The following is a 144,179-nucleotide window of genomic DNA, read 5'->3' on the forward strand; positions in this document are numbered from 1 at the left end:
ATTTCTCGCTGCAATTTTGTAGTCCAAGCCAAAGGATGCAGAAGTTACGAGAGGGTAAGTTAAAATGTTCGGTTGTTGGATGTAGTAACCCATACGCTTCATTACACCGTCCAGGGCCGGATTAACAATTTCCTGTGCCCTGGGCAACAAGACTCAAGGCCCCCCGTAGTTAGGGGGGTTCGGGGGCATGCTCCCCCGAGAAAATTTGGATTTCTCTGACCTACATATGTGCAATTTAGGACTTTTGAAGGCCAAAAAATCATAAGAAATAGGCTTTAAAACCTTGTCATTAGATTATTTGTCTGCTCTCTCCTCATCTTCATATTTCTTATTCTCTCAGTATTCTTATAGGCTACTGGCCTATTTCTACCTCTCCTAAAGCTGAACTTTGACTGATAAGTCTTTTCATTTTTGTCTGTGTCAGTGACGAAAATAAACATAGGCTCAACTGATATTTATACGTTTTATGAATCATTTTCTTAGACGTTAATTTACTCAAGGCTACAAGCTGTATAGCTGTAAAGTCAGTATTGACATTAGGAACCTTCTGCAAGCTTTGGGATTTGAAAACATCTGTTTTTAAATGTTAAAAGTAATTTTAAATAATACAAATTATAGACTACGTTTAACGCAGTTGGTGGAATTGGCAGACGTTCCCTTAAGCATCGTGCGCTGTGTAAACGCGTCAAAGCATTCTCAGGTATAATTATGCAGCATTAATGCACGAATGGTTTTGAACGAATATTTCATCATGTCGATATACAATGGTCACATAATGTTAAAACTAATCTTGCTATTGATATCTTTGTTAGACTACCGACCCTATAGAACAAATGTCCGGCTAATATCGAAACTGAAACGAACTTTACCGCGCTCAACCAGCGGGAGTGCATTTCACGAATTAGTAATCGCTGGCGTTCAAAAAAAAGGAAGGAAAGTCGCGTGAACCCGCATAGATGCACTTTATGCAGTGAAGAAGATCGTAAAGAGTTTGATAACTTTATTAAATCTCTGTGTATTTCCTACCTGTCAGGGCCCCCTAGATGTCATGGGCCCCTGGGCAAGTGCCCAGTTGCCCTAATGGTTAATCCGGCCCTGCACCGTCTAATGTAGATGAACTGCCACGCTTGTGGCGCATGTTTGACTGAAAGAACGAGCAGAGAGAGAGACCCGGTCTCGCGCGCGCTCGCACTCTCTCTCGGAGCCCGGCGAAAGTGTAAACAAGACATCACCGTCTCCAAACTAGACGCTGTCTTGCTCTCTCTCCCTCGCACATATTAATCAAAATAAATCGACATGGTGTTAAAAGGTCGGAAGACCAAAGTTTCATGTATAAATACAGTAACACACCATTGCAATACATCCATATGAAAACATTGTTCTGCAGGTTCGTCGTCTTCATTTTCATCTCGCTCCAGTTCCAACTCTGGCTCGAACATCTAAGGCTGGCTGGACAAGTCTTCCGTTGTTGACATTTTGTTAATAACGTGTGAATAAAAAGTTTCTGTGCCGCTAGATAATCCTATCTCTGCTATCAGACTACAAAAATGGCCGAACGGGGTGGAGTTGAACCTCTGCAAACTGGAGAGGGGGCGGGGTATGAAGTGTCTCAATTGTATTTAAAGAGACCGCACCAAAACGAGTTGCTCTCAGAAGCACATCAGAAAAGGGGTAGAAAAGGGGCCTGTGGAGCTATAATAATGAGGAATTCAGACCCAAGCATTGCAGTTCCGCTTTATATAGACTACAAATGTATGATTTATATGTAAAAAGGAACAATTTAAAAGCATGATATGTCTCCTTTAAAATTACTTAAAATACAAATATATAATAACAAGCAATAATAATTGGTTCAAATAAAGAATCAAAGTAAGTTATCATATGGGTTTTATTGAACAACACTGTTAAAATACACCATGTAAAATAAATGATATAAACTAATATTAACATAACTTATGCATTACTATAACAAATGCCTGCAGAGGGCGCCAACGGCCTGGTGTTAGTTGTTGTTGCACTACGGCACGATTAAATCCTTGTTTAATATGGGCCAAACAACATTTAATTCAAATTTCCACTTAACCTTTAATATTTGGTCACTTCTGTACAATAGAAATGCAACAGCCGCTGTAATTTCTTGAAGAAGAACACATCAAAACATGCACACTCAGAGCAAGAGTTTAAACTTTTATTGTGAAATTGCGAACAACAATTTGCATATTTAGACACATATTTATGTATTCTCCTGTGCTGGCATAGATTTACAAATGAGTTACGTTACAAATTTTGTGAAATAGCGCACACGTGTTCCCTGATGAACGTTATAAGCAACCCAAACTCAAAGCATGCAGAGATGGAATTGGAGAAACCCGAGACGCTCCACGATAACGTCTCTGGTTACTTACGTAACCTATGTTCTCTGAATAGGGAACGAGACGCTGCGGATAGCGCAGTGGGATATCCTCTGGATGTGCCGATTGCCTGAAGCCCTATAGAATCACGCCAATTCATTGGCTGATGGCGCTCGCGCAAGCTGGCTTCGCCCCACCGCTCTTACGTCGTAGCATGATAAACAGATTTCTCTGCCGAAAAGAAAAACTGTCGGCAGCGCGAGGAGCTTGGCAGCGAACGCAGTGTCTCGTTCCCTATTCAGAGAACATAGGTTACGTAAGTAACCAGAGACGTTCTCTTTCATAGGTTCACTCAACGCTGCGGATAGCGCAGTGGGAACGAAATACCAAACTCGCCAAGCTAAAGCGCTGCCATAACTGGTACAAGACCAAATAACAACCATGATCGGTTCAAGCAGATAGAACCTGGAAACCTGTAGTCATGTCAAGATCTAAATTATAGAATCTCACAAAAGAGTGGGGAGAGGACCAACCTGCCGCCACACAAATGTTTTCCTAGAGGACCCCTCTAAAAAGAGCTTGAGAGGAAGCCACACTTCTGGTGGAATATGCTCTGATGCTAAGAGGTGAAGGCAAACACACTTACCTCGTAAGCCAGCGAAATGGCGTCCGAATCCCAGTGGGAAATCCTCTGTCTTGATGTGGCAAGTCCGCGGCGGCCAGCACCAAAACATACCAAGAGCTGGTTTGATTTCCTCCAACCGCCTGAGCGATCTACATACAACTTCAAAGAACGGACTGGGCAGAGCAAGTTAAGTTTCCTTTCTTCCTCAGAGGCAAAAGGAGGGTGGGTGGAAAGTGTTAAGGTTAACAACCTGAGAGCGGAACGCTGTGGAAAGAACCTTAGGTACATACCCTAACCTCGGCCTCAAGGTAACCTTAACCAGGCCAGGAGCGAAGTCCAAGCATGACTCGCTAATAAAGAGAGCCTGTAAATCCCCTATCCGCTTTAGTGAAGATAAAGCCAACAAAAGAGCAACCTTAAGAGTCAGAATCCGCTCAGGGGCTGACTCCAAGGGCTCGAAGGGAGCCTCTGTCAAACCCTCCAGGACGACTGAAAGGTCCCATGAGGGAACTCTAGGGGAGCGAGCCGGTTTCAGGCGCCTAACCCCACGCATGAAGGCCGAAACTATCCTCAGTTTACCCAGGGGAATCTCGTCCGATTCTCTATGAGCGGCAATAGCTGTGACGTATACTCTGAGGGTGGTAGCAGCCGCTCCGTAAGCAAACTTTTCCTGCAGGAATTCCAGCACTGAGCCTACTGGGCAGCTAACTGGGTTCCTATCATGTGCTAAGCACCATGCCTCGAACACCCTCCACTTGGAGGAATACAGCTTCCTTGTAGAAGGGGCTCTAGCACTCACGATGGTCTCCTGAACGTCGGTTGGGAGATCAAAGCTTAAAGCTAACGGCCTCTGATAGGCCAAACGTACAGCTTCCAAATGTCGGGGCGAGGATGCCATATCCTGCCCTGAAGCTGGGAAAGCAGGTCCTCCCTGACCGGGATCTCCTAGGGGAAGGGTTCCAACAGAAGGATCAGCTCCGAAAACCATGGCTGGGACGGCCAGAATGGGGCTATCAGAAGGAGGCAGACTCCGCTCTCCCTCACTCTGGACAGAACCCCCTGGATCAGCTTGATGGGCGGGAAGGCATAGAGTTTCTGCATCGGCCATGGGTGGGCGAATGCAGCTATCCCCAACGGTGCTTGAGGGCTCAGGGAGAACCAAAGCGGGCATTGGGACAACTCCTGAGATGCAAAGAGGTCCACTTCTGCTTTCCTGAACATCTCTCAGATCAGGGCCACCGTCTGGCGGTTCAACATATCCATTCCCCCGACCTGAGCTTCTGCCTCGACAGGAAATCTGCTGCGAGGTTCAGAATCCCTGGGACATGAACTGCTCTCAGAGAGAGGAACTTGGCTCTTAGGGCCAGATTTGTGGCTTTGCGAAGCTCTTTGACAGCTTCGGGCGTCAGTCCATCTCCTTCATCCATGTCCTTCAAGACGTCTGCTTGGTATGCTTGAAGGATGGCCATGGTAAGCAGGGCCATGCCTGCCTGACCATGTAAGACTTTATAAATAAGGGAGGAAGTAGTCCTACAAGCCTTGGAAGGAAGGAGGGGGGACTTCCAGGACGGTGCAGACGACGGGGCGAAAGGGCGAGGCCCCTCTGCTCGTACTCAATATCCTCGAGCTCAACATCCGAGCCCCAGGTCACGGATCCACGAGAGGCCTCAACAGTCGATAATCCATGACACTTCACTGTAAGGAGAACAGAGTTCCACTTATACCAGTCGCTGAAGTGTCGAGACGAAAGCTGTAGTTGAATTAGAAAATTTTGGCTAAAAAAAAAACGAACGAAGGGCAAGAAGTGACCGCTTCGTGAAGGCAGAGAAATCTGAGGAGAAGATGGCACGCGTGCGTTTATCATGCTACGATGTAAGAGCGTTGGGGCGGAGCCAGCTTGCGCGAGCGCCATCAGCCAATGAATTGGCGTGATTCTATAGGGCTTCAGGCAATCGGCACATCCAGAGGATATCCCACTGCGCTATCTGCAGCGTTGAGTGAACCTGAAAGAGAACAGTCAGTGCAACTGTGGAAAACAAACCGTGTCCGACTTTTTGCGTTCCCAAATTGGGAACTATTGGCAATTATTGCACGTTATTGGAAATAAACAAACAGCACATGCAGAGACTGAGTTTGCGTGAAGCACCATTTACTGTGAACGGAGTTGAGGTCATTTTAACGTAATCTGCACGCATGTAATTAAAGCCTCGTGCTTCTCTGTAAAAAAAACAAAACAAAAATGGCGCATATATTTATTTAACTGAATCACAGCCTTTGTGATTTCACAATAGCATTATTATTAACAATAATAGCCTTAGAGAAAACGGTGTAATAATGCGGTTCATGATTCTCATCTGTGTTTACGCCACTTCCGGTATTTTGCCGGTTACTAGACAAAGGTACAATCAGAGAATGTCTAATATGGCGAGAAGTTTCACTCTCACTATACTTCCGGCTTCTGAACTGGTTGCAGTTCCACTCTGATTCCATATGAGGGCGCTCACAGGACGAGTGCAGAATGAATGGAGGTCAATGGCGGTATACCCCTCAAAATCCACTTTTCTCAGGATATAATTTTTTGTCTAGTAATTTGAATGTTGTATTCGAAAGGAGATGCAAAGAAATAACACATTGCTGGGTGTTAGATTTTTTAGAGTCACTTATTTGCTTTAAAAAGTCTTTCAAAATGTCAATGACGTCAGAATGCTGACATCATTAGCAGAATGCTAGCGTGTAATTGGCAACAACAACTCAACCTGTAAGAAATCAAAACGACATAAGTACTCGTTCATTCAACTTTAGACCTAAAACCCATGTTGAACTTGCAAAATCTACAATCAGATCTGAGATTTCTCAACGGCAATCGGGTGAAAGAGACAAATTTAGCCGTCTAGCCCCATTGACTCCCATTCATTTTGCACTCATGGCGATCGCCCCCAGTGGAACTCTGGTGGTACTACAACCAAAATTCGGTACAATAGGGCTTAATAGGGAGTGGGCAGGCTCTCCGTAGACGGGCTCTGGTACAATCGATTAGGCTAAATCGAGGAATCGTTTCAGCCCTACTGGATTGTTGGCTTGTGTTTATTTCATATTATCTTTTATAATGGCTATTGTTGTTAATTGAAATATTTTTGTTCGATAAATATTATTTTATATAAATGATATGCCTTATTTGGCATTGAGAAAGGATCGTGAAATGGACTTAAGTGAAAGTTACATTACGCCTGTAGATGGCGGCAAAGACTGTTTTTATGAATGAGTCAGAAGTTGCTTTGACGCTGTCATGGGAAGGGCAAAGACGAACATATCGCTTTCCTCAGCGGGCATTAAAAAATATTTTTTGGATATAATATTATGGACATCGACCTGAAGAATGAATGCTCAGATGCAGGTAATACACTCGCTTAGTCGATCTCTCTCTCATAATACCACAATAGGCTACTGTACTCTAATACAACAAGCTTCAATGAAGCGACATATTTCTAAAGTGAAGTTTTAGAAACGGAGGCTGGCTCAACGGTCAAAGTGTCAACATGAAATTTGAATTCATGACGGAAGGAAGTAGTTCTGCACAAAAGAGGGCATATTTAGACACATATTTATGTTGTTGTTTCTAATTTATTTACTCATGTGTGCCGTCGAACTGTTGTAAACGCTCGCAGCCGTGCGATTTGGCTGTATATCAGTACGCTGTGATTACCTATGGCACGAGTGTGCTGCCGTGCTGATATACAGCCTGCTACTCGTGTGATATTGCTAATATAAAGTAATTGTGTTACAGAGTTTTAGCATTAGAGTGAAATAAAAAATATATAGGCTATATATATTTCTCCTCATTGCAATTGGGCCCCCCACGTCTATCCAAAAGGCCAATGCAGACTATGATATGGTAGGATATTTCTTCTGTAATTATGAGAAAGCTGCTTGTTTTCAAACTTTTTAAATTAAAATAAACTGTATATTAACCATGATTAATGATTGCTGTTTACAACTGTTTTTATAGAATTTTGATTACAGTTTGATTATTTTAATATATAAATAATGATGCATTCATTTTAATATACTTTCAAATCATTCTGGTAGTTTGCTAAACCATTCTTAGTAGACCCCTGGTTGAGAGGCACTGGATTAGGATGGAAAATAATTTAAAATGACACACTTTTGAAATGAATAATATATATATATATATATACACAGTGTATATATACAGTGAGGAAAATAAGTATTTGAACACCCTGCTATTTTGCAAGTTCTCCCACTTGGAAAGTTCTCCCACTTGGAAATCATGGAGGGCCCTGAAATTGTCATCGTAGGTGCATGTCCACTGTGAGAGACATAATCAAAAAAAAAAAAATCAGAATCACAATATATGATTTTTTAACTATTTATATGTATGATACAGCTGCAAATAAGTATTTGAACACCTGTCTATCGGCTAGAATTCTGACCCTCAAAGACCTGTTAGTCTGCCTTTAAAATGTCCACCTCCACTCCAATTATTATCCTGAATTAGATGCACCTGTTTGAGGTCGTTAGCTGCATAAAGACGCCTGTCCACCCCATACAATCAATAAGAATCCAACTACTAACATGGCCAAGACCAAAGAGCTGTCCAAAGACACTAGAGACAAAATTGTACACCTCCACAAGGCTGGAAAGGGCTACGGGGAAATTGCCAAGCAGCTTGGTGAAAAAAGGTCCACTGTTGGAGCAATCATTAGAAAATGGAAGAAGCTAAACATGACTGTCAATCTCCCTCGGACTGGGGCTCCATGCAAGATCTCACCTTGTGGGGTCTCAATGATCCTAAGAAAGGTGAGAAATCAACCCAGAACTACACAGGAGGAGCTGATCAATGACCTGAAAAGAGCTGGGACCACCGTTTCCAAGTTTACTGTTGGTAATACACTAAGACGTCATGGTTTGAAATCATGCATGGCACGGAAGTTTCCCCTGCTTAAACCAGCACATGTCAAGGCCCATCTTAAGTTTGCCAATGACCATTTGGATGATCCAGAGGAGTCATGGGAGAAAGTCATGTGGTCAGATGAGACCAAAATAGAACTTTTCGGTCATAATTCCACTAAACGTGTTTGGAGGAAGAAGAATGATGAGTACCATCCCAAGAACACCATCCCTACTGTGAAGCATAGGGGTGGTAGCATCATGCTTTGGGGGTGTTTTTCTGCACATGGGACAGGGCGACTGCACTGTATTAAGGAGAGGATGACCGGGGCCATGTATTGCGAGATTTTGGGGAACAACCTCCTTCCCTCAGTTAGAGCATTGAAGATGGGTCGAGGCTGGGTCTTCCAACATGACAATGACCCGAAGCACACAGCCAGGATAACCAAGGAGTGGCTCTGTAAGAAGCATGTCAAGGTTCTGGCGTGGCCTAGCCAGTCTCTAGACCTAAACCCAATAGAGAATCTTTGGAGGGAGCTCAAACTCCGTGTTTCTCAGCGACAGCCCAGAAACCTGACTGATATAGAGAAGATCTGTGTGGAGGAGTGGGCCAAAATCCCTCCTGCAGTGTGTGCAAACCTGGTGAAAAACTACAGGAAACATTTGACCGCTGTAATTGCAAACAAAGGCTACTGAACCAAATATTAACATTGATTTTCTCAGGTGTTCAAATACTTATTTGCAGCTGTATCATACAAATAAATAGTTAAAAAAAATCAAAAAAGTGGGAGAACTTGCAAAATAGCAGGGTGTTCAAATACTTATTTTCCTCACTGTATATACAGTATATATATATATATATATATATATATATATATATACAGTAGTTAGGCGGATACATATTTTAGATGCTCAGCTTGATATATGCCTTCTGAACTTCTAGTGATTGTAAGCAGCTTGCTCAGGCTGTAGCTGAGCCTTATGGGAATTGCAGTTTTTCTGACTTTATGAGCTGTGGACAGCTTCAAATGTGCAGGAGATTGTACAGAGAGAGCATTAGATTTGGCAACATCAACATCAGAGTAAGGTGTTTTTTGCTCCCTCTGTCTGCCTCTCTCACACACTCTTCTAAACATGTGGTTTGAGTTTAGTGGCGTCTCAAGCTCTCAAATACACACACAGGCCACCCTGATACCAATAATGTGCCAAAAGTGTGTGTGTGCATTTAAAAATGTGTGACACTTATGCTGCATTTTGGTTTTATCTGATGAACTCTCTATAGTGTGTGTGTCTCTCTCTCTCTCTCTCTCTCTCTCTCTCTCTCTCTCTCTCTCTCTCTCTCTCTCTGTGTGTGTGTGTGTGTGTTCGTGTTCTTGGAATCAAATTTATATTTTTTTATTATCTGATTCATAGAAGGGATTATATTTCATTATTGTATTTTATTATCTGTATAATATGACACACACTCACTCTCCCTATATTCACACTATATTTCTTTCTCTTTTCACACACACACACACACACACACACACACACACACACACACACACACACACACACACACACACACACACACACACACACACACACACACACACACACACACACACACACACACACACACACACACACAAGCTTCTGGGAGATGGATTGATGGAGTGTATTACTTCTATTATGCCATTCCTAAAAAATGTGGAAATTATTTAGTACTCATATCGCCCAAGTTATGTCAGTGGAATCATGAAGTCATACCTCATTCCAAGTGGAAATAAGTCCTAGAAATAGAAAGATGGACAGAGAGAGAGAGAGAGAGAGAGAGAGAGAGAGAGAGAGAGAGAGAGAGAGAATTGGGGAAAGTGAAACAAGGAGAGAGAGGGGAAACAAAATAAATCACTTTCTGTAAAAGCTTCTCAAATGTTTTATGGCTTATCTAAATTATTTAAATGATTTTATAGTTTATAAGAGAGATATTAACGTATATAAGTTTGTAGACATGTGTTTTTTTTATCCCCTGAAGTCCTCCAGTTCTTCAGAAGTTATCACATCAGTAATACCAACTGAGACTGTGGTGAAATATGTATGTGTGTGTGTGTGTGTGTGTGTGTGTGTGGTTCAGGTACCCTACATTAATTTCCCCACAAAGATGGCAATATCCGAAATCCTTGTCCTTGTGTTGAAGGTTTGGTCCCCATTTGAAAAAAACAGCTTATAAATAATACTGTGCTTATAAACAATACAGAAAGTGTGTGTGTGTGTGTGTGTGTGTGTGTGTGTGTGTGTGTGTGTGTGTGTGTGTGTGTGTGTGTGTGTCTCTGTGCTTGCTGCTAGAAGACTAGGCTTGATGCCACGATTTTGGATTCAGTATGTTACAGTCCCTGGTACCTCAATGATGATACTAAATGAATATCTCTATATAAAAAGATATATTATTATTATTATTTCATACTTTACAATATCATTATATTTATTATTGTTGTTTTTAAAATATTATTATTTATTAGGCTATTATTCAACACATAAAATTATCACGTTTTTAAAATCATGCATTCATTTTCTGCTAAACTCTGCTTTTACATTTCATGTCACACTGTCCAAACTACCAAATTTTGCCTGAATAGCACAATAACATTTAGAATTTTTGTCTCAGATACTTTTTTGTAACACAAATTGCACAGCCTTAGCTGCTATTACTCGGTAGTCTTCGGCAAATCAGAAGGTCTAATAGTCTCATAAGGTTTATTTCTTCCAACTTTCTACACCATCATACTCTCATCTGCTCTTAATCTGACAAGGAGGGAGTGGGATGGAGACTCATCCAGCTCTCATTTGCAAAAGAGCACTGACACACATGCACCACTCCCATAAACAAGCATGAAAGAATCCAATAAAACAAGCATCTGTCACCCAGACATGCACAAACAGCTTCAACTTATACTCAGGAGTAGTTTTAAAAGTACTGAATACTCGATTCTTGAATTCTTCTTGATCAATTGCTGCATTCTGCAGTGAAATGTTTGTGAATAATGACCATTAAAATGTTTGTTAAAATAATTGACCGGTGTCCATAAATGTTCTAGTTTAAGGGATATCTTATCATTCCAGGTTCTCTTTCTTTTCACAGAATTTCAACTCAAAGCAATATTATATGTTCTTTACATGTAGCTGTGAGTGGGATACAGAAAAACTAAACCCTTTCATAGTAATTAAGTAATAAAGTTGTTATTTGGTTCGGTTATTTGGATGTTATTTATTATTTGGTGGTTCTAAATCTGGGCAAGCACTGTATATAGGCTACTATGTGATTTTAAAATTCACACAGATTTATGTACAGACATACAAATTACTGAATGGACCAGGGGTGCGTTTCCCGAAAGCATCGTTGGCCAACTATGGTCGCAAGTTCCGTCGTTACCAATAGAGTTCTATGGACATTGCGATGAACTTGCGACCATAGTTGGCCAACGATGCTTTCAGGAAACGCACCCCAGATCAGTCCTCATTAGGAGACTGATGGGAAATGTCAATGATTGTTGTTGAAAACCAATAAAGGTTGTAGCTCTATTTACTGCTGTTAACGTTGTTAGTTTATTTATTTTTTATGTAAAATGAAAATACACTGAAGAGATGATGGTTTTAAGATTCTTTTTTACTCTGTTGAAGGTCACATGTCTTATAGGGCAGTTCTAGTTTGTGACAGGACTAGGGCTGTGTATTGGCAAGAATCTGGCGATATGATTTTTTTAAAGTAGGACTATAATTTTAGAAAAAGTAATATTTAAAATAAGACATGATGTGCATAAAAGTCAAAGAAGTTTACTTTAGGTGAACAATTCAGTACACAGAAAATCAAACTGCCAGTTTGGGATTGTGGTTCACAGGTTCTTAGTGAGCAAATTTATATATGCTCAAGTAGGCCATAATAAAAGAAAATACATAGCCCCTGTCACAATAACAAACACATACACATTATGTGCAATCTGAAAAAAGAAAAGACATCTGTCTATGTCAATAAAAAAAATGCTTGCACTATTCCTAGTACACAGGGTACATGCAACACGTTTTGTGTTGCAAAAACACGAACACGATTCCTAAAGGAAACATTGAGTATAGTGTAACGAGGCTCCATTGTTTGCACCATATAACGGAAACCTTCGTTTTCAACCACACTGAGCGGGCGCATGTCTTTACAAATGAAATAAACTACAGACTGGGTTAATTTGGTTGCACGAGTTGAAGTCGTTGGTAATTTGTGCGTTTGAACTTGAGCAAGGGTGAGTTGTGAGGGGTCGACTCGTTTAGCTTGTTGTTCGCTTAACTGAGTGTCTGAATGGTGTCTTGCTAAATGTGCCCTCAAATTCATGGTATTACCAGAGTACTTGATTTTTCCCAGACACAGTTTACAAACTGCATGGTTCCTGTCGATATCGGTAGTGCCCTCTTTAATCTGGAAACCAAAATGATTCCACACTTCATGCAGTGGGAGCCAGGGCCGGTTTCACAAAGCTATTTTAGACCGGTCTATGGTGTTAGACAAGTCTAAAATTTGCTCATAGACTAGTCTAATGCAAGTTAGACTGTTTCACTAAAATAAAGACTGACTTAATTAAGACCAAAAAAATTAGACACCTTACCCCCAGGCTAACTTAGGTCTAAGACTCTATGTTGCCTTGGCAACCAGCAGTAACAATCAGTTCCAAAGGAAAAGAGAAAATGGCTCATAATTTGTGGTTTGCTGACAACGTTATGGCAAGAGCTATGAGAAGGGAATATTTCCTCTTAAATATTTCTTTTTTGGCATATTGTACCATGTTTTTGTATCTTTTCTGTATGTCTTTAACGCTCCGCTCAACGGTCGGATTAACGCTGTTAACTGTCGTAGCAATCTTTTTCCAAATTAAACATTTCTTCTTGTTACTACATTCTCCGCAAAATTTCTCAAGTAAAATGTCCTTGTAACTGTTATAGTCCTCCAACAAACACATATTTTCCGCTGGGGTAAACTGCACTGAGCGGTTGAATGCGCTTGCTCGATCCGCCATGTTTTTTTGTTTTGAAAAGTGTCTTATTTTACCCAGAATGCATTGCAGTGTAGTCCTACTTAAGATAGTCAGAGTCTTAAAGTCCGCGTGAACCGGAAGTTGCAAACGACTTTTCTCCAGTGTTGTGACGCATTTCCCAGTGAAACGGAATATTGAACAGAGGGCAGGGTTTTACTCTAGCGCTCCTCCTCTCCATCTCTGCTCATAACAGACTAACGGTTTGAGGGGAGTGGTTAAGCGTTTCCCAAACCAATTCCTCAAACCTACGTCATCAGGGAAGGTCCTCCAAAGCAGAGGGGAGGGGCATTTTCAGATTTTGATTAAAGATTACGAAGCCAAAATTTTTTTTTGTGTGGATTGACTTGCATGGATGAATTGTTCACCACAAAACGATCAATTTAGGCAAACAAAGTAAATATGGTCAATTTTGATTTCATGTGGACTTTAAGTGCTTTGTGCAACGGTCTGATTTAGTTGTCTGAAGTGTGACTATCTACTATATCTAAGCCATAGTCAAAGTCTATCTTTGTGAAACCGGACCCTGGTCTTCTAGCAAAAAGTTAGACACTGTTAGGCGAGGACACTAGTGGTGCGTCTCAGCATAGCCATCTAGTGGTAGGGATTTAAACACAACATAAACATGAACCACTGTCTTACCATGAATATTTTTGCACGTAAACTTAAAAAAACAAAACGATATTGCGTTTTTGAAATTCGATACAGTGTTGCAAAATAAAATATTGCGATACTCAAGTGTATCGATTTTTTTCTTACACCCCTAGACAGGACCCTGATTTGACACTGGACATCAAGAGGAAATGTAACACAATACTAAAATTGTTTACTGTAGCATATTTAATGTAGTCTGGGACATTTTCTTTAGCCATGCATAGTTAAGGAGAAGAACCTAATTTGACTAGCTTCTACAAAATTACAAATACATTTGTAACAAAATAGTGTAGTTTGATTGGATTTTTTTTTTTTCATAATAATAAATTGTATGAGAAGAGTTTTTCCTTATTTTAAAAGATTCCTATTTGCAATATGCCTATTTATTTTGCTTTCCTCCCAATATGGGATGGCAGTTATATTTAAATGCATTCAGCATTGTGTTTTCCGTGCTATCATGACCCTTTTAGAAAAGACCTGTGACTTATTTTTGGTTTGTGACTCACCAGTTGAGAACCACTCCAATGGGCTACTAGGCTATTCCTTTACGCCGTCAGGGTACAGTGTGTATGAGTAATCCCTGCTTATTAATAGGTCACTGAAGTCTGTAATATTTACAACATACTTTAGCATACTCAGCAAAATCTAGTTCCAGTGTGTCGCCTTGCCTACTTCCAGCTTGTCTGCAAACTGGGCCTGGAATATCATTGTCCAATACTATGTAGAGAGTGTCAGTGATTCACTCCAGACCTATTTTAGGACATGCTGTTGTTGTGACTTTATTTGCGTGTTTGCTGAAACATTTCAGCCAGAAGTTCCATGCTGGTAGGCAACCGAAGCTTTCTATGCTTGGAAAGAAAATCTTTTCTTGTGTTCTCAGTTTGCCCTCGCTTAAATTTGTTATAGTTCCACCTTGGATATCCATTGCCTTATAGTGTGTTTAGGTTTTTGATAAGATGGGAACTGTAGCTTGCTTCCTGCTTGGATCCTCCTTTCAAACATTTGAGCAAACCTGCAGCATCTACCACTTTACACTACATTGATCCATGCAAATGGAGACTTATGTGGGTCTACGAAATAATGTATATCACATAAATTGTAATTTTCTTTTCTGCCTTAAGAATGTGGTCACATTAGCAAAAATTGGGCATTATCAATAGTGTAGCATAGTGATGTATAAATCACTGCAGCTCACACAGAAGTTACTTTCAAACCGCTGCTTGTCTATTGTTCAATGTGGCGATTTTGCTTGACCAGTTTGAACCCAATGTGAATCTGCATGGGGAAACATTAAAAAGGCACTAAAAGGCATTCATTTCACATTAAAAAGGCACTAAAATGTCAGAGCCATACCCTTGTGGTCAGCGGTCAGACATATAGCTACCGGTAAAAAAAAAGCACTAAAACTACCAAAACACATCATACACATCACAAATCAAATTCCTTTACTCTAGGTAGCCTATAGAGTTTTAGCGTGATATTGTGGTTGTGTCTATGTGAGAGTAGAATTCATGTAATTTGAAAAAATTTTTTTGCATTTTGTGCCAAAGTAATGATTAAATGATCCACAGTTTACCCCCATGTTATGTTATGTTTCATTGTGTTTTTGTTCATGTTCTTGTGTCTCCTTGCAGTTTAGTTTCTGTTTCTATAGTTACTAAATTCTCCTTGTTTGTTACCTTGGTTACTTATTAATCCCACCTAGTTTAGTTCTCTGTGTATAAGCACTCCCTGTTTTGTGTTTATTCCTTTGCCGGCTCTTGTTGCGTTAGTGTTGTCAAAAATATCGATATTTCGATACTGAAATATCTAAAACGGTTCCAATGCTCCTCCATATACCGATACAAGCTGCGCGTTCTCGCTCTCTCTTCTTTCCGACGGTGAATTGACACAAACCCGCCTCCTCTCACTCATAGTGCTTGTATTGCGCATAATTTTAGTCATTCCCACAGATTTCCCTCTCACACTAAAAGTTGATCTATATGGGGCTGTTTACACCTGGCCACTTCATGCGTTTTCTATAATCGGATAGCTATCCGATCGTGAAAAGACCAGGTGTAAATGCCCTCCGAAATGCATTCGAGGCGGATTTAAATCCGATCGCTCAAACCACTTCAGGAGGTGGTCTGGGCCACATTCCAGACGAAACTGGACAAGTGTAAATTAGGGCTGGGACAATAAATTGATGCATTGTGAATCGAGAAATGATTCTGGATCGATTCCAATTTTTTCCGAATGCATTGCGATTCTCTCTTGAATTGATTCTGAGCTTATTTTTTAACAGCAGATGGCACTGCGTGCTTTGGAAACAGCCGTAATCTGCTGGCTTCCAGTTCCTTACACACACCACTTGAACCTTTATCATTCATAAAGTTCAAAAAGGTTGAAGCGAATTACAAGGGTGTTTGCAGTAGGCTGTTTCTATTAATCTGCTGTAGGCAACACGTTGGTTTTCATTTATACTTCTGCGTCGTTGTCCGCGTTGACGCGCATGCAGAGGGAGTGTGTGAAACCTGAGGGAGCAGTCCTAGCAGACCAATCACAGCGCTTACGTCCGTAGAGTTGACACGTTGTTACATTTTTGGATAGGTGCACGTCAGGGTACACCGAAGGGTACGCGCGCTACACACAGCCTACGACGTAGCTACGGCGTGAGTTCGACGCAGAAGTATAAATAGGCCTTAACAGTTGGACCCGTGCATAAACTCTTAAAGGGACAGCAGCCTAATAAACCTGCTGCTGTCTGTCATGTTAATCAAAGAACAAAAGACAGAGAGAAAATCACTCGCTGCTCTTGACTGAATAACTTAGACTATCCAGTGTTATTTTACCTTTGATTAGCCTTCTTTCATTTCTGTAATATTTCTTACCTGAGTACTACTGTTAGGCCCACCTGAAAAAATGTAAAGACATGTTTATTTCATTTGTCTGTTTATTCTATTGTATTTATTTGTGCTATCATGTGCAATATTTTTTTTCCTTTTTTACTGTTTACTTGTATTTTTTTTTTTTTTTTTTTTAGTTCAATGATTCAAATAAAGCCTACATGTGCTGTGTGTAAGCTGTTGCAACAAAATTACTCAGATTATCAAAACAATTATGAGATAATAACAAATGATCTGTATGGTGTTATATATGGCGGTTTTCCCTGTAGTTTCGAAAATGGTATTGAATATCAATATTTTTCAAGGTATCATATCGAAGTTAGAAATTCGGTACACTACGTTGTGTAGTTAATGTGGTATATGTTACTTTCCTTGCAAGCATTCTTGGTTATTATAATTAAAAATATCTCTTTGGACTTCCTGCGTCATGCATATTATTAATACCATGATCAATGTGACATCCGACATAGACTTTGTTCACATTGTGAAGAGTTTTGAAATGTGACCTAAGTATTGAGGTGGTTCCTAGCATATTATGGTAAGGATGTTGCCACAACTTTTTTTTATATTGTAATAAATTAACACAACCAGGCAAATCTCATCAGGATTCTTATTATTGAACTGGCCTTAACACGTTCCCTCCATTTCCTTAGTTTCCTGTATTTTATTGTACCATCTGCAATGATATATTGCAGTACTTATCAGAGAATGTGAATACCATGCACTTATTTCCTATCTGAACTGTATGGAAAGGAAAATTAATTAGATTACACACCAATTTCTCAGTAAATTACACACATTAATTTGATGCAAGATTTAAGTGTGTTTATGAAAGAGAGAGAAATAAAAAGTGTTGCAGTCCAACCATGCCAAGCCACGCTTTGTTGCTGCAGGGCTAGATACAGGCCTTGTGTTGGGTGTGTTGATAGACTCAGTGTGTGTGTGTGTGTGTGTATTTATATATATATGCATGTGCTTGCGTGTACCACTGTGTGTTGTGCTTGGCATTCTTTCTCTAAATGAAAAGATATATTTGCAATAACTGTTATCTGGCTCTGTTTTCTATGCAGCTAATTCAGTTCTAGCCTGTGTGTTTGTTAGCCTTTGCAATATAATTGGAACATACTGTATATGAGCCAAAGTGAACACTCCCCAAGTGCAAAATGCGAGAAAAAATTGGCTTTAAGGGAGTAAGTAAAATAGATATCAATGGTGTCCCTAAAAATGTAATTATGTGGAACACAAAGAAATTTTTATGTGAAAAAAAATTATGTGGACATTTTGAAGAATGTTACAGATGTTTTCGTCAAGTCAATGGGACTCAAATCTTTCAAACTCCAAAAAGGACAAGTCACCTTTATTAGAGCTTTATACAATAAAATTCTTACAAAGTAGCTTCACAGTAATAAACTGTAAAATAACAGACTCAATGATGCAAACTTCAAATATGAGACAAATTAAAATTCTGCAGTAAAGCAGCTCTAAAATTCAAGTGTCGTTATTCAGCTCAAGTAAGTTAAGTGTTGTTGATTTCAGTTCAATTGATATTATTCAAAATAAACAAATGAAGATCATTCACTACCAGACTTTCAAATCCTTCCAAACACAACAAACTCACAAAGAAACATATGCCATGTTGCAAGGAGACGCATGACAAGTGAAAACAATATGTATTCTAAAATCGGCTAAAAATATCAAACATGTTTGATGTCTTCCAACTAGATGAAGTCATAGTCTGAAGCTAAAAAGCAAAGTCTGCCGCTATCATACACATACAATCATTACATAATTTTCTGTGGAATCTGAAGTCTGTAAACGGCTAAACGACTTTCATTAACTATCATCAACTCCTCCAGACTGCAAATCAGGGCAAAAGTAATGAAGTGTATTTCAGCCATAAGACCAAAACTGTCTACTCAATAAAATAGTTTCATGGCACATTTTTTCAATTCCCCCACCATTGGCAGATGAGGCAAAGAGTTGATTTTGGACCCTGGGTGCAAATATACTGACTACACATAATGCGGTATTGATTTTAGCACTGAATTTGACCACAGTGGTGATTTCTTAAGAGCTGTTGAAAGTTCTGCACTATGCTATCTTTTTAAAGGAGAGCACCCTGAGTGGTTGATATTTTGGTTGATATAATGGTTTGAATGTGTTTTTTAATGGTTTAGCTGGTTTGGCTGTTCATTTTTGGTTGTTCTTTGGTTTGTGAATGGTTAGTGTTTGGTTGTGTAATTGTTTGAGCATTTCCAGATCAGTTATCTCTCATGAGAGGCTCATTCAGTGAAACCATCTGTTGCCTGACAACCCACTGCTGCCAGCAGTCACTCTCTCTCTCTCTCTCTCTCTCTGTGTGTGTGTGTGTGTGTGTGTGTGTGTGTGTGTGTGTGTGTGTGTGTGTGTGTGTGTGTGTGTGTTTGGCACAGCCTGAGCTCAGTGAGTGGTTCAGTGGGCCAGCACAGTGTGAGTCTGGCATGAGGCCTCAGTGAGAGTGTGTGGAAGTGATAGAGAAATGCCACACTGGCAGATAACGCTCTCACCGGCCATACGCCAGCCTTAATTTCTCTCTTTCTCCACAGGTTGACCATGTGTGTTTATGTGTATATTAATAGTAGGTGTATTCTGTGTGTGTAGGCTATGCTTTGATTTGTTATACCACATGGTTTGAGTTCACACTAATATTTAGCATCCTCCTGCTGTTTTGACCAGAGACTGTATAACAGGGAAGAGAGGGACCACTCATAAAAAAAATAAAAAAAATGAAGGGGAGAAACAGAGGAATGAAAGTTCTGACTTTCAGTTCAAACAGTCAATCGGGTTTTTAATAGAGGATGTTTACTCTAAAAAGTAAAATGCACATTAAAGGGTTTAGAGTGATTTTAGTTACTTCCTGTATGATATTAATGAAAATATGATACTATTTTGTCAAATTTTGCCTTAAAACAATAGTTCATTTGTAAATGAAAAATCTATCATAATATACTTCACATTACACCAATGTCATTCCAAACCTGTTTTACTTTACTTCTTCAGCGGAACAAAGAAAATCAAGTGAAACTGAGGCATAGATATTTTATCATAGACTGTTTTTGTCCATAATGTAACTGGACAATGAATGTCAGTGGGGTTAGGCTTGTTCACACTCCATTCACTTTCACTATATGAATAAAAAACATTTTTATAAACATAATCTTTTATGATATGTTCTTTTATGTTATTTAGATGAACTTGTTTTTTTAAAAGTATTTTTTTTACACTTATTTTTGTATTGAGATTCAAATTTTTACCTGATGCTGCTTGTGATTGTAACTGTAAGTTATTTTAAATGAGTTTAGGTCATCCTGACTAAAATACATTGTAATATATCAGAGAGGTCACTGCCATTATCATCATTGTTATGGCTATGAATTGTAAGTCTGTTCACTAGCTCGACAAGTATCTGGCATCATTGTTGCTCTCACTTTTTCCCTCCTTCTCCCTTCCGCATAGGAAATGAATCTTTTGGCTTCACAGCGGTCTTATTTTCAGAGCAAACACCAGGAGTGTTTGAAGTAGAAAATCAGCAGTGTGTGTGCGCGCTTGTGTGTGTTAGTGTGTGTGGTAAAAGTCAGCTTTGAAGTGTCTACTTCCTCCTGCTGAAAAACGTCAGGTTTAATCAATATTTACGTGCTTGCATACACACACATACACACCGGAGTATGTAGTCTAGTTATAATGCTCTCAGGGATCAAAACTGAGGTTTTATGATAGATCAAAAAAATCATTTTCTCAACCTTTGAGACGTCTGTTTTAGACATTTTAACATTTAATGCGCTGGAAAAATGGAAAAGGTATAACAACTGTAACAATCATGTTTAACTTGTTAGACATATCTCATTTTAATGGCCGCATATTGCGACATTTATACTATACGTCCTGTTATGAATATGGACATGTGGTATTATTATTATTGAGTGAATAAACTCTCATGACACAATGAATCTCTGGGTACTGTATATCTGCATGAAGATGTCTGGAAAATGTGTGTATGTGAATGAGAGGAAGGAGCAAGTGTCTGAGCTCACTAATGAAGATGAATTGAGTCATTCACTGAATCGCTGCTCTCATTAACTCTGTCTGGTTCCTTCTACAGAGAGGACAGGTGCTCTCCGCCAGATACACCCACACACTGTTTTATGGGCCCTTCCTGTCGTACTAATAATTATGAGCCTAATCGATTGGCATGTCATGTAGATTACATATTAAGGCTTGTGTTGCTAATTCTGGATTGGACGCTTGGTTGTATTGAAAAATGTGTTGATCAGAAATGCATACAAGACATCATAATCTAATGCTACTGATTCAGGGCCAGATGTACTAACGCTTTTGCGCCCACTTCAGGCGTATTTGTTTTGCAAAGCGCGCATAAAACTATGGCGAGGTATGTACGAAAGGGACGCACCGAGATGAAAGCGCAGACTGCCTGTCGCGGGAACTGAAAATGGCTAAATACGCTTTTCGTGTCATGCATATGCATTCATGGGATGGTCAAGGGGAAAGTGTCACATAAAGAGATGGGAGCGGAAGCGTAAACTGCGCCTAATTATGTATTCCGCGTTATGTACAGAAAAAGCCGGTGAAAGCGTGCCTCTATTTTGCGCTGAAAATTCTCCATCTCGTAAAAGCAGGTGTAACTTAGGAAGCGGGTTTCCTGGCCTATGCCGTTAAATGCAACTTTTTCTTTGGTACGGCGTTTGAGGTCCTGCCACCTCTTTTTTGCATCTTCCACCTGTCTGCAAGTCGAGGATATTGCATTGATTTTTTTTTGTGATTTCAGTCCAGATGGCATTCTTTTGTGTGGGTGTGGAATTCCGGCCTTGTATGATGTTTAAATTTGCTGTTACCTCATGAACAAGCAGATCAACCTCGTTATCGCTAAATTTTTGTTTTCGCTGTTTTTCCTGACTTGGTGGCTGATCCATGATGGAAAGAGAGGAGGAGGCCCATTCAATTGCGCGTTTAAATACGCGCAATTTACGGTATAGTGGGTGGGGACAGGCGCTGATTACCTGATGAACTGCAGGTTTGGTACATAACACGCACACTGCGGTTTCACATCAAGCGCTTTCTGCGTCTTGACCATGGCGCTATTAACTCTGCGTTTGCAAATGTACGTACATCTGGCCCTCAGAGTCTTTCGTTTATAATAATGCTGCAAGAAGTTTGTAAGATTAAGCAGAAGTTTTTAAACATTTAGGCTAGTTCTGTGTTAAACCGGAGGTTTCAAATTACAGGGCCAGGTCATGTTTTCTATCAGGGGCAGTTGAACATTTACAATAAACACAAGGGTTTTTACAACCATGAATTCGAACTATATGCAGTTATGTTGGCACAGTTATTGATTTGTATACTTATACCTAGCATATGGACTAATTATCCCTGACACTCACAGATGTTTCAGAGACATTTTCATTCAATACTTTATGTACTGCTTAATACAGCATCTGTTTGTACAAGAATAAAGTTCAACATAAGCCCATAGAGTACAGCACAAAGTCCTATAAAGAGTGTTTATTTGCAGGTAAGTGCAGGAAACAAACAATGCAAGCAGGTGAGTGACTTCATTAAATAGCAGCAAACACTTAGTTGTGAATAACAGTACTTATAGTTGTCTGTGCAGATTGGTGCAAACTGGAGGGCTGGAGACTGAAGATTACTGATAGCTGAAAATAATCAAAGACAGGATAGTAACTGGTAAGTGTCACAGGAAGGTAGTTGGGTAAGTAGCTAGGTATGGATCAACAGGTAAGTAAACATATGCTCGTGTCCAACAAGACCAGACAATGAGAGTATGCAAGTTGAGCGCTTATGTGTGTGTCTTGATGAGGAGATAATCAGTGGCAGGTATGGTGATGACTGACTGAGTGCAGGTGGGAGCCAGGAGGGATGCTGGGAAATGTAGTTCTGTGGTGACTGGGCTGGTGACTGAGGATTGTGACAATACTATTTAAATACCAATGTAGTGGGGTCTACGTTTATTTCGATAATCATGACACAATACAACATCGCTACTACATGAATAGAGCTTTTACTGTTATAAAAATACAGATTTGTGAGCATTAGTGGAATGTGATTGATGCCAGTCGTATAACAGCTGTGTCGTCATCAGAGCTTGTGCAGCCACTCTTGAGAAGCTGTGCTGGCTGAGTCAGCCGTCTGTTCTCGAATTGCTCTCGCGGTACTTTGATGCCGTACATCACAGCAGTGTTCATTTTGACAGTAAATTTGTATTTAGTTTTAGTCATAGTCTTTTGACTAAAATGCCATTTTAGTTTGTCATTTTAGTCATCTGAATTGTTTTTGTTTAAGTCTATTTTCAGCCGACGAAATACAATAAGAATTTAGTCAACTAAATCCACAGTATTTTAGACATACAAACATTTAGACATAATGTCGTGTGTATTTGTCTATTCAGATGCAAATAAGAGCTCAATTCAGTCCTCACGCGCTGTATAGGTTTCTGTGTGCATGGCTGCACTCTTCGGGTGTGTGCGCACAGAAACCCGTACCGAATAGAGCACTCTTCTGAGTCGTCACTCTTATTCAGATCTATCCATATGTCTGCTCTTCTCGTTCTCCTAGACATTTTATGAGACATGCATCATGCGCATGCCAACTCATGACCCGCCGGGTAGATCAGCACGTTACAATTCAAATGTACCACAAACGCAGGACATCAGTTCTGACTGGATCTCTTCCCAAATCGTCCCTACCTAACATTTTCGTCTAGTTTTTAATTTGTTGACGAAAATGTCAATAGATTTTCGTCATAGTTTTTGTCATTCAAAACAATTTTATTTAGTTATCATCTCGTTTTCATCTGTGAAAAAATTTTGTTGACGAAAATAATGACACAAATTATTCTGCAACGAAATTAACACTGCATCACGGTGACGTGGTGTTGGGACAAAATTTCGAACCGGCATGCACAGCTTCAAGTCAGCCGCTGATCAGTTTGCGCAGCGCTGCATTAAGTCGAACAAGCCTAATGTAAAGGAAGGAATTTTGGTTACCATTGACTTCCATTGCATGGACAAAAAATAAATTAAAGTTTTGAGGTGAGTAAATAATTACTGGATTTTTGTTTTTGGGTGAACTAACCATTTAACTTTTATTGACAATTTAAACCTTATTGTAAAGTGTTGCTGAATAATCCATTAACACTTCAGTAACTTGTTAACAATTTAAACCTTATTGTAAAGTATTGCTGAATAATCAATTAACACTTCAGTGGCCGAATATGACCTGTGGGCCCAAATATGAGACCTTTGCTATCAACATTGCTGTTTTTTTTTTTACATAATATGCCACATCCACAATTTTTGTGAATAGCCATTATAAACAATCTGTTAAAGTTCAGACATGTTTGCTCACATTTACACAATACTTTCAGTATTTAAACATTCAGTATGCATTGAAGCAGGTGTATCTTTCATTGGAGTCATACAGTATAAAATTCACTGGACAATGTCCAGCAAGCTGTTGAGTACATCAAGTGTAACACGCATACCACAACTAACCATCTGTTACACATGCAGAAAACACACGCAGGGAGAAACAAACACACTCACATTCATGCCCCCATCTGCCATGCGGCTACACAGACATGCTTCACGCAGTCTTGTACAAGCATGTGCACACACACACACACACACACACACACACACACACACACACACACACACACACACACACACACACACACACACACACACACACACACACACACACACACACACACACACACACACAGAGGCATTCGGCTTGCCTCAGTTTCACTTGACAAATAGCGCAGATAAACCTAAGCCACTTCAGAGCGCCTTTCTTCCTCCCTTTTCTTCTTCTCTGGATGTTATTCTGTTGTTTCTTTTATGTACAGTAAAGGCGTGTGAATGTGAAGGGCGGAGGGAAAAAGCTGTCCATTCAAATGCAGGATTATTATTGGCTATTGCTCTGGGCCTCCCTGAACAATCAGCAATACCATTCATTCTTACTGCTCACAGACGGATCCACACATACACACACACACACACACACACACACACACACACACACACACACACACACACACACACACACACACACACACACACACACACACACACACACACACACACACACACACACACACACACACACACACATACACACACACATTCTCACACTCATACACACATGTAAGCAAAGACAAGTGGCCTTTACTTAAAACTTTCTTTCTTTCTTTCTTTCTTTCTTTCTTTTTTCCTTTTTTCTTTTCCATTTTCGGTCTTTCTCCGTGATCCCTGCTTGGTTGTGTAATACTCCAGGCAACTTTCAATGGGCTGAATATAACAGTCTGGGGTGCCCACTTCACTTCTGCACTTTGTGTGTGTGTGTGTGTCTGTCTGTCTGGGATAGTCTGTGTGTGGATGTGCTCTGATGGTAGAGAGGTACCAAGTAGGTCTTTCTGTTTATACACCCCACAGAGAAAGAGAGAGAGAGAGAATATAAGAAGGAGAGAGGTGGTTGATTGTTTCTTTTGCAGACGGATTTGGAGTGGGAGTCTTATTGATTTTTCCCACACTCTTCTCTTTCTCCTTTTCCTTCTTTTTTCTCACTCCTCTATTCTTTCCACACACTCACACTATCCTCCAACTTTTTCCTCTTCTTTTCTTCCCTTCTCTCCTTTTACCTTAATTAATGAGAGCACCTGATCATCTGCCATTATGCCAATAAAACATTGTAATAAGTTATAATGTTAGAAGATATCAGTCTGTCTGCCACAATTTTGGCCAGTTAAGAGAATGTTTCATTAATTTTGTCAGGATCTAAACTCCGCCTCCCACTTTAAAATACTCATGTTGTCACGGAAACTCTAAATGAAACATTCCAAAAACAGGATTTAGTGTAATTTCACGTTCGTAAAGGAATATTCCAGCCTCACTTCAAATTAAGCTCAGTCAAAAGAATTTCCAGCATAATGTTGATTACCACAAAAGTTTGTTTGGGCCGGGGGGGGATGGGGGGAGGGGGACTTGAACTCAGGTTGCCCGAATCACAACGGCGCTATAGATGACCCAGATGTAGTCTTTTACAAAAACGTGATTTTTCTCAGCTTTTTGCTCAATGTTGCTTTTTTATGAAACTCACCCATATTCAAGTGTTGGTAAAAAAATAATGCATGAAGCTAGAATAGAACTGTTTTTATTGTTTAAAAGCAGAGGGCCTGTTCTTTCTTGTATGTTCAGATATTCATGCACCAAAAATATTTTGGGGGCCATGACATTTTTGTGAAAATTATCAAAAAACTTTTTTTTTTTTTTTTTAACGCTGTCGGGGAAAGAGTTAAATTCTTAGTATTTTTAAGTTTATGGATGGGCTCCATTCACTTCCATTTTAAATGCCTCACTGTAACCTAATAATAATTTAATAATATTGTTTTATTTAAAACTAAAGGTCGTTTTACAAAGATAGGTTAGAGGAACAGAACAAAAAACATCCATAACAAAGCACAATACACATACCAAGGGCTGAAGAGTAATATACAGAGGTCACTTACAAAGTTAGGTTATGGATACAAACAAATAGCTGGATTCAAACAGGACTTGAATGCAAAAAAATAGAGGAATACAAATAAATAACATATCCATAACAATGTACAATTTACAGACCGAGAGCTGAAGAGTAATATTCAGAGAAAAAAAAAAAATTTTAAGAGGTTTTTGAAAGCAAGAAGGGAGGGTACTTGACGGATGTTTTGAGGAAGAGCATTCCACAACCTGAGAGCCACAACACTTAAAGACCTTAGGAGTAACTTAGGATTGAATAACAATCCTAGAAGATCTTAAGGAACGAGCAGGGAGCATAAGGTTCAAGTAAGTCAGATAAATATGAAGGACCAAGGTTATGAAGAGCTTTGTAATTGAGAATTAGTACCTTGAAGTTTATACACAAGGAAACCAGTGAAGGTGATAGAGGATTGGAGTAATGTACTCATTCTTTTTTTTCTTTTTTTTTTAAGTGATCAAGTGGGCTGCAGAGTTTTGAACAGATTGTAATCGTTTGATGTTTTAGCTGAAAGGCCATAAAGAAGTGAGTTACAGTAGTCCAGGTGAGATGTGACAGAGTCATATTCCAGATTCAGCATCCAGATGACTAAGAGAGGAGCAAATACAAGAGATATTACATAGGTGGAAAAAAGCTGTCTTTACCACTTTGCCAGTGTGATCACTAAATGAAAGAGTGGAATTGAGAACAACACCTAGATTTTGAACAGTTGTAGAGGGCATTATAAAGTCACTATCCAAATCTACCAGTTGACCAGAGAGTTTAGACACAACAGATTTAGAGCCAGTCAGTATTACTGTTAAATTTGCTGTACTGTATTACTATTAAATTTAAGGTGGTTTGCCTTCAGCCAAGGTTTGAGTTCCTTGATGCATGTTGTTAATGTAGGCTGAGGTGGGAGGTGTGCTAAAATAAATCTGTATGTCATCAGCTTTTTTGTCCAATTGGTAACGTAAATTGTGAAAAGAAGGCCCAAGACAGAACCTTGAGGTACACCACAACTGATAGATTTAGTAGAAGATTTGTGCTACAACAACAAACTGTTGCCTCCCTATCAAATAAGAGGAGAACCAGTCAAAGGCTGTACTAGTAATTCCAACTGCTGAAATTACATGACTAATAGTATCAAAAGCTGAGCTGAAGTCCTAACAGAAAGAGAGTGCTAAGATCGGCAGAATCAGAAGCTAGGAGGAGATCATTAAGAACCTTAACCAGTGCTGTTTCTGTACAATGGGAAGGACGGAAGCTAGACTGGAAATGCTCATGGAAATGATGTGCTGTTAAATGGCCCTGTAACTAGGAGGCAACAACTTTTTCTAACATCTTAGAATAGAGAGGTTCGAAATATGCCTGTAGCTACTTAGAGGGGTACTTAGGGGTGACCACAGCAATCTTAAGCTTAGATGGAACAGTTCCAGAAGACATTGACATAATAATGAAATGGGTGATGGGTAGTGACAAAGCGGTCACTCAATTTTTCACTAAAGAGGTAGGTGCAGGACCAAGAAGACTAGTGGAGGAATTACTGTAGACTGCCTGATAATCTCATCAACCACTGAGGGGACAGTAGAGTCTAGTGAGGCTGTGAGTAAGGAATAAAGAGAGAGTTTCAGTAGTGGAAGTGGAGGGATGATGTTGACAAGTATAAAGTGTTTAACTCTGAAAAAGTTCAGGAAAGCATCACACATTTGACCAGAACCCTCTAGAGACTGTCCGGGTAAATAACCGCAGTAAATAATGTTCTTGGCCTGTTTTGGACTTTGGAAATGAATGTAGAAAAATAAGATGATCGAGCAGCATTAGGAGCTTCCCTATACTGCCGAATGTGTTCAGAATATGCCAACGAGTGAACAGTAAGGCCAGTTTTCTTACAAAGCCTTTCTAGATGCCGACCCTTGGTTTTTTATTACCCTAAGCTCAGTAGTGAACCAAGGAAAAGTGCGAGAGGATGGAACATATGTAGATTTTAAGGGAGCATATTCATTAAAAATTGTAGAAATACTTTCATAGTAGACATTAAGAATGCCTTCTGCACTGGAAAGACAGAAACGGGGAAACATTGATTGCCTCTGAGAATGACATAGGATCAACCAACTTCCAATCATGATAATAAATCAAGGATTTCACATCAGACTTTGGAATGTAAAAATTACAAGAACATTCAATTTGTTTATGGTCAGAGATGCCTATGTCAGAGCCTTTTAAAGAAGTAATGTCGATACCAGTAGAGACTCGTGCACCGATATTGTCAAGTGGTACAAGTACACCAATAGATCTGGGCCGAGGGCCCGCAGGGGTGTGAGGCAGATGAACGTCCAAGTCAAAATAAAAAAGTTAAAAACTGGTTATAAATCCAAACAGGAGATTGATAAGTGAGGATGGAAATGTTAAAAATGCTGGTGATGTTTTGCTGCTAATAATAATGACAAAAGTGACGTGATGGACAACAGTAACGTTAAATCCACACATAAAGCTAGAAAAAAGGGAGATCAGCTTGAGCGTGCATTCTATGAAGCTCCTGTAAAAATGTGTAATCAATAACTGGGGACTTCACAATGAAACAAACTACATAACGAAACAAACAACTTCACAATAAAGACTACAAAAACAAAATGGAAAAAGAAAAAGAGAAGTAGACGAAGAAAAGTGGCTGCCAATTTGCACACTGCGTACTCTCAACAGAAATGGAAGCTTAGAATTTTTTTCTTTTTTTAAGAAGAGGAGGGACAGACATTTCTGTCAGGACATCGTCATCATCAAATACAATTGACAATTAGCATACAGTTAGGATTGGTTCTGTTCTGGACAAGAACTCCCTGCGCATCCATGCTGCCTAGTATGGATAAGAGCAGGGAGAGCAGTAATAACCCCCCTTAGGGTAAACAGAACAGAACCAACATGAATGTATTGCAGATATCATTAATTCAAGATTTTAAAGTACAACATATTTCAAGAATTTATTCTGATTCAAAGGGCAATCAGAATGCCAAATACTGACTGCACGAGAGGGGGAGCTGGGGATGGAGGAGGGTAATTAGCTCCTGAGAACAATTTTTACATTTTTTTTCTGAAGAAAGACAGACATAAATAGTGATGAAAGGCAAAATATTAAATGCCATAGATAAACGTTTAGGGAGTAATCCACTATTATTAAGAATAAGGAAAGCATGGCTTATAGCTGGTGCAATACTTTTATTTAATTGTTTGTATTAAAGAAAAACGTACTTCTACAAATGGAAGGAAGTTAATGTGCCTCAACTTGGCCATTTCAGTGTAATTTTGGTACTGAGAATATTGTTCAAATTGGTATGTTCATTGCGTTTGTTTTGGTAGAAAGAAGATACATTTCTAGTTTTAACATTATTTGTTCCTCAGACATTCTTTAAATGCACACTTTAAATACAAAAAGTAACCGCTGTTTGAAAAATCACCCACATTTGTCTTTCGACAATTGAAAATGAGTAAAGTTCAACAATTTGCACATGGAGCCGCACTGAGATCCCCATATGGTGATTAACCATAGAGGGCCTTAAAAATAAACATAAAAAAAAGGTTTGTTAAGAACCAGATTGTAAAAGGATATTTAGATATCTTCAATACTTCTTGAGTTACAGGAACGCAAACTTTAGAAAAATAATATTTTTGGAACTTAGACAGGTATGTTCTATGCATTTGTTTTGATAGAATGAAACAAGATACATTTATAGTTTCAACATTATTTGTTCTTCAGACATTCCTCAAAGAAAAAAAGTATCAGGTGTATGTAAAATGGCCTACATTTGGTTTTTGACCACTGAAATGTGGACAATTTAACAATTTACTAATGGAGCCACATTGAGATCCCCATATCTCAAGGATTGAATTATATAGGGACTTTAAAATGAAGATACCAGAAGGAAGGTTTGTTAAGAACCAAAATCTAAAAGGATATTAAGATATCTTTAATACTTCTTGAGTTGGCAAACTTTGGGGGGGGAAAAACACAAAAAGTTCTTTTTTTCCATTTTTGAACTGTCACCATTGGCATATAATGCAACCATGATTGTGAAAGACAACTGAAAGTACTAATAGGCCTACTTTTCTATGTGTAAATTTAAAATGATGCTGCCATCTTTCTAAAGTCATAGGCCTACTTATCTATGTGTAAATATAAATGCCATATTTCTATAATCATTTTCATCCACCTGAAAGCTCCTCCAAACCTCAGGTGAAAATTGATTAGTTTGTCTTTCTTCAATCAGTCAATCAATTTATTTATTTAGCCAAGGAAGTTTCTGAAATGTGGTTGATTTGACAAGGAATGACCCTGTTGCCTGTTGAGCTGCTTATAGTTGGATTTAACTCGTTTCATTTAACATGAACCTTGCAATATTGACACAGTTATTGAACTGGTTTGTTATTGAAATACATTGAGATAATGACATCCTAAATAATTAACCTCTTTAGAGCTGTATTACATCTGAAATTGAATTTGTTTAGCATTAACGCTCTTATTGTCCTGTTTATCAACTTGAAGCCACTTTGAAACAATCTGTACTGTATACAGCATAATATAAATAAATCTGACTTGACTTGTACTGAACCTGTTTAGTGTTCATGCTGACACACAACAGTTTTTTTCTGCTAAATATCAAAAAGCAGTTGACACTATACTATTATAATATCAGCAAATAACTGTTGACACTTTAATTTTTTCAGCAAAGTTGTCATTTGGCAGTAATTGAAGCAAGTAATGAGATAATTAAAAAATAGAAATGAGAGATTACATTAGTGGTTAAGCATAGCTGCAGTGTGTTTGGACAGATTATTACATTCTGCATGTTTACTGGGGAGCTCATGATAGCATTATAATCCCGCTGAGCCAAGGGCATAGGTTAGATTTTAATATCGTTAGGGACATAAAAGCAGCTTCAAAATGTATGTAAAACTAGTCAATCTCAAATAAATCAGGGACATTAGTTAGTGAAGTGACTGTTGCTCACCTATTGTGGCCACTTCTAAGATCAGGTGGTGTTACTGCTGTTATTCTACCAGAATAAAGATTGTATCAACCTGATTGTATCACCTGTTTTTAGCATCTTAAACAGCTGAGATGTTTAGCTGTTTAGCATTGCCTGAACAAATGCACATACCTGACAGCTTTTGTCTGAAAAGGGATTTAAGTCTAATTCTTCTATTGTTGTTCATACTTTGGGGGAAATGAAATGTTTTGTTTAAGTGGAAAACATTTACATGCTATTCAAACAAACAGTCATATAACCAGAAAGCAAACATGCCTCTTCCTATTTTTTTTTACTACACAATACCCCACAAAACAATTAACAGGAAAACACCTGCATTTGGAATGTGGAATACTCTTTTCAGTCTGCCTTTATTTTCTTTGCTATCTTTCTTGGTGTACTCCTGACATTATTTATAGACAATTGTTAAAGGAGATTGAAAATATCAGACATTCAGTAGGATTGGTTTTCAGTATGCGGGTTTCATTTGTATTCATTTGTTTGGCGGCTGCATTTTTGACTGACTGTCAATTATTATTTTTATATATATATATGTCACTCAAATGGGGACTTGAATATTTTAAAACCCCACCTTGAAGGAAATTTTCCTTGTTTTGATTCACAATCTCTGTGTCAACTTATTCAGTTGTTTTTGGCTATTTATAGGGCATGAGCCTAACCCGGAATAAATATAAATGGATAATTTCTGATACATTTTACAATGACTCCTTCTATAAATTCAGAAAATTTCTAAAGATCAAATAAATTGCTAAAGGGTCAAGGACATGATGTTAATTTTGTCCAGATCTATTAATTTACATTACAAATGCAATGCATGCATACAGTGACTTAACCAAACACCCACCCACCACAGAGTCATGGTTTCATTCAGTTTTGTCTTGCACTGTTTCTCCCTGCCTTCTTTGTCATGATCACTCATTTGGTTTGTCATTCAGTTCAGGTGTGTGTGATTAATTATTCTTGTTTGCATGTTTTCTGTTCCATTGGTTCTGTTCATTGTTGTCGAGTCTCGTCAATGTTTGAATGTTTTGTGTGCTACTCTCAGACTGAGGATTTATTATTTATTAAGCCTATTTACCTTCATATTTGTGTTCGTGTGTGATCAAGCAACACAATCTGTGACCCACAGAACCATACTGTCAGGGAACACTACTAGACTTGCGGACAGATATATGGTTAAACACAAACAGGGTATTTTTTGACAGTGAATTTAACAGCAAGTTCCATTATGCGAGTAATGGAACGGTCAGAATAATGATGTGTAGATGAATAGCCACGTTTCCGCTGTCGGGTCAAAGCGGGCATGCCATTGCGTGCCAGGGCCAGTCGCATTTCCACTGCCACTTCCGGGGCTTGATCGAGCCTTGAGGAATGGTTTTTTAACAGAGGTGGAGTTTGCCTGAGTCTGGAGATGGCAGCGCTGGATGATTTCATATACCATCATCAGCAATAAAGACTTAATTTTAGCTCAAAACTCACCTTCAGACAGCAGCGAGTGTTTGAAATAACTTCTGATTGTGATGCGATGTGGATTCTGGTTACCGTATAAGGCAGAAATATTTATATGCGATGCAAAAGACTATGCGTGTTAACCATTACCATAGCTAACGTGGTAGATGCGACCGCTTGAAAAAATCAGACAAATCATATAGGCTATCACAATCGTGTATTTATTTTATTTGTCGGTACGTCTCATCTCTTTATACCGGACTGTCTAATATCCATATAGCTCCGCATATGTCATAAAATAAAGCAAGTCTGGATTTTCGTGAGCTTCCTGTGTTTCTCTGACTTAAAATATAACTGTATTGGGACTGTCACTGAGAGAGTGCTAAAGCTCCTCAGGTCGTATTATTGGTGGAACATTTTTTGAAATTATTGTTCTTTCTAAATGTGATGTAAACATACTGTCCTGTGACTACAAATAAACAGATGCGGTATGTGTGTCCTCTTTCTTTTGTGAAATAAAGGTAAATACCACTTTATTTCTGTATGACTAATGTGAAATGTGAAAACAAAAATGTCAACAAACTGCCACTTTTATCATGTTCGTTTTGCGATCTCGCTACTTTCCAGTGATTTCTTTCTGATTAGTTTTGTGATAAAACTTCCATTTGTTGGTGAAATAATGGGATTGTGTGACATTGTTCCAGAGAGGCATGTTACGGGCAGGTTTTAGTGAAGCGTTGCGGAGCTTCTGGCTCGACGGTGGAAACGCAGCGTGGTTTTGGGCTCAGTGCTACAGATTAGCCTAGGCCCGTTGACAGCCCTGGCTCGCACTGGCCCAACAGTGGAAATGTGGCTAATATGAACTAGATCTAGTCTCTTTTCCTTTACCAGAGTAATAGCTGAGCAATGATGACTGGAGTGGGAGTGTAGAGAAAGCACACACCTCTTCACATGAGTAAGTAGACAGGTACATGTAATATTCCAAAGAGTATCTTACAGGAGATTGCTGGATTATCACAGGGAAATTGTTGGAGATTTACAAGGAGATTGCTGGAGAATTACTAGGAGGAGATCCAAAAGGTAAGAGCGGGTAAGTAGTCTGTTGTCCAAAGTTGAGACCAGACCAAGGCTGTATCTGAAATCGGCCCCTAAATCATAGGCCACTATTTTAGGGGACAACTATTTATTACTTTTACTCACGACGTCCTATCCGGCAACAAAGGATTCCATTCATTATGCTAAGATAAGCTAGCAGCGGCACTGCCAGACTAAGACAATGCATGCACTGAGACAAAAATGCGTTTGCCCACCTATCTAAATGTAGGGGAGACAGTGAATAACCCCTATTTCAAAAAATGGTGGCGTGTTCCTTTAAAGTTCATCTTTACAACGATACGCAGTATAGCCCAAACCTTGTGCTCTGTTCCCGTCATTTTACTGACGACTGCTTCTTCAACCTAAATGCGTTCGATGGATTTGCAAGCCGGTTGTTATTGAAGGATGGGTCATTACATGTACTAAGTGTCAAAAGCACAAGTATTACAGAAACAATACACTGCCTGTCGTACTTCCTTGCAGCAAAGATTTTCAGCCTCGCTTGGCATTTTGATACAGTTCCTACACGTGCACCTAAATAAATTCGGCAATTAATTCGGCTATGACGCGTTACACTGAACTAACAAATGGCAACAGACAGCAGGTTTAATCAGATTACAGCACGTCACTTATCGAACATTCTTACTCCGATGTTCCATCGACTTGAAGTGCCATAAACTACATTGACACTTGCCATTGAGAAAGGTCCTGCTCCAGTTTGCCTTTCTTGTTCATCAGCAACTCTGATTTTCCTCGTCAGAATCTATTGACTTTCGTTCATCAGCAATTGATGCCATGTCTGTTCATACACTATAACATTTTCAACACTTAACAAGCCGTAATCCAGTAATGGTGATGGGTGTTCCGTTTCCGACAAGCTCTGCACGCAGTATAGGCTACCAATCACAACTGACTGGGTCATCTGACCAATCGCCACAGGTTAGCATCATGCAAAGGAGGGGTTTGAAAAAATTAATCTTTGAGCGAATCCTTTGGGATTCGTTGAGCAAAAAAGGTAAAAATAAATGTATATTATAAGACAGTGAAAATGAGACAGTTTTTTGTCCTTGCATGCATGTAAACCTGTTGTTGGGGACTCCCAAAACAAAAATAGGAACCTCTCAAATGCAGAGGATGCACTGAAAGCCTAATTCGTGCCAAAAGCTTACACAGTATCTGAACGCCACAACTTCCTTAAAGGGCACCTATTATGCAAAATTCACTTTTACATGGCGTTTGAACATACATGTGTGTTGGCAGTGTGTGTACACAACTACCCTATAATGATGAAAATCCACCCAGTGTTTTTTTTAAATCCCCATAAATCATAAGCACTGCCTCAGACCAAGCTATTTTCAGATTATGGGCAATGTGACATAATTTTGCACAGGCCCCTCCCACGACTGTTGACGGACACTGCAGTTTTAGCGTAGGCCCGCCCTGAGTGAGATAAATGCAGTCCGCCATTGTTTCGACACTGGAGCAGCTGTAGACAAGAATATCTTCTAAAGTGATTGAGGTTTTTTGTTGTTGGATGTAAGAATGAACATAGCAGTCTTCATTTACTCCTGTTGTTACTCGAGGATGGATCAGTACCAACAGTTCGAGACCCAATTTACATTCTCCGGAGTGATAGGCCTAACGTTACTGGTCATGGCAGAAATGAAAGGGAGAGCGCACACTTTATGACAGCTCATCGAGTCGTTTTACGGATATAAAGTTTGCCAGTTTATTAAGCACCCACTGAAAAGGTGTGTATATATTTGTTTACTGTTAGTTGTAACGGGTGTTTTGTGTAATTCGCTGTGTATGTTGATGATAATGAAAGGGAGGGAGAGAGAGAGAGAGTTTATGGATAAGACTTTAATGTGTATTTCTTATACTGTGTTTATTCAACTCTTACAGTGACTTTCTGGAGTAAAACTGACACTTTATCTTTTGTGTGATGTACAATAAACTTCATTAAGCTCATCAGTATATTTTTGGCCATCATTTGGACGGGGTCCGCTACAGCAGGCTTGTACTAATAATGGATAAAAGCAAGATGAAAAATAAGTTATTAAAATAAGTTTAGTAATTAAACTAGACTATACCTGTTCTATTTCTATACAGCATATATTCTCTGGCTCTGTGGGCACTATTGTCCTACTCCGGGTTGAAATGAAAACGGCTACTGAGAGTTTCTGTTTTGATATTATCAGAAGACATTGTCCTGGCTCTGAGCGCGAGCTTGTGAGGCTCCGCCCTCTGTGCCAGCAGCAGCAGCGCATGTGCATTTAAAGGGATACACACTAAAACGGTAAATTTTTTTGAGTCCCAAAAAGTGACAATTTAAACATGCTGTAAAAAATTACCTGTTGGGTATTTTGAGCTAAATCTTTACATACACATACTGGGGACATCAGAGACTTATTTTACATCTTGTGAAAAGTGGCATAATTGGTGCCCTTTGAAGGGGGTGCCTCACAAGGCAGTTTTACAGTATGTTGTTGCTTTGCGAGAGCATGTTGTTTCATGTAAGTTTGGTGCCAGTGACGAAATGATTCGCAATCAGTCAGTAGAGAATGTGCTTAGCCCACGAATATGTGAGAGACTTTTACTAGAAATGATCTCACACTGGACAGAGCTGTTATGATCAGCCGACCAATAGCCATATCACCCTGTAGCCCAAGACTGGTTGCCCACTGAAGCTAAGCAGGGTTGAGCCTGGTCAGTACCTGGATGGGAGACCTGGGAAAACTAGGTTGCTGCTGGGAGAGGTGTAAGTGAGGGCAATAGGGGGTGCTCACCCTGTGGTCTGTGTGGGTCCTAATGCCCCAGTAAAGTGATGGGGACACTATACTGTCAAAGAGCAGCGTCCTTCGGATGAGACATTAAACCGAGGTCCTGACTCTCTGTGGTCATAAAAAATCCCAGGATGTCCTTCGGAAAAAGAGTAGGGGTTTAACCCCGGCATCCTGGCCAAATTTGCCCATTGGCCTCTGTCCATCATGGCCTCCTAATCATCCCCATATATACTGATTGGCTTCATCACTGTCTCCTCTCCACCAATAAGCTGGTGTGTGGTGTGTGTTCTGGCGCAATATGGCAGCTGTAACATCATCCAGGTGGATGCTGCAAACTGGTGGTGGTTGAGGAGATTCCCCCCTTCCATATGTAAAGTGTTTTGAGTACCTAGAAAAGCACTATATAAATGTAACAAATTATTATTGTTATTATGATACTAAGCCAGATTGATTTGCTGCCAATCAGGCTAAATCATTTCAAATTCCCGCCAAGTTCTGCTCAGGTGGGAAAGAGGAAGTCATGCTTTCACTGTGGATTGGAGGCATACTTAGCTAACGTTGCGAACTGCCCAACTGCAACATGCAAGAAGTGTAAAAGGATTGGACATTACGCGAAACTGAGCAGATCAGCACAATCAAACATGTGCAAGGTCCGTGAATTTGAATTACCAGGATTTACTGTACTGTTCACGGAATATTCAGCTTGTACTCCCAGCATTACAAGCACAGTGACTATATCTACTTCTGACTCACAAATTTGTGTGGTGGATTTGGTGGTTGACAGTGGGTCTTTTGTAACAATCCTGCCCTACAGCACTTATGCATGCCATTTCAGTAGTTTTGTGCTGTCGCAACCCACAGCCAGGCTGGCGACATATTCAAAATCCCAAATTCCGGTGGGTGGATGTTTGTCAGCGAATGGTTCCTTACATGACTACTCAGTTCCTTCTACGTTCTTCATTTTGGACAAAGGGACACCACTCGTGGTTTTGGGACTAATGTCTTCCTGTGCCTGCTTCTCTTGTCCCAGTCTTTTAGTGGACTGTTGCTGAGTCAACTGAATTTGGATCTGCTAAAAAATTTATACACAGCGTAAAGTTGGATGAAACTATCACACATGTGCGCCAAAAACTCGTGTAGAGTTTTTGAGTAAAGCATGTAGAATCGGCGTCGGGCCATCAGTGAGAGAAAGAACTCTGATTGGCTGTTAGTGAATGAGTCAGTGCACGAGAATAATAGCAAAACAGCAAAGAAGTCAAAACAGTACAGATAGAAGGCTGTTCTAATTTACCTGAGTGTTGCTGGGTGAATATTTTAATATTAACATGAGCGGAGGGGAAAAAAGAAAGTGATCAGCAGGATTGATATTCAAAACGGTAAGCACGCGCTCCTTTGTTTGCGGTTTGTGTATCTGCAGGATGCAGCATCGGTTTCCCTTTTTGAATGATGAATATAGACGAATATATCTGCTGAAATAGACAATTGTCTCATTTACATGCAGGCGCAGAACGCTCATGCTAGTTGACAGTCGGCTGTCAGTTCTCTTGGTGTGTTCAAGTGCAGCTTTTTTGACCCGACGCAGGCGACGCGAGGCGACAACACAGTCGGCTTTCATCAGTGCTAGTTCTTTGGCGGCGGTTTGGTGTGTCCTTACCCTTAGGATGTGTGTTGACCTCAGAGAGCCAAATAAAAACAGTGATCGTGGACTCTTTTCCATTGCCACACATGGATGAACTATTCTCTGCTCTAAAAGGTTCTACTGTTTTCACTTTCATCGACTTGACTAAAGCTTACTACGAAGTGCCGCTGCATGAGGACAGTCATGACCTCACAGCCTTTATTACTCACGATGGACTGTTCCGTTTTTGTCGTGTTCCTTACCGATTGGCTTCAGCACCCGTTGCATTTCAGAAGATGATGTCAGGACCATGCTCCTGACTGGCTTGTCAGAGGTTGAAAATGACCTGGACGACATTATAATCCACAGACTTGTGATGTCTATGCATGATAAAGCACTTCAAGCGGTCTTGCAACGAATAGAAGCTGCTGGCTTGCAGCTCAATAAAGACAAGTGTTGCTTCTGGCAAACCAGCCTGCTGTTCTTTGGTCCTACTGTTTCAGCGGAGGGTTTTCTTCCTGATGAATAACGTGTACAGGCGATGCTCAATGCCCCTGCATCTTCTGAAGCATTTACTTTGCGCTCATTACTTGGATTTATGTCAAGGTACAGACGTTTATTCCTGATTTTGCCATAGTTGTAGCTCCAGTGCTCTTCTCCAGGCAGTGCTGCTGCCACATGGACCATGGTAGAAAGTGGCTGTAAATATAGTCTGGCCAATTCACACTGCTGAATCCTACTGCAGGTTTGCTATAACAGTAACTGACTATTACAGTTAATGGCCTGAGGTATCCTTTATTCATGCTGTCACTTCAGATTCTGTGGTTTTGTTTCTGTCATCAGTTTTCAGCCACCATGGCAATCCATTGAGTAACCTATAGTTACTGATAACAGTGTTCAGTTTATGTCTGCTGTTTTCTCTGTTTTTCTGGAAAGAAGGAATATTCATCACCATTGTTCCTCTCTGTATACCCAGCAGCGATTGGTGCTGTAGAGAGGTTCAACCGTGTGCACAAACACACTGTCCAAATGGCCATCCAGCAACATCAGCCATGGAAACCTGTGATTACTGACTTCTTGCAGGTGTACCGTGCCACTCCACATGCTGCAACTGGTACTTCACCCTTTCAGCTCCTCTATGCCAGGCAAATGCACACAAGGCTGTCTATCTAGCCATCTGCTCCTGTACACTCACCAACTGACATGACTGTTCGCCAAAGGGTTATGCGTGCTGCTCAAACTCTTTGTTTCCAGGAGGGGGATAAAGTGAGGGTACGGAACCCTTTGCATGTTCCTAAGGGACACATAAAGTATACTGATCCTCTCACAGTTGCCAAAAGACTTTGAGTGGGTACATACATTCTTATGGATGGAAAGACATGAAATGCTTTCCATCTCACTGCATTTCCATGCACACCAATAACTCTGGCTAAGAACAATGCTCACTACACACACACTCATGCCACTAGACCTAAACGTGATGTTTCGAAAGCTTAGTTGGTTGAATGATTATGTTACTAAAAAAGGAGAAAATGTTGTGTTCATAAGTAGAATTGTGTTGTGGACTACTTTTTTAAAAGAGGAAGTCAGAACGGGTTAGGTTATACCTAAAATGATGTAATGTGTGCGAGAGAACAGAAGTGAATGAGTAGGCTAAACATCTTGTGTGCTTCATTGCTTACTAACTTCTGACAGATGCCACAGGTATCTGAACTTTAAGCTGCAGGACAGCTGTATTATGCACACATATGACCACATACTTTTCACAAAGGAAGAATATTAAATAAATTAACAGTTATTTTAATGGGATTATAATAATGTAATGGGACTTTGTTTATCTTTATAATCACTTACAATTTAGTGATTTAAACTGTCGTGCTGCATTTAAACTGTAGACAAATGGCTGTTTTGTGGTTTTGATCATGTGAAAAACAATTTAAATATTTATATTTTAAATATTTTGCATCCAAGGTATAGAATACACTTTACATTTGTATTTATAGGTTTCAGTTTGACATACAGTGTGCTTTAATTATAATATATTATAATATCTTTAATTAAATATGTAATGCCGCCTTTGTGGTTATACTCTTGCATGCCACTAATGTCTGAGTGGTTTAGGGCAACCATTTTTGGTTGAAATCATTGTAGGTCCTATAGTCTTGGACTCTGCTAAATGTTGCTTTTAGCTTCTAAGTGATATTTTTTTATAAAGAATTTTATTTTATTTTTTACACTCAAGTTGAAGATTAAGGATTAGTGATGGGGACGAGACCGCCTATGCCGAGTCCGAGTCAAGACCGAGTCTTTGAAGGGTCGAGTCCGAGTCGAGACCGAGTCCGTTGGTTTTCAAATTCAGTCGAGTCCGAGTCAAGACCGAGTCTTTGAGGAAGCAAGTCCGAGTCGAGACCGAGTCTTTGAGGAAGCAAGTCCGAGTCGAGACCGAGTCTTTAGGAGTCGAGACCAAGACCATAAAAACATGTCAGTTTTCATATTCATGATTTAATATCACCCCAGTTAATAATCAACAGTTAGGCCTACAGACTAAGCTAGATTGGGAATTGTTTAGAGGAGCAGTCTTAACGTCTTAATATGGACTATGTTTTTACTATCATTAAAAAAATCCCTACCACATGCATCATCTTCTGCCTATTTTTCTAAACTGCTTCAACAGTGCTGCTCTGTCATCAACATGTTAAGCCCACCCTGACTTTTTTAATCATAGTAAGGACATGCAGAGCAAATTAAAATTTTCTAGTGGTATGTATTCTAGTGGACTAGTGATGGGGACGAGACCACCTATGCCGAGTCCGAGTCAAGACCGAGTCTTTGAAGGGTCGAGTCCGAGTCAAGACCGAGTCTTTGAAGGAACAAGTCCGAGTCGAGTCTGAGAAAGCAGAAATCGGTCTCGAGACCGGACTCGAGTACTACATCACTATTAAGGATACTGTATATCTAAGAAGTTTTATACATATGGCTTCAGATAATTTATGATTCAATTCAGACCAGTTTATGATAAAGTCAGTTCAGGTTGTAAAAAGTCAGCTCGTTTTAAAAAATATATATATTCTGGAATTAATAATGATATTTGTAAAATATACTTGCTAGCTTGAAAATATATTTTAAAACATTTTACAAAATAAAGATTAACATGAGTACACGTTCACATTCAAGGTGCAAGGAAATGTTTTATTTTTTACCTGGTAACACCACATGATATTATGAGTTATTCAATTAAAACTTTTGTTGTAAATGGCATAAAAGTTTTCAGAATGATATAACCAAAATTAATACAAATATTATATTTCTGAGAATGTGGCATGCATTTTCAACTAGATTTGAAACGATTTTTCCTTTTTTCTTTATGATATTTTTATTATTGTTTTATTTGTCATTGGCCATAAAACATCAACAATAGCACAGTAGCTGGAATACAATTTAAATCAGATTTGCCTCAGTTATTGTATGAATTCTTTTTATTTTGAATTAACAGATGCCCTTTAGGACACAATGAAAGTGTAAAAGAATATTTATATTGATCTGCCGAAAAACCATGACAAGTGCCATTTAAGACCAAATTAAATTTTATCTTATGCAATAGGCTTGGTCATACAGCTAAGACTCGGGGTACATGGCAGATGTTCGTAAGGAACGTTTAGTACTTTACCATGTGGTCTGGTTTATAGACTCACACTCACAGAGAGGGATGGTGTGCAGACTAACGTCCATCTGGAAATGTGTTTACTGCAGTCTAAACAACTGTAAATTACAACAAACACAGGCTGTAAACTCAATCACGGTTACTTGGTTGCTTACACTTTCTCTTCCATCCCTCTAGCACACACATAAGCGCTCACTACCACATTTCTAGTGTTCAGTGATAATTATAGCAGATTCACCTGTCATCATACCTGTCATTGTGTTTAACTGAGCTAAAATATCACACTACATCAAATTACTAAATACACTTCAGTAAGCTTGCTCTACCCATCTATTTACTTTGGTACCTCACATTACTTAATATCTCTCAGACTGCTTTTTGATACTTCACCTGACCTGCAGAAGATAGCACAGATTTGTGTCATGTTTTTACTCTTTCAGATACTTTCTGACTGATAACAAATTTAGTTGTTTCCACATTTGTTTCTGGTGTTGTCCTGTTGGTATTTTCCATCTTCTTCGAATAGTTCACATGCATGGGCAGATTAAACACACAAGGCTATACGATTGAGAGTGTATAATGGTTTCTTTTTGGCAAGAGGTTGCAGCAAGAATGAAGTAAAGGCTGGATTTAACCACAACAGTTTTTTAATAGATTTGAATGAACACGAAATCAAAATAACACTCTCAGAATGCAGCAAACAGAACAACCAATATATACGGACAGGGTTTGAAATTAACTTTTTCACTCACCAGCCAATTTGGCCACTACATATTTTAGTTACCGGCCATTCAGAACTTCTACTAGCAAAAAATAATAACATTATTAAATAAATCAGATTAAGTATGTCACAGCTTTATACACACACACACACACACACACACACACACATATATATATGCGTAGTGACGTATGTTCAAGTAAGTCAGATATGCGCAGATTCTGCGCAATATGCAGTATTTTATATATCATGATGACTTACAAGTTGAGTATTTGCGCTAAATCTGCGCAGATTTACATGCTTACATCAATTGGCTAGTGATTTGAAAGCATTAGCCTACCCGCCACAGTTGATTTTTGCCTGCATTTCGTGGGTTGGCGGGTGTTAATTTCAAACCCTGTACGGACAAGATTGGACGAAGGACACTTCAAAGTCAGGGCTATATGTACAAATGTAGACCAATGAAAGGAAATGAGAAACAGGTGCAGTGCATTAATCAACAAACAATGAACATGTTAACAAATACTAACGCAGAAAAAAGAACAGGGGCCTATCATGAAGCTGGTTTAGATGGCTAGCCAGGTATGTTTCAGTTTAGTTTTTGCCAACCCTTGGTTTTAAGCACCATGAAAGTGGTTTGGCTTTTAGCAGTGTTCATCGCCATGGTAACTTACACTCCCCGGGCTAACCTGGTCCGGGGCAGGTTATGTTCCAGGTAAGGGATCTTAAACCAAAATCGAACCAATCAGCTGTGAGCAAAATGTCACATGATTGATGCAATAAAGTCACACCCCCTGTTTTACTCTAAATTAAAGTCTGCGTGAACCGGAAGTTGCAAACGATTTTTCTCCAGTGTTGTGACGTATTTCCCAGTGAAACGGAATATTGAACAGAAGACAGGGTTTTACTCTAGCGCTCCTCCTCTCCATCTCTGCTCATAACAGACTAACAGTTTGAGGGGACTGGGGAGTGGTTTAGCGTTTCCCAACCCAAGCCGTCAAACCTACATCATCAGAGAAGGAACGCCATACCAGACCGGAAGTAACTTTTCAAACTTTGATTTAAAGATTACGACGGCAAACAATTTTTTTCTGTGTATTAACTTGCACGGATAAATTTTTCACCACAAGACTAGTAATATGCGCTAACAAAGTAAATAGGGTCAATTTTGATTTCAGTTGGACTTTAAAGGTCACTACATAGCAAATGATTTTTAAAGACAAAATAGTCTGGCTTTTAACAATGCTTATTTATAATAATAATTTTGTATCATTAGATATTATTTATGTAATTATTATACCCTCAATCCATTACAAATGTACAATTTTAGTTTATCAATAATTATTAAGCACTTAGTTTAAATGAATATAAATATATAAAGGTAATATCTAGCATCGCCTGTTTCACCTTGGGGGGTTGTCATGGCCGATGCCTGCTGATGCCTTCGATGTTGTGCAGTTCCATCTACACTCTGTCTGCGCCCAGGGCTCCTTCCTCATCGACAACGTCTTCATCATCCATCCCCATGGTGACTTTGGACTCGGAAACACATTAGGGTTGTTAGGACTTCATACAGCGCTGTGCAGACTGATCGGCGGCTGATTTGAAGCAGTGCATGCTGGTTAGAAATTTTGTCCGACTTGAAACAGCGTTGATGCCACGTGACTGTGACGTATGCCATCAAAGTACCGCGAGAGCGATTCGAGAGCAGCCGGAGGACTCAGCCAGCTCAGTTTCTCCAGAGCGGCTACACGAGCTCTGGTGACGACACAGCTGTTTCACGATTGGCCGGATTCACTGCATGACAACGATCACGTGCGTTTATTCACACCTTCAGTTCCACTAATGCTCACAAATCTGTTTTTTATAACACTAAAATCTCTTTTCATATAGTCGCAATGTTATATTGTGTCATGTGATATTGTCCTATATTGTGTCAAACTGATTAAAAAACGTAGACCCCACGCTTATGTTGAACTTTATTCTTGTACAAACAGACGCTGTATTAAAGGAACACTCCGACTTTTTGGGACTTTAGCTTATTCACAGTATCCCCCAGAGTTAGATAAGTCCATACATACCTTTTTCATTTCTGTGCGTTCTGTAAGTGTTATTTGACGCACCCACCGCTAGCCTAGCTTAGCACAAAGACTGGATGTAAATGGATAAGGTAGCATACTAATCCCAATAAGTGACAAAATAATGCAAACATTTTCCTATTTACATGTTGTGATCTGTATAGTCACAGCGTGTACAAATAACAAGGCTATATGAGACAGAGACCATTTTTAATCGTATAAATACTGGGAACTATATTCTCACTAGGCGTAGGAGCACAGCTACTTGGGCGGAGTGGCTACTTTGTTTACAGAACCATCAACAGGGCGTCTCGTGTGCTGCGCTAATCACTCCGCCCAAGTAGCCACTCCGCCCAAGTAGCTGTGTAAATAGGAAAATGTTTGTATTATTTTGTCACTTATTGGGATTAGTATGCTACCTTATCCATTTACATCCAGTCTTTGTGCTAAGCTAGGCTAGCGGTGGGTGCGTCAAATAACACTTACAGAACGCACAGAAATGAAAAAGGTATGTATGGACTTATCTAACTCTGGGGGATACTGTGAATAAGCTAAAGTCCCAAAAAGTCGGAGTGTTCCTTTAAGCATGAAGTATTGAATGAAAATGTCTCTGAAACATCTGTGTATTTGACAAATATTGCATTTATTTCACTTCAGTTGTGGTAAAGTATGCAAACACTACGTGAGCAGAAAATGTCCGACTTTACATCTCCATTTTTACATTTTGTCATGATTCTGCCCTCGTGTCCTTGATTTCCTCTAGTCTTGAGGCAGGATCATGACAGACCCATGTTTTGTGTGCAAGCACATGGCCTTTTGTTTGGGCTGTGTGCTTGTGTTGTCTCGTCACTTAACCCCGCCCCCTTGTTCTCCTCGTTAGTCATCGTTGTTTTATTAGTGTCACCTGTTGTCCTTACCATTTTCTCCCCTATTTAATCCCCTTGTGTTTGCTGTCTTGTGTGGGTTCATTTTGTAATCACCCCCTGTGAGTATCCTGTTAAGAGTTTTGTCAAAGAGCTGTTTAGTCTTAGCCTGGTTAAAACCAGACCATTCTCAGTAGTAATTGAGTTATGGTCCGGCAAAGCTTCATTAATAACTCATTTCCAAAGGGGCGTCACCAACGGACGTCGCTCAAATGCCTCTGGGCGCAATTGGACAGACCTAAAACCAATCTCTGCGCTTGTCATCGTGTAAAGCCATATGCTGCGTCCCAATTCGCCTAAGTTACACTACGCCATAAAAGTATTTACTCTTTTTGTAAAGAAAATGTATTTACTTTTGAATGTGTAGCAAAAAAGTAGGCAAGCTTTGGGACATACTACTTCGTTATCTTTATCGGACGGATCTGTTGCGTGCATCCTGTCACGTAAACTGCCCTGTCAATCATCTTGTCACAGTTAAAATCCTCTATTAAATCTAATTTAATTTCCTACTGTTTCAGAGACAAATGTAGTAGCACATTCATCTGCCAGTGGGTCTTTCATGGAGACTGTCCTCATGTGTTTGCAATTTGAATATAATAATGCATTTAAAAGTTGGTGCGCTTCAACAATGGACGTCACTCAAATGCCTCTGGGCGCAATTGGATAGACCTAAAACCAATCAGAGCGATCGTCATTGTGTAAAGCCCGCCCCAACGTTTCTGATTGGTGCCGCGATTTCGACGGATTAGAAATGGGCTTTGAATGAGCTCTTTGCCAGACTACTTGCAGAGCAAATCTAAATGATTAGAAATGGGCTTGAATGAGCTCTTTGCCAGACTACTTGCAGAGCAAATCTAAATTTGCCGGAAGTTGTCTGGGTTTTCCTAGGCTAGTTTAGTCTTGTATCTGTTGTGAGTTTATAGTCTAGTTAACTGTCCAGTCTTGGTCTATGGTTGTTAGTCTTTATTTTCCCTACCAGTGTTTGTTTTCCCTGTTTTTCCTGTCATTAATAAACCTTGTTAATTGCATACTGTCTGCGTTTGGGTTCATCATCGAGAGTCGTGACACATTTACATTTACATGTATGCATTTGGCAGACACTTTTATCCAAAGCGACTTACATTGCATTTCAAGGTACACATTTACATTATTATCAGTTCTTGCTTTCCCTGGGAATCAAACCCATGACCTTGGCATTGCAAGCGCCAAAGCTCTTGTTTGAGCTACAGGAAAGCGTTTTCAGCTTGTAACCGCCTGAACGCGACAACTCTTGCCGATCGGTTACATCCAGCCGCAGCCGATGTTGAACACACCTCATGGCTTCTACCTCTTACACCGCTGTGGGGCGCTAGCTGGGCGGGGTTCTGGGCATCAGCCTGCAGCCTCAGCACACTCAAGACATTACATTGGCTACTACCATTATCTGTTCCTCCCTGGTCTAGCCCATCATGCATTCATTCCTGGCCTCATTCTGCTCCACCCTGGTTTCATCTGTCTGCCAGTCAGCCTTCTTCCAGTCCATCGCCCGCTCCTCGTTTGCCTCCCAAGCCGCCTCCTTTCCCTCTCTCAGGGGGGCGTAGTGTCAGAGACATTAAGTTGAACTATCATGGACTTTTGGTTTGAAATTCTTAATTTCCTGTGTTTTGTTCATGTTTCCATCTCTCATTTGTTACTATGATAATTCATTTAATCATCGCACATGCTTGTTGTTTTAGTTCATTATCTGTGTGTATTTAATGGGCCGTTTACACGACACCGTTTTCAACTAAAAACTGAATATTTTGTATGCGTTTTGGCCGTTTCTCTTTAACCTTACCACAACTATGAATCTATCCTACCTCACATTACATAGTATGTCTCACTTAACCATACAGTAAACTTTACCCATCAGTCTACCACAATACCTAACATTACTTAATATAGCTCAGTAATCTTACTCAACCTCAGTATCTCACATTGCTACTTAACAGCATATCTTGACAGATAGGTATAGTGTAAAGGAAGAGTTGTAGGTTGATATTCAAATTAATAATAAATACTAAGGAATACATTATGGAACGTTTTTTAAAAACATTATGTGTAGAGAATGAATTAATAAATGGTCAAAACATATTTTTAGATAAGTGTGTGTGTGTGTGTGTGTGTGTGTGTGTGTGTGTGTGTGTGTGTGTGTGTGTGTGTGTGTGTGTGTGTGCGCGCGCGTTTAAGCTTCACAGGAGCTGCAGTTGACCCTTGACCTCTCCCTACCCTGCAGGTGCATACTGAGAAGGTGACTGAGGTCATTCCTCTGCGACCATCTTTTGCTTCTGTCTCCCAGGCAAAACTCTCCACCTCTCTCTGGTTTTGGTTCTGTTGTTGTTAACTGGAATCTGGATTCAGATCCGTAGATATTCATCTGTAATCTCCTTAAGCAGCTTTGATTGTTTCAGATGGTTTCAAAACTTTCCCTGCCATTACTAAACAGCTAACCATTCATTTACTTAATTCACAAGCAAAACAGTGTGTGTGCGCCGGAGAAACAGATGCTGCCTCACTTGTTAGCTCTCTGTGCGTCACTTGCGCATCGGCTACCGTCTTTAGACTGCTCGGGATACTGTAGCTGTTCATGTCCCTTGAGCGTCAGTGCCGTAGAAGGCAGACGGCTCGGGCTCATGCGACCAGCGGGGTGGATCGAGGGGTGGAGCCGCCCCCGGTGTATATAGAGCAATTCCATGTTAGTCTGAGAGAGAGAGAGAGAGAGAGAGAGAGAGAGAATCCCCTGTCCGAGAGCCGCACGTCACCTAAAACAACTTTAATCCGAGCGTGAGAACGAAGGAAATCAAAACACAGGAGTTCATTCACTGCACTGGTGCATCCATGGAAATGATTTAATTCACTATTATATTATTTGATGCCTATTTAGACTGCAACTTCATGATTTCAAAGTCGGGATTCTTTTAAAAACACTGTAACCTATTCCTACCTGTTAGATAATGTGTTAAATGATTCTTAAAGTCCTATTGACCAAGATGGCTCAGTGCAGTAAACTTGAAGGGCGGGTTTGACGGTCTCCTTGCTAGACTCGGTACCCATGTTGGATCGAGAAATTGCGTGCGACTCCGTTACCGAGTATTATCGGTGTGCGGGGCTTATTTCCACACTACAGGCGCCGCCTTTGCTCTGAACACACATACACGCACACGCGCTCGCGCCATCAGGTGCCAGAGAGACACAGACTTCCGATTGAGTATTCGAGTAAAGACAGATCAGCGAAGATCATCCAGGACTTTACCCGGCACCGAGTTGGATTTATAATGCAGATTTGTCCCTGTGTGACAAGATGATGGATGCATGAGGGCGCGCGAGATCAATACACCTAATTAATCAATACCATCTAAGCGCACGTGAAGACCAGCTCCGCTGGATGTGTATGACCGCATCTCTATCACCAGGTGGCTTTTCAAGTGCGTGTTTCCAAGCGCGTGTCTGGCGTTATTGTGCGCATAAGGTGTTTTTGGAGCCACAAAACAAACGCAGAGCGACAATGCGCGTGCGGGATTAGTTTAAACTTTGGTTTGCGGCCGAATCGTCAGGATCTAGACTCTAAACTCGCGTCCCTGTACAGAAGAGACTACGTAGACCCCAGATGGGAGCTGATTTGGATTGAATTGCTATTTATTTCCCTTTGTAAAGAAGAAGGGAAAAACATTCCAGTCGGAGGAGATTACAAGTGCTTTTTTCTCTCTCTCAAAGATCATTTGTTGTGACTCCTCTCCTTTTTGGATTTAAAACTCCTGCGCCTGCTTTGGTGCAACTGTTTTGCACCAGGAATTCGTGTGTTTTATCGGAACTTGGGGAAACAGCAGTGATGTTTGTCTTGGAAGCAGTGGTGCTCTGTGCATTGCTCGGCGGGGCTGGGGCTCAGCCGTGCCCGTCTCAGTGCTCCTGCAGCGGGACAGCGGTGGACTGCCACGGGCAGAGTCTGCGGAGCGTGCCGCGGAACATTCCCCGCAACGCAGAGCGACTGTGAGTGCGCCGAAACACGCTATACATGAACACAATTACAATGACCAGTACTTTACTATAGTAATAACAGTTTACATTTATTATAAATTTGGTCCACAAAATGATTAAAACGATTTAATTATATACGATTTATAATTATTATATCTTGTAAATTAATTCAACATGCATACAGCACTAATGAACGACCAAATATCATTAATATAGAGGCTTCTATTTGTTAATAATACGTGATATATTATTATTTATTAGTGTATGTCACACATTAAATTGTACTGTTGTTAATTCTTTATGTATTATAATAATAATAATCATATTAAAATTAGTCTATTACTTACATACTTTTTGAGTCATCAGAACAAAACCAGAGTGTCCTTTTCTATTCAACTCACGCATGTCTCTATCTGTCATTGACTGTCTTTCTGAAGTGGGATCCATTAATTAAACTGGCATGAAGTTTAAACACAACCTGCTCTGCTTTGAGACTGCAAGAGCAGTTGAACCACCAAAAGATTCAGTAAAAATCCTGACTTTTACTTAATAATTAGAATTCCAATCATTCCTGTCTTATGCATTTACATATGCATTTAGTTGGCTGGGTAACTACCTGTCATATAGAAAAGTAGATTTGAAAGGCTATGTGACACCAACGTTAATTGGTCAGGATTGCTGAACCCAAGACCAGAAGACTAAGAACTCATCCAAAGTCTAGCACATATTTCACCAATGATAAAACACATCAAATGATGGTGTATAATGATGATGCAGACAATTTAAACTATCCAGCATGCTGCTGAACATGTGAAATTCATTGTAGCCAAGGCCAGTGTAATGAAATGACCAGAAAAAAAAATTGTTCATAGCATCATTTACCACTTAATGGCCTAAATTAGACTTCCTAATTAGGCCTCCGTACTTAAGTCATTATTCACAGTTTTACACCCTCTCTTCTTTCCACAGTGACCTGAATGCAAACAATCTGACTAAAATCACTAAAGCAGATTTCGCGGGACTGAGGCACCTCAGAGTTCTGTAAGTATTGAAGAACTAGTTTTTAGTTTCCTTGGTTTTGTTTAAAAATCATGTTGAAAAAGTGTATTTTGCATGCATAATGTAGATTTTACCTCCCAAAAACAAAACAAAAACAACAACTGACAAATAAAGGTGTACGTAAAAATTTTCTCTTCATCCGGCTCATTTTAAATGCCACTGTCTTAATAATAATGTAAATTAAACTTAAAATTAAATGTATATTTTAGATTTACACCCATAAACACATTGGTCCACAATGGTCCCATTATTAGATTAATGCCATTGAACGCATCATTATGCCAAATGCCTTGACTTGTCACAAAACACATTGTTCTGGATTCCGTTGGTGGTTAAACACCTGTAGTATACGCACCCATAGAGAGAACAAGTTTGAACGGTGAAGCTTAACGAGGCAGTGAGCCCATGATTGTCAAAAACACAAAGACAGCATTTATCCTGAAAAATGATTGCGTTATTGGAATGCGAAGTGTCTGTCTATATCTTTCTTTCTATCTTCCTCTCTGTCTCTGTGTGAGGTTGTGACAGAGCGGGAGAATTTGTGAATGTAAATGTGAGTGAGATGGAATGTGTGGGTGTGAATGTATGTGTTAGAGAGAGACATATAGAGAGCTCATGTAAGAACAGGTTTGCCCTCCCACTTGGAGGGTAGTATTTCGGCTGAAGACTTTCTCTCTGTGTCTTTCTTTCCTGTCCCTCTTAGACACATTTTTTTCCTTTCTTTTTTTGAACTCTATCTCTTCCCCTCTCTCTAACTCTTAATTTTCATTGCTCTCTTGCTGGTACATAAGACTGAAATGATCAAACCTCATAAAACACTGTCAAAACATATTCTGATTTATTGATGTAGAGTGTTTTACTTCAGATTTATGACAGAAATACTTCAACTTAACATCAACTTATGTTAACCGACACTTCAAGACACGTAGACGTAAAACCCTTTTACTTTCACCATGTCTCACACGTTCAGTCAAACATAAAATTGTGACTTGAGCTGTGATTTTTCATGTAAGGTCAATGCAGCTATGTTGGATTTACATCACGGAAGGGTTAAATAATGCATCAGTAAACCTTTGAATGATGTTATAAATTCCCATACTGCAAAGGTGTACATATGAAAGTTCACCTGGGTATCTGTGTTGTTGTAATGTACTTTAAAAGGCAAATTGCAGTAACTGCGCCAAAGCTGGAACTGAGAAAAAAATTGCAGTGTTATTTGATTGAATAATTTGATATGAATCTTCACATTCTTTTTTTTCCCTCTCTAAATCTGAGCGTATTTTAGCCAAACCTGTCTGTCACTGGACAGATCATAGTCTAAGAGACCCGATTTCAGCCAATTTACTCATTTTTGACAGGCGTTTTGCTTTTGTAGGCCAGCATAGCTGAAGGAAATGGTGCCGTTATGTTGTTTTTCAAATCATAGTCTAAGTATAGATGTTGTATTTAGACTGGGGTTGAAAGCTCTTATTTACGGTGGTTTTGTAATGAGAGGTGGGTCTCAGATTGTGAGATATACTGTTAAATGGTGTTTGTGAAAACTATTTGTGGACATTGAAATGTAAAGTGCTCTCTATAAAAGTGCCAAGTATGCACAGACATAACCGTTTTAATCATTGAAATTCATGCAATGAGTGACTTAACTTTATTTCGGTCGCTCTCTTTCTTTTCCTTTCTTAGGCAGCTAATGGAGAACAAGATCAGTTCTATTGAGAGAGGGGCATTTCAGGAGCTGAAAGAGCTGGAAAGACTGTGAGTGACTAACATACACACACACACACACACACACACACACACACACACACACACACACACACACACACACACACACACACACACACACACACAGATATGCTGCACTGGCCGGCAGGGCTAAAAGTCAGCTGTGTATTTTTGAGTTAACATTAAAAGTATGACCTACTGAGTACAATTTACTTATAAAATGGCATTACACAATCAAGTGTGTGTTTTCGTACATTAATGGTGGATATTGTATGTTGTGGGCATGTGTGTGTGTTCGCGCATTGTGGTCAGGATTTGATGGAGCAACATTTTTGTCTGACAGCCAACCTAGCCTCAGGGGAACACACACATGCGCAACTAACTCTGGCACACACAGCCCTTTAAGAGAATGACACTGGAAGCTGGAATGGAAACGGGAATTACGCTCTTAAGGAACCCCCCCCCCCATCCCATCCCATCCCATCCCATCTTTTCTTTCAAGCTTTTACCCCCCAGCTATTCTCCATTTTCAGATTCATTCTGATGGCCTTTATCTCTTTGTCACAGACTCAGACAAAAATCTAAGTTTTGTCAGTTTCTCAAAGTGGTGCACTTGGTGTACTGCAGATCTCCCTTATTATTATATGATATGAACCAGTATGACAAATTAATAATGAAGAGATGCGGAATAGAATTAGCTTTTTGTGCCATGGGTTCCCCTCAGGAAATTCTAATGTTTTTTTTTTGTTTTGTTTTTTTAACCAAGCAGCTTTCTTTTGATAAGTACAATAAGGTCTGTGGTTAACAAGTTGCTACGGCTGTCCGATTTGTCCCTCAAATCATTGTAGTTGCTGAACTGTACGGAACTGACCTTAAGCATTTCATTCCCGAACTAAACCTTAAATTTTGTTTTGTTGGTATAGCTTAATGTATTTAGGTTGGTTCAGTGATGTTAAAATATTCTTTAACTGAATAAATTCAATGTATGAGTCAAATGTTTAGGTTAAAATTTCTTTCAGTGTAGCAACTTGTGCTTTTAAAACACACAGTGGTTTTGAAATTCATTTATTGAGGTATAACTGTGTATAAACTATGTTGTATAAAAAAAAATCTTGGACCCACTTTATATGAAGTTCCGTTAATTACTATGTACTAACATTTCAATTAATCAATTGATACAATGTTCTTGATACATGTGTGCATACATGTTTTACTTTGTACTTATATTTTAAGAAATACCTGCATGTAATTACATCTATAATTACATTGTTGACTCTACTCTTTAAATCATCCTTAAACCTAACCATACCACAAACCTGTCTCTAACCATAACCATATCCCACTATCCCACTATCCCACTATCCCAAGTAGCAGCAAAAATGTTTTGCAATACAACATGAACACAATAAGTACACAGTGCCTAACATTTTTTTATGCAAGTAGTAAGTACACTTAATATAAAGTGGGATCATATTCTCTTCAAATAATGTCCACTACTGATCTTTACTCAGCAACTGCACACTGCACTGCAATTATTTTACTCATAAATTCTAAAAACCCATTTGAAGTTCCCAACTGAACCCAGGGCGAATTAGCAATTAATAATGGATTGCAATTAATAAAGATTATTGTGCAGTAAAGTAATGCATAATACAATGAATGAAGGCTATGCGGATCTTAAATTCCCCACCAAATCACATTTCTCTCCTGAGAGGAGCTTAAAAACTAATCTATGCTATTGTATGATCATGATTGCTGTCTAGATTCTGATTTTAGAGATCAGTATTTAATTGAAGATGATTGACTGTCAATTACCTTCTCTTAATGGTGACTGGCAGATGTTCAGTTTACATGCACAATCACATTAGAGCTGGCATTTAGAGCTGTGCCGCGTGAGGCTCAGTCAATCACCAGCCCAATGCTATCCTAGTTTTCTGCTAGTCATTACCTTTTAATATGGTGGGGAAATGTTTAATGACTGCAACCAGCCCAGCTGAACCACAAAAGGGTTATGCCAACTAGGCTCTGTGAGAGACATATAATTCACTCACAAGAATGATAACTTCAGTTTTATAAAGGGTTTGTGTTAGCTGCGTGTGGTTGTGTGGTTCTGAATGCTAACTAGCGAAAGGGTTAATGGCATTAACAGAGAATGTGGCTTTGTGCAGTAACATATAGCTCATAAAGCGGAGTACAGCTAACTGGTAATAGCTTGTAATAATAGCAAACTTTCTTTCGGCATAAATTGTGCAGTGTTGGCATAACTGAAGGGTTAGGCGGGCGAATGGTGGCGATGAATAGCTCTTTATAGTGATAAGTGTAGGGATAGAGGAGCTAGCGGTAGTGTTGAATAGCACAGCTAAAGTCAGTGTGTAAGATCAGTCCCACTGTGCCGGTACAAAAGCAGGAGTCTAATGCTGGAGGGTGACTGCATAGCTGAGAGGATTAGAACGCACAGGCATTATAATGCCCTTACCAAAGGCCCTTCATAAATATGTGTGTGTGTGTGTGTGTGTGTGTGTGTGTGTGTGTATGCGTATTGGGGATGCATATAGGTATTGGGTGTGACGACCTCCTGTAGGGAGGAAAAGTGGAGACTCTGTTCCACGTATGACCCCCCCCCCCTCTTGACACACACACATACGCACAAACACCCTTCGTCACGGCTTGCTAGTCATGAGCAATGCAGTCAGGTAAAGTAAGCCTATGGAGAAGGACTTGAGCAAACGAGCAAGGTCCCTTTTTCCTGCTTGTTTCTGCAGTTCCTTTTCGTCCAGCCTTTATTTATTTATTTATTTATTTATTTATTTATTTACAGTCACACACAGTTTTGGGCTAGTTGTTGGTTTTCAGCTAATGGCAGGTAGAATTGCCTACTTAGACAGTTTTTACGTGGCATTTAGGAGTTATCGGAAAAACTGTAAAAAATATTGTAAAATTGTATATTGACTATTGTAAATCAAAAATCAGATATGAATGTATAGTTTTGCTTGTGGATATCAAGTTAACATGATTAAACTCTGAATATCTTTCGAAGATTTAATACAACTAATTTGGAAAACTTCGGGAAAGTAAACGATTATTTCATCATCAAAAGCGCTCATTATATCGGCCCGGTAACAGACAATGTTTCCTTCTGGACTGATAAAGACTGTGTACCTATAAGGAAGTTGCACAGATTCAGCCAATCAGATTAATGCTTGCCAAATGAAGACAGTGCTTTCCAGTTTTGTGTGCAATATGCATCAGGCTGTCAGCGTACAGACTGCAGGCGGCCTGTCTGAGCCTACTAATTTATAAACTAAGCCATAAAACCTATGCCATGTGCTATATACGTGATTGATTGCGGATCATGTCTGTTTTGCGCTACAGTAGCTGTGTGTCTCTTCACACTAACTTTCAATTCATTCTTTCCTCTGTTCAGTCTTGTTGCCTGTTTTTTGGCAAGTCATCTCACTTTATAGCTCTCCTTGGAAATGACTGTGAGTGCATGTCTGTGTGTGTCAGAGTCTGGCTATGTGCATTTCTATCTGTAAGTGTGTTTGTCTGTGCGTACTCATCTATTTTAAGGGTCGATCTTATTCGCTTTAAGCACCGTGTGTCTTTGTGTGTTTCTGCTGCGGGGTCCTCAGGGAAGGCTGTCCTCTGTGCCTGAGTGAAACACGTGGGCATTTCTGGAGTGTGCAGCACTGTGTGCCTCGTTATTATTTCATCATTCATTAAATATTCAAATGGAATGATGTAACCCCAGAAGCTCAACGATGATGTCATCGGCTGCGATGTTTGAGTGTGCAAGTGTTTGCGAGAGTGTGTCAGAGAAAGTGAGGGCATAAAACAGAGGGAGAGTGAGAGCTTGATGGTTTTGTACTTTGTGGAGGCAGAGTTCACTTTAGAACTTCGGCTTGTTTGATTGATGTGTGGTAAATCTTGCATGCTGACGTAAGAGTACAAAAATTGATTGGGTTTTTGTATTATTTTAACATTCTCCCATTATCAGTATAGGCTTCAGAATGTCATTTTAGTAGTTCTCAAAACTCTGATGCTTAATAGGCTGCTCTGAACGATCTGTGTTCTGGTTCTAAAAACATTATTGATTAATCTCAAGCCTCATTAATCTAATGCACAGACAGCATTGGCGCCACTCTTCATTAATATGCGCAGTGAGTATTATATGTGCTGATTGTCATGCATAATGTCTGTTTTACATGCACTAGTCGGCAATATTACTCAGTTTATTAATATGCCAGGAAATTGAGAGCAAAAGAGAGTGAGAAATTACTTTTTATCACTGAATTGTCGCTGAAAAAAGCAAATATGCATCATTTTATTTCATGACGTGTGTGCATATGTGTTTGTGTGTGTGTGTGTGTGTGTGTATTTGCACTGTAAGTTCTTTCGCTTCACTTTGTGTGAGACGTTCTGTTTGTTTTTCCCACATCTGTTTTTCCGGGCTGTTCTTTGTCTGCGTGTGTTTGCTAGATGCCCCCACACAATGACACTGTCTGCCAGACACACACACACACACACACACACACACACACACACACACACACACACACACACACACACACACACAGACACACACGCACACACACACAGACACACACACACACACACACGCACGCACGCACGCACACACACAGTCAAGGCTCAAGTTGACGGCTGGCAGGCCCGAATTGAAATATTTTATAACATTAAATGTATAAAGTATTTTTTTTTTGTGCAACACAATCAGTTCATATTTCTGTAAACATTAACTGATGTAGAATATATTGTGTTCATATTTTTCTGATGTTTCTGATGTTCTGATGTTTCCTGTAGAATGTCACTGGGGTGCATTATTCCAGTTGTTTCAGAACTTGATAAATCCAGTAGGTTTTGCGAACTGAAATCCACCCATGTTATAGCAGACTTTCTGCAAACAGTTTAAGGTCTGATGCACATCATATACTTTTTCTGGTGCCTCACAGCCATTGAAGTTTGCTCTTCTGAATGTACATAAGCTGCACCGCTGTGAGTTTTGTGTATTTCATGTTGCTGCGTGTGTCTGTGTTTGCAGGCGTCTCAACAGGAATAATCTTCAGGTTCTTCCGGAGTTGCTGTTTCTGGGCACGACTAAACTCTTCAGACTGTGAGTCCTTTATCGTTTAGCCCCTCTCTTTCCTCTCCCTGTTTTTTTTCTCACCCCCTTTCTTTCTCTTTGTCTCCTCTTCTCACAGTTTCTCTCTTCGTTCCTTTTTTGTAGCCTTTTTTTCAAAATGGAACTTTTGTCTCTTCAAAAGTTTATTAATTAATGTAACTTTTACAAATGTATTTACTTATTTTAGGTGCATTTTCATGAATTCGTTTTGCTGTGCTGTAGTTGGATTTGAGATCTTTCCTGCCAAGATGACTTTTTAATACATTTAAATGTTCCTATTTGGTTCTCTACTGTTCCACTTGATTTGAGATTCGAGATTTAATTCATTTTTTAATACCAAAAGATAGTGACATTAAATTCAGAGGTTAATAACAGCATAAACATAGCAAAATCTTAGGATCTGTGTTCTTAATCTTTCTCATTACCCCCAGACCGGAGTGTATGTGTGTGTACGTGTGTGTGCTTATAATTGAGTTATGCAGGACATCTAGGGATCAGCAGTAAGGGAGGTTCAGACCATGAACAGACTAAATTGAGTTTAAAGGAGATACACGCTTAAACATCTGCTGCTCAGAGAGAGTGAGAGGAAGGATAGCGAGCGCTAACTGCTTTACCAGGAAAAACAACATTCTAACGGACTTTGCAGGAGGTTGATGGAGGAAATGTCTGTGTGTGTGTGTGTGTGTGTGTGTGTGTGTGTGTGTGTGTGTGTGTGTGTGTGTGTGTGTGTGTTCGTGCGCGCGTGTGTGCTGCTGCACATATTGCTCATGTTTCTGCCAGCATACAGCCACTGTTCATGTTCTAGACATGGTATGGTTGTGTGTGTGGTCTCCTAAAAATACTCTGGGAGCTTCAGTCTCAACTATCATGTGTGTGTGTTTGTGAGACCTAAAGTAAAATGCTGGGCTTAAAATCAAGTCTTAAAGAAATAGATTAATACATGTACCAAGGAACCCTTTACTTGTTTTCTTTGTAAAAGCATCAGATTGCGGGTGTGTGTAGGGGTCAAGTTTTGCCTACATTATGGGGACCAAATGTCCCCTCAGGGATAATAAAAACTACATTGGGGGACCAGCCAATGGAAAACATCCTAAATAATGTTTCAATGAAAATGTAAAAATACAGAATGGTTTGTGTGAGGGTTAGGAATAGTAAATATCACTATCTCAATATAAAAAACAATAGAAGTCAATGAAAAGTATGTGCGCAGTCACATATAGGGTTTTATGATTCTTAGGGAGGATTTTTCTGTTCTGTCTGTCAATTCAATTTCAACAAGATGGTAGCAGGTGTGTGAGAGAGAAAAAAAGACTGAGGAAAAAAGGGAAGCACTGCTAGTGTATAATACTTTCTGATAATTTTATTTGATTTGATGTCACACACACACACACACACACACACACACACACACACACACACACACACACACACACACACACACACACACACACACACACACACACACACACACACACACAGTGTTCACTCCTCATTAGATTATCTCTGCTCGTCTACATCTGTGGCTAACATGTGCAGCTTTTATCTGCCTGCCTCTTTCATCACTCTGTCTATCTCGTTTTGCATTATTTTGCTCTTTTTCCTGTTCTCTCATCCTTTATTTCTTTTATGCTGCTTTCTTTCTTTCCTTCTTTCTTTCTTTCTTTCTTTCTTTCTTTCTTTCTTTCTTTCTTTCTTTCTTTCTTTCTTTCTTTCTTTCTTTCTTTCTTTCTTTCTTTCTTTCTTTGGGTTTCGTCTCTGTGCATCTCCCTCTGTCCCTCTGATCAGGTTTGACGTTAATGTGTTTGGATGGAGTGTGTGTGAATTTTTTTTTTTTTTTTTTTTTTTTGGAGGGGGATGGTCTGGTAGCGGGTGACAGAACCTTCTAGAGCTTGTTTTGTTCATCTTGCCGGGTGCCCTAGTGACCCCGGCTTCTGCTGTACGTGTGTGTGCGTGTATATATTTGTGTGTGTGTCTGTGTGAATATGAGTTATGGTTACACGCATACGGCCGCTGCCACAGTAGCGGCTGAAGTATTTCTGCCTTTTGTCTCCTCAGAGGCCGGGCCTGTTTGAAAACCTTTGAATAACATTGGTTATGTTGGAGAGAACGTTCAGATAACATTTCTCACGGACAGCAGGTCGGTCACAGCTGTGTCTGTTTGGATAGAAAGAAAGTGGGAAAGGAAGAAGAAAGGGACTTGAAGGGGTGAGAAAGAAAGTAAAATGAGAAGCATAAAGGCAGAGAGAGAGAGAGAGAGAGAGAGAGAGAGAGAGAGAGAGAGAGAGAGAGAGAGAGAGAGAGAGAGAGAGAGAGAGAGAGAGAGAGAGAGAGAGAGAGAGAGAGAGAGAGAGATTGGTCAGATTTTTGAGAGTCCATTAAGAACTCTGTAAAAACCCAACAGTAGTTTGAAAATGAGAGTGGTACACCAATAAAAACAGATGGCGTGAGAAAAAAAACATAGAAAGAGAGAGAGAGTTTAGATTAGATAATATCTCGGAATTAAAGGCAAGACACAGGTGAATAGCCTTTAAATATACGTAAAAATGTATTTAAGTCTACAGACACAACTAGATAAAGTGTAATAAAAATAAACACTTAAATGTGTATGTTTGAAGTTTTCTTTCCACTATTCTGAAATGTTATGCAAGCAATTTGCCCAAAATCTTCAAATTGACCAGTGCATGAAAAAATAATGGTTGTGCTTGTTGTGTCTTGTCTTAATTGTAATTTTGTGGATGCTGGGGTGGATGGGGGGTTCGGATCATTACTTGTTTTGTTTTTTTCTGTTATGAATCTTCTGCTATTAAACTCTGGCGCAAGCATATCTGTTGGTGCAAATGCCCGCTCATAGTTGCTACAGTTACTGTTGTCATGTCATGTAGCCATCATCCCTCATCCAGTAATCATTAGTGCTGTTTCACACTGTGCAAACTTTCAAAGTGAGTTTGTGGGTGTTTCTGACCACCGAAGGAATTTCTTCAGTTTGTGACGTCTCTGTGTGGCCTTTATTTAGCCTGTCACTGGTTATTAAGTCAAATCAAATGCCTTACAATGGTAATTGTCTGTGTTATTTTTATTTTTTAATTATAAGATGTTGACAGATATTGATCAATATTCTTAAATGTGTGGATGAAGAGATGACAAATTTGGCATCACTTTCCACAGCTGAAGTGTCTAATTTTTTTTTTTAAGTTAAAGGGATCGTTCACTCAAAAATGAAAGTTCATTTACTCATCCTCATGTAATTCCAAATGTGTATGACTTTATTCCTTCTGCAGAACACAAAAAAAGATATTCTGAGGTACTATCAAAACATCGTTTTCTTTGTTGTAGCATCTTGACCAGCCCGACCAAAGAACATTGACCCAACCAGTGGTGTGAGTTTGGAGCGGGACTATCTGTTTGACAGACCAATGACAGATGAGGGGAGTGTTTGGGAAGCCTGTTTGAAAATAAAAGTCATATTTGTAATTCTGTTATTTTCTGCATTTATATTTGTAATAGTAGCGCTGAAATCACAGCTTTAACCTCAGATCATGAATTAAAATGATCAGGCCTTCTTGAGTTACAGCGCTTGCAAGCCAAAGCAAAACATAATAAAGTCTCTGGGAACACTGACGTTATGTTATGAGAACAGCTTTGTGAGAAGATTAGAAACTTAAACACAAAGTGAGAGGTTGAATATGTGAATATGCCAGCAGACGTCTTCATATTCCTGTCATGTCTGTTAGCGGTGGCTTTGGGTTCACACACGCTTAGCTGATTTTAAATATGGCTTTGAATGTGTGGTTTTCTTGAGAAATGTGCCACGAGTTTTTGGGGTGAAAAATCATAGTGGTTTTCTTGCTTAATCCGCACACCAAACCCTAGACAAGCCAAACTGTTTGCCATCTCAGAGTGTGTGTCTGCGTGTGTGTGTTTACCGAGCTCGGCGTTTCCTAGGTCACAGTGCTGTAGAGAGTTTGGCTTTTGTCTGCGGAGTGGACGCTTAACCCCAGTCCTCTCAGCTCACAAGACACACACATAAAGACACACAACATACACACACACACACACACACACACACACACACACACACTTGCTAAGCCTTGTCTGTTCACACGAGTTGGTGGGAACAGTTTTGAAATTAAAGACGGATACAATGGAGTAAAGTGTTGCCTGCCTGCCTGTCTGTTAAAGTATAGCGTTATTAGGTGCGAGTGTATATGTTTGTGTTTGTGGAGGGAGGGGGGGGTTTAATTTCATTCATAATCAGATTTTAATGAAGACAGGAAAAGAGTTTATAGCCTGTTGTCATAGTGACAATGACTCATAATGGAAAAACCTCAAGCTTGTTAGACATGTGTGCACATGTATGTCAGAGTCTGTGTGGTTTCTTGTGTTGTGTGTTTATATGCATGCTGTGCATTTCAGGCATTTTCATGCCTTCTCTTATATAAGTCATCAGAAGATCAGAAATAAAATATTTCACAGAGGACTTCAGTCGTTAAAAACATGATTTCGGATCACAGCCTTTAGTGGAATAAGTACATGATCTGTTGAAGCTGCTTACTATGCTGTCTTAAAATATGCAAATGAGAATATTTAAGCAAGATACAACAGGTAATGACAGCCTAAATCTGTTGCAAACTTCTTGCAAGCAGCAGTATTTTGAGGAATTGTTTGTGAATTTTAGTGCAGCCAGCTGCAGATATTATAGATGTCTTGGTATTGCATTGAAGTTATTGTGTTGTTTCAGAATAAAATGTAAAATATTTTAAATAGGACTCAATTTTTAATTAATTTAATAATTAAAAAATAAATGTCTTTGAATTATCTTCAGTTGGCTTTATTTAAACAAATATTAATATATGTAGTGAGTTAATTGTCATGTAATTATAATTGATTGACAGCCTAAATAATATTAACATTATTTGCATTGCAAAGAAAGAAAACTAAGCTAACTGATACCAAAATCATGTTTTATTAACATTCTTCTGTTTTTAGTCATGCAAATATAACTCAAACATGTCAGGAAATTCAGTTAGATTATTATTTTTACCTGCAGGCTGTTTGAATAAGCTCGTTCACATTTTATGCACACACAATGGTTTGTATTTTTTGGGTCCAGAGGCATTTAGTAAGGTAGTAGTGTATGTTTTTGTTTATGGCATAATAACATTCAGAATATAATGGTATTTTGGTAATACAAAATTGTTTAAATACAGTGTTATGAATGGACAGATAAAGCTACATTAATAGCTATGAAACTAGAATAATAACAGTAGTACAGAGTTTGAATGTAGATTGTATGTTTGCTTACAGCTGTTTGTAGTTATTAATTGTGACTTTTTTTTTGTTGATTTTTGCTTTGTGTGATAGAGTTTATTTGGTATAGGTGAGAGAATGAAAGAGGGTTTTTGGCAAACACACACACACACACACAAGCGCGCGCACACACACACACACACACACACACACACACACACACACACACACCTGAGCGATACCCAGGAGAGAGTCTCAGACAAACAGTCTCCAGGCCAGGCACTGAGCCATCCACAATTATAAGAAAAAACACCTGTGCGCGCGCGTGCACGTGTGTGTGTGTGTGTGTGTGTGTGTGTGTGTGTGTGTGTGTGTGTGTGTGTGTGGGGGATTCACAAGACTGTCTTTTATCAGTTGACCACATAGTTATGGCCTTTGACCATTAAACTCTTAGTGTTCAGAACCACTTGATAAGTGATTTTGTCTGAACAGCTCAATATGTGTTTTTGATGAGTTTCAGTATTTGTGGATTCTTTAAAACAGTTTTCAGACTGAAATCTGAGATTTTGAACTCATGATGTTTTGAAAGCCTCATTAGCTGCGTTTCCATTACCCTTCAAATTGCTCAATTTGAAATTGCGAATTGAAAATACGCCAAATGGAAACATCAATTTCGCAAAAACTCCCATGTATTGCAAACAAGTTTTTACGCTTGCATGATGTGGTTTTCAGGCAATTCGAAAAAGGAATATTTCGAAACAGTTTTTGTCGATCGTCAAAGTCGATCGTTCTTTAAAGATGACGCGGTATGTTTGGACAGAAGACGAGACAGAGTTCTTTATTAAACTCATAAAAAACAAAAGAATTACAGGAATACTGGATTCTAAACAACAAAAAAGTACTCTAGATTTGGGAATCACACCACACAGCAGCATCATCAATCTCTATTGCTTATTTGACCTGTCAGACTGCACCACGCGGGGCTTATATTCCTGTCCAAACACACACGTGAGCACGCACACACACTGCTGGGTTTTAAAGATGTCCCTTTCAGATTGAGCATGCCACTTTTTAAAATTGTCTTAGGTAGCCGAGTGTGTGGTTGTGTGTTTGTGCCTGAGATTGTTTACGTGTGAGCGAGTGTCTTAGTGACGGGTAACAAGAAGTGGGCAATTTCTCGTTAGCATGTAACTGAAACTCCAGCTGTATCCTAGCAACCACACTGGCCACTCCATGGTCTTTAGTTTCACCTTCACAACAGCACGGCAACTAGAACACAATATCACCACGGCTACTGAGCACCACACCACTGGAAGCACTTGAATTAAATAATTAAGGCTCTTGATTAGTGTTATATCAGCTAATCTGTTACATTTAGGGTGTCAGGTATCGACTTACTTTACTAGCAAATCAGTGTAAAGAATCAGCGTTACATTTCCATTGAAATGTGGAAAGTGGTCCAAAGGAGAATTATCACTGAAAACTGAAAATATGTAAAGCTATTTCCGTACACTTTGTTATTAAGAGTATGAATGGTGTCTTTTGAGTACAACAACATCAACAAAACATTGTGATTGTACACAGTGTACAAATTTTACAATAACTTTTAGAGGGGTTGACTTTTTGGGAAGTGTTGATGTTTTTTTTGTTTTGTTTTCATTTGTCCATCCCATAATAATCATAACGGAAAGTACTTGAGCAACCTACTGTTGGCTCAATGTGAAAATATGTACTTTGACTAAAGTATACTTCAGTTTTGACGTGAGTGCTTGCTTAGCATATGCAAGCTGAACACATAACCTTTCAAAGTATACTCCATTTTATAGCATGCACGAACACAGACATCGACATATGCACACTACTAAGTTTCATCCGTGTCCTGTGTCTTCGCTATTTCTCTCCAGATATTATGACCGAAAAATTACTTGTTTAAACTAGAGATGCATGTTTCTCCTAATCCCCTCATTGTTAGATTTGGTGTTCTGTCCCCTCCGTTTCTTTTACGACTGAAACAATGGCCTGGGCCAGCCTTGTGGACATACCAATTATTGCAAAAAATATTAAGACGCATGTGCTAGTTGAGTGTTCAGAGTACGCATGGTACGCAGTGTACGCAGGGCGAAAGTATAAACAAGGCTTAAGTGGAAGAGAGGGGGTATGCTGAAGGATGTTAAATGCCTCAGAGGGTACGCCACACAAGTTTACAAGTTTGGGTATGTTTAAAACCCCAAGTATACATTGTTCTTAACTTGTAATCTAACTTTTGTGGTTACTGCAATGTATTGAAGATCCTGTTGAAACTAATACAGATTTAAGGCCCACCATCCTTTTGTTTTGACTTTCCTTCTCAACCGTTAATTAGAAGCTTCAAATCCTCTACAATTCAGACTCAGATATTGTTAATATGATTGCTGTGAGTTCATTTGGGGTTTATTATGCAGCTGCGTGGGGTGTGAACTCTGGAAGGTGGACTCCATCTTGGCTCCACTTGCTCAGTCGCACAGTCGTCTATTCTGAGTGAAAGCGTGGGAGTGTAATTGCTCTGAAGTGGACTCCATTTTGGCTCTGGTCACACAGTGGCACAGTAGGCCATTCTGAGGGAATAGAACTGAGTTCAGCAGCGCTGGAGTGGAATTGTCAGCATTCTTCAGCACTGCTGTCATCTTTAACCTCCTAACAGAGCCTCTTCACTTTGAGTTCTCACACTCACAGTCACACAAACAAGTGAATATACACAAAGAAGGATTGACACACACCAGACACAAGAGGTGTAAAAAGCAAACATTGCTTGAAAATTACACATGGAGACTGTATGAGATTGACAGGGTGAGGGTGACACAAAAGTAAAAGTGTATGTGTGTTCACGTGTATGCGTATATGTAATTCAGTAATAACAGGCTTCAGCCACAGCTCTGTCATTATTTAATTACCGCTTCCTTCCATCTCCGTGGCAACGTAATGTTTCCCTGATTGGTGTACGGTTGCCGAGTCACTTCCTCACTCCCTGACCTTAGAAGAGTGAGGTGAGGCAGTGGCTGTATCTACAAACCTAGCAGGCTGCCTACCTAGACAGCATTTTTGGACATCGTAGATACCTACAAATGTTGTCTAGGAAGGTTGCGCTAAGTATTGAGACACAAACGGAGAAAGAGGAGACATTGGGATGACTGAATCACAGACTTCCTATGGTCAACCAAGACTGGATGCAAACACACACTCACGCCCTCTGTGGTGTTTAGTTTGTCAGGTTTTCAAGTTTGTCAAACACAGCAGTGAGTAGTTTCGGTGGTGTGTGAGAATTTGTGTGTGGGTGTTTGTGGAAGTGTGTGTGTGTGCACTGTACAGTATGTGTTTTGCTGGTTTGGCCTTTTTCTTGACCAGAGTCTATTTTTCTTTGCTCAGAGAAAATGTTGTTTAAATAGACCAAACCTTTTTCTCAGTATGTTCTTGTAAATATGTCTCATTTAGCTTTTTAAACTGTGTCATATAAAGCCATATGAAAAACACACAAGCCTGATAATCATATGTAAGATAATAAATGATCAAATACAACATAAATTAACATTTAGATACTGTTTTGCTTTTCTTGTACTGTTACTTATGAGGATGTTACATTGTGTAGTACCGCCTCTATGTCCTCCTGGGAAATTCCTTGCAAGTAGTAATTACAATCTGGTGTGCATTCAAGTGACTTTGGTCAGAATAAAATCAACAATGGACAGTTTCATATTTCTTTCTATCTCTTTTTCTTTTACTTCCTGACAAGGATAGGACACTTTTACAGCCTGTAGAACCAAATGAAATGATCAAATGTGTAATTGATTTTGCCCTATCAAGTGGAGTCGAAAACGTTGAGTTCTGAGCATATAAAGTCATATTTACAAGTGAGAAACTCAAAATTCTAGATGCGCAAGTTGACTAGTTATGATATTGGAAGGGCCATGTCGATTCGAAACATGGTGGAAACACTGATCTAAAATAAAGATAATGTTTCTATATGAATGAGCAAAAAGTGGAGTTCTTTTGTTTTATTTAGGCTATCCATGTTATGTTTCCGACTTGAATGCGTGACGTGTAATAACGAAACAACCGACTCTGGTTTGCCACATACACTTTCTGTCAGAGAATGATGAGAAATGTAGTTTAAGCCTTTTCATACCCCGGCTAAATGAATAGTATTGTCTTGCAAGCTTTACATCTGACCTTGATCTACAGCAAAATGTATACAAATTAAATCTTATAACCAACTTTCACAATGACAACTGAATTTCAGTTGGCTTCTGCTGCATTTCTTTGATTGATTTAGAAATATCATATTATCCATGTTATCCATTTTGTAAATACTACAACATGAGTTGAAGGTATGATACAATGAGGTGAATGAAAAAGGGGGGTCAGAAAGGGCTCATAGGACTCTTTCATTAGAGAGTGTGTCATGTTTATGGGTCAGAATTGCCCAGTTTGAATAGATCATGTCTAAGTGGCATTGTGTGAAACACATAGAATGGTGCCGAGCTTTTTGTCCTTCTACAGCACCCATAATCACCACCCATTCTGATACACAAAGATCTGAGTTCTCACAGAGTTTTATTCGCAGAGGAATGTCTGCCACCCTGTGTGTGTGTGTGTGTGTGTGTGTGTGTGTGTGTGTGTGTGTGTGTGTGTGTGTGTGTGTGTATGTATGTATGTATGTATATATATATAAATATATATATGTATATGTATGTGTATATATATATATGTATGTATGTATGTATATGTGTGTGTGTGTGTGTGTGTGTGTGTGTGTGTGTGTGTGTGTGTGTGTGTGTGTGTGTGTGTGTGTGTGTGTGTGTGTGTGTGTGTGTGTGTGTGTGTGTGTGTGTCTTGGATGCTGCACAAATCAGGATCTGTTTGAAAGGGTTGAGTCTTTGAATGAAAGCTTAGTGTTGTTCTCTGGCTTACACAGTTGATCCTGTTCAGTGTATGCCCTCTAATCGGCTTTTGCTAATGTGAATTCTCTAACAATCACCCTCACTCTCTTTCTCCTTTCTCCCTCTGTGTCTTAACCCTTCTCTTTCAACCACTAACAACCATCACATCTTTTATTTTACTTGGTTAATCGCTCCGTTGTTTTAGCCAATTAACTGCTGACATGAGGGCAGCAGGGTGTGGAAGTTGTCTCTCTCTCTCTCTCTGCGTCTGTATACTGTTTTACTAGGTAGTCTCTAGTCACAAACACAAGACCTCCATATGTTCCTTTAAAGGGATTTTCCTTTATACTTGGGAGGTTATGTTAGTGTGTGTTAAGTTGTAAATTCCTGCGTTTAGCCAGTGTGTGTAAAGTGTCCAGAGGTTAAGTGAGCAAAGGTGAGATGTCCTTAGGGTCACTGGTGAAAGTTGTATGGTGGCTTAACACTGAGCACCTGGGCTTAGCCCTGACTGATAAGGACCACACCTTGTGTGTATGTGCATGTGTGTCTCATTAAACTGTTATTAAAGGATACTAATAAATGAATAGTACTTTTGACAAATGTTTAAAGTCATGTACATTCATATTGTGTAGACGTAAATGAGAAAAAGCTGTTTTATTCTACATGGAGCGTATGGGCCGCCATTTTGAAATCACACCACCAGCTGTCAACTGGGTCTGGCAATTCAACTTGTTGTTAAAAAGTTAATTTCTCCCAAAATATTAATAGTAATACGCAACCACACCACTGAGTGTTTCCAGGCTAATGGCCTATTCACACCAAGTGTGAAACGGAAATCCCAAATTAATTGCTGATGAGTGCTATTCACACAAATATTTGTAGGTTTAAATGATTACCAATTTCATTCCTGTACAACAGCTAGCACTCACCAAATGTACTCCAGTACAACATGCAGTATGACGTGCAATTTTTAACTCAGGGCTGTGAACATTTAAACACAATTTTTAACCAAATACTGTATGTTTAACGTTTTCAATTTATTTAGCTAATCTGCAAGCTAGCTTTTTGCTTTGTCTGATTTTGACTGTTTTGATCCTGATTATTAAGAGTTTTTAATTAATTTCTGAAATGAAACTTGTGTGAGATAAGTCATTTGCTATTTTTTTGCTAACGTCTTTGTTAAATATGTAAGATTAAGTCATAAAGTGATGGGGAAAGCTGTTTAATTAGGGGAATTTTATATATATATATAATAGAAAAAAAAAAAAGTGAAACATAAGCAAAAACTTACTTAGAGCACATAACAAGCTGTTGCAGACAAATCACAAAGCTTTAACATTTGTAAGCTCATTTGGTTTCTCAGTGGAGCTTATCATCTCATCACATTCTCATAAAAATGCTTCACGAAAAAGGCTTACTTTTTACGTTTCTTGGAACACTCGAGCGGCTCACTCTTGAATTTTTTCTTATAGCTTTTAAATCAAAGGCAAAATGAGTCGTTTACTAAGTCATGTCTAACGGGCCCCTGCTCAGGGCCCTGCACAAGTACAGTGAGGCATTATATCATCATAAACCAGCATCATAATGGCCACCTAAAGAGAGAGCGAGGAGGAGGAGAGAGATTGTTTTGAAAGAGGGGATATTACCAAATATTTCCTGAAGACCACCCATAGCCTGAAAATCTGATCCTCTTCTTAGTCTCTGGGGCTCTAAACCTGCCCATTTATGATCAGGCACGGTGGGAGGCAGACATGTACAGTGACACTTGATTATGAGTCTGTCAGCTCTGTTGCTGGCTTCCTGGGTGTGTGTGTGTGTGTGTGTGTGTGTGTGTGTGTGTGTGTGTGTGTGTCTATAACAGTAGCTTAAGGGATGATGTAAGCGGGCTTCCTAATTGCAGGGTGATACAAGGGTGTGTCAGATCTCGTTGCCTCAGGGAGCGCTTGATTTGTGTGTGTGTGTCCTCAGGTAACAGAATGATATAAAGACTCTTTGGTATGTCTTTCTGGAGGTGTTTGCTTGGATACCAGATAAATGTTGGCTTTTTTTTCTCACTTCAACATCCTTTCACTCCTTAAATAACTGCTACAGAGCTGCCGCTACACCTGATGAAAATGAGACGCCTGAATTTAACAAGTCAAAAGAGAACCAGGGAGATTTATATTGACCTTTTTTCCTTTGGGCTCTGAGGATACGGGGTTATAATTAGTTTTTGGAAAATTTGACTTTTTTTTTTACTCAAGCTGCCGGCTGAATTAAAGGCTTGCCTTGAGGGAAAAGTGATATATCTGGCAATTACTCACTTTCAGTCTTATAAATTTGTATTATTCATTCGACAGTGTGTGGTCTTCCTTGGTTCTCACAGATAGGTTAGTGTTAAAAAAGGCCTATTCTGTTGGCACATTAAATTAATTAAAAACAGAAATGAACAACAAATGAGTAGTTTATTTTTTTTAAATATATATCTTTATTTTATTGATCTCTTATTGAAATATAGAATATATGAAACTTGTAAAGATTGTATGTTCTTGCTATAATTTCCCCCTGAAGTTGTCCCCAAAATGGTTATGTCTGGTAAATATTTCTTTAGAGACATTCATTTGGAATTAAATAAATAAATAAATTTAATTAGCTTTATATAAAAACATCAGTCTATGATATGTTATCATTTAGAGTTCTCTGTGTGTGTGTGTGTGTGTGTGTGTGTGTGTGTGTGTGTGTGTGTGTGTGTGTGAGAGAGATTGCAGGAATGTGCATTTAAAAAGGGGGTAGGAGGAGAGAAGAGGAGAATGACACCACTCTACCTGTTGAAACAAAGCACAAATGTAATAAGGCTCTCCTGACTTGTGTGTGTGTGTGTGTGTGTGTGTGTGTGTGTGTGTGTGTGTGTGTGTGTGTGTGTGTGTGTGTGTGTGTGTGTGTGTGTGTGTGGAGGGGGTTAACAAAAAAGTTCAAAAGTTCACTTATAAAAGGGTTTCTGCATGTTTTTATGATTCATTGCATTGTTATGCCGCTGCAGTGTTTGCACACAAACACACAAACACACACACACACACACACACACACACACACACACACACACACATGCACGCACGCACGCACGCACGCACGCACGCACGCACACACACACACACACACACACACAAGCACAAACATTCCCACATAATAAACACAATTTCAAATGACCCAAACAGCTTCAAATGACTGTGAAGAGTAAATGATATTTCATTGGTATAATATTATACAAAAATTATGTCTGATGTTCATTTTATGTTATCTTTTTTCCATCTCTTCATGGAGGTTGAGGGGGTGAGGGGCAGGGAAAGGGGCGATGAGTTTGACGGGGCGGCAGCGGTAAACGAGTGTGACTGCAGTGAGAGTGACGTGCTAAGCAGAGGGGTGGAGACGCTTGTCTTTTCAGAATGAAGGGAATCACCATGGCAGCAATTAAAAGCCTGAGGCTCCCCGCGCTGGGTCACTGTGCACAGGGAGATGAAAGTGTGTTTGTGCATGCATGTATGTGTGTGTCAGAGAGTAAGTGAACTCCCCAAAAGCCGTTACTCAGCAGGGGGGAGAGAGAAATGAACTAATGAACTTTTAGAGGAGCAAATCTTTGAGAGAAGGACAGGTGTCAGCTGTAAAGAGGTGATGAACTGATTAAACTGAACTGTAATAGTTATGATTGAGAATACCTGCTTTTATTTACTGGTTTGTGCATCAGTTGTTACCATATGGAGTGAGATGATTAAAGATGACATGGACAACATTCATAACTGATTATTTACTTTTTTACGTTAATATTGTCAAGCATACTGTCGGAAAAGGGGAGAAAACCCCCCACCAAAAACCACAATAAAAGTTTCATAAAACTATGTCTCAAGAACTGTAATAAGAAATTATTTTAAGTAAGAAATAATTTTTTTTATTATAAATTATTATTTTCTATATTTCTCTCTCTCTCTCTCTCTCTCTCTCTCTCTCTCTCTCTCTCTCTCTCTCTCTCTCTCTCTCTGTGTATACGTATATGTATACATATATGTATGTATATATGTATATATTATTAATGGGCCATTAGTCTTTTGAGTTGTAACTGTTCATACACACTCACACACCCTCTTGTACACAAGGCACAGTCACCCACAGCTGTACCTGTATTGTTTTTTTCAGTGAGGTGGAAATTGCTACGATGGTCTTGACATGGTTGTTGAACATGCATTTATGGAATGTGTCTTTATGCAAGTCTACAATGCTATATCAGGCATAGAAATCAGTAGTTTAGATAAGCCTGTGTGTGTGTGTGTGTGTGTGTGTGTGTGTGTGTGTGTGTGTGTGTGTGTGTGTGTGTGTGTGTGTGTGTGTGTGTGTGTGTGTGTGTGTGTGTGTGTGTGTGTGTGTGTGTGTGTGTGTGTGTGTGTGTGTGTGTGAGAGAGAGAGAGAGAGAGAGAGAGCGAGAGAGAGAGAGAGAGAGAGAGAGAGAGAGCGAGAGAGAGAGAGAGAGAGAGAGAGCGAGAGAGAGAGAGAGAGAGAGAGAGAGAGAGAGAGAGAGAGAGAGAGAGAGAGAGAGAGAGAGTTAAAGGGATAGTTGACCCAAAAAATTTATATTAATTTGCTTACCCTCATGTTGGTCTAAACCTTTATGACATTTGAAGGTGACATTTTGAAGAATGTACTGAACTGGTTTTCAAACATCAAATAAAAAGATATGAAAGTACCATAAAAGTATAAATTATCCATAGTGCATGGAATATGAATTGTCCCATGTATTAAAAATCTTCTGAAGCCATGTGATATCTTTGTGTGAAGAACAAATCAAAATTCAGCCACTGAAATGCATCCATTTTGAAGTTTCAAAACTCCACTTATAATCGGAAAAGTGCAACCAGTACATTGTTAAAAAATACTCCTTTCGTTGTCCACAGAAGAAAGAAAGAAAGTCATATGGGTTTGGAACAACAGGATGGTGATAAAATGAAAATGCTGAGGGCAAACTGTTAGTTTAAAAGTATATTTAACTCAGAATTTTAAATCTAGCTCAGTAACTTTCTTATGAAGCGCACATTGACAGTTTATACCACCTGTTCTGACCCAAACAAGCTTGCTACTTAAATATATGTGTGTATAGTGTGTGTCTGAGTGTGTATGTCATGACTTCAGCACCTCAATCGCTCACCTCTTTGTCTGTCAGTGTGTGTAGTGCTGAACTGACAGATGTGGACTAATTGGCCCTGATCATTTCAATGGATATGGATTTGGTGCTCTCTCTCTCTCTCTCTCTCTCTCTCTCTCTCTCTCTCTCTCTCTCTCTCTCTCTCTCTCTCTCTCTCTCTCTCTTTCTCCTCTGCTATCCTTCCCTCTACTGTATGTTTTCCTTTGGGATAGAAATGTTTTCACTTGGGAATGTGGGTCTAGCAGGTGTTAATTTTATTTTTCCCTTTGTCTCACTCACTCTGAGTCTCTCTCCCAGGAATTCCTCCCATGTTAGGTCACTGTAATCTCACTTCTCCAGTTCACTATTATGATGAAGACATGCAACATAATACCACCATTCGGAAGTGTGTTTGTAAGAAAGAAAAGAAGGAAAAGCAAGAGAAAGAGAAAAAGAGATTTGCCGGAGAGACAAAATGTACTTTTAAACCTAAGTTCTTGAAAGGAATTTTTTTAGATAATCCCCCTCTCCCACCACTAAGCCCACTCTCCAGAAAACGTACTTCATTTCCATTGATGATTTCTCTCACGTACGTTACGCTCTGTTTGCCAGCTCCTTCCTAAGAGCCTCAAAACGTCGGCCATTGCAGTGCCCTTTACAAAACCAACTTCCTCCTCATCACCTCTTTCTCTATGAGGTCTCTTCCTCTTCTGATGCGTTTCTCATTCTGACTAGTAATCGTTTGGGTTGTGAATGAGTTTGGCCTAGTTATAAGACCCCAGCAGCATGCGGTTCGGACAACTGAACTTTTCTAATCAACACTTTCCATGCACACAGAGCGAGTATGTGAAAATACGGTGTAGGGTACAAATGCGAAGAAAGAAAGAACAATTCGTCAAAAAACTTAAAGCAAATGGAAATTTCTTTGTTTGAGAGAAGTTTTCAAGCATGTTTTGTAAAGTCGATTTGACATCTGCATCAGTTTAATATGTTTAAAGTTAAAATGAGCTGTGAGTTGAACTTGATCTTGTGGAGACTGGATTTGAACTTGTGTCAGTGCAAAACAGTATTTCTCATCGAGATTAGGTTTACTGGATGTGTGTGTCTGTGTAAATCCCCCGGCCTCTAAAAATAATGCAGGAACTGTCGGGAATGTGACACACAGATATAACGACTGCAAGAGCTTAACATGGATCAACACCACACAGACAAACACACACACTTACACACCCTATAAAAACACTCTCTCTCAATAAACCTAAACCTGTCGACAACTGCTGTGGTAGTTAGACACACTCACAAAAGTCTAAAGACAAGCCCAAATGCACACACAGTGTGCACTGATACTTTTATGTACAATTGAACTCTGCAAACAACATAAAATTGTCCACTGATATGTGCATCTACAGTGTGGTGTTTGCATGTGTTTGTGTTAGTGTGTGTGTGTTGTTTCACTCTGGGTGGTAATGTCTATCTGCTCATGTGGGCCAGTTAATTTTAGACGTCTCTTTCTGCTCAGAAGTCTCTCTTGTGTCGCGTCGGTGTCTGTGTAGGAATTTGTCACTGTAAGTGTCAGATGGATGCATGAGGCGTCAGTGATTTCAAAACTAAATGCTTATCAGATCACACCTAATGTGCTAAACAATAAAGAGGCAATTCTCATTCAGTAGATCAGTTGTTTTTAAGGGGTTAAGAACAAATATGAAACTGTCATCATTTACTTAAATCATATTAAATGTTGTTCCAAACCCATAAGACGTTTGTCTTTGGAACACAGATGAAGATATATTTATAAAAATCTGAGAGATTTGTGTCCCTCAGTTGATAGTCAATTCCACCAAAAAAATAAAAAATCATAAAGACATTGTAAAAGAAATTCACAAGAACCAAAGAGGTTTGTTCCTGCGCATTGAGAACGGTCGAGCATCTGTTTACCATATTTAATGTGCTCTACGGATGTGTGTTGATCCATGTTTATTGCTCGATTCATATGGAATTTTTTTACAATGGCATTATTAACTTTGAAGCGTTGGTGGAAAGGACTTTCAACGGCGGTACAGAAATCTGTCAGGATTCGTTAAAAATAGCATCGTTTGTGTTTCAAAGATGAACAGAATTCTTTTGAATGTCATGAGGGCAAGTAATATACAAAAGCAAACATTCCTGTAAGATGAAACATTGTTACGTATTAAGACTTTTTTGAGCTGCAGAGGCCCAACAATGTACAAAACAATTGGTCTTGAAGTGTTATGCGTTTGTTTTCGAAATGTCAGATGTCATACATTTTTATGCTTGATGGCCAATTAAACACTGTGGGTGGCATCACATTTATTTTCATCGCTACATATAGTCTTTTTTTAATGTACTGTAGTCCTTTACATTGCATAGTTTGTTGATAGTCTTTGAGGATGAGGGCATGTTTACACAACCTTTACTTATTGGAATTAGTCTAATTTGGCTGCTTCTATCAAGTGACATGAATTTGTGGCCCTGGAATTGTGCCAGTTTGGTGTGTGTGTGTGTGTGTGTGTGTGTGTGTGTGTGTGTGTGTGTGTGTGTGTGTGTGTGTGTGTGTGTGTGTGTGTGTGTGTGTGTGTGTGTGTTTGTGTGTGTGTGTGCTACTAAATCATATGTTTTGGTGACAAATTTGTACCCAGAAGTGAGATGAATCTAACAAAACCTCCTTTTGGGGACACCCTCATTTGTTTAAAAAAAAAATAGTATGGTTTTCTTGACGTGTGGTTTTAGTATTTATATCAAGCAGTATATAAAACACAATGGAAAGTCCCCATTTCGATAGCTAAGTAAACGTGTCAGTTGGCAGACATGCAGGGGGAGTTATTGATGAGTCATTTCTATTTTACTGAATGTTGTGTCTAAAAGCATGCATGGATTTGATCTTTCTTTGATTTTGTGTAATAAAACTCTCCACTATGGTGTCTAGCTGCTCTGGAGATATAGGTGTGGTTAGGCAAATATTTGTGTTTGACAGACAGTGGTGACTGACTATTTATTGAAGTTTATGTCTGATGGACAGAACTGGAAAAAGAGCAGCACGCCAACTATGAATAATCTTTTGGAGCAAGTGTACAGACAGTGGTATGTATTTGTGTAAAGTGCATTATTGGCTTTCTGTGATTGCAGATGGTATGCTTCACCGGTCAATATGTTTTTAGACACACTAAAACTAGCACGCTTTCACAGACACAGCCTTTATCAATGTGACCCGAGCACACAAACGCACACACTCACACCAAGTCTTTCTCTCTCGCTCTATAAATGCATGACTTAGGGCCATGTTTAAAGAGGGAGATGGAGAGAGTGGAGAAAAGTAAAAGAGCAGCTGAAGTGAGCACCAATTTGCCTTCCAGCTTTTGAAGGGTTTTTAAGATGCTCAGCTTTCAGTCCATATAAGACATAGAGGAATGACCTCTTAAACCACTACCAAACACAAAAACTTTGAATGTCTGCTCAACCCCAATGGTATTAACAGAATGCCATCCTTGCTTGGGCATTTGGATGTATGAAGTGGACAACTCAATATAAGAAGGTGTAGAATTTAAGGAAAATGTATCCAATAAAACTTTTGCCGTTTTAAATTCACTCAAAAAAGGGAGTGTAACTTAGTTTTAAAAATTAGTTGGAAATTATGACAATGAAGAGTGGTCGATACAGAGGTACGCTTTTTCCTTTGAATGCGGATTCGAATAAAACAAAAATGCAGCTATCATGTGTATCTGGAGCATTTATATGCATTCAATTTTGCAATATCACTGGAATGAAGAGTAGACCTTCTGATAAAAGTTGCACAGGACAGAACATTGCTGCTCTATAACAAAATCTGCCACTTATAAACCACAACAAACGTATAACATTAAGTGAAATAGAAGTAGCAACATATATTTTTTCTTCATTATTGAGACATACATCTGTAGTGACCGAGTGTAAATAACTATAGAAAAAGAAAAAAAATGTGGGCCAGGGACTTTTCTATCCATCGGTTATTGATTGGATATTTGGATGTGGACATTGCACTCAGATATTAACACACGCTTGCAGTCAATTGCAGAGAAACAGGGTTTAATCTGCCTGAGGTGACAAAGTCCGGCATATGTAACCAACAGAGAAGTCTGCCGTTTTCATCAGAAGATTGAGTGTTGATTTTAATTTAGATTTTAATTACACATTAGGAGGTCAAAAATATTTTTTTAAAAATGGAACATGCATGGATGAATCATTCACAACACGCATTTACTAAATTGATCAGGCAAATCATTTTCATTTCATGTCGACATTAAATCTTCAAATTCCAGTGCTGACATTGCCATTTGTATCTCACTAACAAAATGAAAAATCTTTATTTTTGCCCATTTTCAAGAAAAGATGATTGAATATGTTCACCACAATGCACAATTCAGCTGCAGGTGAAAAATAGAAGACAAAGTAAGAAACAAATTGTACCAAAAAATGTAATTCAAGAAAGATAATGATACAAATATATGATAGTTATTAGACAATGCTAGAAGAAAAATACAGTAAATATATAAAAATAATTTTTAATAAAAATAAGAATAAAAAACAATAGGTATGTGAATTACCTTGGAAACTAAAAAAAAAAAAACAGACTTACACAGGCAATAATTAATTACACAAGTTAGTACTTCATATTATTTCCCCTGATTTTCTGTTGGGTGGGTAATGCGCTCACTTGCCCACCCTTATTCTAGAAACTATGAAACTATGGACAGATGGACAAATATTGCTATATTCTCTCTCTCACTCTCTCTTACCCTCTGAGTGTGTGATCTATTAAGATAGTCAGACAGGGGTTGACAGATACACAAAGGCTTCTGCAGTTCTATTGTGATGGCAGCCTCACCATACAGTACGATCATTGTGTATGGCCTGCGGGTGGACTGTGTGTGTGTCTGTGAGTCTGTGTGTGTGTGTGTGTGTGTGTGTGTGTGTGTGTGTGTGATCATGGGACTTACACACTGCTCTGTGATGAATTACTCAGAGTGAGCAGATTATGCTGGTATGACATTGATATATTGAGACATCCAGTGAGATTTTATTGCATTCAAAATATGTGTGTGCGCGTGTATGCGAGCGGGTGGATGTATAAGGATTTTTGAGGGTGTAGAGCCACTTGTTATCACACGGGTGAATAATGACATCAAACTGCTCTCTCTCTTTCTCTCACACACACACACACACACACACACACACACACACACACACACACACACACACACACACACACACACACACACACACACACACACACACACACACACACACACACACACACACACTGTATTGAAAAAACAGATGTTTTATAACTTCCAATGCCCATGCATATATGAAACACATATTTTTGTTGTAATGTTTGTTGGAGAAAAAAAAACTGTTTGCATTTATGTGTGTGTTTGCTTATATAGATGCATGATAGGCCACATGCAAGCATGTGTGAATGTTTGTGTGTTTTGGTTGGAGTGTATATTGAATTCCTGTCTTTGTGCTTTCTTGCTGTCATGGATACATGTTTTCGGGGTGTACGGTGGTCCATAGGAATCAAATGAGGCGTGAATAATATATCTCTTAATGACTTCATTCACATCAATAGCATTGACTCTAATGAACCTCCTGCCATGACTGGTGTGTGTATGTGTGTTATGTGTGTGTGTGTTCATTCATGTGGCACTGCTGAAAGTAAACACACTTACGTGTGAGTTTTAATAGTTTTAAATTGAACTGTTGTGAAGTCAGGGGATTTTCCATTTATGCGAGTTAGTGTGTTTGTGTGAATGTGTATTTATGCGTATTTGTTTTCACTGGCACATTTACATTCCTCTTTTGAAATTGTATGCATTATGGAGTGGAACATCATTCAAAGACAATCTAACAGACATACTTGTGTAGTTCATGGTAATTTGATCCCACAGTCTACAGGTTTCTCTGTTGGAGTTTGTTATTATGATTTAAAATGTCTGCATCTTTAGTGTTTGTCTGTACATGCTCAGATTGTTTAACAGTGCCAGCATTTGCCTTTTTTTAGGCATATGTACCATGGTATTGGTATTCTTTGGCATAAATATAATGCCACCTAAATATGGTAATCATTAAGGACCATGATGTAGAGCAAATTGGCATGTTAGTTCATTATTTATTACATTGTAATACATTTACAAAAATTCATTTGAGTTCAGTTTATTGTGTTTTTGACCTTGATGTGTGAATATCATTTTCAGTTGTGTTTTCAGATAACACTGCCAGCATTTACTGTTTTTTTAGGGATATGTACCGTTGAAATACCGTTTTTTAAAGTATGGTATTCTTTGGCATAAATACTATGGTGCATGAATAATTAAATTAGCATGTTATTACATTAATGTTACATTGTAGTTATATTGTAATATGTTTCTTAAAAGTGAATTTGAGTCAAAAGATAATTTGATGATTACTGCAAGAGTTTTTGACTTTGACGCGGTTTGTATCGCTACATTATATTTGTATGTTTGCTTTGGCCCTCATGCTTGCATACGTAACCTTCTGCGTGTGTGTACAAGCATCTGAAATTGCAATAAGAAAATCCCATGACAAGAATTTCAACCACAGAGCAGGCAGGAAAAATGAGCATCAATGAGAGAAAGCGTTTTTCAAAAATATAAAACACTGCGAACTGTACCAAAGTCATTGAATACATTCAAATGAGGCAGTAAATCAGTGTCTTTACGATCCCCCGAAGTGTCTATATGCGGTTTAGACAGGAGGAATACTGCGCGGGACGGCAGAACCCTTCTGTGATGCTTTATGGCTTGGTCAGGCGTTAACAGAACCTTCCATTAGCCTTCAAACAAAATCTCCCTTCAACCATGATTATTTGTTCCTGAAGAACTCGTATGAGAGTGGAATTATGGGAAAGGTCACACAGAGAGAGGGAGATGATAATGTTGACTGTGTTTTGTATGTAATGTAATCAGATATGTAAAGCTGACATCTTAACAGCTGCTCTGGGCTGAGTTTTATTGATTGGTTCATGGTGGTTTAGGCCGAGGGAAACTTCTGGTAAGGCTGACTCGCAACCTGCTATTACAAATGTGAGGCGCACACACACCCGTGCAAACACACACACAAACTGCGGTGATCGTTAAGCAGTAAATTATAGAAGGAAATCCTCGACGGCTGTATGTAATTCCCACTGGCAGATTGAGTGTGACTGGAAAACCACACCATCTCCCTCCTCTCTTTCTGTTCTCTATGAGATTTTCAATCTGTGTTTTGTAATTGTAGATTACCGAGAAGCTGAAGTTGGTCTCATATACTTACTCAACGTGTGCGTTTGAGAAACTGAATCTTAAAGCTCCAAAATCAACAGCTCTGACAGACACATCCTTAAAGTGACCCACTGAAGAAATGGGCTTAACTCTGTGTACGTGTGTGTGTTTGAATGAGTGTGGAAAGGACAGATGGACTCAAGCAGCTGTGTGTGTAGCCATTGGTCATGACTGAAGTTTGCTGGTGTGTGAAAGACAACATTGAGGCCTCGTCTGTATTTGAACAGGAATATTTCAGTTTGACTCACCCACACACACATATACTGTCTGCTGGAATCGACGGCAAATAGCTACGAGACTCAAAACATCTTGAAAAGATTTAGAGAGAGAGAGAGAGGGGAAGAAAGGGGAAATAGAGTTACTATCTCCTGTCTTTCATCTTCAAGTGTTTCTTTGTCTCAATTGTTTCGATCTGTGTGTCTTAAAGAGAGAGAAAGAGCAACTGATAGACCGACAGAGAACGAGTCAGAGAGAATGGCACACAGGGAGACAGACGGAGAGAAAACAAGTGGTTGTGGGAAAGTTGGTGGTTGTCTGTGTGCACCCACACTGGCACAATCAAATCCTGCTCTCTCACATAAACACACACACACTAAAGTCTGACTGACTTTTTGACCCTGAACTCAATGTAGTGCTGGACGCACAATATTTTCATGATTATTCAACAACTTTAATACTGTAATGATTTTAAAGTGGTTTTTATTTGCCTTTATAGAGTGTTAGTAGATTAGTTTCTTGACGTCTTAGCATTTAAGGTTTATGAGAGCATAAACCTTAAATGCTAATAATAATGAATTATATAAAAAGTAATTAAAAACAATCAGTGATTAAATATCATTCTTCTGTTTATGCATTTAATAAAGCAGCACGAAACCACGCCTTGATTATTTCGATGTTTATTTTACTTTTTGGATTAAGCTTTTTGAATGTTCTTGTCTTTAATAGCTGTTCAAGCCAGCCAATATTCATATTTAATTTTTGCACATTATAACTCACAAAAAAAACTCTAAATGAATAAAGCAGAGTTTCCATTCCATTAGTTAAAGAGTCTAAAATTGTCACTTTCGGTAAAGGAAATTAAAGTTGTTGCCACTGGGAAAGAGCCTGTGGTTCTTTTAATAAATGTAATATATTACATGCGGTTTAGTGCATGCAGACAGAACGCTGTGACAGTGAATTTGTCACGTATCCAGTCACCACACCAGCTCTGTCACCTCTACGGCACTACACTTTCCAGCATCCCTCATGTTTCCCACCAGCATCAGCCATCACCCCCTATAAAGAGACACTTGTCCTGGTCTCATCTATACGAACACCTTAAGACCGATTACCTGTACCTTACCTGTTCTGTGGAAACCTTACCTGTCTTCTGTCGTCTGCCATCCGTCACCCGCCCTTCGTCTGCGTCTGCAACTGCGACCGTCAACTGCAAATAGAGACATTCGTTCACAGCAAGCTAAGTCATCCTTCATCTGTTCTTCATCCATCATCATACCACCAGTCTGCATTCCTGTTCAGATCCGTGTATCTGTCCAATAAACTCTGTGTTTGAACTCTTACCTGTCTGCATTCTTCTGTTCTGTGACAGTATTTAGCAATCAGCTGCAGATGCTTTCTGTTTGGGTTGAAGTGTGTGAGAAAGTTCCGGTTAGGTAGAGTGGCCAATCATTTTGATGATGACTTTGGCATTTCAGAATGACCAGAGCAACAAGTGAATTGAAAGTGACTTCTTTGATGCTCCTCTAGAAATGTATTTGATATATGTATTTTAGTCTTCATAGAAGATTGCTCAAGCAAGCATCTTTTTAATCTACTATCCAGCATTTTATATGCAATAACTCATAGATATCTTACTGATATTTCACAGTCCTAACATTTCTTGAAACTGATTCCATGACTTGTCCTTTTACCATTATATTAATCTGGGTTTGGCAGTTCCAAACCTTAAGTGTAATCTGTATTTCTTTTACTAGAACTTGACTAGTGCCCACCTCACCATTATTTCAGTCTGTGTGTGTGTGTGTGTGAGAGAGAGAGAGAGAGAGAGAGAGAGAGAGAGAAAAGGATGGCAGTCTGTGCCCTCAGAGCCAGGCTTACAAGACGAGTGCTGAATGCCTCCAGTTCATAAACACCTCACTAATGAGCCTCTCAGGGGAAAGCAAATGATCAGCGCTCATTTCTTCACAGATCCCTCTAACATCTGCTAATGTGTGTGTGCGCATGACATTTTCATGGATGACAGGTGGTCTCCCCAACACCACTGGAAGTAAAGAGAGAGAGAAAGTGTGAAGCACACATTCAAGCTCAGAGTACTAATCCGTTTTCAGTGTTTTTATCAATGCACCTCGAGTGTTAGTGGAACTAAATACCTTGTAGCAAGAGGAGCAACTCACAAGTGACAAATTATATTAAAGTCACAATGAAACGGAAGTAGCAACAACAGATCTTTTCTCACATATTGTGATGTGCGAGTGTAATGGGTTTTCAAAAAAGAAAAATGTGTAGGTCTGGGACTTCTTTCTATCCATCAGTTGTAGATTGGATTTTGAGATGTGGACGTTGCGCTCCAAAATGAATGTGGGCTTGCAGTCGATTTTGGAGCGGCTGGGTTTAAGCTGACTAAATGATTGGAAAATTCCAGCATACGTCACTAGAGAGAAGGTCTGGAAAGTCCAGTTTTGACCTTTTGATGAAACATTATGAGATAAAATAAAAAAAATACATAAAATCGAAACATACATGGATATTTACAACAAGATCTGTAACATGCATTTACAAAATAGATAGGGGGCATTTTCATGTCATTTTAACCTCAAATTTGTCATAATACTTACTCAAAATTAAATGTAAATTTTTATAGCGAACATTTAAAAAGAGAAAATGCTCAATATCTATTTACATGGATGTTGGTACATTTGAACTTATTCAAGGGAAATGCCAAACAGGAAGCCAATAATAAAAAGCCAATAATTTCAAAATGGTCAAAAATCAGCCAATGAATCTGTCATTGTGTATATAACTAAAGTGAACCTGATAAGGAATGTAAAAAAACAAAAACATAAACAAGAATGTGAAAGAAAGAAAAATAAAAGACTTGAAAAATGGTGTACAAATGCAGAATTCATCAACTTGGGCTTGTACCGGCCAGACGTGCATTGGCAATCGATTGAGAGACTCATATCAGGGACAGTTTCACCCTGGCTCAAACTAAAAATCTCTACACTTACCGCCTGACTGAAATAAATGTTTTTGATGCTGTCCTAGCAAATCCGAACACTTCCAGCTCTGATGTTTGTGTGCTTATCGTGCCATTTGGGGAGATAGCAATGTTTCTTGTTCGTCGTACTGGCGCTAATTTAACGTTTGCTATCAAAGGCTCAAGGATGTGATCTGTTTCTCTCTCTCTCTTTCCACTCATTCCTCCCTATCAGTTCAGTCTTCCCTCTCTTTCCTTCCTTCTCTTCCTCTCTGTATTTTCCAAGCACTGTGTAGCAAGGTAGATATATTTTTGTTGAATTTTAGGTTTATTCCACCACAAACTATATAAACAAAATTCATCATTTTTTTCAAAGTGTTGTTTTGCTCATCCACAGTGCATAGAAAAGAAAATGCAAAATGTGTCCATGTAAAGCAGCAACAAAAGACCAAGCAGAGTGCTTTTGCCAAGCAATCGGTTACTTAAAGTCTCGGGGCCCAGGACAAAATGTTAATCGGTGGGCCCCCACTTCCAATGAGAAGGCTATAGCATAGTGCACTTTAGTGGGCCCCCTCGTCACGGGGCTCGGGGCAACATTCTCGGTAGCCCATCCCCCAGCTACGGCCCTGGTTGGCATTAGACAGAACTTTTGCATAGTTGTCCTACTATTTCCTGAGTCTACTTACTGGCCTTTCAAGTCAGTTAAGACTACAGGATGAAAGTCACATCGCATTATTAAAATTCATCAGCCAAACATATATGTTTTATAATTTATACATTTTTAATTATTTTTGTTTTAATAATATTATTGTTTTATTAAATATTCATATATTTCTGAGTCATTGACATCTATAATATCTTTACAAGGTTAATGGACATAAGTAAACCTAAACAAAAACACTTAGTGCACTGTAGTAGATGTTTGTGTCTGTGTATGGTTGCCCATGCTGGTAAGATTGCACTGCCCCCTTGTGGATGAAGATGTAATTCATCACTGCGGATACATCCAGACAAATGTGTGCGTTTGAGTGAATATTTTTGATATTATAAATACCTGTCTGTCTCCCTGGCATTTTTCATTTAAATCCTGCTGCTCTGTGATTGGTGCTGTCATGTGCCAGTCATGGAAATGACAGGCATCTAGATGAATAGAGCCCTCAACAGACAGATTGGCCTGACCTCGACACACACACACACACACACACACACACACACACACACACACACACACACACACACACACACACACACACACACACACACACACACACACACACACACACAGACGTTGATCTATTACGGTCAGTGTCTAGTTTTTGGAGACTGAGTGTCTGTGTCCCATTATGATTGACGGCTGAGGAATTTGACTGACAGGTCTGGCTAGCTGAACTAGCTATTCACAGTCTGTAAGGGTCCCATGCTGTGTGTGTGTGTGTATGTGTGTGCGGGTGTACGTCTATAAATGAGAGGATTGTCTTTGAGGGTCTGCTTTGCGTGAGGGAAGACACTTCATTAAAGTCACCCCCTACTGAAACGCACACACAGGAACCCGCAAGCATGCATGGGTGCAAAGGTCAACCTTTGAGAACCCCTTGAATGTTGAATCATGTGACCGGGGCTTAAAATCTGATCATGTGACTGCATAAAAACATCAAGTGTTTCGGTTGCAGCTATTATGATAATTGATATTCATTGAAATGAATGGTCATAATTAGTGCAGGTGGGCTCTCCATAACTCATTATTTTCATTCTCAGTGTATGAAAACAGAGAGAGATAGAGACATAAATCATTGATTAGATTAGTTTAACTTCTCTCGGTGTTTTATTGTGTTATATGAGGTATTTTTGTCCCTCAGCAGGTGAAAAGAAAGAGTGAAAGTGACAGAAAATGAAGGACAGAGAGCAGGAATAAAGCAAGGATTAAGCTTCTGTTAGTTTTTGTTCAATTATTGAAAAGAGGAAGAGAGCGAGTGAAGCACTTCCTCTGAAGGTGTTCAGAGGTCATCATTCAACCCTCTTACTCTCTCTTTTATTCTCTGTTTCTTTCTTAGCTCTCGATCCCCTCCTGGGTGTTCCACTCTATGCTGCCACTGAAGTTGTGTGTGTGTGTGTGTGTGTGTGTGTGTGTGTGTGTGTGTGTGTGTGTGTGTGTGTGTGTGTGTGTGTGTGTGTGTGTGTGAGTCCTCACTAGTTGTCAAGCCCACCTCCCACCATGTCTTTGTGTGTGTGTGTGTGTGTGTGTGTGTGTGTGTGTGTGTGTGTGTGTGTGTGTGTGTGGCGCTTTATTTCGATGTTAGTCGCCCTGTTAAACTGGGAACAGATTTTTTAATTGTTTTGTTTCAATGGTTTGATTGCCTGTGCCTGAATTCATCTCGCTCTCATCTGGGTGACAGCTGGAATGTTTATACTGTAATCCAGACGTACGTTTGATCTCATAAATGCGCACGCAGACCGGTGTCGGTGTCCTGTACAGACGCAGATGAACCTGATTAAAGACAATTCCCATTCAGTTCACGCTCAGGTCATGTCAGGATGACATTTTTAAAGAGCACTGAAGACTTAACCATGGCTGTTTAAATGTCTGCTCTCTGATGCCTAAAGAACCAGGGACTTCAGTTAGAAATGTTTGCTCAGTCTCATCATAACTGTTTGCATGAGAGTCTGCTGTGTGTGTGTATTTTTGTTGCATTTCTTCTTGCAGAGGTTACATTTTTAACTATGTTCTCATTCTGTTCTTGTTTTCCTTCCTGCTTTCTTTTTCTTTTGTTGTTTATTTTCTCCCGCTGACAGTGCCTGCATATGTCAATGAATCTTTTGTGTGTTGTTTGAACACGAGGCTATTAGTTATGTGTAGGTTTCACACTGGAGGATTTTGCTAAAGTGATCAATAATATTATTCCTTCATTTTTTTCTACTCTCTTCTCTTTGTCCTCTTTTTCATATTGACCATATTTATCTAAAGCTGTTGTTTGAGACAAATTGTAGTAACCATAAAGTGTTTATTTCGCTGTATAATGAAATCATTAAGTCTTCGCCTCTTCTGTCAGTCTTAGATTTTGTCATTATTTACTCACCGTCACATCATTCTAAACCTGTATGATTTTCTTTCCTCTGTTGAACATAAAAGAGGATATCATTTAAGTTTTCCATGCAGTTATGGGGATTGGAGCCACACACAAAACAAAAAACAATATGAAAGTATCCTAAAAGTGACCCAGACAACTATATTCCACGTCTTCAGAAACCATACAATACCAATAATAATTATTCAGTGGAACTCTTGACATCTGTCTCAGCTCTCGGTGATGTATTCGTAGCGTTGTCTTATTCATAAGCAAAACATTATTTTAATCTTTTCAATGAATCTCTACCAGAGGGCCAGGGCGCTCTATAGGGGGCCTGACATTTCCAGGGGGCCGCAATAATTCTTACAAATATTTACATTTAGTTATTAACATGATCTTTATTAAAATCCTAAAAACACAAAAAATATCAATGTACAACATTCAACTGACATCAACATTTTAGTTATTTATTTATAATTTATTTGTATTACAACAGATGTACCATGATGTGCATATTAGCTTAGATATGAAGGCCTTTGAATATTGTCTTGGACAGACGGGTCTCAGTGTCAAAAAGGTTAAGGTATATCGATTGTTGATAATCTAGATTATCAACTTTAATTTCATATGGCTTCAGAAGCCTTGGAGTATAGCACACAAATCATATAGACCATTTTTATGATACTTTAATGGTGTCATTTGATGATTGAAAGCTCCAGTTCCCATTTACTGTATTGTTATGTCATACGTTTCTCCTTTTGTGTTCTAAGGAAGAAAGAAAACCATACAATTATGAGTCAATTATGACAGAATTTTGACAGTTGATGTCTCACAGTCTGCCTTTGCTTTTGTCGTACACCAGAAAGGGAAACACAATCTGTGTAAATATGCTTTAGATCATTTGAATACATATCTGTCTTCATAACTGCTAACGATTGTTAATGTTCTCTTTCTCTATTTTACAGTGACCTTAGTGAAAATCAAATCCAGGGGATTCCTAGAAAAGCATTCAGAGGAGCTACTGAGATCAAAAACCTGTGAGTTTTCTGTATCTATGTGTGAAATAGAGAGAGAGAGAGAGTGAGAGAGAGAGAAAGCGCTTTGAATTAATGATTGTGTGCTTTAATGAGATGCCCAGGCAGACTGACCATCACACACACACACACACACACAGATGGGAGGAGTGGGCAGTGCAGGTAGACAATAGTGGAGGAGAACACAGCAGACAGAGTGAGGAGGCTGCAAAGTCAAGAACAGTAATTGGGGGAGAAAGAAAGAAAGACTGTGACAACAAAATGAGTGAGAGAAAAGAAAGACAGATTGAGGAACAGGAGAGTGAAAGATTAATATTGTTTATTAGTAAGGAACAGTGTTTCTGAGAGTGTATTGCCATATTACCATAATCATTTAACACCAAACAGAAGAACTTCAAACATTTTCTCTCTGTCTTTTTCCTCTCTCAGGCAGCTGGACTACAATCAAATTTCCTGCATTGAAGATGGAGCGTTTAGAGCTCTTCGGGACCTAGAAGTACTGTAAGTGCACTGCATGTGTGTGTGTGTGAGAACTTGTGTGATTGTGTTCTGTTGAATTAAAGCCACAGCAGAGATCTTTTCAGATATCCAGGTCTCTTTAGACTTGAGTCAAAGCTGGGCAAAACCAGTTTTGGGACTGTTCCAGAAACTGTGTTTGATTTTAAGATTGGAATTGAGATTAGAAAAGTGTATATTCATGTTAAATTGGTATGGATTTCTATGTATGTAGACTGCATGCTGTGTGTCTTGGCTGTCAGATCATGCCTGTATGGTGTTGAATAATTGTATAAAACGCATATCTGCTTTTTAAAGTGGCATTAGTGGAATCCTGTTAGAGAAAATGGAATCAAGACGGATAAATGGGATTGTGTCAGATTATTTTACTAGGATTATTTTGATGCTTTGTGACAAATGGACAGATGAGGTTTTAGGAGCAGAAAGATGTGAATCTATGCTTATTACCATACGCTTGCATGGAGGCACACTGATACATTGCAAAGAAAAATCAAATCAGCATTATAAATTTGTGTATGGATTATTGTAATAGGACAAAAATTAAAAGGATAGTCAACCCAAAATTCTGTTATCACTGAATCACTCTTATTCAAAGCATTTCTTTCTTGTGTGGGACACAAAAGGAGTTATTTAGCAAAATGTCTAAGATGCTCTTTTTTATACAGTGAAAGTAGATGGGGACCAGGGACAGCTGTGGTCACCATTCACTTTCATTGTTTAGAGCTGCTTGGAAATTTTGCTTCCACACAAGCTAAAAAGTCATTTGGGTTTGTATATGTTTGTTATCTAAATAGGTCTATAATATTATTATTATCTTTCTCTGTCTTTGTTTTACAGCACACTGAATAACAACAATATCTCTCGCTTGTCTGTGGCCAGTTTTAACCACATGCCCAAGCTCAGAACGTTGTGAGTATCTCTCTCTCTCTCTCTCTCTCTCTCTCTCTCTCTCTCTCACACACACACACACACACACACACACTCACTCACACACACACACTTAAACTGCTTTAAACCAGTTCTTCAGACTGTCGTCGGTTATCCAGCACTTATCATGCTGGCCCTTAATAAGTGTGATTATGGGGTAATAAGGTGTAATAACTGTATTAATATGTATGTTTCATTAGCATACATTATGTAGATTGTAGTCCTTTGTGTGTGATCATGATTTAATCCCATTTATGTGATGAGATAAAATTGCTATATCAGTATTCTGGTCTTTGTTAGCTAAACGTCAGCAATAGATGATGGAAAGAAAGCCAGTGAATGACAAGATGGGAAAACTTAAACTTAAATAAAAAAAAAAAACGAAGTACTAAAATTACTGAAATAAAACTGAAATAAAAATAAATTAAAGCTAAATAGAAATACAAAAACTAGTAAAATGACTAATTACTAATAATAATTATAATTAATTAATTGCTCTAAAATGAAAAAATAAAAAAATGACAGTTAATTCAAAATATTAATAAATATTGTATTAGTATATAAATAATACTAAAATAACACTGTTACCATAGTTACACATTCCATAGAAAAAATAAATGGTCAATAGATAATGGGGGTTAAATCGTTTTTTTTTATGTTAAATGTGTAAAAAATTTTTTAAAAAAATTAAAGTAAAAATCCCAAATTGTATTTTTTCCGCTAATCAGTAGAGTCGTTAAAAATCATGTAGTCAAAGTGACCTTATTTTACTGATTTAGTTATATTAATTATATTCAATTATTTATATTTTCGGCATGCAAAATTGAAGGTACCATATTGATAATTAATTAACATTAAAGCACTATACCTGGTGAAACTTGAAATGGTTGAAGTGCAGTGTTCTTCTGCATTTCAGTGGAACAAAGTGATTTTCATCATTCTCTCTCGACCCAAAATATTCAAAAGCCTTTTCGAGGCCCATTGGGAAGAAAAGAATTCTGGAGAGAGATATAACAAGAGCAGCCCATTTCAGTGCTTTCTATAGCTCAGTTCTGTGTGAAGTTGGTCCTATGTCTATGTGATGATTTCTGCCATGACAAAATAAACGCATCCTCTTCTGTCTCAACACATCCTCTACTGCCATCATGTCATGTTAAAAAAGATAATTGGCTTATTACATCAGGCTTGTACAGTCAGTTACAACTAAATATGGTTTGGGTTTGTTTGTAACATTAATCATGTGAAGGGAAGGACTCTTAAAGGTGCTGACCGCACAGAAACACCAGAGTTTGCGTTTTTGTTTGCAAGTACAAGACTGTAATTAATTAACATGAAACTGTTTGATGCAAAGTCGATAACACTAACACACACTCTCTCACACACATGCACATCAGCTTAGATTGCCGTCGGACCCTCAAGTGACTCTTTCTCTCACGCTCTCTATCTCTCTAGTCGTCTGCATTCTAATAATCTGCTATGTGATTGCCATGTGGCCTGGCTCTCTGATTGGCTGAGACAGAGGCCCCGCCTCGGCCTCTACACACAGTGTATGGCCCCGCCCTCCCTGAGGGGCCACAACATTGCTGAGGTTCAGAAGAAAGAGTTTACGTGTACAGGTGAGTTTGTGTGTGTTCGTGCTGTTTTATTTGTGTGGCTTATTGATAGGAGATAAGGGCTTATGAGGATAAAGAGAATAAATGCATGTATTTGCTGTTTTGTTTTGTCAAAGCTTTCATATTCTGTTCATTTTTCTTTGCTCATGCTTTCAAGACTTCAGTGAAGGCAAGTTATTTGTGCTGAAATCACATGGACAAAAAAGCTTCTTTACGTCAATTTGCATTTGGTTGCAATATGCAGTCCACAACATTTTTGCTTGAGAATTTTTTTATTTATTGAATTCAACCTTCAAACTCAACCTTCCTTTTTGTAGCTCATACCTCTACATCCCCATCATCTCTTTGTACGTGTGTTTTAGGGCCTCAGTCACACTCGTCATGTAGTGTGCTGCAGTGTCCTGAGCTATGCACCTGCAGTAATAATATAGTGGACTGCCGGGGGAAAGGACTGACTGAAATACCTACCAACCTGCCAGAAACCATCACTGAAATGTGAGTGAGGAGCAGACACACACACACACACACACACACACACACACACACACACACACACACACACACACACACAGGTTCACTATCTTTGTGGGGACTGGTCCATAGGCATAATGGTTTTTATACTGTAAAAACTGTATATTCTATCCCCTTACACTTACCCTAACCCTAAACCTACCCATCACAGAAACTTTTCTGCATTTTTTTTTTAACTCATTCTGTATGATTTATAAGCTTGTGTACCCATGGGGACCTCAATTTAGGTCCCCACAGTGACTCAAGTCCCCATGAGTCTGTGTGCATTCGGGTTTAAGTCCTCACCAGGATAGAAAAACATGTACGCACGCACACACACACACACACACACGCAGATTATGTTTATATGTCTTCCTCAGTCTTCTGTTAGGTTGAGTGTAATGGTGGATTTGGAACTTCCACATTCCACACACACATACAACAGCGAGGGTCGTATCTGTATCAAATATTTTAACTACGGAGGCCATGCTGAAGTCATGCACATTAATTCCAGTGTGGAAATGGATTTATTTTATCAATGGAATCTCTTCTGAGGGCCAACGCTCTGCCAATGGGGTCTGGATTGAGACGCCACATCTTTTTTTTATCTGTTGTGCCTCTCACTGCCAGGGTCATTGTCTGTCTTCCTTCTTCCCATCTCTCTCTGTCTGTCATCCCCTCTGAAAGCTGCTTGCAGGGTCTTGGCAGATGAGTCAGATTATCTCATTTGGCTTCGGTTGAATGACATGTGTGTGTATGTGTATGTCCGTCCACCTATGCGGGGGCCTGATTTTCATGCTCTGTCAACTTTGGAGAGCTTATCTGATTTATGACATATTTACTGTCAAAGAGAAGAACAGATTTCTAGAGAGAGACAGCAAGAAGGAGAGATGTTATAAATATGTTGAATGCTAGAGTACTGAATGAATAATATATTTATGATTCATAATTAATTATCGCAGCCTTGACTTGGCAGGTGGGAAAATTACAGCTGATGTTGATTTATATTTTATTGCACCAACATAATATCCATCTTCAATCACATTTTTGCATTTAACAAAAAGTTAATTTGCTTAAGTAAATTTTGATTTGTGTGTGCATGTGTCTTTGGTTAAAAGCGGTCTCAAGTAAAAGCAGCAGTTTTGGTTTACAATTGTAGAAATATAATAGTTAGCCATCAGCAATGTAATGAAAAAAATAACATAAGTAAAAAGTAAAACAGGTGATTGTGAGGAAAGTGTTTGAAATAAGTAATAAAGTAAAGATGTAAAGTTGCTATCATGTAAAATACAACAGCCTGTATATGACTGATATAACTTCATAAGTACTGTTCTTTTAGGGTAGATGTGTTTTCCTTATAAATACTGAGTGCACTTTTCAGGCAATGTTACAAAAAATGGCAGTGTGTTTATAATTCAATTTTCATGGAGCAGATATTTTGGATTTGTTCTTAGCAGACATGGGCACTGCCTCAAACTGGAAGTACAGCAAACAGACACAGATGCTACACTGTGATTAACAGAACTCATCCCAGAGATATGGACATTAATCTTATTTGTGCCTGTCACATTGATTTTCCTCATTTCTTTCTCTTGGTTCCCCTCTTATTGTATTACATTTCTGTAATATACAAATAGATTTTAACTAAAAAACATTGTCCAAGATTGCAAAAAACGAAGCATTCAAAATCTTCACATTTCTTTCGGCTTTCTGGCCCAACATCACCCAATCATTCTCATACTCTTCCAATAACTCCTCAGTCAGTGCCCATCATTTTCCAGTTACCCTCACCTTTTTGCGATTTGAATTATTCCCTCTGCAATGTTCCTTCCATTTGTTGATCTGGCTTATTCTCTCTGTTCACAGTCGACTGGAGCAGAACTCCATCAAGATTATTCCGCCAGGAGCGTTCTCACCTTACAAACGGCTGCGGAGAATGTGAGTGTGTGTCCGTGAGAGAGCACATACACACACAATCACACAAAAACACACTTATTCCTCATCTATCTCTAATTTTCTTCTTCTTTTCAGAGATTTGAGTAATAATCAAATAACTGAATTGGCTTCAGACTCCTTTCAAGGTCTCCGATCTTTGAATTCTCTGTGAGTATATATGTATTTATATACGTGTGTGTGCGTGAGAAGAGAATGTAAGAGTTATATTAAGCTTCCATCATTCTTTCAATTATTGATGATCTGACTCATTCAAGCTTTTAGAGGACAGAGCAGATAAATCCCTACAGGGTCTGAGTCAACCCAACCACCATTCAAATATACAGGACACCTGTCATTTCAATAGACAACAACTTTTAAAGGCAACCTCAGTCATTTTTCTCTCTTTACATACAGTGCACAATAGTACTTTCAATCCCATCTCATGAGAAAACAAGTCATTTACGAAATGGCGATTTTGTGTGAATATTTACAATGTTGATTCGTTTTAGAAAAAAAAAGTATGACAATTACAAGACACGCTGAAGAAGGCCTGAGAGCTGAAACGTTTGTGCTTTCCTCTATGTGTTAAATAAAATAACAAAAGATTTAGAATTTTGAGTGCGAATCACAACTGAATTTTTGATGTAATTAAATAGATTCACACCATAATGAGACAATATACGAGAGAAGAGAGTGCGGGGTAAAAAACAAAGTTGAACTGAATTCCAAGACAAATGACATTAACAAAAAAAATGACTGCACCTTTAAAGGAGCTTTATACTGTATATGGCTATATAGCCTTAGAATATGAAACACACTAATGTAAGCCCTTTCTCTAATCTATTAAGTTATTTGTTTTGGCCTGGTATTTTCAGTGTGCAAATGTGCATGTATTTTTTTAGGGGATGTGATGTATATGTCCTACTTGCTTGGTCTCTGTATTTTCTTTGGTTTACTTTACTGACCGGGTTCCAATGAGCCAGAACTTAGTGGGCGGAACAGTTCTCCCTCTCGCTCTCGTTCCCTTTGGACCAGCCTCTTAGGAACACCAGCCAGCCATTTAAAATCTGTCCTCCTAAAAAAATACAACTTCAAGCCAGAAGAGTGATCCAATGTGTAACATAAGCGAACACACACATGCAAGTCCTGATATGACATCACAGTAATGAAATACTTCAAATGCAGGCTCAGACAGAATTTTTTTTAGATATTTTTGATGAAATCTGTGGTATATTTCTCAAGAGAAATTGAGTGTGCTACACACTGATTCGTAGCTGAAAGCATTATTAAATTAGGACAAATATTTAATGAATAAACACACAAGAGCACAACTTTGTGCAACTTTGTGAATGACAGACGTTCCAAATCTGCAGAGCTTTCTGTGTGGGCCTGCACATATGTATCAGCAAATAGCCAAAAGCCACAATGCCATTATTCATTCTGAAATAAAAATGCCAAGAATTTTTTAGCCCTGCATGGCTCTTACAGATTAGTCTTGAATTTCCCAGTATTCCTCACCCATTTTTACAACAACCTCAGCTTGCGCATGGTTATGGACCATTAAGATACAGTAATGAATATGAGCTGTAATTGATATATTCATCATAAGAAGATTATTGTGCACATGTTTTTTATGATTTTACCTCATGAATCTGGGTCCACATGATTTCGTTGGTGTTTAAATATAATTCGTCACTGGTTACACTGGGTTGATTTGTGTTGGTACATCTTGTGCTCTGTTTAAGGAACAATTTCTGATGAATTGGTGTGTGTGTGGGTGGGTAATGAACATCTTTAATCTTTGCTTTTATTTAATGTTCCCTTGTGTTTCTGCCTTTCAGGGTTTTATACGGGAATAAAATCACTGAACTTCCCAAAGGCGTTTTTGATGGACTATTCTCATTGCAGCTACTGTGAGTAATGCACATTCTGTGAATTTATGCTTGAAAATGCCATGAAGGCAGGGCGTTTATTTCTCTGTGTGTGTGTGTGTGTGTTCAGGTTTTGTCAATTCTGAGGACCAGCCATTGGAAAATGGCCTAATAAACATGCTAAATAATACCTTGATTAAAATATAATAATGCAAAAAGGGGTGTGTGAGGTGGAATATCATTAGCTCAGTATAGAGTTGTCAAGATACCAAAATTGCAGTTGTTGATACCAATTCCATGCTAATAAACACATTACGAATTTCAAGAATTTCTCAGTAAGTCAGCATTGCTTCAAGTAAACAGTCAATAATAAAGAAGGATATTTTGACACAAAGCTTATACCTCACAAACCAGTATCAACTTGGTTCTGAAGTTCTAGTGACATCACTATAAGATCATTAGATATATTGGCTCAGTATAAAAACAAAAGATGTTCACACTAGAAAAAACCAAACGTCTGTGTTTGCGCTGTGAGGATACGACTGTAAGCTTCACCCATTCGCCTGATGACAGACAGCACAACTGGACATACATTCACACACATACCACACACACTTCCGCTGTATGTGCATGTGGGTGTAAGGAGTATGTTTAGGAAATGCTTGTTAATCCAAGTATTTATAGGGGTTTAACATGACCATAAGCATTTGGTGCTACTACATAACATTACAACCACACATGTGCTCAGACTATTTTGAAAGTGAATATAGAAATTATTCTGAAATAACTATCACAAAAAACCTCAACTCAAATTTGTGCATGCTCACAATTCTAAAAGTTTGGTGCCAATAACTCAAGCACATAGACATTTGTATTGATTTGCAGGAGATGCAGAACATACATTCTGTTTATATGAGAGCTGCTTTGTAAAATAAAGCCTCTGTTTATTCACAACTTTGTTCTCCCATAAGGCACTGTAAATGAGTCTGGAAACCACAGGGAATATTTTTTTTAAGTCTCACTCATTTGTTTGTCTATAAATGTTAATCTATTTGTAAATGCCATTTGTAATATCTCAATTTAATACGCATGTATAGATTTTTCTGCTTGCCTGAGAGATTTGGGTAAAATGTCACATGCAAATGTTTATCCCAACAGATTGCTAAATGCGAACAAGATCAATTGTTTGCGTGTAGATTCTTTCCAAGACCTGCAGAATCTAAATCTTCTGTCGCTTTATGACAACAAACTCCAGACCATCGCAAAGGGAACCTTCTCTTCTCTCCGATCCATCCAAACCCTGTGAGTAACATTCGTTGAAAAATGAGTAAAAATGATTGACATTCTACTGTAATTAAAATTTCAGGAAAAATAAAAAAATCTAAATATCTCTATATAAAACATCTCTTTATAATGCCATATTTACTTATTTACTTTTTATACTATTTTCACACAATGATAATATGACTGTTAGCATGAAAATACATTGCTGCCTTTATATTGCTGGATCATTATTTTTGACGGAACCCTGGTATAGAATATTAGGGCCATGCATGATAAATTTCATACAGTCGTATTTCAGGCTGATCAGTAGATTGGGAGTAAAAATGTGAATGTACTTTTTTGGTTAGTCAAGAAACTGCACAAGTTAACTATCACCGTCAATCACAATTTTCTTCATTTTTTTAATTTTGTTTATCAGTCATCTGGCCCAGAACCCCTTCATGTGTGACTGCCATTTGAAGTGGTTAGCTGACTACCTGCAAGACAACCCGATTGAGACCAGCGGAGCTCGATGCACCAGTCCCCGCCGCCTTGCGAACAAACGCATCGGCCAGATCAAGAGCAAAAAGTTCCGCTGTTCAGGTACATACACACATGCACATTGGTATTTGGCATTGGTATTTTATCGGTCGTTTGCCAGACTTGCTCACAGACGCTAAGTCGATTGATCCTGCTCTTCCTGTCTGCTCCCAACAGTGGACTTCGGTGTCAGTGAGAATGTGTGTTGGTGATGGTGAAAACATCTTAGTCAGCTTTCAATTATATAGATATATACGCAGTTCCAAGGGTCTCAGCATGAGTTATCTTCTCCTGCCTAAGCAGATTATGAATCAGAATGCAAATGTGTGCGTGTGTGGGTATTATTAGTTTACTGTCTGTCAGTTGAGTATTGATCGCTGTGGGGTTATAAATGAGCAGGATTTCTTGATCAATATTCATATTCATTTATTGATCTACACACACAGCTCTCCTCTCAGTTATCTGTATATCTTTCTTTGTATAGCTAAAGAGCAATACTTTATACCAGGTATGTTCAACTGCTAAACATTTTTTCTGTGTGTGTACTACATACTGTAAAAGCATTTGGACACTAATGCACGCAAATCACACACACATTATAATGGAGATGAAAAAAAAACTTTTGTGCACCAAAAGTTGCTGAGATTTTTGCTGTGGAAGAGCTGCTTACAATGGTGCTGTATTCTTGTGTAGCACATGGTCAATGACAATGTTAGTTTTTGTCAGAATCTAATAATTATTTACTCTCTAATTTATAAGAAAAAAAAATACATTAAAAATGCCATTCATACACACAATGACTGGAATATAACTAATCTATTATGAACCTGTTTTTATTTTGTTGATTAAAATTAATTTTGTTGTTTTGAAAATTCATACAGTATATCAGGGTGATAAAACTGTCCTGATATTATAATGAAGAACGTCTTTCAAAATAATGAAATTCTTGAACTGAAAACCTTAATTAGTTTAGCATTTATCTTATATTGTATGTCTTACATATACTCTACCATTCAAATGTTTGGGGTTGGTAAGATTTGTCTTTGCAAGAAGTTTCGTATGCTCACCATAATTTATTTGTAATTTCATATATTTTATAATGTAATTTATTCCTTACGTTTTCAGCAGCCATTACTCCAGTCTTCAGTGTCACATGATGCTTCTGAAATAATTTTAATATGTGGATTTGGTGCTTGAGATATATTTCTTAAGATTAGCAATGTATCAATGTTGAGAACAGTTGTGCTACTAATATTTTTTTGAAAACTGTGGTACATTCAAGATTCTTTGATGAATAGGAGGTTAAAAAAATTGCCTTTATATGAAATATAATAAAATATATAATAATATACTTTCTTTAAAAAAAAACTTACTGAACCCAAATGTTTAAACACCCAGAATGTCTCTCTCTCTCTCTCTCTCTCTCTCTCTCTCTCTCTCTCTCTCTCTCTCTCTCTCTCTCTCTCTCTCTCTCTCTCTCTCTCTCTCTCTCTCTCTCTCTCTCTCTCTCTCTCTCTCTCTCTCTCTCTCTCTCTCTCTCTCTCTCTCTCTCTCTCTATACAATTATATTTTAAAACTTTTTGAATGTTGTGTACACATGTATTCAGGGTGTGTATGAAATGACATTTTTAGAGTATTAAATTCAAGCTATTCTTAAAAATTATATAAAGTTGTTTAAAACCAAAAACCAACATGAATACAATGAGTTTATTTCTAAGAACTTGGCACTTGTGTATTAAACTAAATTACTAATACAGTATGGTGGATTTTACAGATGAGCTAACAAACAAACAAATGGCGCTTCAGTCTAATGTTAATTTGTTGTCACCAGCCTGATCAGTGTCACTGTTGCTGTGCGCATGCTCACAAATTGCACACGGTGGCATGGATCTAAAAACACGGGTTTTCCAGCATTCGTCAGTGTGTGTTTGAGTGCTTGTGTATTACATATTCTCTCTCTTCCTTTCTCGCACACACACTCAGGGATTCATCATATCAATAAGTGTAAGTAACTGACACAAAACCAGTAAGACGTCACCCAACAAGCCCCTCCCCCTCAACCTCAACCCCAGCCAATCACAGACCAGGAACCCAAATATATGTGAAAATGTGCTCACAGGTTTATTGAGCACACGATGTGAATCGAATGTGTCTGTGTGTGCGTTTGACTGTGCGTATAACCGCTGGTTCATGTGTTAATTTACTGTACAATAACTGCAATGTTCCTGCCACACTCGTCTGTTTCATTCTTCTTTCCCCCCCCTGGAAGCTCTCCTCTCTCTGTTCTCTTTCCATCATTCCTACTAGTTTATCCCAGCTAAACAAAGTAGTACCTCATTCTTTATCTCTCGACCCTTTGTTTCTTTGTCTCTCTTTCTCTCTCTGTGTGTCTTGTGGAGGAAATTCAGCGGGGTTTTCCTTTGTGCTTGATCTAACCATGTGGTTGCAGACTCGGACTAATACATGGTTCTGTCAAGCACCATGGAAGGTCTTGCAGCATCTACAGCATGGCAAGCAACAAGAGACTACCTGTGTGTGTGTGTGTGTGTGTGTGTGTGTGTGCGTGCGTGCGTACGTGCGTGTTTTTGTCATTGTCATTGGATGTGCTGTTAAGAATGTGTGTTAAGTGTGTGTCCTCCTTATAAGTGTGTGTGTGTGTGTGTGTGTGTGTGTGTGTGTGTGTATGCAAAACACTCCAAAGTCATGGCTACTATGTCAGCATGACTTTATGTGTTGTTAAGAGTGATAATACCGATAGCATGTTGCCATGGTGATAACTGAGTTTCCTCTTGTCTAGCACAATTAACATTTAATGTCCTCCCTACCAGTGATCCTTTACTTTTACCACTCTACCTTTCCACCCAAACTTCTTTAATCTTACTTATCTTCTTCTCTCTTTCTATCTGTCCTCACCTCTCATACTCTCTTTTTTGTGATTGTGTGGTGTGTAATGGTGTGTGTGTTTGTGTGTGTATGGTTATGTGTATAGGCGTGGAAGACTACCGATCGAAACTAGGTGGGGATTGCTTCGCTGACCTGGCCTGCCCAGAGAAATGTCGCTGTGAAGGAACCACAGTGGACTGCTCTGGACAAAAGCTCACCAAGATCCCAGACCACATACCTCAATATACAGCAGAACTGTGAGTGTCTCTCTCTCTCATTGTAAAGGTTCACCCAAAAATGAAAATTCTGTCTGAAAGCATGATCTGGCTCACGTTTGCGATCTCAAAAATATTCTCAAAACTATCATTTTTAACATCTTCAAAATAAATATTTTAATTGCTGACAGCTTCTTCACCAGATCCACCATCAAGTGACTGTGACACTAATGCGTCCAGTACTTGCTTTTCAGTAAATCGCTGAGGCATTTCAGGTTTTGCTGATGATACTTCCTATTCTTTTGTTTTCTGCCTGCAGTAACTATGAGTGAAACATCACTTTATCATTGTGTATCAGACTTTGCTACCTTGTGGATTAAATGTGAATTGCACTTTTTCAGTCATTAAAGATTCAATTATTGTTGTGCAGAAAAAAACATACATACACTGTTACACTGTTACTTGGGTCATTAGCGACCCTATTACATTTTTACAAAAAAATAATGGGAAAACAGGCTTTTGTTAAATTGTTTATAATGATTTGACATGAAGGTTGATGTCTAACTTTAAAAAAATGAATGAGGAGGAGGGTAGTGAATTACTTTCTGGGTCACTAAAGACCTGAGGTATGTGTTTAAGGGTTAATTCATTTAGTTGTGTGTCTGATTTTTTTTCCACGCAGCCGCTTGAACAATAATGAATTTACAGTGCTGGAGGCTACAGGAATCTTTAAGAAGCTTCCTCAACTGCGCAAAATGTAAGTCTCTCTCCGTTTTTGTTATCTGTTATTATACAGTATAAATGACCATCATTAGAGTACTTTAATTACCATGGCAACTTGCTTTGTTTTACAGAAACCTTAGTAACAATAAGATCACAGATATTGAGGAGGGCACATTTGAGGGGGCCAGTGGAGTGAATGAGCTCATTCTGACCAGTAACCGCTTAGAGGGCGTCCACTACAGCATGCTGAAAGGCCTCGGCGGTCTCCGCACATTGTGAGTCGATTGAACATGCACGTACATATTAGCTCCTTACTGAATTACAAATATGAATCATTCTTCTGATGAACATTGCATAATGTCAGGGTAGTGAATGCAGATACTGTCAAAAAATGTCTACAGTAGATATGATTTTATTCTCAGGTGTGGGCACATTGGTCTGTGTGTTCCCAACCAAATATCATTTGGCTGTTTTAAATGATTATGTGTGTGTTTGTCATGTGTAGGATGTTGAGGAGTAACAAGATAAGCTGTGTCAATAACGGTAGTTTTACTGGTCTGAGCTCGGTGAGGCTGCTCTCCCTCTATGATAACCTGATCACCTCCATGTCCCCGGGAGCCTTTGACACACTACATTCCCTCTCCACACTGTGAGTATCGACCCACAGTAACAACAAAGTGTTTTTTTATTCCAGTGCTGTTTCAAACTTGATAATAATAAAAAGATTCTGTTAAGAACTGAAAAGGTTCTTTGTGGAAACAAAAATGGTTCTTCTGTGGCATTGTTGTGAAAACCCCCTTTTTTGAACCTTTATTTTTAAGAGTGTAGGCAGCTCATTAGGTTTTGGAACGCAGCATTTGTTTGTAGAATGATTTGCTAAATATTTGATACATCATTTTTCTTTATGCAATCCCACAGGAACTTGCTGGCCAATCCATTTAACTGTAACTGTCATCTGGCTTGGTTGGGTGAATGGCTCCGTAAGAAACGGATTGTCACAGGAAACCCCCGCTGTCAGAGCCCCTACTTTCTTCAGGAGATCCCTATTCAAGATGTAGCCATACAAGACTTTGCCTGTGAAGACGGTATGGCTATGAGCGTGTGTGGGGGTGTAAAAAGATCGTGTTTCTTGCTCTTAATAGGGCTTTGATAAGATCTGTTTTGTTAACTTGAGCATAGCTCAGTGTTATCTTTCTTTTACACAAACAAGCTTACAATAACAATCGCCCTGGCAAATCTTCACATCGAAAAGCTCATTTCAAATTTAATTATTCTTTACTTCTGAAATGAGAACATTAAGATGATGTTTAATTTTCTCTTTGTGTGTCAGCAGGTAATGATGAAAATAGCTGTTCACCCCTGGCTCGCTGTCCTGCCGAGTGTTCGTGTTTGGATACGGTGGTGCGCTGCAGTAATAAAGGACTAAAGGTTTTACCCAAGGGCATTCCTAAAGACGTTACAGAACTGTGAGTGTACACAAGCACAATAAGAGCAATTTCATGATAAATGGCCATTTTCAAAAATCCCCTTATCTGATCCAGGCACACCTTTTCATGAACCCAGCTGCCTCCAAAAACACATACTTGATGTCTGAAACAATACACGGCTGCTGTATATACGTCTTTGAAGTTTCTCCCATTACACTGTTGCTAATGTGCTATTTCCTCTGTGTTTGAGTAATAACTTCTTTGTCTTTTTCTGATAGCTATCTCGATGGCAACCAGTTCACGCAAGTCCCTCTGGAACTATCCAATTATAAACACCTCTCTCTCATGTAGGTACAGCCCTCTCTGGAGTCACCCAATCAGAAATAGTTTACTGTTATCAGGGCCCTGCCCCTTTGAAACTAGCCAGTCGTAATAGACCCTCGCGCTTTTAAACGGACAGAGTTAGCTTCTACAGTACATATGGTGTTTGATCCATTTTCTCATCCTGCCAATGCCAGAAAATCCAAATGTTTTTAGCTGTATTTTGAGGGGAATTTTTGTGTGTGGCTTTTGCACATATTTCCTGCACGATTAGAGTGATCCTCTATATCCCAACTTCACCAAACATAACAAATGAATTAAGCACTAATGAACAACCATCATTTTACACACAAATATGCAAACTCATCAATTAAATATGACTGCGAGTTAAGTATGAGTGATTGCTCATTTCTTTAGTCAAAAGTTATTTTATGCACATAAAAAAGATCAAAGACTTTGAAATATTGTTTTAAATAATTTATAAGACTGAAAATGTTTTTTGTAGGTTTTATTATATTTGAACATATTGTAATTTTTTTCATGAATGCAAATCAAATTGGCTTATAAATCACACCCGAACAGAAAAGGCAATTCGAGTGAAGCGATGCATCAAGGCTGTTGAATGCTTCTGTACATTGTATTATGACTTTAAGCCTAACGCATAACTATTGTACATGCTTTGTGTTTGCTGTTTGCCGTTTTAAAGGTCACTGCATTGATAATAAGTTCAGCCGTCTTGAGTGTCCTAACATCGAAGTTCACATGTGTGCATTGTCTTTTGCCTTGCATTAAACTATGTAATGTAAAGTGAAATATGTAATTCCTTGCAGTTTGGGTCAATTTTTAAATATTTCATCCCTGCATTGCAGTAAATGCAAAAATATTTCATCCCTGGTTGTAGTAAAACTGCATTCACCTCTGGTCAGTTTGGCTTTGATGGAGTTACTGTAGTGCAGTATAAAAACAGCTAATCTTAAATATAAAGAATCTTTTTCTTTTTAATGCTGTGTGCAACATTTTGTTATTGGTATGTACCGTAAATGTTGGCTTTAAGTGTCCGATTTTCTCGTGGCTCATAACACTCTGCCTTTGTTTGTGTGTGTGTGTGTGTGTGTGTGTGTGTGCGTATGTATGTATGTATGTATGTATGTGTGTTTTCTTGCAGTGATATGAGTAATAACCAGATCAGCACATTGTCCAACCACAGCTTCAGTAACATGTCCGAGCTTCTCACCCTGTGAGTGTCAACATGATTTATGGCTTCGGTTTGTGTGTCTGTGTGTGTTTTTTGTGCAAACACTAGTGTGGTTGTGTGTGTTTTTAGCTGTGCATTGTGCGTGTGTGATTTTCACGTGTGAATTTTATAGTTCTTGAAATTATATGTGCACTTACAGTAAGTGTATATGCTGTGGTAGTCTTGGCTCATCCAAAAAGCTGTGATTTGATTTAAATTTAGATGCATGAATGAGTCATTTTTTTGCCATAGAATTTTAGACACTTTTTGTTAACTTATTATTAAAGATAATTCAATTATCTTATTATCTTTATTCTTTTTTTAGTCATTTATTTCAGAAGTTGCAAAATCAACTTGGCTTATTTATTTACTTATTTATTGAGTTTGTATGGCCTGAAGCATCTGTGTAAATATATGTTTTTGCAAGTATTGTGATATATTTTGTTTCATCCCAGAATTTTAAGCTATAACAGACTGAGGTGTATTCCTGTAAAAGCTTTCGACGGCCTCAAATCTCTGCGCCTGTTGTGAGTACCTTATTGATGTGTGTGTGTGTGTGTGTGTGTGTGTGTGTGTGTGTGTGTGTGTGTGTGTGTGTGTGTGTGTGTGTGTGTGTGTGTGTTTGCTATCAGACTTTGATTTATATGTTTTGGACTCTCTTGGATGGCTTCATTTCTCTATTCTCTCTGCAGGTCTCTTCATGGTAATGATATTGCTGTGATCCCAGATGGAGCTTTCAAAGATCTGTCCTCGCTCTCCCACCTGTAAGTACCTCAGAATGAACACACACATACACACACACTCACACACACAGGCACTTACGAGTGCACCAAATAGGTTTTGACAGCTGGATGTACTTTGGTTCTTTCTGCACTCTCACACAGGCACACTGAAACACTTTCTTTGTCTGAACTTGGGGCTCTGCAGCCACAGATTGGTTGATTCCTTGGTCCCCCACGATGACCTTTTTTTTTTAATAATTCTCATGGATCAATTTCACAAGTAATTATGACTGACAGCCGAGTAGAACAAATCTACACATTACCTTACACAGGGCACTGTCAAGCAGCCAATATCATAATATTGTTATATGGTTCGCAAATCGCATGAGTGTCACATCAAGTGTAAGGTTTTTTTTTTTTTTTTTTTTTTTACATTGCTTCAAAAATAGCAATTGTAATAATATATCTACAAGCATATTTAGCATATTATGTCAATTGTTTAATCTTGCTGTGAGGCCTCTAAAAACAGCTTGATCACTCAGAGACCATTTTGTGTGTCATGAAATAACCAAAAGTAGAGATGTTCAGGTGCGTGTGGTGTAAACTCCATAATTATTCTATTAATTTCCACACGTTTGACACATTAAGGGCCAGATTTACTAAACAGGGCAAATTAGTGCGCAAACACAATTCCAAAATAGCGCCGATGGCAGTGGAAAGTTCTGCGTGTGATCTACTGACGACACGCAAATTAAAGAACACAGACGCAGCCGGATCATTTCCATAATGACCAACTACCAAGAGCAGTGCAAATTAGTGTCTGGTTTAAGACATGCTTTGTAAATAATGTAAATCACCTTGCGTGATTCATTTAAATACTCTCCTCCCATATATTTTGCATCTGAACGGGAAACTCCTACAAATGCATATGCAATAAGGTCAGCCGCAAAAATAACGCCTTTCTGTCCTACTTTTTCGCTGCTTGTCTAGTAAATCCTGACTGTAGTTTTTTAACGCCAAAAGAGGGTTAGCGCCGGCGCAAGCTGTTAGTAAATCTGGCCCTTAGGCTTATGAATGTGATAGGTGGGCATTATCATAATTACAGCCAATCAGAGCAGCATGAAGGAACTACCCGCCATCAAATTAAAACTTGATGATCTGAAGAGTGACAACTTCTTATGAAACTTTATCCACTAATGCCACTGTAAGGTGTTGCTTTAGAAAAATGAGTGAAGATACACTATTTCATATCATGTTTGATGTCGGATTATTTTATCATACAAATTTTTGGAGAAGGTTTGTAATATATTCTTGTGTGTGTTTCCTGCAGGGCTCTGGGAGCAAACCCTCTGTATTGTGATTGTCACATGCAGTGGCTCTCTGACTGGGTAAAGAGCGGCTACAAGGAGCCTGGAATCGCACGCTGTACCGGTCCTGGAGAGATGACCGACAAACTACTGCTGACTACTCCCTCCAAGAAATTCACGTGCACAGGTAAACCCACCCGTGCACTTCGGAGACACTCATCCTGTCACGGAGAGGGCATTAGTACTAACTCTAGTTTAAATGCTCATATGTTAATATTGTAAGTAATGTGATTTGATTGGTACATTTTTAGAGGTGCTGGGGACTTGTGGTTTTCCGGTGCCAGGTAAGGAAGCCAATCAGAGCCCAGTGTGAGCTCTTAAACCCCGGCCCCCTCTATCTGCCACCCAAACCTTTCCTCAGGTTTAAAGTGACCTTTGACCTCTTTTAGTTTTGTGACGCTTTACCTGCTCAATCCTATCCGTGTTTGTAATGACTGTGGTTGTATATTTGTTATATACTTGTTTGTTTATAACATCCTGTGTAATTTCTTTTTCTCTCTGTATTTTACATAGGTCCAGTGGATGTGAACATTTTGGCTAAATGTAACCCTTGTTTATCCAATCCATGCAAGAATGATGGAACCTGCAGTAACCATCCCGTTGATTTTTACCGATGCACCTGTCCTTATGGTTTTAAGGTACATACTCACTTACACACAAACAAGAATATCTTGCCTAGGTATTAAACTTACAACTGTCTTTGTACTACAATGGTACAAGATGAGATTTTGTGGTTTGTTTAAGAAATTACATTTCTAAGACAGTAGACCTTTCACCTGGCAGGCATAAAATTGTCACCTAAAAATAAAAAAAAATAAAGAATTATATGTCATATAGGGAGCAAAATATCATAGAGAGTTTACATAACGTTTGTATGTAATGCAACATGCATGTTCATATAGGGTCAAGACTGTGAGGAACCAATTCATGCGTGCATCAGTAACCCCTGTCAGAATGGAGGCACCTGTCATCTAAAGGATGGAGAGGAAAACACTCACTGGTGAGACCGACCTTCATGATCATCATCATGAAAATGCTGAACTGTTTGAAATGACAACTGATATGTGTATGAGGCCGGTAAAGAGATTATTTATTGTGTTCGGGCCCTGTTGAATGTGGCTTTCATTTGGTACATTAAGTAAATGATCAGATGTGTGCGTGTGCGTGTGTGTGTGTGTGTGTCCCTGCTGCTCCGGTAATGAATATACTTTATGGACAGAGTGTGTCTAATCTGTCTTAATCAGACTGAAGTGTCTGAAACTGATCTGAGCTCACTCATGCACTTAATCATCCAATCAAGGGCCTTTCTGTGGACACACACTGCAGAGACGTGTGTGTGTGTGTGTGTGTGTGTGTGTGTGTGTGTGTGTGTGTGTGTGTGTGTGTGTGTGTGTGTGTGTGTGTGTGTGTGTGCGTGCGTGCGTGCGTGTGTGGTGAGCTCAGGTTCAGCTGTAGTCATACACTGATCAATGCTAATAAATCCTTTGTATTGGTGAATAAGAAGAGTTTCATTTGAGAACTCCTGCTTTACATTTTGATTAGCTAATGTAATGTAATACACCCACAGACACACACGAACGCTGCTTAAAATACTTGCTTCTATCCCAGTTTAATGAGACAACCATAAGTAAGCCATTCATAGGTCAATTTCCCAAAGAGCGAAAACACTGCTGCTCTGTAGTGCTTTCAAATGTTCAGTCAACCTTGGGTTCAAACAATGGCATGAATTTGGAACCTGATAATGTACTGGATATGAATAACAGTTAAATGTATTCTCCTCAGTGCAAAGCATCATAAATCATAAATGTAAGATTTAACCTGTTTCATTAGTGGTTTTCGCTAAGACAAGGATCACTATTTCTTATCTGAATTCAAAGCAGCTTAATGGAACGAGGCACTGTATAGTGTTTATAGAGTGAGCTTAAATATTAAACTCATCCTGTTTGTGCAGCTTTGTTGAAGAGAGATTATTTAATGATAATTTCTAAGCACCCATTCTTAAAATTTTGGGAAGAAATAGTTGGAGGAATTTTTTTTGAAGGAAACCATGCAGTATGTAGGAACCACAATATATAGAACAATGGACTGTAAGAGAGATTTAGTAGTACAGAAACAAACAATTATAGACAATTATAGAATATCAATACTGTTCATAGAGTTTGAGTGAATTAAAAGTTTCAAAAGGATTAAAAAGTCTTACGCAGTTGTTTTGTGTGTATGTTCAGGTGTGTGTGTCCAGATGGATTTGAGGGCGACGAATGTGAGATAAATATCGATGACTGTGAAGATAATGACTGTGAGAATAACTCCACGTGTGTGGATGGTATCAACAACTACACCTGTCACTGCTCACCTGAATACACAGGTAACTTACACGCATACACACGCACAGTCACACGCAAAATGCTCGGTGTTCTCTGCGCTTTATGTGTTTAACTGTCTGATGCTAACATGCAAATGTGCCGCTTGAGCTAACATGCTAACATGTCAAACACGTCCTCTGTATTTCTTTGTTTTCCTGTCTTTCTCTCGCTACTTGTTTCTCTTTTTCTACTAGCTGCTAATAATAATGAGGTGGAGAAAGGTTAGTTTACTCTCTCTTTCACTTCATCCTCCCATTGTCTGTCTCTTTCCTTGGCTGTTTCTGGCTAGTGCGTCCTCTGTGCTTGCTTAAGTGTGAAATGCACACTCACACACACATTTTTTCCTTGCTGGTACACTGTCAATTGAGGTGTATTGTATCGTTGTTCTTCAGAGTATTGGTATTTTGTCATATTCTACACTGAGACTACACTGGACACGCAAACACACTCCTACTGGTTTAATGGGATGCAACATGTTTTCTTAAAGTAAACACTACTATGATTATTCATACTCATCCCACTCTTTCTGACTGTTCATAATGAGTATGTGTATGTGCAGGGGAGCTGTGTGAAGATAAGCTGGATTTCTGCGCTTCAGAGCTGAACCTGTGTCAGCACGACTCAAAATGTATTCTGACCGCCAAGGGCTTCATGTAAGTCACTAAATTCCCCACTATCTGTGTTCTATCTGCCTCAAACAATAAATCTACATACTTGATCATTTGAAACATACTGACAAAAACAGATTCACAGGTTGTTATCAGTCCATAAAAAAAAAAAAAAAAAAGTGTTTACTTTTGAGGATGAATTTATCACTAGGTTTGGCAAAACATGATATGTTTATAGCATCAAATCTTTTAAAGCACTTCTGAGTTTTGAATTTCATTTTCAAGGCCCTTAATAGCAAATAAACTATCCACAAGCAGAAAGGTGTATTCCACTTAGTTTTTTAAATGTATGTAAAATATTTACATAAACATATACAGTATTTACACTCACCTAAAGGATTATTAGGAACACCTGTTCAATTTCTCATTAATGCAATTATCTAATCAACCAATCACATGACAGTTGCTTCAATGCATTTAGGGGTGTGGTCCTGGTCAAGACAATCTCCTGAACTCCAAACTGAATGTCAGAATGGGAAAGAAAGGTGATTTAAGCAATTTTGAGCGTGGCATGGTTGTTGGTGCCAGACGGGCCGGTCTGAGTATTTCACAATCTGCTCAGTTACTGGGATTTTCACGCACAACCAATACTAGGGTTTACAAAGAATGGTGTGAAAAGGGAAAAACATCCAGTATGCTGCAGTCCTGTGGGCGAAAATGCCTTGTTGATGCTAGAGGTCAGAGGAGAATGGGCTGACTGATTCAAGCTGATAGAAGAGCAACTTTGACTGAAATAACCACTCGTTACAACCGCGGTATGCAGCAAAGCATTTGTGAAGCCACAACACACACAACCTTGAGGCGGATGGGCTACAACAGCAGAAGACCCCACCGGGTACCACTCATCTCCACTACAAATAGGAAAAAGAGGCTACAATTTGCACGAGTTCACCAAAATTGGACAGTTGAAGACTGGAAAAATGTTGCCTGGTCTGATGAGTCTCGATTTCTGTTGAGACATTTAGATGGTAGAGTCAGAATTTGGCGTAAACAGAATGAGAACATGGATCCATCATGCCTTGTTACCACTGTGCAGGCTGGTGGTGGTGGTGTAATGGTGTGGGGGATGTTTTCTTGGCACACTTTAGGCCCCTTAGTGCCAGTTGGGCATTGTTTAAATGCCACGGCCTACCTGAGCATTGTTTCTGACCATGTCCATCCCTTTATGACCACCATGTACCCATCCTCTGATGGCTACTTCCGGCAGGATAATGCACCATGTCACAAAGCTCGAAACATTTCAAATTGGTTTCTTGAACATGACAATGAGTTCACTGTACTAAAATGGCCCCCACAGTCACCAGATCTCAACCCAATAGAGCATCTTTGGGATGTGGTGGAATGGGAGCTTCGTGCCCTGGATGTGCATCCCACAAATCTCCATCAACTGCAAGATGCTATCCTATCAATATGGGCCAACATTTCTAAAGAATGCTTTCAGCACCTTGTTGAATCAATGCCACGTAGAATTAAGGCAGTTCTGAAGGCGAAAGGGGGTCAAACACAGTATTAGTATGGTGTTCCTAATAATCCTTTAGGTGAGTATATATATATATATATATATATATATATATATATATATATATATATATATATATATATATATATACACTACTCGTGAAAAGTTTGGAATAATAACGATTTTTTTAAATGTTTTTGAAAGAAGTCTCTTATGCTAACCCAGGCTGCATTTATTTGATAAACTATACAGTAAAAACAGTAATATTCTGAAATATTATAACAATTTAACTGGTTTTTTTTTTTCCTATTTGAATATATTTTAAAATATAATATAACTGTGATTGCAAACCTGAATTTTCAGCATCATTACTCCAGTCTTCAGTGTCACATGATCCTTCAGAAAACAATCCAATATACTGATTTGCTACTCAATATACATTTATTATTATTATCAATGTTGAAAACCTTTGAATGCAGTGTATCACAGCTTCCACAGAAATATAAAGAAGCACAACTATTTTCAACATTGATAATAATAAGAAATGTTTTTGAGCAACACAGGAATAAATAATATTTTAAAATATATAAAAATTAAAACCAGTTATTTTAAATTGATATAATATTTCACAATATTACTGTTTTACTGTATTTCTGATCAAATAAATGGTTGAGACTTAAAATAAAAAACAATAATACAACTTTTTGCTGACCACAAACTTTTGAATGCTGGTCTATTTATATAATATACTGACCAATCATATCATGACAATATCTCTGCATACTCTTCTGACTCCAGTGCATTAGTGCTGTTCAGACGGTTAAATCCTTGCCTATAAAAACTGCCCGTCTGCAGTCACTTAAGCCTGTTGGATCCCAAACCTTTTTGGATTCGGTTTCATCACTCTCTCCCCTCCAGACGCCCCCTTCTCTCATCTCATGTTTTATTTTATCCCTCTCTCCACCAGACCAAAACAATCGCCATGTTAGAAAACATCAGGTGTGTGTTCCCTTCTCTGCTGATATGTGTGTGAGCAGCAGACCACATAAGTTCATTTGTGTGTTTTTATGCCCATTGGTGCAGATGTTAACACAACACTAGAGCTGTGTGGAATGCAGCTGGAGTCTCTGAGGTTCTGTTCTATGTTTGTGCTCTGATATTCAATTACAGCTCTCCTGTTGGGTTTACTATAAAAAAATGAGTTGGAGGGGGGTGTTTTAAATATGATATGATGCGATACGAAGGGATGATGAATGTGTTTATGTAGCGCTTTGGGGTGTGTGTAAATTCATTCAAAAGAACTTCAATTTCAGTGGTTTAAGTAACTAAAACTTTCGTAATTAGAGAAGTCTAATCTCACAACACAATAGATTTCACTGTTCATATACTGTATGTATATTATTTGAAAAAAAAAAAAGAAGCATGACCCCAACCGCACCACTGAACATACAACAGATGTTGGCATGTTGAGGTTTAATTTTAGACCCCAAACCTAGTTGGATGGACCTTAAATTACTAAAAGTGTTTTTTTTTAAACATAGCTTCTGCACTTTGACTTACTTTCAATTAAAGTAAGTTTTGTGGCTTTTAGTCCACGGCTATTTGCTTTGAGGCATCTATAAGCTAGCGAAGGGGGTTTCAAACTTTTCTATGCTAAAGACCCTCATTTATTTGTTTGTTTTAGTCTCTGGGAAATGCACATTTGACAGTAAAGCACTGAGCTTGGGTTGGGATGCAGATGCAAATTTACTCTCATTAAGGGATAGGGCAAAATGTTAATATTCTGACTGTGCGACTGAGTTAGGATTCTAATCTTATTCAAATTTTCCATGGAAACCACAGGTAAAACCCTTCATGGCTCCTCACTACTATAGTAAAAAGTAACTACTGTATTTGTGGTTTCTATGAAACTATGGCTTAACAGCACTGATTCAGTAAGAAGTGTTTGAATTCGCCTTAGAATTGATGATGAATTCAGTGAAGAATTCTGTTATCAACCACAAATGTCTCAGTGATTTAAAACTAGTTTAAAGCCTTATGAAACAGCGCTGACATTCTCATCAGCACTAACATGGAGAACAGGAGAAACTCTTTGCCCTGAACGAACAAGTTAGAAGGCAATCCACAAATCACCAACATTTACCATGGATTTGCCTTAGTAACAACACTTGTAACATGGTATTTTGACATATACTGTATGGTATATTTATATTGAAGGTGAATCTGTAGCCCTGAAATGATTGGAGTTAAAGATGAAGATGTGAGTTTTAAATGTTAAATGTGATGATGTTGTTTCGTGTGTGTGTTTGTGTAGGTGCGAGTGTACTCCAGGTTACACCGGGGAGCACTGCGAGGTGGATTTTGATGATTGTGAAGATAATAAGTGTAAAAACGGGGCTCAGTGTATTGATGCTGTGAATGGCTACACGTGTGTGTGCCCAGAAGGATACAGGTGAGCATGAATACACAAACACACTAGATCATCATGTGGAATACGTGTCTCACTGTGTGTGTGTGTGCGCAGTGGGCTGTTCTGCGAGTTCTCTCCTCCAATGGTCCTGCCGAGAACAAGTCCGTGTGACCACTATGACTGTGCCAACGGTGCACAGTGTGTTGTCAAGGACACAGATCCTGTGTGTCAGTGTCTCCATGGTTACGAGGGCGTGCTCTGTGAGAGGCTGGTCAGCGTCAACTTCATCAACAGAGAATCGTTCCTGCAGATCCCCTCCAACCTCATTACAGAACAGGCCAATATATCACTACAGGTACATGTCATAAAAAAGATCATTCTGCTTGTGTTTTTGAGTGTGAGTGAGAGATTGTTAATTCTTCATCAAAAATGCATATGCTCGCACTCATGTGGTCTGTATGCGTGTATTAGATCGCCACAGATGAGGATAATGGGGTGTTGCTGTATAAAGGAGATAATGAACACATCGCTGTGGAGCTCTACAGAGGCAGACTGAGAGTCAGTTATGATTCTGGATCATATCCTCCATCTGCCATATACAGGTACACACACGATTTAGATACTGTAGGCATTTTACAACAGCTCATTCCCTCAGAGTTTAGAGCTGGAACTATACGTTTTACAATATGCTAAATCAAGAACAGGACAATCATCTATCAATACATCTAATTATATTTACTCCAGACTCCATATATCATTCCAAAGTTTGGGATCAGTCATTTTTTAAAGACATTTTACTTTTCTATTTAGCAAGGATGCATTACATCTATAAAAAGTGATAGACAGAATTTTTAATGTTACATAAGATTTCTATTTCAATAGTTTTCTATTTCTTTCCATTCACCAATGAATTCTGAAACAAATGTATCACAGTTTCTACAAAAATATGAAGCAGCACAATTATTTTCACCATTGATAATAATTCACGTTTCTGTGCACCAAATCAGCCTATTAGAATGATTTCTGAAGGATCATGTGACACGTTCTCGCTCTCTCTCTCTCTCTCTCTCTCTCTCTCTCTCTCTCTCTCTCTCTCTAAAATTCAGGGTTGCATTTTAGCCTATAGTACTGTGCATATTTCCATATTATTGTATTTACATACAGTTATGATGGTTTCGTTTCAAAGCCATTAAAATAATCATTATTTTCAGAATGATATACAAGTACATTAGAATTAAATGTTACTGTATATATTTTAATGTGGGAGCAATAATGAAATATTAAAGTCACCATAAAATCGAAATTGACTTTTTTAATATTGCAGCATTTATTATAAATGATTTATCCGTGAACATTTTTTTATTATTATTCATGTGAACCTTCTCTTCTCTTTACTGGCACGTGTCACTCACATGAGATCACAGCATTAACAAACCACTTACAATTCAACGATCCAATCAATTCCCATTGGACAAACCAAGTCCCGGTCTGGATTTGTTCTTGTTTAAGAAGCTGTTTCAAGGATATATGACACAAATCACAATAAGAAAGAAAAGAATATCGCAACTGCCGTTTTATGCTCAACTTTAGCTTTGGTTAAGGTGTTTGGTTTGAGCTATTTTCATTTTTAACTGAAATTAAACTGAGATCAAAAAGTAGTTGGCAAAGGGTCACAGACTCCTTTTGAAGATCTCTGGTAGAAGCAAAACCTTAAAAGCTTGTTTTTTTCTCAACAGTAATGAGGAAAAATCTTTCTTCTGAAGAATTTTGTTTTTTTTATGAAGTCTAATCAATTTAAAGGGGTCATCAACTGCATTTTTTAACATTTTTAAATGTTCTCTGATGTCCACTTATAATGTTATCAAGATTTTTACATCAAAAAAGATTTAGAAGTAATGTGCTACTTTCTATCCTGTTTTTGACCCTCTCTTTCGAACACTTTGTTTTGATGGGCGTGACGCATTCAAGACTTGGAATAAATGGCCACTGCTATGATTGGGTGACAGTTTTGCATATTAAAATCATTTTCAACATGGCCACCAAATTTACACGTGTGAATTTGTTTTGAAAAATTCCGATTTTTAAAAATATCTGGTTACATTTATGCGTATTACATATGCTTTATAAGTCTTGGTTGTGGCAAATCAATTTTAAATTCATGGAGTTACAACAGATAGAATTGACAAAGGATGACTTACGGTGTTTCATGTAAACAAAATGATGAATGAATGAATGTACATTGTTTGTCGCACTTTCATTCTTATATGCTATTCATTGTTCATTCTTCATTCATTCATTCATTCACCAAAGCTTTTATTTAGGATTACAGCGATTGGCTTAGATCAAAACAAAAACAAAAGCAAAAGCATCGTTCTCTAAATGCCGAAGCAAAGGAAAGAACAGCAAATCACAACATTTCACAGTTTGACTGCGGCGCTACAGTATAAATACTCAGTACGTATCAACTGATCTGTATCAGACAAAGATACATGTGACACATGGTAAAAAACTGTTACTCATACTTGTGTGTTGCGACATTATTGTCAGATCCAATATAGGCGACACTGCATCGTCTTTTATTTTCAGTCTTTCTGAAAGCCTGCACCGAATGGTTTTGTTTAAAAACGAACCCACAGTAAAACGAAGTGAACAAATGACCAGTCTTACTGACGTGATATGACTGGAACTTCGTTAAAAATTAAGTTCATCCACACTTAATGTTAGGATCACAAGGAAGGCAATGCAAAGACAGTTTTTTTTCCCACATCTTGGCACTTCAAAGAGTCTTGTTATCCTCAGAGAGTATTTACTACTACATGACGTGTGTGAATCGGTGGGCGGGGCTAAAGAGGCAATGATGTAGAAGTAGGCGTTGATCTTCTGCAGAGGAGGTCTTTCGTCACACTATGACGTAATAATGTGACAACATTTTTGTAGCTTGGTTTTTGGAATAACAAGGTAATTTGGAGGTTCTGGAGATATTTTTAATAGTACAATGATCTCTTATATGTGAAAAGATTTTGATTTCGCTTTTAAATAATCAACCCCTATTTAAACTATTATTTTGAAATTCCCCTCACTGTTCACTTCTGCTCTCTCCCTAGTGTTGAGACGATAAACGATGGCAGTTTTCATGTAGTGGAGCTGGTGGCAAAGGATCAGTCTCTGTCACTGTCCATTGATGGAGGAAGCCCCAAATCCATCAACACTGCCAACAGTCCCAGCCCAGCACCCAGCCCTGCTCCGCTTTACCTTGGGGGTATGTACAACACAGCGGTCACTTTGAAACTTGGTTAGGTCTGCTTCTAACTCTGGATCTTCCCAGAATTAGTTACACAGCAATTCTCAAAAACTATCTAAATCTAAAATCAAATAATAAGCTCCTCTTTTCTCAGGAATTCCTCAGCAGTCTGGATTGGCCTCATTGCGTCAGAGCTCCGGGAGGAACGGCTCTAGTTTCCACGGCTGCATCCGAAACCTCTACATTAATGACCAGCTCCAGGACCTCACTCAGTTCCTGCTGCAGGAGGGGGTGGTGCCCGGCTGCCAGCCCTGCCAGCGGAGTGTGTGCGCTCACGGGCAGTGCCATGCCACCGGACAATCCTCCTTCAGCTGTGAGTGTGAGGCCGGATGGACTGGCTCTCTGTGTGACCAGCAGATCAACAACCCATGTGACGGGAACAAGTAAGAGACCGAAAAATGCACACGCACACACACACACTGGTTTCATTAAATTAGAGTGGACATCACATTTTTTGTCATTTTGTGTGTGTCTCAGGTGTATCCACGGTTCCTGTTTGCCCATAAACTCGTACTCGTACAGCTGTCGCTGTCATCCAGGCTTTGCAGGTGTATTGTGTGATGAAGAGGAGCAGTTGAGTCCCTGTCAGTACATAGCATGTAAACACGGGCGCTGTCGCGTGTCTGGGCTGGGGAAAGCCTATTGCGAGTGCAACAGCGGCTACACGGGGCAAAGCTGTGATAGAGGTACGGCGGCGAGGGTTCAACCTTTCAATGAAACCTGATCTCATGAGAAAAATGTGACATTGCATACAGTAGGTTTTTGAAAAATATTGCCGTGGCTACGAGAAATTGCAGTTTCCAAGTGAAATGTCCACTAAGTAACACTGAAAGTGATTTCATTTTCTCCAATACAGCCGAGGCGTTAATAAGGTGAAAACATTTTTAAATAATGTTTTATTTGTTAGGTTTTGTAGCCTAAAATCACTACAACCATTATCATTTTTTGTGTGTTTTTTTTTTTAAAGGGGTCATATAATGTCATTTTTGTACAAGCTAATATGATTCTTTAGGGTCTAAATTAAAAGTTTGTATTATACTTTAATTAAAAATTCTCATTAGTATTGTAAGAAAACACTAATTTTACCTGGTCAAAAACAGCTCTGTTTTCAGCACGCCGTTTGAGTGCATGTGTCTTTAAATGATAATGAGCTTTGCTCACCCCGCCCCTCTGTTCTGTGCGCACACCGTTTGTAACACAATTTAACACAATAACCATAATGCATTGTTCATTATAAACATGGGATTATGAATTATATTGAGAACGTCATACATAGAAAACATGCCCGTAATGTACCTGAGTGTAAAAATAGCCGCATTCACCGTGAAGCGTGCAAGCGATTTGCAAAGATTAATATAAAGATTATTATAAAGGTTAATAAAACGTTACACTCACTTCAGTTCTTCTGGAGGTGCAGCAGGAACACAAATAGTTGGTACTGATCCTTTTTTCAGGAGCAGCTTCTTAGCAAATAATCAGCTTTATACTGACCCTCGTTTTGTAAAGCAGTCTGGTGAAATGATTCGCGCAAACATGAAAGCATTGACGTTGATCGTGGGGAATATTCCCTTCGAAAACAAACTCAGCCACTGCGTCTTCAGCGGTTCGGATTTAGGAACATCAACATGACTGCTGTGTTCATTATTACACCCAAGAACAGAACACCACAATCACTTAGACGCCATTCTACTCAGTGCTCCAGCTATCAGCAATGATTGACAGCTCGCTCACGAGGGCGCGAGGGCGGGTCTGTGTTGAAACGCTGCTGTCAATCAACCATTGTGGGAGGGGCGTCGATTTTGTGACGTCACAAAATCAACAGCTTGATTCAGGAGAGGGGAAACATATAAGAAAAAAAAAAAAAACACTGGATGGATTTTTATTATTTTATGATGGTTGTGTACAGGCACTGCCAACACACATTTCAGTACAATCAACTTGTAAAAGTGCATGTACCATTATATGACCCCTTTAAAAGATTGACAAAAGAATCTTAATGTTGGCCCTTTATCGGTTATTGGCTGCGAGATATTATACAGTATAATAGGCTGAAAATGTCATTTTAATTTGAGACTAAAGCATTTTTTAAAGCTACTCACGCAATTTATGGTACAAATGTGACATTTTCCATACAACTTGTGCTCTCTTGCAGTCTTCTAATAACCTTCTCCTCTATTCTTTATTTTTCTCAATAGGAAACAAAAGTCGTAGCATTTTATCACCACTAGTAGTCATGTCACCTGGAAACTGTAGAAATTTGTACCTGTGGTCCATTTTTTCACGTTTAAAACAGGATATGCATGGTCTCATTTTTACCATGAAGACAGGTACTCACCTGTACTGGAACTTGTGCTTGCATGTTTCAAAAATGTTTTTAATGCTTCCACAGTATGTTGTTAAGTTTTGCTTTTCATTCTAAACCTCTGTTCAGTTTGCTGTTGAAATGCTAACCCTGTGAGGAGCTAATCCTACGCTATTATTGTTGTTGTTTTACTAACGTTCGTTTTTAAACTTCCTGTAACCTTCAAGCTGCTACTGAAAGCGGTGTGGACCCCACTCAGGTCCGCCAGGTGAGGGATGCATGTTAGTGTTCATCTTCAATTTCTTCCTTTCTTGAGTCACTAATAAACCTCAAGCTTTGAGACACCCATATTCCTGCAGCCATCGTCTCTCCTCTTCCTTTTTCTGCTTTCACACTTTGTATTTTCTTAGGAGTTACCTTTCAATTTCTCAGTAAAAATTTCATGAAAAACATCACGATTGATATTCTATACATGCAATATAGTGGTCAATCTTTTTTTTTCTCTCTCCCTCTCTCTCTGTAGAGATGGCGTGTCGGGGGGAACGGGTCCGAGATCACTATCAGACGCAGCAGGGCTACGCAGCGTGCCAAAGCACAGAGAAGGTCTCCCGTTTAGAGTGTCGGGGCAGCTGTGGGGACGGGACCTCCTGCTGCGCCCCTCTCCGCAGCAAACGCAGGAAATACACCTTCCAATGCACAGACGGATCCTCTTTTGTACAGGAGGTGGAAAAGGTCGTCAAGTGTGGCTGCACAAAATGTCCATCCTAAAAACGAAAAAGAAGAAATACATCCTCACACCCCCCCAACCCCCCCCCCCTCCCCCTTGTTTGAAGTCCCCTGTTTTACCTTTTTTTGTCAGTGTTGGACTAATGTTTTTTCCTTCAAAGGAGATAATGGATTACTGTAAGATAAAGAACAAACCTATTTTTTATTATGAAGTGGAGAAAAAAAAGACAAAAAATAGATTTTAGAGGGTTTTTTTATTTGCCATCATTTTAGGTACTGTGACATTTCTGATTATATTTGTTATTTTGTTTGGAAAAAAATCACCTCAGACCAGAATGGAAAGCAAACACACCCTGACGACACGTTTCACTTTTTTGTGTCTTTCTTTGTGCCATTCTTTTACACGGTTTTCTGGACTGCCGTAACTCATTTCACCTGGACTTTGTGAAGGTGAGATAAAGTATCACTATGGAGACTGCAGGGGGATTCGCTGAGAGAGGAGGTCACTCCTCCTACTTCCTTACAGTTTACCACACACACACACACACACACACTATCATAGCTGCTTCTATACACACACACCTTACCCACGATGTGTACACAGATGATCTCTTCCAGCATGCGCACGCACACACATACACACACACACACACACACACACACACACACACACACACACACACACACACACTTCTGCCACATTATAAACCATGTGTATTTATTGTATCAAAAATACCGTCACATTACTTATACTCGGTATAGCCCTTTGCTTCCCTGGAGTTACAGTTGGAATTTCTTAATATATATTAATTTATATTCCTCTTACCAATTTAAATCACTCATAGCTTACTGAGTAGAATAACTAACGTTGTGTCTCCTTCATTTGGTTGGTTTGACCAATGGGACTGTTGTATTTACCATAAAAAAAAGAGAAGAAAAAAAAAAAAAACCTAGTGGTGTTATAAATCTTCAAATGTGAAGTGAAAACATTGTATATTTTTGTCGAATCTCCTAAAAATTTGTATGGTGACACAGACGTGCTTTATATTAGAGTTTAAATGTATAGTTAAAATCTCCCCATGTATTCAGTATAGAGCACATGCCATAGTTAAAAAAAATAACAGTAGCGTCCATAGCCGTCAATAAACCTCTTTTTAAAATATCCTCCTTGCGAATCCTTTTTAATGATACAGATAGAAAGAAAAACTGTGACTTTTTCTAAATGATACTACTTTGTTACCACTCTGTTTCCCCCATGTTAACATGTTGCTGCTAAATTGGTATTGTAGACTTTGGATGATGATGATGATGATGATGCTGATGTTTATTGTAGAGGACGTTGCTCATTCATTGAGCAAATTGTTTTACTGATCAATGAATAAAGATGTCCCCTCCCTCTTCAAGCTTGTTCCTCTGTGTGTAACGCTTACATCCACAACACTTACATCAGGGCTATTCAGTCTGGCTCCTTAATATCTATTTAAATTGATCAAAATAAATGTTTGCGCCCCATTTGACGATGCACAGGCACAGTAGTAGTGATTTTCAGCGCATCATAAAAAAAAAATAAAAAAAAAGAATAAAAAAATCTCAATGTTGCCAGCAGGTGGCGATATAGTTCACTCATCACTGCGTTTTTATTTGACACACCATGTGTGTGTTGAACATTCATGGAAATCTTCCGCCAAAGCATCTTGGATAAACTGCTCAAATTGTCTCTAAAACACAACAAATGAAAGATGAATTGAAACAATTCAAATAATGTGAAAAACAATTCTAATCAAAACAGCTTGAGTGGAAAATATATAAACTCTGTGACGCAATTTTTATTTTTTATTTTTCACAGACAGCTACAACAAATCATACAGTCAGAAAGTGTGTAGTGAAGGCAATAACATTAAGGGCACTGTCAAAGTTCTGCTTTTTTTTTTTTACAATCACTTCAAGTACGAGACTTCAAATGTCAAAACTCACAACCAATGAAATATTATATATATATATTAGGGCTGTCAAAAGATTAATCGCAATTAATCGCATCCAAAATAAAAGTTTGTGTTTACATAATATATGTGTGTGTACTGTGTATAATTATTTTGTATATATAAATACACACACATGCATGTATATATTTAAGAAATATTTGCATACATATACTGTATATATTTATATATAATTTATATTATATATAAAAATATTTTTTATATATAAATTACACATTTTTCTTAAATATATACAAGCATGTGTGTGTATTTATATATACAAAATAATTATACACAGTACACACATTATGTAAACACAAACTTTTATTTTGGATGCGATTAATCGCGATTAATCTTTTGACAGCCCTAGTTTTTTTTTCTTGTAACACATTCCAGTTGCTTGGAACACAACACAAATAAGTCCATTTGTTCATTGAACTAAACCCCCCTGTTCAGAATGACACAATATAACAAAGTAGGCCTATACCATTTCAAAATGCAATTGATTTGAGATGACTAGGCTATTTATCCAGATGGAACTGGATAAATATTCTGAATACTGAATTCTGACTTCTGAGACCTGTAATGCTGCCTGGATCATAATCATACACTGTTCGTTCGTTGGCCAGAGGAGAACTGGCCCCGACTGAGCCTGGTTTTTTTTCTCCATTCTGTCACCTGATGGAGTTTTGGTTCCTTGCCACTTTCGCCTCTGGCTTGCTCAGTTGGGGACACTTAATATTCAACAGTATTATTGATCTGACTGTACTGACGCCATTATATGAGCACAGAACTGAGCTGGACGATGACATCACTGTTTTCTCCTGAGCGGCTATATAAATTAACTAAATTAATAACTATTTTACAAAAAAAAAAAAATCATCACTGAACTTACTTAAGCTGGACTATGAAGCTGTTTTCTTCTAGATCTGCAGAACAGCAGAAACAAACTTTGTTGCATTATTTTACTGTTATCACTGTGAAGATGTTTAAAAAAAATAAAAAATCTGTATTGTAAAAAGGTGACTTGACTGATAATTTCATTACAGTGATCTAACTATCAACTGATATAACTGCTCAAAGTAATAGTTGCATTACTCATATGAATAGTTTTATGAAAGCTGACAAACAATAGTTCAGTTTCAGTATAACGAGATACATCGACACCAATTAGGCTACTGTGAAACATGACACAGTTAATTTGATGTAATATTCATCATTCTTTTTCAGACACTATTCAAGAGGTGTTTTGGGTTCAAAGACAGCTGTACACACACACAGCAGACTGGAACAGAACAGCCAGACACAGCATCCACGCTGCAAAACTCCCAGTTTGAAATATAATTGAGATACATTTAGATATTGATTCGGAGAGGAGGGTGGTCTTGGAGTAAAAAAGGTTTAGAACCACTTATTGTTAAGAGCGCTTGTACGTCTGTATCCATAAGCCCCCCACCCCCCCTCCTGTAGTCTTGTTTAGTATAGCAATAGCAATGTTGGGTATTGATCAACCTGCTATACCAAACAAGACCACAGTCAGTGTGAGATGCCAAAGGACTGCATATAGCAATACATCCCATTCAGATCCATTCATAGCTAAACACACCAAAATACAAATGAAAAATAAAGACATTCCGAATGTGTGGAAACTCAACAATCTGAAGGCGGGTCGATGTCATAATAATAATAATAGGCTACCATAAAAAAACAAAACAAAAAAAAAACACACACACTACCCAACAACTTTTCACAACCAGAACGGAACTAATAAAAAAAAGTCTAAATAACCAAGGCTCAGCCAATGTCAATCATTTTTTTTATTAGCTTCAGTTTTGAAAATGAGCGCTCCGCTGAAGCACAGTAACCTCTCACACACTGTTTTCTTCTTTTTAATTTGGCGCAGCGATGCAGCATGACTATTTCATTACATTCTATTTAAATGTGTTTTTAAGGAGGAATCGCATCTAGCCTTACCCTAGAGTTGCTTCACCCTCCGCCTGTGCCTGCATGCCCACTACGCCACTGGTTGAAACACTGATTGACCGATTACATGATAGGCCTACATTTCAGTAAGTTTAACTGGTTCTTTCAACATACCCTCTGATGTTCATTCATTATTATTTTTTACTGTAACTAGTAGTAAATATGAAGAGATGATCTGGGGCCGGTTTCACAAAGATAGACTTTGACTATGGCTTAGATATAGTAGATAGTCACACTTCAGACATCTAAATCAGACCGTTGCACAATAAAATAAAATAAAATAAAATTGAATAAAATCGCGCTGAGCATGGGGAAACCCAGGCTAACACTGCGATGCATTCTGGGTAAAATAAGACACATTTCAAAACAAAAAACATGGCGGATCGAGTAAGCACATTCAACCGCTCAGTGCAGTTTACCCCAGCGGAAAATATGTGTTTGTTGGAGGAGTATAACAGTTACAAGGACATTTTACTTGGGAAATTTAGCGGAGAATGTAGTAACAAGAAGAAATGTTTAAATTATGAGCCATTTTCCCTTTTCTTTTGGCTGTTTGTAATGGAACTGATTGTTACTGCTGGTTGCCAAGGTAACATAGAGTCTTAGACCTAAGTTAGCCTGGGGGTAAGGTGTCTAATTTTTTTGGTCTAAATTAAGTCAGTCTTTATTTTAGTGAAACAGTCTAACTTGCATTAGACTAGTCTATGAGCTAATTTTAGACTTGTCTAACACTATAGACCGGTCTAAAATAGCTTTGTGAAACCGGACCCTGTTCGCTATAAATCAGGCTATGCATTAAGAGCGCCAAAACAGAATTTATTGTTAGAATTTCCTAATAAAACTTTTTCGTAATAAACCATTTGAAAACTGATACTTTGTTTCATCAAAAGTAACTCTACTATCTTGTCTGTCTGCACCGTTGTCCATGTCCTCGTTGCTCAGTGTGATATTATGTGTGGCGAGAGCACGCCAGTACCACGCTGAATCCAAGTGGGCAGTCGAAATTGGGCACAACACTTTAAGGAAATTTGTATACAAGATGAACTTACACGTATTATTATTATTATTATTTTTTTTTACAAATGTTCCCTTGACACCAGCGTCTTTAACTCGCTAATTAGCACAATCAGTAAAGATGAAGATAAATTACACACAATTTGAATCTGCTATAGCGAGTAGCCTACCGCCCTTGCAAACAAACCTGTTTATGCTCTATATAATGTCTTTCTTGACACAGGTTATTCACTTGTGTAAATTTATGTCAATCCCTGAACATTTTTTTTTTTCAGTTATCATTGTATGCTTGCTTAAATATTTTAGCATGAAGTACAGAAAGCTACTTTAAGTACAGAAAGCTAAATTGTAATGTTGGTTTGCATACCCCAAATTGTCAATTGTGTCAGGGACACACACACACACACACACACACACACACACACACACACACACACACACACACACACACACACACAAAAACTCCCTTTATGAATGTTGGCTACCATATCTATAAATAAAGGTAGGGGGATTTTTTTAATATTCCCATCAAAGTCAAAATCAAACCTAAACCCTTGTGACACAGGTATATCATTTGATGTTTAATCATGTTTAGTGCATAAAACCGATTGAGCGGTCTCTTATTTAATAATGCGGTGATTCTCCCCAGCACTGCACATTTTGAGTGTCTGCTTTGTCTGACACTGCCATTTCAGGCGTTGGAGTCTCTACTAAAGAGCTGATTACTGAATCAGGTGTATTTGATTATTTATCCGAGCTGAGCTATAGCGACCTCTAGCGGACACACAATATATTGCATGTGATTTGTTCATGCCAAATACATTCTGAGTTTCATGACATTTGCAAGCATGGTTATCAACTAAAATCATTTAATAAATCATTTCAAATAAAATGAACTTTATTTCTAGCCTACTTTGACCAAACTAAAATTAAAATGAAAACAAAAAATAAAAATAAAATCTAAAACAAACAATCTATAAACAAAAAGTAGTATATAAATGATACAAAAATAACAGTTTTCAAGTGTCTTATATGTGACCACCCTGAATTTAGTTGGGTCACAGGAATATTGGATTGTTTGTATATATTTCAGTTTACTTGTATATATAAGTTTTATTATGTAGTGAGTTTACATTGGGCAGCTCAGCTGCATCTTCTGAATTCTGGTTGGCAGTTGAGAGAGAGGAGTTGCCGTGACGACTGTGGTGCATCCTCAGACAACAAAGAGGACCTTTAAGCAACCACTAACTATTGTCTCTCTCTCTCTCTCATTTACTTTTAAGGTTAGTTATTAAATTCATCCATTTTCATGTCAAATGTTTATTTACATGTTTTAATGTCTGTACATATGGTTAAGGATTCTTGATTTATTTATTTACTTATTTATTGTGATTTGATTTAAGTATCTATATGTTATATGTATTTCAATGTATTTGTGAATCCTGTGATTCAAGGTGTCTTGATGACTCTGAGTACAATGTTGATTAAAAGACAACAAAGAGGACCTTTAAGCAACCACTAACTATTGTCTCTCTCTCTCTCATTTACTTTTAAGTAAAGTTTTTAAACTGCTTATCTTACAGTCCTCCCGACTGCCCGGGACCTGTAACATATATATTCATTCTTAGATCTTAGCTTCCCTGGATTTGCACGCCTTTACAAAAACAATTTTCTGAAACCTTTTTTTTTTTATTGGTACAAAATGCCATTTTATTGTTTGAGTTCATCACACACGTCATACGACACTCATTCCATTTTAGCTGAGATATAACATGATATTACAGTAATGATAGCATCAACTGTTAAAACAAAACAACTGAATCAAACAGAATTTGTCAGTGTCCGAATCACACTGTAGTCGAACCAAGAAATAAACTTTTCTTTGTATTTTCACTGCTTGCCCTGAGTGTTATCTATGGGGTTATACTTTGAGCTGGCTTTTATGAATCATATTTAGTGAATTCCCCCCAATTTCAGTTTTGAGCTCAGCTTAACACATCCTAGTAATTATCCATAATATTATTATAATATCCATATAAGTATTAAGCATTATATAAATATTATCCATAATAATATTACGCTCTGCCCACATTCAGATCTACATACACTAAGGTAAAGGGTAAAAGCACAATGGTGAAATCTCAACGACGCTTTTGATGACACTTTAAATGGAAATGAATATTTTTCCCTCCTCCATCTACTGTTATCTCTTGCATCTCCTCAAAGAAAAGAAAAATGTATTTAGTTCTGGAACACTTGATAGATATGGAGCTCACAATAAACAAACAAAAAGATAAAAAGATAGATACAAACACCCCAAAACACTTCTTTCCAACCAAAAGGATAATATCATTTGTAAATTACTCTCCCTTCATATGCAGATTCCGCCCCTTCAGTTTATAAAGTGACATCATTACATGATCACATAAGAGGTCCATTCATGTTTAACAATCACCGACAAAAAAGAAGCCACTTTTCCATTCAGAAAGTGAACATTTAAAGTGGATGCCTTGATATGTCTGCAGGCAGCTCTCTAATTTTATTTTGGAAAATCATTGAATAGTTCCACTTGGAAGAGTAATTTATTTCTCCCATAAATGAGGCAGCTTCCTTTCAGCTTCAGGAACTGTGCTATTAAACTACAAAACATGAAGTTTCGAGACGTCCTGTTAAAATAATCACTGCAACTGACAAAAACAAACAAACTCACCTGCCCAAAGTTACACACACAAAAAAAAAATCATCTATCATAGACACTAGAAGTAAATATAGTCACTTAGCTATTGATCACTCAGACCAGTCTTTTTCACTAGAGCAAAGCTGAAAATCGACTTTGACAGCTAAAAATAGATATTTCCCCCTCCAAATATTAGGTAAATAACCCCTCCCCTAGGATTTATATAGTAAGAAATTCCATAAGATCTACAAAATATAGCAATGCCATCTTTAAAAAATAGTTTTGCTTCTTTAAATATTTTGAATACATTCATGACTATTGGTAGTGCCTTTATGAACGGTGGCTTCGCTTGTTCCATTGTCATGGTTGCTGTGTTCCCTCTGTCGTCACTGGTCAGTATCTAGTTTGGTATTCGTGGTGCCATCTGTTGAAATCATTGTAGAACAGAACAATGCTACCAGACGCCATTCCAGTGATGATGCATCTGCAAAGGGCGACGAAGTGACAGAGATTCAGGAAGAAAGAGAAGTGTCAGTAAGTAACAGATCAATATTACTTAAATATATTGATTGCAGAGTTCATTTAGAGAAGAGCAAAGATAATTGTAACACATTTTGCTAGTTTTTGTTCTTTGGCATTTTGTCTTGAACATCTTTGATATGTCAGCGATCATTACTAATCCCAATTACACAACATAATCAAGTCTGGTACAAAAAACTGAAACTAAAAGTTCACAAAGGCAGACGAAACAGTAAATGAAAAGGCTTTAAAATGTCAGTGTATGTATTTTAATGCGTCATTCTATTCTCAATCAGTAGACACATCCAAGCTAGACTACATTCCAGACAGATTTTATTATTATAAGTATATATTTTCTTTAACTTTACTTAAGTTCCATTTTCTTTTTTACTGGAGCCTTTTTCTGGAGGAAGCTGTTACATTTATAAAAATGGGAACATGGTTGATTCTTTGAAATGTATCTACTGTACCAAATGAGACCAGAAAAAAAAAAACATACACTAATATTCAAAAGTTTGGGGCCAATAAGAATATTATTTTAGATATATTAAGAAGATATATTATTCAGCAAGAATGCATTAAATTGGTCACAAGTGACAGTAAAGACATTTAAATTAATTTTAAATAAAGTCTCATATATACACATTTACATACATACATACATACATACATACATATATACACATATAAACACACACACACACACACACACACACACACACACACACACACACACATACATACATACATATACACACACATATATATATATGTATATATACACACGTATATATACACACATACACAAACATACACACACACACACACACACATATATACACGCATATATATATATATATATATATATATATATATATATATATATGACTATAATTTATTCAAACACTTTGACCTGACCATGTTTTGCTTAAGTGTTTTTTCTTTAATTGCTAATGCAACCTTTTTACACCACAGACTGAACAAAATAAAGCATTGCTTGGTAATTGGTTGACCTAAATTGGTATTATCAAATTGTGTACTTAAATTTAACAGCTAACAGCTATCAACCTAATTCATTTGTGAGACAGTCTAACAGAAGGATGACCAAAACCAGTGAAGTTCGTCATATTTTATAACCATTTTCTAAACTATAGCGAAAAAAACTGTGTTAATGTGAGAAATGTTGAAGGTGTCTGAATAAATTTTGGTTTGACTTTGACTAAGATTGAATTGTACATTTACAGACATAACACAGTATATATTGAGTGTTACGATTATGCTTGCTCTCCCCAATGTCATGTATAGTCTGGTAAAGGAACAGGAACCAAGTTGGTGTCTATGTACAGTATGCTACCTTTGGTCATGTGACATAGCCATAGAGCGTATTCCAGCATCACATCCTGGGTAAGTGAAGAGTTGTTTGAGATCATGAATCTGCCACAAGCTGAGAACTCCTGAATCTCCTCCAGACAGCAGATACTGTCCGTCTTTACTTAGCAGCATCGCCTGGAGCACAAAACATAGAGGACACTCAGTGTGTTATATAAAAACAGTCTGTTTGTCACAGTCACTCACACACACACACACACAGTCAGTATTACTATTTTCTGCTTTTCACTTTCCAAGTCAAAGTGGTGGGGTCATGTATCCGAGTACGTTTTGCTTTGTTAAATTCCAGATGAAACAGAAGTCACGCAAATGTCCAGCCGTCACAACAGCCTCACTTTAAAATATATTAAAGGCAATTAAGCACTCAAAAGGACCCCTGACCTTTTAGCGGTCTTTCAAATTTCACGATGATAAATAACACTGATAAGCATTTGATGGGTGGTTTAAAGATGCTTTTTTTTTTTTTTTTGTTCTCGGCTCAGTGAATAAGCTCTTTGTAGCCGATGATGAACGTCTGGAGCATCCGGCTGGCCGGTGATTACAGGGGTTTACTGACACCCCTGTGGACCTTAGAGTGAGTGTGCCCTGCCTCATCCAATCAAAAGCCACACAACCCCCGATCTTGCCCAGCATGCACGGGGCCAACCTGGCGAACAGTTTGTTTCTTAAACCGCTGTAGCGGTGGTATCCTGCAGCGAAGGGCAGACAGAGTATGAGATTTATTCTGTTCATCTGGTTTTCCTGTGTGCACATGGGCTATGTAACACTTTAGAGGTCCCACGAGAAACACAGATAATACAGAACAGCAAACACATTGGGCTCTTTCATTCCCCACACGTGCACGCACACGTCACTCCTTAAAAGCAGTCTTAAATGAGTTAAATAAAATGGTGAGAAAATGGGAAGCGTGAGACGTGCAGCAGCGGCAGATCTTAAAGTGACAGCAGCCAATAATGATGTCTGTCATTAATGTTGATCAAAGAACAAAGGGAACAGAAAATTACTCACTGCTCTTGACTAACGAACTTTTGCAGCTTTAATAAGAATTCATCTACATTTAATTTAATTTATGCAGTGCAAACTGTTTAATAACTTTATTTGACAGGTAGGAAGGGCACAGGTAAATATGACATTTATTATGGCTTTATGTGAGGATTGTTTTAAGTTTACTTAAATTAAAAGTCGTTAATTTTTTTTTTTTGGTAACTTTCAATTACACTGTGATGTTGAATGGCTATAATTAATGATAAAAAAAAATCAGTTTCATTGAGACATCAGTAGCTGTATTTGTATCAGTGACACTGGCCTTCATTCATAAAAAAAGATGCCATTAAATGTTTGTACATTAATGTTTCTAAATAATTTTGTTTTATTACATTATAAAATCTATTAAAAATGTATAAAAACTTAAGTGTGTGATTTGTGATTAATCTAGTTATTGACAGCATTAATATATAATATATATAATATATAACATATATAATATATAACATATATATATATATATATATATATATATATATATATACATACACTATAGAAGCTTGTTTCCGCCACAGAATAAAACATTTTAAAAGATAATTGCGACTTTTTATCTCACAATTGTGAGTTTACATCTCGCAATTCTGACTTTATTTCTCAGAATTGTGAGATATAAAGTCAGAATTGCGAGATATAAAGTCAGAATTGCGTGAAATAAAGTCGCAATTGCGTGAAATAAAGTTGCAATTGCGTCTTATAAAGTCAGAATTCTGACTTTTTTTTCGCAATTGCGACTTTATATCACGCAATTCTGACTTTATAACACGCAATTGCGTGTTATAAAGTCAGAATTGTGCGATATAAACTATTCTGAGGTAAAAAAAAAAAAAAAAAAAGTCCGTCTTTTTACCCCCCTTAGAATTGGACGTTATATCTCACAATTCTGAGAAAAGATGTCAGAATTGCGAGATATAAACTCGTAATTATGTGTTATAAAGTCAGAATTACGTGATATAAAGTCGCAATTGCAAGAAAAAAGTCAGAATTCTGACTTTATATCTCGCAATTCTGACTTTATAACACGCAATTGCGTGTTATAAAGTCAGAATTGTGCGATATAAACTATTCTGAGGTAAAAAAAAAAAAAAAAAAAAAGTCCGTCTTTTTTCCCCCCTTAGAATTGGACGTTATATCTCACAATTCTGAGAAAAGATGTCAGAATTGCGAGATATAAACTTGTAATTATGTGTTATAAAGTCAGAATTACGTGATATAAAGTCGCAATTGCAAGAAAAAAGTCAGAATTCTGACTTTATATCTCGCAATTCTGACTTTATAACACGCAATTGCGACTTTATTTCACGCAATTCTGACTTTATATCTCGCAATTCTGAGAAATAAAGTCAGAATTGCGAGATGTAAACTCAATTATCGCAATTATCTTTTAAAATGTTTTATTCTGTGGCGGAAACAAGCTTCCATAATATATACACACACACATCATATAAACCCAAACTTTTATGTTAGATGTGATTAATCGCAGTTAATTGATTTGACAGCACTACTAAATATATAAGCTTGAATATTTACATTAACCAGTTATTTTCTTCTATGGGGTTTATGTACAGATCCAGATTTAATCCAGGTGATGCTCACAACAGAAGCTAGAATGGACCGGAGAACTTTGGCTTCCTGTAGTGCAGACAAATGCTTGTTTTCTTCAGGAACAATTTTGTATATTGATTTCAACGGCCTAAGTTGAAACCATTTTAAATTCGTTTTTTTGGTCAATTCTGTTATCCGAAACAAAAATATCAATATCATCATCATTCATAATGGCTGATGGTTAAATTATTATTATACAGTTACATAAATGATAATATAGCTAAAGTAAATTATAACTGAAAGGTTGAACTCTTCTTTGTTATTTTTCATAAAACTGAGGTTGGAGTTTCACGTTCAAGTCTTAACAACCTTTTGAAAAATCTTTGACAAATCAACTCTGCTACTCCAAAAATTAAAGAGCCCTCTGCTGCACATCTGTCACTTACTGGGGATTTTTTTTTTTTAGGAATAATAATGTCAATGTTTAGGAATAATAATGTCAATGTACTACTTTAAATGTCTCAGCCTATGTCTCATGCTTTTTGTGCAGCAGTGGACATTTACTCCAAGTCTCATCAGACTTTTCTAGACCATGTTACAGTATACCCAGAGTTATATTATTATGGGTTATATACCCAATTATTATGATTTATAAGTTGTTTTCCTCATGGGGACCAAAACATGTCCCCATAAGGTCAAAATTGACTGGTATTACTATTCTTTTGGGACATTTGGTCCAAATAAACAGACAGACACACACACACACACACACACACACACACACACACACACACACACACACACACACACACACACACACACACACACACACACACACACACACACACACACACACACACACACACACACACACACACACACACACACACACACACACACACACACACACACACACACACACACACACACACACACACACACTTCCCCACTAGCACAGTCCTGGGTGAAATACCCAGTATCAATCACAGAGACTGTTCTGCTAGATCGCTGTCCAGCAGACTTCAGACGTTACAGCAGCTGGGATCTGAGTGCATTTGCGTGCATGTGACCTCTTTTGATTTGTTTTGGATGTATCTGAGATGTGTGTAATTAGGTTTCAGGTTACACTGTGGCAAAACTTAAGCATTTTATTTCAGTCGTGGTATGAAGCAGAGGCTCAGGACAGACATATGGGATCTGAATTATACATAAGGGAAGAATCATCAGAGACTGTCTCAACTATGTCTCAATTAATGACAGCCAGAGAGTGTTTCGTTTTTCCTTTATTGTCCAAAAGTCTTTAATATGAATCATCCCAAAATCCTGCGATTTGAACAGATTCAAACTCCACCCTGTGACTCACTCTGAGATTGGATAATAATGTTGTCTGGTCACTGCTGCAACAGGAATCAAGTCTTCTGTTCTAATGTGCCTTATTACTTCAAAGATGTCTGAGAAAATATATAAGTACATAATCCAGCATCCACGGTGGTCCCTCTGGACCATGTCTGGAAAAGGATCTGTGAGAAGCAGAGATGTCCAGGTTGCAGAGCGGGCTGGGTCAGAATCATAAATCAGTGCTCTCCTCCAGGGCCGCCATTCCAGAATCCAAGATGGCTGCCGTGACTCAGATATCTGACTTAAAGTCAAGCTGTGATTTTAAACAACAGGGTTGTGTTGGATGATGCCCCACTGTTTTTGCTCTCTCTCCTGATCTGCTGATCTGTCTGTGTTAGGTCAGGATATGTCTGGCACAAGTAAAGACTGGATTTATGAAGACTTTAATGCAGCCTATTGCGTATGTGCAGACGGCTCGGGAAATGTCTGTTAAAATGGTTACTAACAGACATACGCTCAGTTGTGGGCTCCAGAGAGCCATTCATGTATTATTTCTACTTGTCCAAATTAATGTTCTGTCAGACCATCAGCATGAAGACTCACTTTAACCACAGCAACAAACTGTCCCAGCAACCCACTTACTCAAACACAAAACCACATACACCCTCTTCTCCACAAACACACACTGTCACAAAGATGACACTCTATCTGGCATGAGAGGAGCTTACTGTGTCACAGTGTGTGTGTGTTGAGGTCAGAGATGGGCAAGAGAAGTTGAGTACTTGAAAATGACGGCAATAATTGATCAGGGATAATATTTCTGTGAATTCGTGTTTATTTTTTGATTCACTAAAACTAAAACTTGCCAAAAGCAGCCTTGTTTTTGATTGGTGACATTTAGTAAGATTTGTTAAAAGGGGGCAGTGTTTGAATTAAGTATCATTCTGTTTCAGTGAATGACCAAAAAAAAAAAAACACCTTTAAAGCCGCAGTCAGACTAAGAATGCACTAGGGCGTATATTTTAATGAATAGATCACCAATAAAACAATAATAAACACTCAAAATGGGGGAATATTTCATCTACTCCACTTTCCCACAATGCTGCAAACCTGCAGCTTTGAAGTTTGTGTACTTTAAATTCAGCCAAGAGGTCAATCTGGGATGTTTAGATCCTCTATTGGTCATGTCTTCTCATTATACAAAAAGTTGTAGGTCAGCATTAAACAAATGTGAAGCCGAATGCAAAATTTGAATAACCTTTGGTTTTCCAGTCTCCTGTTTGCGCGAATATGAATGGAAGTCAAAGGAGTAGACTGTGTGTCTTTATTTCACACAAACATTCAAAATTATCCTATTTCATAATCTCTTATGCTGTAAAACATTTCAAAATTATTTATCAGTCTGATTTTAGATCAATTGTACCAAAATGCATGTTGGCTTTGAACAAGGACAGTAATTAAATTGTCTAGTAAATCTACACTACTGTTCAAAAGTTTTTTTTTTCCACAAAGTTTTTTATGCTCACTAAGGCTCAATTTGTTTGATCAAACAGACAAAAATATATTAAGAAATATTACTTCAATTTAAAATAACTGGTTTCTATTTTAATATAAATGTATTCGATTCTATTTTAATAATACAAATGTAATTTATTCCTGTGATGGCAAAGCCAATTTTTCAGTCTTCAGTGTCGCACGATCCTTCAGATTTGGTGCTCAAGAAACATTTCTATTATTAATGTTGTGTTGAAAACAGCATCTTAATATTGTGGAAACAATATTTTTTCAGGGTTCTTTGACGAACAGAAAGTTCAAAAGAACAGCATTTATTTGAAATAAAAATTTGAAACATTACAAATGTATTGACTGTCACTTCTGATCAACTGAATGTGTCCTTGCTGAATAAAAGCAGTCATTTCTTTAAAAAAATCCCAAACCTTTGAACAGTAGTGTACAATGATCACTGCAAATTTATCTTTAAAATATTAGTACACACATGTACAAAATAAATCCAGGATCATGATTCTATAAGATGACAGACTAATCCTCCATTATGTCATATTGGTTGAATAATAAAGAAGTGTGTTAAAGAGCAGAGCCACCCTTCTTCTCCGTCACTGCAGACTCTGTTTATTGAAAACAAATGGAACCTGGACACAATGAGGAAACTAATCAAGCTCGGAGCAGCAGAGAGCAGAGGAGCACGTAACAGAGCCGGCCTGTTAAATGGGATGCAGGTGTGGGTATGTGTGTGCAGGACAGAGAGAGAGAGAGAGAGAGAGGGGGGGGGGGGGGGGGGGGGGGGTTGGAGACCCAGAGGTCTGTGAATTTTCCCAGGCCCCGAGGAAAGAGAAAGTGATGGAGCGGGAATGAGAGCTGGCCGATTTTAGAAGCTCTGCCCGCCAATGACAAATGTGTCCTTTAATGCAGGAGGCCTCGCCATTGGCCCTTCCTCTCTCTTGCTCACTCTCATACACACATGCAAGTTGAGTGGCATTTCGTAGCCCTGCAGATCAAAGGACAGATTCGGACCCTTAGGGTTCAGAAGCCAAGATAAAGAGAGATGGAGAGAGGAAAGAGCGAGGCCTATAGGCAGATCATGCCAGCGTTTAATCACATCCCCAGACAGCTGACATGATAAAACACAGAGGCTGAGAACAGAAATGGAAAGAGAGAAAGAAAGAGGAGGGACAAATGGACATGCGAGAGCTGCCCAACTTGTTGGCCTTGCTTTCTATTACGCATAATTGTACAGAGTGGAGTTTATGCTCATGTTTACCTTGATGTTGTCTTCCACCTCCATATGTCCCAGTAGTTTCCCGTTGATGCTGAACACACAGAAGTGGCCCTTGTCATAATAAATGACACAGTGACCCTCAGTGGAGGACATAACCAAACGTGGCCGCACACAGCCGTCTGGACCCTCCAGAGTCCTCAACAGGTCACCGTTCATAGAGTGGACAAGACATGGACCCTCTGTTGTTACACACATACAGAAACATGAGGGTCAAATTAGATACAATTACAGTGTGTTGCTGCATCAAATTGTATATGTTATTTGGGACCTAAAAAGGTCTGTTGATTTTAACATTTTTAATATTTCTTCATCCCCTGACACATTTGTTATTTATATCTGGGAAGCCATGTTTAGGATAGATATCTCAAGAATTATGATTGATAGCCTCATAGGAATGATCCACATAGACAGTCATGTTTCTGTCAAGTACAAATGGTTAAACGCCTACTCAGGGTACAAATATTTTCATAATTGGCCCCAAAAGTTGGATTGTGGTACAGGGGCCTTAATTACACTCATAAAAGCACTAAAGATAAATACTTATAAATGCATTTTGAATTAACATCTTTAAGCGTCTTTAAATAACATTGTCAATTTTGTAATTCTCTGTCATGATCAAAATGTGAGACATTAACATTTTATTCAAGTATGGTATCATATATTAAGCTAATTTTGAGGAACTCGTCTGAAAATGTTGAGTATGTAGGACAATTCTGTAAAGTGGCACTGAAGTAGATTTATATGTGCACTGCTCCCATGCAAAAGACAACTTTGACCAAAATCAATCATAGTAAAATAACTAAAAGCAAAATTAACTAATACATACATAAGATGAATTAACTATTTAAAATCAATACAATTTAAAATTGTATCGCAATAAAAAAAAATGAAAATGAATTAATTCTATAAGCAGCACTGTATCTGCTCAGTGTCTGCATTTGCTTTACCTCTGCAGCCACTGATGACCAGTCCAAGCTCTGCACACACACTCGCACACGTCACCTCACAATCATGACCGGTCAGGATCGCCCGAGGAGTCACAAACTCTGCTGGAAAGACATACACAGAGTTGATCAAAAATAGTTCATACAATCGCAAAAAGGGAGCACAAATAATAATTACAATCAGAAAACTGAACACTATATTAAAGAACATACAGTAATAACTTCACTTAGTAACACAACCGTCAATTTCAATGTTTAAATTAGGTTTTTATTTGTTGTCTACCCTGTGATAATGTAATTAAAGTGTGTAATTACTGCAATCAGACACTTATACTGTACCAGTGTGTGCACACTCTTGCTCTCTTCTGCCATCCACGTGTCCTATTTCAATCAGTCTAATGAGCTCTGCTGGATTTAAGTGTGCACTTTCTGTCTCTATCACTCACACAAACACCTGCCTTTCAATGTGGTTCATGGTAATGTCAAAAATAACAGGTAATGAATTGTCACTTTTTACCTGGACACAAAGAAGTCGTACATTTAATTTATTTAACTCAGTCTCTCTCTCACACACACACACACACACACACACACACACACACACACACACACACACACACACACACACACACACACACACACACACACACACACACACACACACAGAGTGTAGATGTATAGGTTTCATTAGGTGGCAAACTTCCTAAATGTCTCAGCTTTGAGTTATACCCTACAACTCTGGGGATTAAAGCCTGATGTCGGATTGTGCCCTGAAAAGATCAATAAAACTGATATATTGGTGTATCGTTTAACCTCCCCGTCATCGGCCACCATTTGGTTCGCATTAGGACAACATCTGATTACAATCTAATACCTATATACTGTATACTATTTATCTGTACTGCAAATATGCACTAGAGAGTATCATTTACTCATAGAAAGAAAGAGAGAAAATGAATACATAAACAAGACAATTCTTGTTTTTTTTCTTTTTTTTTTTTTTTTTCAGTAATATTTGCAAATGAAACAGCATCAGACTGGATTAGTTATAAAAATCAGGCTTCATGACAGTGCTATGCATGATTTGGTCATTAGATGGCAGTGTGGTCAACAGAATCAATTCAACAATTCTTCACAGTACACTGCTCGGGAAAGCCTGGGTATGGATATAAACAACTCTGTGTTTGAAATCATACTGTAACTGCATTCCTGTCTGAAACAAGAACTGTGTCAAAATGAAAGAAGCAAAAATAGCAAAAATAAATTGTCATTATTGCTGACCAGCAATTGCTATTTAGCTCTAAAAATCCACTGCAGAATCTACAGCACCGCTGCAAAAGAAAATATATTTTACAGGAGTTGTGGGATTGCAGCATTGTCTTTGCTGAATGCACACAAAAGCAGTCATAGAGACTTGTGAACAAATGACTCTTATGAGCTGATTCTTTTAATGAATTGCTCACAAACATTCACTCATGGTGCCTGATTGTTTTGAATCATTCTAACAAATCACTGACTGAATTAACACACTTTACACTTTATTAACTCACTCACAGAACCACAAATCATGTTTGACTCAAAAAGCAACAAGAACTTGTGAACTCCATATTATTACTGATGGGTTGTTCATTTGATTAAAATGTAATATTTAAAAAAAAAAAAAGAAGTCATTAAACAAAATAAGTAGTAAAAAAATTAAATATGTTACCAAAATCATAATAATATATAGTAGTTTGGACCAATTATGGAAGTTTGAACAAATTCCTGCAAAGTTTATTGATCGTGACGTGACTGAATTTTTCTTTTTTTTCCTTTTTTTTAGCTTTCCTTCACCCACATAATAACATTTCTGGAAAATATGTCCTGCACCATTCTACATGTGATATCCAGAGATTCAGTTTGATTTCACTTTAGATGAAAGTCTGACTCGTAGGCTCTTTAATGTCACTGATGGCAACCATCTACTACAGTCGTACTTATCTTTAGATGCTCATTACCTAAATCAAAATTAGTCATAAATCCTGCCCCATTTGTAAGAGAGCACTTAACAGCATGTAGAGCATCCAAAAACTCCAAATTAGCAAAGGGGAAGTGTGTGTTTTTGCGAGAGTGTGCGCATAGAGGGCTTTGATCAGCACCGCAGCCATATGGCTAGTGTGCGCAGGGGAAGCCCGTGGCATTTTTCACTTTTATTGAGTGTTCTCTTGCTCTCTCAGATAGATGGGACTGAACTCTCCTGAGCCGGAGACCTCCGAGTCACATTTACTGTCTCCCTCTGTGGCCCTCTGGCCTCCACTTTCACTCACTCACACACACACAGACACACACACACACACGGGCAGGCCGATTCCATTTATGGTGTGATACTAGCCTGAAACTCAATCTTCTGAGCAGAGACCTGCTGTGGTCAGATGAAACTAGTTGTAGCTTCTGAGAGTGAGCCGTAAATCATTACACTGGCCTTGACAGAGACACACTGGAATGTGTGTGTATGAACAATGAGCTTTTAACACTGTTGCGTTGCATTGATATCATCACCTGCATGAAAGCTTTTCCTATGAGTGTTTGCTAAGCTGTGGTTGGGGATTTGGGTTCTGAACGTTACCCTGATCTTGACCTCTCTATGTGAGGAACATGAGGAACTCTAGAGACTCTTTTGAAATTATTTGCTCAGACATATTATGGAGCCTTCATTAAAAGAACCGTTCATCCAAGAATGAAAATGACATGTGGAACACAAAAGGAGTTATCTAGCAGGATTGTCCAATTTGCTTGTTTCTAGACAATAAAACTGACACGAATGGTCAGTAAATTATGACATAATTTTCATTTTTGAATCACACACATCTGTACGTGACTAAACATTTAAAACTTACTCCCAGGGTTCTCTCCAATGCTGCTGTGCTTGCCGTTCCAGTACCAGAGCAGTAGTGTGGCGTCTCTGGAGCCGGAGAGAACGTAACAGTCTCCACCAATGTAGGACTCTGAGCGAGCCAGACAGGTCACCACATCAAGATGCCCAAACACAATCTGTGTCAGTTTACCTGTAAACACACAACACAGCAAGGTAAACCACTTATTGCATGTGTGTGGTGTTGGCTATGTACAAAGCACTATATATTATATATAAATTATTAGAACGGTAAGATTTTTTAATATTTTAAAATGAGTCTCTTCTGCTCACCAAGGCTTCATTTATTTGATCCAAAATACAGCAAAAACAGTAATATTGTGATAAATGTTAAATATTTTTACAATTTAAAATAATTGTTTTTCTATTTAAATATATTTTAAAATGCAAATTAATTCTGTGTTGGTAAATCTGAAATTTCAGCCTCGCCTTCAGTGTCGCATGTGTCGTTATGTGTTTCCTTCAGATATCATCCTAATATTATGATTTGATGCTCAAGAAAAATTTATTATTATTATCATCAATGTTGAAAACAGTTGTGTACAATATTTTTTCAGCATTATTTGATGAATAGAAAGTTCAAAAGAACAGCATTTATCTGAAATAGAAAATGAAATTAATTTTATTCATTCATTAAAATGCATTTAATTGATCAAAAGTGACAGTATAGACATTTATTATGTTGCAAAAGCCTTCTATTTCAGATAAATGCTGTTTTTGTTTTGTTTTTTACATAAAAACACTAATTTAAAATGCATCCTTCCCAGAATACAGATCCCAAAAATCATTTAAAACCACCATCTGAAGAGGTCAAATTTAAATTAGAGAACCACCCTTTCTCTTAATATGGTGAAAGACTCTCAGCATTTCTTTCGGTTAGATTGATCTTTAATAAATAAAAAAACAAGAAGAGGCTGATAAATGGAGGTGGACAGGAAGCTGAATGCAAGGCAGAGGAAGTGTCACATTTGATCCAATTCAGTCTGAGATATCAATGTCTAAGGAGCTGATGATAATATACAACCAGAGTTTTCTTTTAAAACATTAAAAAAATGTTACCGTTCTAATAATTTTGGCCACCACTGTGTGTGTGTGTGTGTGTGTGTATATATATATATATATATATATATATATATATATATATATTTATATATATTTATATATATATTTATATATATATATATATATATATATATATATATATATATATATATATATATATATATTATGACTTTGATCCTGGAGAATTTGTGTTCGTTTAGTTTGATCTTCATGAGGCCAGCAGTTTCCAGTGCAGTACTCCCTGCAGGGGTGCGAGTGAATGACTCTACTGAGATGTTGCTGTCTGCTGAGCCGTTTACATACGCCAGATGAGCTCACACACTCCCCAGTTCTTACTGCACTTTAAATATTTGCTTTTGGAGCTGCATGTGCATGCTAACATCTGTGTGAATGCATAAGACAAACAAACATCAAGCATTTGAGGGACAAGGTGTGCATTTCTGTCTGTTTATCTATCTATCTATCTATCTATCTATCTATCTATCTATCTATCTATCTATCTATCTATCTATCTATCTATAAATAAACCCATTTACTGTATGTGTTTGTGTGTGTAGAGCGTGTGAGTGTGGTGCGATTCTATTGAAATTCAAGTTCCGCTTGCGTGACTAGTGTTCTGAGCCTCATCTTCCCGCGAGACGGAGTCATGGTCCATCCGTGAGATGAGAAAGCTATCTGAGCCCCGGGGCAATGGAGTTGTAATGCAGTCTGCAGGCTCATTTGTGACTTTTGACCCTTTTCTTTTGTGTACTGCAGGGGAGGCAGTGTCTCCATAGACAACCGAGGTGGTGGGGGGTCGTCACGGTTACCTGTATCAGTGGAGTAGACGCGGAAGCTCTTGTCCCAGAATCCACACAGCAGGATGAAGCGGTTGTCGGCTGTGATGACGAAACACTGAGCGTTTACCTGGATGCTCTGATCTAACAGATCTGAGATCTGCCTTCTGTGAGTGCCCACATTATTGGCTGTAAAAAGATAAAGAGTCACTGGTTAAAGAGTCACTTTGTTATAAAAGTACTAACATAACTTTGCTAGTTAGAGAGTTACAGGGCAAGAAAGAGAGAAATAAAAACTTAGTAAAAGAAAGAGATTAACAAGGAAGTAAAGACAGCCACAGAATTGTGGAGACATTAACAGAGGGAGTCATATGGTGACCCTTAAGGTCTATTTCAATGTCTGGTAAGTGAATTTCTGACAACCTCTTCAGAGATTATAAAGATGTAAAACCATTTGCATGAGAAAATATGACATTTATTGTTAACTGTGCGTGACCGAATGTAATTTGTGAATGAGTACATAAAACAGCAGAAGACAGAACAGTAAAATACCTGTCACATTTTCCTCTGCCATAAACGTTTGAAAAACAGAGCCTTTTTGCAAAAGAAAGACTAAAATAATCATAAAGAAAATATGTGACCAAAACGCTGTAAATTACATGTGTTTTCTTAAACACACAAGACAGAGACAGTGAGAGAGAGAGAGAGATGGAAGAGGCCAGACTACACAGAGTCAGGTGTGTGAGGCCCAGACACACTCGTGACACACACCAGCACGGCGTCTGTGCTGGAGTGAGCGGACAGATTATCAACAGCACAGTCATGCAGAATTTACTGTGTTTAAATGTGTGAGCTGTGTGGAATGCAGTCCATCTAAATACATACATGACGATGGGAGAAGGAGTGAAAGAAAATGAGCTATGAAAGAGGTCTCTCCCCACACAGAGAGACAGGAGGGAGAAGGGAGGGTGATTTGTTGTCTTTGATAAATCTTTTAAAAGTAAAAAAAAAAAAAAAAAAATAGTAAACATCCTGCTTTAGTAAAACATTTCCTACTATAGCTGTGCTAATTTCATATATCTTGTATCACTTTGATATAATGGAAACTTAAATCAATATTTATTTATTTGGTAGGTAAAAATGCAAACAAGACCCTAAAGCCATGAACCAACACATAGTGGAAAACATTACCAGAAGAGTAAAAGCTGTTAAAGCAGCAATGATAAATTCCTATTTTGGCCAATTTTGGCCATTAAATGCTTAAATGAAATTAAACGTTTTGGTGTCCACATACTTTACCTATGTGTTGTATTGTTTTGTATTATACTGTATTATATATTCCTTACACACATATTTATAATTATAATATAGCTCTTATACATTTATAAAATTATTTATACTTATTTACATTTATTTTACACAATAATTACTCAAAATATCTGTAAACAGAAATTGTGCATTAGCACTATTGACTATTTAGCATCTGTTGACTATTTGTAAAAAATAATTCTGGAAGTGGCCCAAGTGGACACATTATCAGATTCAGATCATTTCAAAACACTTTAATAATGGACGGTTAATTGCTCTGGTTGAAACTGAAATACAGTTGTTTCATATGAATTTCAAAGAATTCAAAGGCTTAACTTCAGATTTAAAACCAACAGAGGTGGAGGTGTAGAGAAAGGTACAGGTGAGTGGAATGTGGACACACACCATGAAGTGACAAACAGATAAATTAGGCAAGACATATGTTACTGTATGATAATAAGAGCAGCAGGGGAGCAGAGATATAAGATGAATCGGAGCAGGGAGAGAACCTTCAGAGAGGCTTCAGCCATATGTTATCACACATCTTCCCTCTCTCAACCCTCTCTCCTCTTTTTCTCCCTCATCAACAGGTCGGAGAGATGAGAGGAGGACATATTGTCCTGACAGCGTGTGCCACGCGGCTTCAATCAGACATTATTACACCATTCATATTCATTCAGTGTGACAGGACAGAGAGACAGAGAAAGAAAGAGAGAGAGAGCTGATGATGTACAGGCTAAGCCACAGCTCATTGCTTTCCAATTTGCATGCAAATGCTGAACTGAAACTGAATGGCGGCTGGGTGAAAAACTGCACTCATCTCCTCTCAAGGGCTGGGCCCTCGCAAATCACAACAGCCTATCACAAATCATTTTACTGACGATTGACAAGCCACAGACCTATCAAAGGGTCAATCTCCACCGGTAACTGGTACTGCTGGTCCTGCACAGAAGAGCTTTGATGACCTGAGAGAAAGAGAGAGAACCGATGAAAAATAGATTTAATACTCATACCATCAGGATGGTAAATAATACACATAGTAGCTAGGACTACACCAAGTTTATTCACGTGTTTTTACATTGGGATGTGAAGTACAGAGGAAAATCGTTTTCGCATTTTCAGTTAATTGATATTCATGTAAACTGTTAAAAAGGGTTTTCTGGTAGTTAATAGCATTTTTTTTGTACATAAAAACACTAATTTAAAATATATCCTTCCCAGAATACAGATCTCAAAAATCATTTAAAACCACCATCTGAAGAGGTCAAATTTAAATTAGAGAACCACCCTTTCTCTTAATATGGTGAAAGACTCTCAGCATTTCTTTCGGTTAGATTGATCTTTAATAAATAAAAAAAACAAGAAGAGGCTGATAAATGGAGGTGGACAGGAAGCTGAATGCAAGGCAGAGGAAATGTCACATTTGATCCAATTCAGTCTGAGATATCAATGTCTAAGGAGCTGGTGATAATATACAACCAGAGTTTAGAGGGATCAAACTACTGAAGTTTGCATTATAAGGGGCTCTATTTTACTGATCTGAAACGCAAGTATCAAACGCGAAATGCATGTAACTTTGTGGATGGATCTTGCTGCGGGCGCTGTTGCTATTATACCGGCGAGATAAATGACTCTTGCGCCCGACGCAAATCTAAAATGGGTTGGTCTGAAGTAGCTACATCACTCAAACGTGTGGTTTGGGCGTAACGTTAAGTAAACCAATCAGAGCCTCATCTCACATTCCCTTTAAAAGCAGGCACGCTTGTTCCATGGCGGATTGCTATTATAACGGCGGATTTTCCAGGCGCACGCCAGGAGCGGTTCACAGCCGAGGAGACTGACGTTCTCGCCAGGGCCGTAAAAGACAGAGAAATGACACTGAATGGGGATGGGAGAAACCCACCCAAATTAGCTTCAGTTAAACAGGCGTATAATAATTTGGGTAATTGTGCAAGCTAGATTTATGCCTATTTTGTCACATCTTCATGGACACCACAATGATTTCCCTCGTGTGGAATATTTTTCCTTGTAATTATGTATGGTTTGCAAAAATGGCAACTGCTGCGTCTGTGTAGATGAGAGAAGCAAAGTGTATAAGCGTTGTGCACACTCTACATTATGGCCAAGCATGCGCCCTTAAAATAGCATCTGAATAACGCGCCACTGACTTTAGACTAGGTTTTTCCTGGTCAGTGGCGGAATTGTTTTCTGGAACTGCAAAATAGCATGAGGGAACATTTGCCCCGGAACACGCCTCCTCTTTGCGCTGAACTGCCCCCGGGAGCGCAAGTTCATTCCCCAATTTACCGACGTGCGTCTGTGGAGGGA

General features: G+C 38.5%; 2 protein-coding genes across 8 annotated transcripts in view; one reads left to right on the plus strand and one right to left on the minus strand.

Annotated features, from left to right (window-relative positions):
* The first annotated feature begins 48,143 nt into the window (after nt 1-48,143).
* slit2 (slit homolog 2) lies at nt 48,144-119,968 on the plus strand. Of its 6 annotated transcripts, none has more exons than XM_081361890.1 (37): nt 48,144-49,425; nt 50,383-50,454; nt 52,153-52,224; nt 57,254-57,325; nt 87,204-87,275; nt 87,702-87,773; nt 88,626-88,697; nt 90,168-90,331; nt 90,691-90,823; nt 92,705-92,776; nt 92,870-92,941; nt 94,615-94,686; nt 95,803-95,946; nt 96,347-96,510; nt 96,932-96,955; nt 99,437-99,587; nt 100,228-100,302; nt 100,400-100,543; nt 100,774-100,917; nt 101,187-101,353; nt 101,599-101,734; nt 101,974-102,042; nt 103,182-103,253; nt 103,706-103,777; nt 103,943-104,014; nt 105,303-105,466; nt 105,853-105,977; nt 106,242-106,339; nt 107,565-107,704; nt 108,262-108,355; nt 112,144-112,281; nt 112,354-112,594; nt 112,711-112,841; nt 115,344-115,498; nt 115,635-115,923; nt 116,018-116,226; nt 118,366-119,968. In XM_081361890.1, the coding sequence occupies exons 1-37, from the start codon at nt 49,268-49,270 to the stop codon at nt 118,608-118,610; spliced, it is 4,566 nt and encodes a 1,521-aa protein (XP_081218016.1). In that variant the 5' UTR covers nt 48,144-49,267; the 3' UTR covers nt 118,611-119,968. The 6 variants fall into 6 exon arrangements, with proteins under 6 accessions (XP_081218016.1, XP_081218017.1, XP_081218020.1 ...); XM_081361891.1 differs by having other exon boundaries at nt 101,602-101,734; XM_081361894.1 differs by lacking the exon at nt 103,182-103,253.
* Nucleotides 119,969-125,235: 5,267 nt separating this feature from the next.
* The window catches only part of lrba (LPS-responsive vesicle trafficking, beach and anchor containing), a 275,018-nt gene continuing 256,074 nt past the window's right edge, over nt 125,236-144,179 (minus strand). For both annotated transcript variants that reach the window (XM_081361109.1, XM_081361108.1), the window contains exons 50-56: nt 142,751-142,816; nt 140,577-140,732; nt 138,671-138,838; nt 135,798-135,899; nt 134,833-135,029; nt 128,095-128,246; nt 125,236-126,705 (exon numbers count right to left, since the gene is read on the minus strand). In XM_081361109.1, coding sequence (XP_081217235.1) covers nt 126,615-126,705; nt 128,095-128,246; nt 134,833-135,029; nt 135,798-135,899; nt 138,671-138,838; nt 140,577-140,732; nt 142,751-142,816 — 932 coding nt within the window. In that variant the 3' untranslated portion in view covers nt 125,236-126,614. The remainder of the gene's footprint in view (nt 126,706-128,094; nt 128,247-134,832; nt 135,030-135,797; nt 135,900-138,670; nt 138,839-140,576; nt 140,733-142,750; nt 142,817-144,179) is intronic.

Source organism: Scardinius erythrophthalmus (genome assembly GCF_964197995.2).
Source record: "Scardinius erythrophthalmus genome assembly, chromosome: 3".
Taxonomy (NCBI): Eukaryota; Metazoa; Chordata; class Actinopteri; order Cypriniformes; family Leuciscidae; genus Scardinius; species Scardinius erythrophthalmus.

Coding starts and splice junctions, on each gene's coding strand:
- slit2 (XM_081361890.1), top strand. CDS start 49,268: ATGTTTGTCTTGGAAGCAGTGGTGCTCTGTGCATTGCTCGGCGGGGCT. Junction 101,354..101,598: donor AGACTTTGCCTGTGAAGACG/GTATGGCTATGA, acceptor TTTGTGTGTCAG/CAGGTAATGATGAAAATAGC. Junction 106,340..107,564: donor GGAGAGGAAAACACTCACTG/GTGAGACCGACC, acceptor GTGTATGTTCAG/GTGTGTGTGTCCAGATGGAT.